Consider the following 131,852-nt stretch of genomic DNA (forward strand, 5'->3'; position numbering starts at 1 on the left):
ATGGTATGAATTGAAGAAAATCGTTAGAGCCGTTTTCGAGAAAAAAACGTGAAAAACATGGTTTTTTAGTAATTATCCGCCATTTTCTCAAGAATATTACGGAGCTCCTGAAACTTTCCCAGAAATGAGACTCATGTCAGTTGATAGGGCTTATAATAGCTATCCATGGTATAAATTTGAAGAAAATCATTAGAGCCGTTTTCGAGAAAAAAACGTGAAAAACATGGTTTTTTAGTAATTATCCGCCATTTTTTCCGCCATCTTGAATTGAATTTTATTGAATTTCTTATTGTCGTATCCTCATGGAATAAGGACCTTAAGTTTAAAATTTCAAGTCAATCGGTAGATTAGGAATGGAGTTATCGTGTTCACAGACATACACACACACACACACACACAGACCAACACCCAAAAATCATGTTTTTGGACTCAGGGGACCTTGAAAAGTATTGTAAAATCTGACAAAGCATTTATTGGAACGGTTCCACTTGTTTTTCGTTCCGCTACTACGTAGACATCATGTCGTCATCATGTCTGTCTGTCTGCGCTGACCAGTGACGTCTCAGTCGCGGTTCTTTGCCACTGCTCTAGTCAGCTGGTTTTCTATACTTCTATTCGTATTTTTTCGTCGGATTGTTTGCCGTTGCAATTTTAATATTTGTGCTATTCAATTTTTTGGAATTTAATCTTGTCTTTAGGCATCTTACCTTTTAGATATTTGCCACTTTTTCACCAAACGTTTGTGGACGTTTCACATACGTGGCTGACATTTCCGCCTTCCCTTTTTGTTACTAGCGTCTTTTGCCTTTTGCTGTTTATCTATTCATGGAGGTCGGCGAGTGTGCTTCCTGCGCTCGGTCTAAACCTTTCATCTGAATTCATCGGACTTACAAAACGTTTTTAAAGTGTGAATTATTCTTCAAATTAATTCGTTTGTTCTATTCTTCAGTGTGATTCAATTATTCATCGAGTTCTTCACTCAGTTACTCTGTTAAAATTGGATAAACTTTGTCTAAAATTGCAACCTCGTGTGAGCGTTTCATCGCTATTCATTTGATCTACAGAACCTTTTTAAAGTGTGAATTATTCTTCAAATTAATTCGTTTGTTCTATTCTTCAGTGTGATTCAATTATTCATTGAGTTCTTCACTCAGTTACTCTGTTAAAATTGGATAAACTTTGTCTAAAAGTACAACCTCGTGTAAGCTTCAGTTGCCATTTTTCTACAATTGGCTTCACCTCGTGAACCTCAAACTTTCAAGTGCATCATCTCTACTGTTTGGAAATCAATCCAAAAATTCCACAATTTGAAGATCGGATTATTCGTTTGGAACTCTACTTGCTCCAGCCTACTTTTCCATTGGGGGATTCGCCTGCTGTAGTGGACGTTTCCATGCTTGTCATCGCATGGCCTGATCACTTCATCGCTTGCTGATGTCCTGTTCCTGTTGGTATTGCGGAGTCGTTGCCTGTCTGCCTGGCCGCATCTCTTCTTCAAAATTTTATTCAGGTTATGTAAATCGTTCTTTTCAATTTTCATTTACGTATGCATCATTATTGTTTTATTAATGTCTATCTTGACATTCAATTCACTAAGGCTACCGACGCCTATTAATTCATTGGATTTGACAGCTACCCTTGGCTTTACAAGTGACTCATTGAGGCCACTGACGCCTACTATTATTTATTAATGTCTATCTTGACATTCAACTCATTGAGGCCACTGACGCCTACTTATTATTTTATTAATGTCTATCTTGACATTCAACTCATTGAGGCCACTGACGCCTACTTATTATTTTATTAATGTCTATCTTGACATTCAACTCATTGAGGCCACTGACGCCTACTTATTATTTTATTAATGTCTATCTTGACATTCAACTCATTGAGGCCACTGACGCCTACTTACTATTTGATTAATGTCTATCTTGACATGCAATTCACTAAGGCCACCGACGCCTATTAATTCATTGTATTAACAGTTACCCTTGACTTCACAAGTGATTTTCTGAGGCCACTGACGCCTATATATTGTATTCAATTGTAGCAATCATTCTTTGTATTTAACAGCTACCCTTGGCTTCACAAGTGATTTTCTGAGGCCACTGACGCCTATATAATTGTATTCAATAGTAGCAACTATTAATTCTCTGGATTTGACAGCTACCCTTGGCTTTACAAGTGATTCATTGAAGGCCACTGTCGCCTATTACTCGTTCTAATTGATGTCTGTCTTGACATTCAATTCATTGAAGGCCCATGTCGCCTATATTCAACCCGGACTGTCCTCATTGTATTTATTAGCTACCCTTAGCTCTTAGTGATATTTTAAGGCCAGAAACGCCTATTAATTGTTAGGTCGAAGTCTATTTTGACATTCAAATCACTGAAGGCCTATGCCACATATATTTTTTATGTATGTTATTTGCTGAGCATTTTTTACAGCTTATTGTCATTTTTTAATCATTATTATTGTACCTTAGTAATAACTTTCATTATTGCCCTCAATTTATATTCATTTCAGGTATCATTATTACTACCTTTGCATTTATTGTCATACTTCAATGGTCATTAATGTCATTGACCTAATTTCTTTTAAATGTTGTAGTTCTCTACATTATTTCACATGTTGTAATTTTCCCAAGATTTGACTCATTGTTTTTGTATGTGGCCATCTGCCTATTATTATTTAAGGATTCAAAGACTTAACCTACTTACAATTGCCTTTGTATGTGGCCATCTGCCTATTATTATTTTATTGATCTCAAATATTTGATTCAATGTTTGTATGTGGCCACCTGCCTATCATTATTTTATTGATCCCAAGATACTTGACACAATTGTTTTTGTATGTGGCCATCTGCCTACTATTATCATCTTATTATTATTAAATCTTATATTGTTGATTCATTTAGTCTTTTATTGGCGTACTTACCACACTTCAAGCTATCAGTATTTTTATGTACAGAATTCAAAGATTTATTTGTAGGTATTTATACCAACTATCATCCACAGTCCACTGCCCTGCCCTTGGATTCTGTCATAAAAATTGGTTCATCCGGGCCAGATTTCCTGATCCAGTGTTTATCTAGGATAATTGTTAATTGGACCAATTATAAAAATTGGTCCTCCAGCCCGTTCATTTTTGACCCAGTGTTTTCCTAGGATAATTGTTAATTGGACCAATTGTAAAAATTGGTCCTCCTGCCCGTCATCTTTGACCCAGTTTGCCTAGGATAATTGTTAATTTTTATTACCCATTTCTTGGTCCATTGAACCTTAGGGTTTCAGTGACCGTGTGCCTAATAGTCTAGCTTGATGCCAATGATCAGGTCCCACTCTAGAGTATATTTTATTTCATTGTACCTTTGTATGTTTATATTGTTTAATATTAAGCATTCACACACTTGTTTCAAATTTTCAGTACTGGCTGCAACTCAAACGCTGCGACGTGTATGCACCAGCTATCAACTACTTGTACCCTGAGAGACTGAACCGCACTGAACTGGTCACAGACGGCTATTGTGCATTGAGAAAGCAACACACGGCAAACTACACCACCTTGCGAGCTCGCTACTTGACTTGCCGCACAGCAAGCTTGATACAACTTGCCTCAAACCCACAGGCGTGCCTCTCTGCGTACTGGACCAGCGCCCAAAGTTGCTTATTGGCGCAGCAATCGCATTGCTACAGTGCACTATCGTGTCATTCACTCAGGTTTTTCTGTTAATTTTTAAGCATGTCCGATCATGAGGAAGATTCACTTCCTGAGCCTTCTGCTCTTTTCAATACAAGAGACAATTTACACCAGGAAATAGATTGGTTCATAACCAGCTATAACGATTATGTTGTGGACACTGAAGCCACTTATTATCAACTATTGACTGTAAAAAACGAACTAGGTTCACTTAGAATTAAGTATGATAAGATACATCAACAATTATGGAATTCAGAGTTGCAAGCACAGGACACTTCAACTCATTTTGAGATACTCAATAAGTTAATCTCCATTACCTCTAAGGCAAACGCTGCATTAACTGCCTTTGAAAGCAGACAACACAACAATGAGGCCACTGCTGGTGCTTCCCAGCGGCCAACATCTCAAAACGCACCTTTGGCAAATTTTCAGTTGCCTCAGATACCGCTTCCACGCTTCAATGGGGAGCTTTCAAAATGGCAAGCATTCTCAAGTGCTTTTACTAATATTATTGGTAATCAAGATAACATTAATGATTCATTGAAATTTTTCTATCTTCATCAATCACTCAGTGGTGAAGCTCTTGCTAGAGTGGAACACATTGAAGCTGACGAAAATGGTTTTCAGCTTGCATGGAACCTCTTAAGGGAGAGGTATGACAACAAGAGATTAATTGCTGCCAGGCACGTCACGGCAATTGAATCTCCGCCTACCATAAAGCGTAACTGTCCGCAATCATTACGGGCATTCATTGACTTTTGCAAGTCCCACATTACCACGCTCGAAGCGCTTCAACTTGGAGTCCAAATCAAGGACTTGTTGTATATGCACAAAATGTTGTTGCAGTTGGATACTGCTACTGTTCGAGAATGGGAAAAGAGTGTTGGTATACATGACACTCCCACCATTGATAAATTCTGGAATTTTTTGGAATCACAATGCAAAATCATGGAAGCTGTTGCTTCAAGCTCAGCTAACCATCATCAAGGAAATGTACAGCAAAGTACATCCAACTCGGTTGGTGCTCATAGCAAGCCGAAGTTCAATCAAATGTTCAAGCTAGGATGCAGGTTACTACCTCTTCTATGTCACCTTGTAGTTTTTGTAATTCTGTTGATCATTTTCCAAATCGTTGTAATGAATTATTGAAGTTACAGGTTACTGATCGTTGGAATGCTGTCCGTGACAAAAGGTTATGTTATAATTGCCTCAAGCCTTTTGCACCCAATCATGTTTGTTCGGACAAATCATGTACACTTTGTGGCAAGAGTCACCACACTGTTCTTCACAGGTCGTATCCTCAATCACGGGACACTCAGCCTACTTCTAAGGATAAGGTAACTTCAAATGTTATTCATTCTCAATCTTTTGCTCCCTCCAATGGTAAGAATGCTGTTTTGAATTCCGTCATGGTTCAGAATGTGGAAACAACTAAGCAAGCTGTTTCTCATGCAGAACAGCCTCAGAAGAACTCTCATGTCACAATGAGCTCCACTTCGTCACTGTGTTTGCAACAGCAATCAACTGTCGCCTTGTTACCTACTGCTGAAGTTTTGGTTCAAACTTCTAGTGGGGAATTTATTAAAGCAACCGCGCTTTTAGACTCTTGCTCTGATTGTAATTTGATGTCAACTAGGTTGGCTGAAAAATTGTCACTTGTTACCTTGTATTCTGACACTTTGATTCATAGTGTAGGTGAGAATAAGACCAAATCATCTATTTCTCATTCAGTTGCTTGTCTTCATCTGATCGTTTGTGGTCGGTTGAAGAAAATTGTATTGTAGTTTATAGCATATCATCTAATGTTCCTAGGGTGAACATCGATCTCTCCAAAATTTCAATTCCCGTTGAACTCAAATTAGCGGATCCATTGTTTGATCAGTCTAAACCTGTAGATTTGTTACTTGGTGCTGGTATATTTGCATCTATTCTTCAGCCTGGCAAATTGTATCTAGCTCAAAACGCTCCCATCCTTCAGAAAACCAGTCTAGGTTGGGTCATATTTGGTTCTTGTAAAACCATTCGTCCTATTGCAGCACCTCGTTCGTGCCTCCCTGCTTCGCCTGTGGCCGCTCCCCGTAGGGTCACGTCGAATTTTCTAACTTCAAATGATGTCTCTCATCAGTTTCAGAAATCAGTTCAGGTTTCAGTTCAGGAAATCAGTTCTCAATCAGTTCAGGTATTAGCTACTACTTCTTCTCATAATGATGTTATTTCAGGTATAATCAATAGTTGCTCCACCTATCACAAAATCGTTCGTACAACAGCATATGTTCTACGGTTCATTCATAATTGTAAAAAACAAAATTCAGTCACTCCGCGTTTTGGTCAATTAACTATCTCTGAAATTTCAGAAGCTGAAAATTGTATCTTCAAATCTATTCAAGAAGAAGCTTTCTCTGCCGAACTTAAAGCATTGCGTCAAAATCAGGAGCTATTGCCTAATAGTTCTATTAAAGCCTTGTCACCATTTGTTCATTCAGATTCTCTGCTCAGAGTTGGTGGACGTTTGCAAAATGCAAATGCTTCCTTTGATTACAAACATCAAATATTGTTGCCTAGCAATCATAAATTCACTCGTGCATTGATTGTTGCTCACCATCGTCGTATAAGTCATGCTGGGGTGCAGGCCACCATGGCCAGTGTAAGACAACGATTTTGGTTTCCCTCCACCCGTCGCACCATCAAAAGTGTATTGCGGCATTGCATATTGTGTTTTCGCTTTTCGGCTCTTCTCTCTGAGCAAATCATGGGTAGTTTACCAGCGGCCCGCGTTCAGGCTAACTTTCCCTTTTATAATTGTGGTTTGGATTACGCTGGTCCTATTTCCATCCGTGTAGGCGGCCCCAAATCTCGTACTTTTTCTAAGGCATACTTGTCGCTGTTTGTGTGTATGGTAACTCGTGCCGTTCATATTGAAACTGTCTCGGAACTTACTTCCAAGGCATTTATTGCCGCTCTGATTCGTTTTTCTGCTCGTTGTGGCATCCCGCATTCCATTTTTTTGGACAACGCCACAACTTTCGTTGGTGCCAACAATGAGCTACGTGAGCTCCACGAATTTTTGTCCTCTGATCGTCTCAAATCAGATATCCATGACACTATGTCTGTACTCAACATCCAATGGCACTTCATTCCCCCTCGGGCTCCACACTTCGGTGGACTCTGGGAGAATGCAGTAAAAAATTTCAAACGCATATTCCGTGTAGTCACACGCTTGCTGCTCAGGTCGAGGCCATCTTGAATTCGCGCCCTCTTGTTCCCTTGTCGGAAGATCCACATGATCTTGCCTACTTATCTCCAGGTCATTTTTTGATTGGACGTCCACTTATGTCATTACCCTTCTTGCCGCCTAACACCAAACACATTGACCATCGTTCACGTTGGTATCAACTTGCCGTTTCTATCCAGGAGCTCTGGGATAGGTGGTCTCGTGAATATTTAACCACTCTTCAGAAAAAAGGCAAATGGTTAAGCAATTATGAAAATTTGAAGGTCGGTACAGTTGTCATCTTGAAGGATCCTGGTTCTGCGCAGTCCACTTGGAAGCTGGCGCACATTACTGAAGTTCATCCCGGTAAGGACGACAAGGTTCGTGTTGTTACTGTTCTCACTCCCTCTGGCACTTTTAAGAGAGCTATTTCGAGTTTAGCACCTCTTCCCATTGATGAGGATTCTAGTTAATCCCCTTGCCCTTATGGTTCATGTTGTATTTTCAGGTTTCATTGTTTTTTCCCCTGGTTCTCACATGGGGCCCAGTTTTCAACTTCCAATTGCCTTGCCAGATTTTACATATTTCTTACTTTTTCTTATTGTGCCATACCCCCGTATGACACAAGGGGCCCAGTTTATGTAAAATCTGACAAAGCATTTATTGGAACGGTTCCACTTGTTTTTCGTTCCGCTACTACGTAGACATCATGTCATCATCATGTCTGTCTGTCTGCGCGCTGTGTCTTTTGTGCGTCTGCGCTGACCAGTGACGTCTCAGTCGCGGTTCTTTGCCACTGCTCTAGTCAGCTGGTTTTCTATACTTCTATTCGTATTTTTTTGTCAGATTGTTTGCCGTTGCAATTTTAATATTTGTGCTATTCAATTTTTTGGAATTTAATCTTGTCTTTAGGCATCTTACCTTTAAGATATTTGCCACTTTTTCACCAAACGTTTGTGGACGTTTCACATAAGTGGCTGACATTTCCGCCTTCCCTTTTTGTTACTAGCGTCTTTTGCCTTTTGCTGTTTATCTATTCATGGAGGTCGGCGAGTGTGCTTCCTGCGCTCGGTCTAAACCTTTCATCTGAATTCATCGGACTTACAAAACGTTTTTAAAGTGTGAATTATTCTTCAAATTAATTCGTTTGTTCTATTCTTCAGTGTGATTCAATTATTCATCGAGTTCTTCACTCAGTTACTCTGTTAAAATTGGATAAACTTTGTCTAAAATTGCAACCTCGTGTGAGCGTTTCATCGCTATTCATTTGATCTACAGAACCTTTTTAAAGTGTGAATTATTCTTCAAATTAATTCGTTTGTTCTATTCTTCAGTGTGATTCAATTATTCATCGAGTTCTTCACTCAGTTACTCTGTTAAAATTGGATAAACTTTGTCTAAAAGTACAACCTCGTGTAAGCTTCAGTTGCCATTTTTCTACAATTGGCTTCACCTCGTGAACCTCAAACTTTCAAGTGCATCATCTCTACTGTTTGGAAATCAATCCAAAAATTCCACAATTTGAAGATCGGATTATTCGTTTGGAACTCTATTCACTCCAGCCTACTTTTCCATTGGGGGATTCGCCTGCTGTAGTGGACGTTTCCATGCTTGTCATCGCATGGCCTGATCACTTCATCGCTTGCTGATGTCCTGTTCCTGTTGGTATTGCGGAGTCGTTGCCTGTCTGCCTGGCCGCATCTCCTCTTCAAAATTTTATTCAGGTTATGTAAATCGTTCTTTTCAATTTTCATTTACGTATGCATCATTATTGTTTTATTAATGTCTATCTTGACATTCAATTCACTAAGGCTACCGATGCCTATTTTCAAATCAAAATCAAAATCAAATTTATTTCCTCAAAAAATACATTCACAGAAACAGAAATATTACATTAGTCTATGAAGAAATATCTCCCTGCAAAGGTAAAAACCTGAGCGCAGGAAGGAGTCTATATAAATTCTGATTAATTTGTTTAATTTGATTAATTGATTCTCTATTAATTCATTGGATTTGACAGCTACCCTTGGCTTTACAAGTGACTCATTGAGGCCACTGACGCCTACTTATTATTTTATTAATGTCTATCTTGACATTCAACTCATTGAGGCCACTGACGCCTACTTATTATTTTATTAATGTCTATCTTGACATTCAACTCATTGAGGCCACTGATGCCTACTTATTATTTTATTAATGTCTATCTTGACATTCAACTCATTGAGGCCACTGACGCCTACTTATTATTTTATTAATGTCTATCTTGACATTCAACTCATTGAGGCCACTGACGCCTACTTACTATTTGATTAATGTCTATCTTGACATGCAATTCACTAAGGCCACCAACGCCTATTAATTCATTGTATTTAACAGTTACCCTTGACTTCACAAGTGATTTTCTGAGGCCACTGATGCCTATATAATTGTATTCAATTGTAGCAATTATTCTTTGTATTTAACAGCTACCCTTGGCTTCACAAGTGATTTTCTGAGGCCACTGACGCCTATATAATTGTATTCAATAGTAGCAACTATTAATTCTCTGGATTTGACAGCTACCCTTGGCTTTACAAGTGATTCATTGAAGGCCACTGTCGCCTATTACTCGTTCTAATTGATGTCTGTCTTGACATTCAATTCATTGAAGGCCCATGTCGCCTATATTCAACCCGGACTGTCCTCATTTGTATTTATTAGCTACCCTTAGCTCTTAGTGATATTTTAAGGCCAGAAACGCCTATTAATTGTTAGGTCGAAGTCTATTTTGACATTCAAATCACTGAAGGCCTATGCCACATATATTTTTATGTATGTTATTTGCTGAGCATTTTTTACAGCTTATTGTCATTTTTTAATCATTATTATTGTACCTTAGTAATAACTTTCATTATTGCCCTCAATTTATATTCATTTCAGGTATCATTATTACTACCTTTGCATTTATTGTCATACTTCAATGGTCATTAATGTCATTGACCTAATTTCTTTTAAATGTTGTAGTTCTCTACATTATTTCACATGTTGTAATTTTCCCAAGATTTGACTCATTGTTTTTGTATGTGGCCATCTGCCTATTATTATTTAAGGATTCAAAGACTTAACCTACTTACAATTGCCTTGTATGTGGCCATCTGCCTATTATTATTTTATTGATCTCAAAATATTTGATTCAATGTTTGTATGTGGCCACCTGCCTATCATTATTTTATTGATCCCAAGATACTTGACACAATTGTTTTTGTATGTGGCCATCTGCCTACTATTATCATCTTATTATTATTAAATCTTATATTGTTGATTCATTTAGTCTTTTATTGGCGTACTTACCACACTTCAAGCTATCAGTATTTTTATGTACAGAATTCAAAGATTTATTTGTAGGTATTTATACCAACTATCATCCACAGTCCACTGCCCTGCCCTTGGATTCTGTCAGTATAGAAAACATGAAATTAGGGTACCTTAATTTTTTTTGGAAAGCAATACTTTCCTTACCTATGGTAATAGGGCAAGGAAAGTAAAATAGGGGCTATATTACTGTGGCTATCTACTGGGCTACATTACTGTGCCCTTAATCAGTTTTCTACTGTGTGTGACGTCTATAAAGAGTCCAATGGGTAGACTATGCAGACTATCAATGCTCATTATAAATAATTATTATTAATAAAGCAAACAGAAAAAAACGATATTGTGAATGTTGATCTCATTAGTTGAGTTGTACAAGAAAAATGTGACTCAACTACTAATATCAAGTGTTGAATATTTATTTGTCCATAACGAACTTCGATATATTATCAATATTTTAACACTATAACCGACTGCAGAACATTGTTTTTAAGTGAAATATATGAATATTTAACTCACCGACTGTAGTAGCATGCTTTCAGATGTCATGCTCTCATTATCAACATGACTAAAATTTCACCTAAAAACTATTAAATTATTAAGGATGATGATGAGAGTTTACTACATTTTAGGTAGTCGGGACCGACGGTTTATCGTCTCCTCCGAAAGACGGATCTTTTCTATTTTGCTGTGGTCAAAAACTTTTGCCCCGGTCAAGATTCCAACTCAGGTTCTCTTGATTATTCTATTTATTTATATTTTTTTACAAAGAAGCACTGATTGGGAGAGAAAAACTAATGATAATCCTTGTACTATATCTCTCGCAAATTTAGATAGGTAGCATTTTAAAAGTCCAAAATAGGGTTATGTTTTCACTTAACAAAAATTTAATCCATTTTCACTCAAAAACAACGAAAACTAAGATTTTTAAATTTTGACGGTTGAAAACAGAATAAAAAGCAAAAATATCACACTCAAATCACCATTAATTGGAAAATTTTTGAATTAAATTTATTGGATCGGCTTGTTATCACTTACTCCAATTAGCCACCCAATTTTGTTCCCCAATTATGATAATTACTATAGGCTGCTTATGAACGGTATTGTAATCATATACTTCTTGAAATATATACCTGGTTAAAAGAATAATATGGCCCTTGGAAGAGGTTTTTGGAAAGCTCAACATAGAAGTCTAGAATGTTCTATTTAATTCAATGACAATCATTGTAATTATCATAATGAATGGTAATTGAACAAGAAGAATATTGAGACAATAGTGAATCTGTAACCTATTGCTGATGTTGTGAGGTAAATGGGGTGAGACGTATTGCATAATACGAATAGCTGAGTAGAGTAATGAAAACAAAAATATAAATATAGGACTACATACTGGTATTATATAAAATAAGATTATGACTGTCTTGTTTGTACATTTATTATAATTTAATTTCTGTGAAGAACAATCATCCTAACTCTGATGAAAATTCCAATGTACATTCTTATAATACCAGACATAAAGATAATACAACGAAGTCTACTGTTAGTTGTCTAAATCCTTGAAACAATTGAAGGAAGGACTGCATTTATTATAATTTAATTTCTTTATTACAACACACACCTACACACTGACCATGCTTTATTTTAACCTCACTTTATTACACTCCTGCAGTGACGACTGACCACATCGATATGTGACGAATCGATATAGACCGATCGATATATATATATCGATAAGTTCGACTTATCGACTATCATACAGTTCCAACGCCCTCCCCACCACTATCGGGAAAGGCTCTCGTGCACGAAGATTATCGAAAGCACTAGACATCAGTCTGTCGGAAGCGAACAAGCGTTCCCGACAACCGTTCTCCTCGAGCGCTTCCGACAACTGTTCTCCCCGACATCCGATCCCCTACTGAAACCTGCTCGAAAAGGAGAACGGTTGACGGCGTTGACCGGCGACAACCGATACCCTAAAAACTGGTTTGAAAAGGTGATCGGCTGTTGGGGAGAATGGTTGGTGCGTTCCCTATCTATCTAGTCACAACCTGACTTCAATTATTCGAAAGACTGTTACTTGAATACCACAAGTCCAAAATTGCTGTGATTCCAGTTAGTAACTGTTGAAATATTGGAACAATAGCTCCAGATAAAATTGTAGTCACTTTAGAAGCTCTTTTTGTGCTCTACAATCTGAGATCAGGTATAGCGATCTATCTCATATTCCAGGTACACCTGACAACAATGCTCCTTGTATTGTGAAAAACACCTAATTTTCAGCTTCAACCATCATCACCAACTACATTGTCCTCACATTGATATTTCGCACAACGACATAAGTTCTTGAGATTATGTTCTATGAGAATCACCCGTAAGATACACTTCATTTCAGTATTTCCTATTGGAGAGGCGCGCTTAAGGACACCTCAAGGATCAAAATTTCAAACACATAACTTTTGACACAATGCTCAGATTTCATCGTACTACACTTCATCCTTCTCGGTTCGTCACAGTGGTTCAAAATCATGCATAATAATTCAAATTCGGTCGAAAAATGGAAAATTGATTGTTGTGTGTACTTAAGCCCATATTCCAATACACAGAAAATGACCAATTTCTATATTCAAAGTTGCATGTCTTGTGAAATACTTCTGATAAAATTTCCAAATCTAGTGAGAATGTGAAAATTGTCCCCCTCTACCCACTCCAATAAATAATACTTTCAATTCCAAAACAATTTGGAAGTTAAGATTTTAAAAATGGCGATTTCAGTTTTTACATTTTTTTCGTAATTTTACTGTTGATCAAGAGTTTCTAAATAATAATAATAATAATAATAATATTTCATTCTCAACAAAAGTATAACAAAAACAATGTAATACAGTTGAAAAACGTCACAGATAAATAACATAAAATATCAATCTTAAAATAAAACTCTAATAAGATTTAACAATTCATTAAATTTGCAAAATTTAGATAATAATTTTTTTCACTCTAACAAGAATTCGTCAACCTCATAGAAAGCCTTCTCACTGAGAAAAGAATATAGTTTTGTTTTGAATTGTTTTTCTTCAACAATACTTCTCAAATCAGCCGGAAGTTTCGCAAAAAACTTTTGTCCCCTATAAGTAGATGTTTTCTCAAATACACTCAGCCTATGTCTCTCAACTGAAATGTTATTCCTTCCTCTAGTGTTATAGCCATGAATATCTGAGTTAACTTGGAATGAATTCAACCTATCCTTCACATGTAATATTGATTTGAAAATGTACAATGATGGAACAGTTAAAATACTTAGGCTACTGAAAGACTCCCGACATGTCTGTGGAAATTTGAGCCCCTCCAGGTATCTTATTGCGGACTTTTGCAAAACAAAAATTCTTTGAATGTTTTGCTTCGAGGTACTTCCCATAATTCAATGCCATAAGCAATGTGGGATTCAATCAGTGCATAGTAGAGACTTTTTGCTGTTGTTTTAGGCACCCGTTTAACAAAAACGAGTCTGATACATCATAGAAACTTACGATTGATTACAAATTGTAGATAAATTCATCCTCTATGAGCTCAGTTGCCTAAAATCCATCTTGAATCACTTTTTGCTATCATAGAACTGCCAAAGCCGTTAATATGAGAAAAATATCTACAATTTCTGAATTTTTTTCAACAATAAAATCTCACTTTATGAACATATTTTTTCATGAATTGTTTACAGCAGATGAAATAGAAAATTCTATTGTACATTTCAAGATCATGTAATAATTTTTATAATAAGGGGTTACCGAGATACATAGCTTTGAATATAGAAATTGGCCATTTCTTATGTATTGAATATGAAGAAGTACCTACACTCAACAATAAATTTTCTATTTTTGACCGAATTTGACTGTTGATGCATGATTTTGAACCGCCTTGGCGAGCCGAGAAGAATGAAGTGTAGTACGATGAAATCTGAGCATTGTGTCAAAAGTAAATTATACGTGTTTGAAATGTTGATCCTTGAGGTGTCCTTAAGCGTGCCTCTACTAGGAAATACTGAAATTGAGTGCATATAACGGGTGATTCTTACCCATGAACTTATGTCATTGTGCGAAATATCAATGTGATGATAAAGTAGATGGTGATGATGGTTGAAGCTGAAAATTAGGTGTTTTCCACAATACAAGGGGCATTGTTGTCAGGTGTACCTGGAAATCTATATGACAGAGCGCTCTACCTGATCTCAGATTGTATAGCACAAAAATACACCTAGAGGGATTTTGAAATATACATCTAAATTGTAACAATTGGAAGATATTGTTGATTAAAAACTAAAATTCATCAAAATTGATTTTTTCTTCAAATTTTACTCATTTTTGAAAAATTATAACAAAGTACTCATTGGAAATAGAGAGTTCCGAGTGATCTCATTTTTTTCAGAATTATATAATCTGGGAGAGATTTGGCAGAAATAGCTGAAAACTGGAAAATGAGCCAAAAATACTAGGTTTTTGGGCTATCTTGTATCTAGCTCAAGGAAATCTTGCATGAAGAAATTGGTTCTGGACTTCTATTATGTAGCCAAATAATATATTAAAAAATCAAAACTACAATATAAATTGCAAGCACACCCCCTTTTTTATGTCTATATTGACTGGACTAATAGTATCATCCATAAAAACGTAGGGCGATAAACGATGTTTAAAAACATCGATGTTCAAAAACATCGATGTTTACTGTTCGATGTTTTTCACTTATCGATGTTAGGATGAAGAAAAACACCGATGTTTTGTCTTTTGATACCCATCCCTAATGCAAACGAAGAGGCCAATGCAGAGGCTAACGCCGACGCAGAGGCCGACGCAGAGGCTACTGCCGACGCAGAGGCAACCGCTGACGCAGAGGCTACCGCCGACGCAGAGGCTACCGCCGACGGAGAGGCCGATGCAGAGGCAACCGCCGACGCAGAGGCCAATGCAGAGGCCAATGCCGATGCAGAGGCTACCGCCGACGCAGAGGCCAATGCAGGAGCTGCTGCCGAAGCCAATGCAGACGCGGAAGCAGAAGCAGAAGCCGATGACAACGCCATGGCTGCCACTGGGTTTCGAGCCAGGTCGCCGGTGTACAGCCCACCACAGGGTAGGGGTGGTCGGAGAGGATGACCTACTGATCGCGTCATTGAAGTGGAGCGAAGACGATTGGTGCGTCGGATTGAACTTCACCCCTATCCTGTGGTTGACCCCCTGTTCATGGGTGTTAGGGAGATTATAGAGAGACTGTTCAATAGGGCTCAATCTATAATGGTGGCTAGGTTGACAGCAATAGAGACAGCTCTCTTCAGCTATCTCCCCACCAGACTGCATTATAGGGATTCGCATAGAGCAATGATTGGAATTGTGGGGCATCTACGTGTGGCTATCCTGAAACAGCTTGTAGTTTCGTACGTTTCCCCTATGGATGACCGTCGGCGTAGACGTTAAACTCTAGTAGACAATATTGAATTCTTTCAAGTAAGTTTGGCGCTATGTCTCCACATTATGCAGGCAGAGAGACACAATAAAGGTAGTGCCATTCAGGAAATGGTGGGAGGATGGGGAAATCCAGCATTCCCGTTCCTTCATTCATAAATGGCGAGTTCAACAATTGAGATGTGTGACAAAAGCAAGGATGGGAAAGTCCAGTCGTTTACCTGCCTGGTCTACGAATGACAAGTTCTTGGAATTCTACATTTCCAGTAACTTGCATTCAATTTCCGACATGTGTTTCAACCTTTATTGTCTGTCAACCACTCTGTTAGTATGAATGTGAGGAGTTAAAGCGCAGAGGGAGAGAAGGTGTGTTGCAGGCTTCCATAACTAATTTATTGTTGTAGACTGGTCTGAAAATGTTCGTAGCCCTGGTGAAACGTCTTGAAGAGGCTAGCCACTTACTGTGAAAAGATTCACTTTCAACTGTCAGCATTTCTTATTAATAACATCGATGCTTCCCATTCAGTCAATGCTGACTGACTCAGGTACTCTAAAGGGTAGTTCACTTTCAACAGTCAGTATTGCTAGTGAATAGCACCAATGCTTCACCTTCAACTAATGCTGACAGTGTCTCACTTTAAAGCAGGTTGGTTGTGTGTCAGTCACACACCAACCTTGTGATACCTTGTGAGTACCTCTTCAAAACAGTTGTTAGGCCTATGGTTAAATTTGGCAACTAAATTGATAATTTTGTTAGGTTGGCATTGAGTTGAGGATGGTTTCTGAACAAGATTTGAGTTGTGTCACTTCATTAGATTAGCACCAAATTGAAGAGCTAATTAAAATGCATTAATTTATCAAGAAGAATTGATTTAGATGATAAATATTTCACAAAAATAATAATTTCAGGAAAATGACAGTTGATAATATTAGACTATCATAAAATACGAGTTTTGGAGGGAAATATTGTGCCAACCTAATGTACCATAGAACAAGTGTTGTTGCGGATTCGTATTTCGCGATTAATCACTTATGTTTTTTCACAAATTCTAAATTTCTTATGAGTAGAGATAGAAAGATTCTTATTTAGGATTTGGATCCAGCACTCCCAAATACGGTATGCGAAAGTCGGATTTCTGAAAATAATATAGTTTCGGTTACTTTCATAGATTCGTATAGTTCTGAAGGCCACTACAGATTTTATATAATTAGCGTCCTTGATGTCATTGTACCCACTTCTTTGAAGTTAGCGCTGGAATGGAAACAATGAGTGAACAGTTCAAATCTCTAGCCGAAAACCTGCACACACCATTCAAACTTACAACAGTTGACACATTAGTGGATGACTGAATTCTATTCATGCCATGTCAGTTATTGAATGTATTGAAAGCATGTTTACTTTAAAGTAACCTCTTCCTTTCAACAGGGACGCTTGCGAGACAAAGCTTTATCTAAAAACTATACAAAGACAGCCAGAAATGTAGAGTTCGGCTATTGTTGTCGAAGGGAAGACTTTTCATTTTTGTAGCACCATGCAAAATATCCGAGCCTTCTTCAAAGGAACACTTATTCGACCTTTTCCTTAGAAATGCATGTCCAAAGTTGTCGCTTCTATTATTTTGACATAGTGATAAATTTCTCAAACAACTCCTCTCTATTTCAAGGAATTTGAGAAAATGAAATTCACTCGTTCCCACACTCAGTCCCAGAAGGGGTCACTAAGCTCCAAAAAAATCAATGAAGAATTTAGTGTAGGCGTAATATTGATTTCTAAAACTCAAAATCGTCATTGAATTTGATAGTTTAGAAAGATCTAATAGGCTGACCACATGCTGTAACAAAGTCACTCAGTTATTGAAGCGATAAAGGGGAAGAGGGGGTTGAAACCACAAAATCAAATTGTGTTCTATTAAATGTTATTGATATTTAATTAAAGACACTGTGATTTTCATTAACATCTATAAATTAACTAATAGCCATTGTGAATCCAACTTCATTTTTTTAAAATTGGAAGGTGGTCATATGATACATGATTTCGATACAAGATTTCAAGAGGAAATAATATGTTGAAAGTATGGTGACAACCGCACATTGATATCTCAAACCTTTTAAAAGCTATTCTAATTCAAAGATACTGATATATAATAATATTCATCTATCTATCATCTTCTATACTATCATGAAGGTAAAGGATAGTAAAATTATGTTTGACGCATCATCACGTCTGAATTACTGGACTGATTTACTTGAAATGTTGCGAACAAATTCTTAATTAACCGAGTATTCTTATATGCCTATTTTCAAATTTCTAGATTTCATCAAGTCAAGTTTTCAGTTTGTCAAGTTTTAAAATAGGCCCTTGCGAAGCACGGGTTACCTGATAGTATAGCTTGAAACGTGAGGTTCCACATTCACTTGTAATTTATAATAATTGAATGAGCGTTGGCGAAGTTCTCACTTTTGACTTGCTGGAGGCGTTTTCTGTCTGTTTGTATGTTCAACAAGAACTTTAGATAGAATTGATCAATCAGCTTCAAATTTTGAACATGGAATATTTTTATTCATTTACTGTTTAATTTATTCCCGAATAAACTATACTTGTAAAAAAATCAATCGTTTTAGCGATCCTTTAGTGGTCGTTTATTGTTATCGAATTTCGACATTTTGTGGTATATTGATAAGGTATCCTCACCGAGGAATATTTTGGTGGACCAGTCTGGTTAGAAATCAGGCAATTTCTAACGTGCATTTGTTTGCCGTCCTTGTAAATTCTACAAGATTAAATGGAACTCGACAAACACATGATACACATCACATGTTTGCCAAGTTTTGTTCAATCTAATGAAATAAAAGGACGCCAAAAATCGTACATTCAATAAGTATCGAATTGTATGTAACTCAAGTTAGTCTGTATACAGCTTGTGAGCAAGTTCAGTTTCATCAAATGAACCATTGGCAACAATACAATTGAAAGTATTAGATCACTGACTTAGATTCAATAATTGTATAAAATACAACAGATATGTAAGGTGCAAAGTAATAGATAAGTTGGTGCCACCAGCTACCAGCTAGAATTGTCTTCCATAAACCACAGGCCACCAATGAGGGTAGTGAGGTGGAATCAGACAATAAAGTATGCTAGTCGAGAGTTAGAGGATGAACCCTTTTTTAGAGCAATAGCCCTGAGTACAGGTAGTGCGGCCCCGTTTCGTTTCTTTTACACCCTTTAATAATCAAATAAATGACAACGCTCCTCACTTTTATTAATCTCCAAGAACAATTATTGTGGAGCACGTTGCCTACTTAGCGCCTTGCGAATTTGGTATTACAAATGAATCACCATTTCTATGCCTCAATATAAATTTTTAAATCAAACGCTTGAGAATTGTCAATTTTTCAGGAAATTTAGTTGTTGAAAGGCAAAAATATTGTTGTATGAATTTTTGAAATCCTTTTTATAATATTATGACATGCTACATTTTATCGACCCGTTATTCTCTATGAATGTGTGATGCACATTGCCTACTTAACGCCTTTGCACGGCATTTATTCCCATGCTATTGAATGATGCATGTCCGTCTTATGCGACATTGCAGTCTCATCCGAATAGGGCTCAATCCCCAAAAATTACTACAAAATTACTATGAATTTTGATTATTCGCTTGAAGAGTGAAACAGCAATATATTAAGAGTGTTTTTAGCTTTTTTAGCAGTAATGATTACTAGTAGTAGTACCCACACGTGAAAGGGTATAGAACTACCCCACCATTCTAGGGTAGAGTATGTATTTTTTGAGATTTTATTACATTATTAAAATTTAGTTGATTCAAATGAAAACATGATTGGTGATATGGATTTATGTGAAACAAAACCTTGATTGTTGAATTCTTGGAAGTTTACATAATTGAATCCATGGACCTTATTATCGTAAAGTTGCTAACAAAGTTTGCGAAACCCGTTGACTGGTCAAAGCCTTCACTTTGCTTTTATTAGAAACGCTTCTTTCATAGGAGACAAAGAGCAAGAGAAGACCTATACGTGAATGCTTTGAATAGGTTATTGTTGCAGTAATGACAGTTTGTATTTGTATGGTAACACATGGCACAGTGATGAAAGAAAATACCTTCCCTTTAGAAATGCTCATGCAAAGGAAATGCCGATCTCATTGAAAGCAATCCTTTTCCTCTAAATTTTAGTAGCCTCAGTAGGGTAAGAAAAGTTAAATTTATGTTGTGATAAGCATTTTTCTTTCTCAACCGTGCAGATATTTCTCCCTTGCTTTAAAAATCTGGTAACGTTGGGAAGAAAAATAGTGCAATTGAGTAGATAGAAACTGATACTTTGGACGGATTTTTTGCTCCAAAACCCCCTCACCCCTCTCCCCCCTCGTCCATCCCGCCTCCCCTTCCCCCCGCCTGTAGGGTGGGGGGTGTTCTAAAAATAGATTTCCCCTTCCCCCTGCCCAGTGGTGGTAAGGGGATGAAAAGAGAGAGATATATCTCTCTCTCTCTCTCTTTCTAAAAATAGATTTCCCCTTCCCCTTGCCCAGTGGTGGTGAGGGAAAAAAAAATTTCCCTTTTAGGAGGAAAAATTCCCTCTCTATACTGACAGATTAAAGTGAATCCATATTTCTACATCTAATGCTATACTGTCAAATTAAAGTGAATGCTAGATGAGGGAAAAAAATCTCTTTGAGAGGGAAAAATTCCCTTGGTGACAGATTAAAGTGAATCCATATTTCTACATCTAATGCTATACTGTCAAATAAAGTGAATGCTAGATGAGGGAAAAAAATCTCTTTGAGAGGGAAAAATTCCCTTGGTGACAGATTAAAGTGAATCCATATTTCTACATCTAATGCTATACTGTCAAATTAAAGTGAATGCTAGATGAGGGAAAAAAATCTCTTTGAGAGGGAAAAATTCCCTTGGTGACAGATTAAAGTGAATCCATATTTCTACATCTAATGCTATACTGACAAATTGAGGTGAATGCTAGATGAGGGAAAAAAATCTCTTTGAGAGGGAAAAATTCCCTTGGTGACAGATTAAAGTGAATCCATATTTCTACATCTAATGCTATACTGACAGATTGAAGTGAATTGAGAAATTCTCTCTCTCTCTCCCAGTATAGATGAGGGGGATATAGAGGGAAAATTTCCCTTTGAGGGAAAAATTCTCTACTGACAAATTAAAGTGAATCCTTCACTCTATACTAGTGAATCCCTATCACTCTATTGCTTAATAATGGTTTGCTTTCCACCTGACTAGCTGCAATTGAGAATTCATTGAAACTTGTACAATCAAAATTCTCACTCATTTTTGATCTTATTAGCTTGAGCGATTAGAGGCAAGTGTGTGTGAAGAACGCGTGCTACGAGGGCTCATGATGTTTAATGGCAGACTCAAGAGAGAGAGAGGAGGATACGCCCCCCTCGCTTCTCACAACCAGCAGACGGCTCTAGCCAGATGCTGCATCTGCTTTCTCCTTCTTTTACTCGCTCCATCTCTTACCCTCACCCTTCTAAATTCCTTCTCTATTACGAAAGGCGAGTAAAGGAGACAAGCGTTAACTAACTTCCATTTTGATGGAGCGTTCCTATACTGCCAGATTAAAGTGAAACGCTTCTCTCTGGCCCATCATTACGAAAGGCGAGTGAAGGAGACAAGGAGTAACTAAGTTCCATTTTGATCGAGTGTTCCTATGCTGTACTAGTGAAACCACATGCTTCTCTTTGCGATCTTTGCGTTATGAAAGGGGAGTGAAGCAGACAAGGAGTAAGTTCCATTTTGATTGAGCATTCCTATACTAGCGAATCCTTCTCTCTAATGATATACTAGTGAATCTAGTATGAGTTCTATATTGTCTCATATTATGCTTGCTTTCCAACTGACAGTCAAAAGTTCAATCCCAACCATAGGCATAAAACCCCAATTGGCTTGTTGAAACTTGTGCAGTCAAATTTATTGTCAGTGGCGTGTGCGCTCGTCATGCGCTCTGCAAGGTTCCCCTCTCCTGCACCGAAAACCGTTACATGAAAAAATGTCTAGACTGAAATTTGAAGCAACATGTGTTTAAAGCTCATTATACTTCAAATTTCACTCTTCCATAATATGTCATTCTTTCGCATAATTTCAGAGACCAAAAGCCTTTATACTCGCCGTCTTCATCTTGAAGCAGCATGTGTTTAACCGTTAAAGTTACTTCACTCTCTCTCATAATATGTCATCCTTTTACAAGATTTATGGAAAAACCGATATAGTCAAAAATGTCTAGACTGAAATTTGAAGCAGCACATGTTTAAATACTTCACTCTCTCTCATAATATGTCATGCTTTTACAAGATTTATGCATGTATCAGATTGCTATGTGCTTATAACATTGCTTGAATGATAAGAATATTATTTCAAATCTGAAAAGGTGAATGCAATTTGAAAAGGGGGAGGTGCGCCCACCCACATCTGCAGGAACACGTGCCAAAACAGATGTAGGAGGGAGTGAGCGAGAAGCCAGTGCCACTTGGGTGTACGGCTGTGTGTGTGTGTGGTGTGTGTGTGTGTGGTGTGTGTGTGTGTGTTGTGTGTGTGTGTGTGTGTGTGTGTGTGTGTGTGTGTGTGTGTGTGTAGTGGTAAAGACTACTGAGCATGCTCGCAACAAACTATAAAAGACCCAGTCACCTTATTTAAATATCGTTCACAACAGAGCAGCTGAACCAGCATTTCTTCTTCTGTGTGTTTCTACTATTCATTACGAACTTATCAACAACAACAACAGGTAAGAATTGAAAACAATTTTTATAGAAACAATATTACAATTTATTGAACACTACTTTCACACATACATACATTGTGAAGTTGTGGATTGTAAATCCTTCACAGATAATACAATGTTTCTGATATTTATAAGAGCAGTCTCTAAATTCCCTCTTTTGCAAATAAATTCACAAAAAATTAAGGCCGTCCGGCTCGCGAAATTACTGGGTTCAAACCTCAGCTCTAGCTCAGTGGTAGATACACGAATATTCCAAATATAAGTAATTACCATAAGGTTCAATGACCAGTGATTGATAATTCTTACCACTGCTTCTGTGAAGTTCTTGAAGAATACCAGTGAGGAAATTAAAAGAATATTTGATGACTGATTATCAGTAACCATGTACCACTAGAGAATAATCAGGACCAACTACAATTGTTTCTAGTTTATTCTTAAAACGCTCGTCGTGAATACAAGTATTCACCAATATACCCTTTCAAAATTCCTTAGAACTTACAACGCCAGTTCTTGAAGCTCTCTGGATCCTTATATGATATAACTGGAACCTTATTAATATAATTTTTCAATATACTTGTTCTGGCAGTTAAAATGAATATCATCAAAGGATGATAAACATTGAGTGCTCTGAATAAAGTTAATATTACTCGATTCGATAATTTTGAGTGCTGCTAAATATTTGTTGATATTAAAACAGCTCAAACTATATAACACAAGATGAATTAGGATATAATAAAAAATTCTATAAGTTTGTATGCTGACATAAAACATAACATATATTCCCATAAAAAAGATGTGCATAAAATATTTGATATATCTATAATTCACTTAAATAATCTATTTCTAAAATCTGAATAATTATCACAGGCTTTGCTAATACTCACAATAATGAGTTTCAAATTCATAAATATACTATATTTAATACTGGTACTTATACTTCCAATCAATACAAAATTCTGCAAATAAAAACCTGTTCGGTCTATAGGTTTGATATACTATACTTGGTTCAATTAACAAATTTATAATTAATAAATTAATATTCAAACATGAGATCTCAGGGATTTGTATGAATTCGGGTCGCGCGTGGAAGTAAGCTTCCTACATATATTAAATAAATTTATAAATGTTCTTATGGACTATGTGATATTATTCAACACGTGGTGACCTTTTATTTTAATTCAAATTAATTGGAATAGCACTTTTTTTATTAATTACCCCACTGAACGTAGAAAAACGAGCTCGTTTGAAATATCACTCACTGAATTGAAGTTCTAGATGGTCTCGTGGATTGAATTAATTATTTCCAATAATTAATTAGGTAGGCTCCTTTTCGTCACTGCTGGGCTAATGCGTGATCCAGATTTTTACAAGTTTCTTTCGAATAAAAGCTATTTTTATGGGAATCTTTACAAATTACGAACTCCTTGACAGCACTGAGTTCACAGATAATTGACATTTAATACAAATACTTTACATTTAAAAAAGGGTTTGGCTTAATAGTTTTAAAATTTTTTAAAAGGAAGAAGAAAGAACCCTAAACTCCATGTGCATCCTCTCAGGTCGGGATCTTAAGCCAGAAGAAGGAGGTTTTTAGAAAAATTTGTCTCTTCCACGAATAATTCTGTAAGCTACTCTCTGATTGGCCTTCAATTTAATAGACTCAATACAATTGGTTGCCTTGGGAATCAGGGCTTCCTCGGCTTTATAATAGAAAAAATTAAATAAAAAAGAATTTTTATACAAATGTATGGAGTGTTTATCTTAAATTGATTTCATAAATAAATCCTAACATGCGATGTTAATACATTCAGTCTTTATATGAGTTTTGTATACTCTTGATTTATCATGCTTTCCTAGATTATAATAAATATTTATACAAAAATAATGGGTGTTCATATTTCTACACATCGACTTCCTTTAGTATGCATAATATATCCTTTATGAGTAAATTTTATATAATTCAACCTGTCATATGGGTTGATCGAATAATCAGCTGGTTTGCTCAGTATTGATTTTAATAATTATCGATTTATCCAAGATCGACTAATTCTTTTCAAAATGTAAACCTTTAAACAATAATTTCTAATCAGTTCAAATAATATTCGTAACATTTATGCATGATCGAGTACTTTAAACAATAATTTCTAATCATTTCAAATAATATTCGTATCAAATAATCAAAGACTTGTATGTGCACAGATTTTTTTAACAATCAATCACAGAAAAAATCTGTGCACATACAAGTTAATAATATTTGTTGAAACTAACCTTTGTTTGAGAGTAGATTGACTCCTCCTCCTCTTCCCCGCTAACCTCAGGCTCGTCCCCAAACACCAACTTCCTCTTCACCTGCTTCTTCCTCTCATCATTTTCCTCTCCCTGCATTTTCCTCTCATCACTTCTGTTTATATAGCATACGTTTCTCTCTCTGTTCCAGGCTCGTGCGAGCGAGAGCAAAGTGTGCTACAAGGCGAAAAAAATTCAAATTTCTCTCCAAGAACACGTGCTCCCACATCGTTATCGGTTTGTAAGTATTCTCTCTCCTATAAGACACTCGATCATTTTTCAAATAGCATCCATGTGTTAGAAGACGAAAAAAAAAAATCTCGTCTAGAACTCTGCATGGGACAGTGAAAACACCTGCTAGAAGCTGAAATCCCCCATGACAACTCACTTAAACATATTAGCATTCTCAAATGATTTCTAATATTATTAAATATTTCACAACATCTCAAGATAGAGGCTCACTCAATCATTTTTTGAATAGCATTCTCGAATGATTTCTAATATTATTAAATATTTCACAACATTTCAAGATAGAGGCTTACTTTTTTGAATAGCATTATCGATTGATTCCTAATATTATTTAATATTTCACGGCATTTCAACATAGAGGAATAGCATTCTCGAATGATTTCTAATATTATTAAATATTTCACAACATTTCAAGATAGAGCCTCACTTTTTTGAATAGCATTCTCGAATGATTTCTAATATTTCACAGCATTTCAACATAGAGGAATAGCATTCTCGATTGATTTCAGTTCAGTTATTAAATATTTCATTGTTTTCACAGCATTTCAAGATAGAGGCTCACTTTTTTGAATAGCATTCTCGAATGATTTCAGTTCAGTTATTAAATATTTCATTGTTTTCACAGCATTTTCTCACCTCTCAACTCGAGTTCCAAACCTCATAACCAGTTGAGCTCTCGTCGAGACAACACAGCTGAGAGGAATCAATCTGAAAGGAGTCAAAGGCGGTATCTACACCTGAGAGGAATCAATCTGAAAGGAGCCATAGACCGCTATCTACACCTGTACCATAGCCCGCTATCTACACCTGTACCATAGGCCGCTATCTACACCTGTACACTCGAGGAGATTCACGCAGCATCAACCAGTACATGTAAGTACATTTTTACTTTGATTTTATCCTCTGAGGAGGAGAGGAAAATTGTCCTCCGAGGACAGTTTTTGTCCTCAGAGGAGAGTTTTTGTCCTCGGAGCACAGTTTTTGTCCTCTGAGGATAAAAAACCTTCTACAATATACTGCATGCATGCGATTTTACTTCATCTTCATGATACGGTATATCTGGAACATCCAAGCCCCGCTCTTCTTTCTCACACTCTTCATATAAACAAAACGGTAAATGTATTACTTTTTCAAATGGATTTTCGATAATATATTTGCAATAGACACATTGCAGATAGAATGGATTTTTATGTAAGAAATAACCATTTCTCGCAAAATACTCTGCTTTATTGCATAATGATTTACAAAAGTCACAATGTAGATGATGATGCTTTTCAAAATACTCTCCTTGAACGGATGAATCTTCTACACAATTAAAAGTTAAATATCTTTCTTCATATTCTCGTAGAATATTATTATCGAAATTCTCCTCTTCAATTGTTATATTATCTTTCCTTCTACAGTTCGGGCTGTACCTTGCATGTTCTATTGCTGGTATGTCACTTTCTTCCCATTTTCCCAAACAAATTGAACAAAATACACATCGCACAATGTCTGGTGCAGATGAGAATATAAATCCCTCTTTCGCCATGTTTTCCGCGGACAAATGCGGAGAACATTTCAACCATCTTTTATCAAAAGATAATAATCTTAATCTTTCATACAACATTATGTGATCTTGAGATATCATTTTCACACACCCTTCTTCTAGCAATGACAATTCACAACTAAACATGCTGTTGTACTCTATCTCATCCTGATCGTTATTCTTTTGTTTTTCAGAATCATGCCGAGGGAACGCAGACTACGTGGGGTGAATTCCGCAGCAGTCCGCCATCGCATCACCCTCGATGACGAGGCTGAGGATATCGACATCAGCAACATGCTTGAGAGGTCGAAACGTCGAGTTTTCGATATAATTAGGGAACATGTGGCACGCCATGATGGGAATGTTAAGTGGTTTATAGTATTAAATGTTTTGCTGTATAAATTAGTGGTGATGGATGACAAGCAGGTTGGTGAGACTGTCTCATCTCTAATAAATCTACATAGTTACTCCAACATAGCGCTAAACGTGCTTGAGAACTATGAAGATTTTAATGAGCATTTTTTCTTGGCTGTGAAAAAAATCCTCTCATCTTTCGAAAATTTCGTAAGACATGGGAGTGGATGGGTGCTAAAGAAAATTAAATCACTGGATGTGAACGTGATTAAATTTAATCCTATATACACATCCAGTTTCATTCAAACACCCCAGTTTTTGAAAAACAAAAATTGTATTATAAATGTCAAAAATCTCTCTGACGAAAAATGCTTTTTATGGTCAGTGCTTGCGTATTTCCATCAGAAGCCAAGGAACTCGGACTTGACTGTAAAGTATTTGAGCAAGTTTGCTCACACACTTAATACGCGAGGTGTAAATTTCCCGGTGACGACACGCGATATTAAGAAATTTGAAATACTCAATCCGGATATTGCAATTCACGTCATCGCGTATGACAACAAAATGTTTTTCCCCTTCCGTACAAGCATTTTCCGCACGCATAAACACCAAATTAATCTTTTAATGCTAAAAGACGATGCAGGAAAAACTCATTTCTGTTTAGTAAATACCATGAACGGGAAAAACGGGCTATCGCGTCTTCCCTTCCACCTTTCAAAACACAAGGGTCAAGTACACATTTGCAATTTTTGTTTTCACCGGTTCACATCGGACAAATCTAAAAATTATGATGGTAAAGCAAATTTAATGAAACATGTGGAACTTTGTTCCAAGTTCGAATCTCAGCGAGTTTCATATCCTAAACGCGGAGAGACAATTAAATTCAAGAAACTAGGCGCAACGTTGAAGAAAAAGTACACCATTTACGCGGATTTAGAAACTTATGTTGTTAATATCGATAATAATGAATCCGATTCTGATGAAATTACTCGTAGTTACACAAAGAAAACGGCGCGGCATATTCCCTGCGGGTATTGTTTTGTTGTTATAGATGTTAACGGGGAAATCGCCTACGGACCTGTACTCCATAGATCGAGTAGTTTAGACGAAAAAATCATGGAGAAATTTCTTCAGGAAATTACAGATCTCGGCGACATTTTATATGAGGATATGAAACGAGAAATTCCGATGCAAGCTTTATCCGAAAGTCAAGAGCGCGAATTTCAAAATTCAGTAAACTGCGGGCTTTGTGCTGAACCGTTTTTAGACAGCGATATTAAATGACCGGTAATTACTTGTGTGCGGCACATGTTTCTTGTAATTTAACAGCTTGTACTCCGGAGTACATATCATGTTATTTTCATAATTTCTCCGGTTTTGATTCGCATTTTATTCTGAAATCGCTCAGTAAATGTAAAAAGAAATTTCCTGCATCGCGAATACGTCAGAGAGATTTTTGACACTTTCAGTAGGCAAAATTAAATTTTTAGATTCCTACAAGTTTATGTCTGAATCCTTGGAAGTATTGGTGCGTAATTTGGTAGAAAGTACAGACATGGAAAAGAAGTTCAAACGATTATTTTTGGTGTTTCATGATCCACCTCGCGAACACAGACAGCTCTTGTTGAAAAAAGGAGTATATCCTTACTCGTACATGAGCTGCCCCGAAAAATTCTCGGAAACATCGCTTCCTCCCATCGAATATTTTCATAATGATTTAACTGATACACCTCTGTCTCGCGAAGAATATGAGCATGCGCAAAGAGTGTTCTCAACATTCAAGCTGAAAAATCTGGGTGAATATCACGATTTTTATTTATGTTTGGATGTAATGCTATTAGTGGTAGTTTTTGAATCCATGAGGTCTACGCTTTTTAGCTCATACGGCCTTGATGTGACCCATTTTCTTTCTCTCGCGCACTTCACCTGGAATTGCATGCTGAAACACACTAAAGTCAAACTAGAATTGATTACTCATCCTGACATGCATCTTATGTTTGAGGCAGTGATGAGGGGTGGGGTGTCATTCATCGGTAAACGTTATTGTGAAGCAAATAACAAACATCTACCCGAAACATACGATCCTTCAAAACCGTCTAATTATCTCCTTTATATCGATGCAAACAGTTTATACTCGGAAGCTATGAGCCGAAGCTTACCTGTTGGAAATTTCAAATTCCTCTCAGAGGAAGAAATTTCCAACCTTGATTTCGCGAATTTGGACAGCAATTCAGAAACCGGATATATAATAGAATGTGATCTCAAGTACCCTCAAGAGTTACATGATAAGCACGCCAGCTTCCCACTTGCTCCTCTCCACCAAACACCGCCGCGCGAATTGCTGTCGAACTACCAAACAAATGAGAACGGTCAAACTGGAACCAAAAAGCTCATGAACACACTTTTCGACCGTGAAAAGTACATTGTTCACTATGTCAATTTAAAGCTCTACCTTCAGCTCGGCTTGCAATTATTGAAAGTGCATCGCGTCATTAGCTTTTCCCAATCTCCCTGGCTGAAAAGCTACATCGACTTCAATATCCGGAATAGACAGAACGCAAAAAATAAATTTGAAATATCCTTCTTTAAGGCCTGTTGTAATCTGATATTTGGCAAGACGATTCAATCTAGTCGTAAGCAAATGAATGTTAAAATTATCACGGATGAAAAACGGTTAGATAAGTACATTTCAAATCCACTATGTAAACGCTGGCAAATAATTAGTCTGAACGTGATCGCGGTTTTCTCTCGCAAGTTGGAACTTAAAATGAACAAGCCTGTCTATTCCGGCTTTTCCGTACTGGAGTTGAGTAAATTCCATATGTATGATTTTTTCTATTGCAAATTACAAAAAATTATACCGTGGGATCGTATAGAACTCTGTATGACTGATACCGACAGTTTTCTTCTAAACCTAAAAGTCGAAGATGTGTATCAGTTGATTAGAGAAAATTTGAGCCTTTTCGATACTTCTAACTATCCACCTTCCCACCCTTGCTTTTCCATGGAGAGAAATAAAGTTGTAGGAAAGGATGATACTGCCTCAAAACCTGTCCATAAATTTCTTGGACTTCGATCCAAACTTTACTCCTTTTTAGTATGTAACGAGAATGAAGAACCTGTAAATAAATGTATAGCAAAGGGTGTACAGAGCGGTGTGAAATGTAGAAAACTTAATTTTAATTTATATAAGAAATCATTGTTTGAACGTAGTGAACACATTGAAAAATTTAATATGTTAAGATCCTATAATCACACCATGTATCAGGTTGAATGTGCAAAAATCTGTTTGAGTCCTTATGATGATAAGAGGTACATTGCTGAGAATGGTGTTGATACTCTCCCTTTTGGACATTATAGAGTGCCCACAACACTCTAACTGATTGCTCAGTATGTTCCGTGACAATCATCCAACACCACTGATTTGACTGTTGTAAATATCATGAATATTATTAGATCTAAGCTAGCTTTAGAGCTTCATAGCGTGCCACGTGTGAACTATCCCACTCGCAAATATGAGTTGAAAAGTGAAAAAGACTTGCTTCAAGCCGATCTCATTGAGATGACGAGTTTATCGCGTTTTAATAAGGGTTATAATATATCTTAGCTGTTATAATTGTTTTTCAAAATTTGCATATTGTGTACCATTAAAAGACAAGGCAAGCCAATCTGTATTTAACGCTCTCGAGCCAATTATTTCTAAAAATAAGGGAGTTAAGCTGTTCCAAACAGATCAGGGAACAGAATTCTTTAATTCAAAAGTTAAAGCGTTATTAGATAGATATAGTATTAAACATTACCATGTTTTTACCGATAAGAAAGCCTCCATAGTTGAAAGGTTTAATAGAACACTTAAAGCAAAAATTTATAGATATTTAACTGAACATGGAACCAAAAACTGGATATCGCAACTAGACAGTTTAGTTTGTGATTATAATGCAACAATGCATTCATCCATTAGAATGAAACCTAAAGATGTGGGGAAAAAAGATCGTAATCATGTTTTAATGTCTTTGAATTCTGCATTCAATAGACGATATAAATTGAAAAATTCAAAACCGAAATTTAAGCTAGGAGATGTTGTACGAATCTCAAAGAAAAGGGTTCTTTTCGATAAATCTTATAACATAAACTGGAGCGCAGAGTATTTTGTAATTCATTCTATATTTCCTTCTAAACCTATAACCTACTCACTGAGAGATCTAAACGGAGAAGTAATTAGTGGTAGGTTTTATGCAGAAGAAATTAAAAAAACACAATTAAACGAATCGGAGCGACAAGTGTATTTGATTGAAAAAATATTAAAACGTGATAAAAAAGGATTGCTAGTGAAATGGAATGGGTTTTCAACACCTAGTTATATTAGTAAAGATCAACTATTAGATGAAAAATAATCTTTTGTAATCTATTGTAAATATCATGTACATTTATTGTAAATAATCTATTGTAAATACATTCCATTCAGTGTAAATATCATGATGTACATTCGTTGAAAATATAATAGAAGTATTATTATCAAAAATTGCTTTTCATTTCAATCTGAAGTTTCGTAATTTGCTAAGGCTCAAGCAACAGATGCATTCTCGTGAAGAGGGTGCGGGAAAGAGAGGGCCAGTTGAAGTGAGAAACTTCTATCAGTGGGAGGGAGCGAGCGAGCGTCTAGCCATGTGCTGGTTCACCCTCCCCCCTGATAACTTATCAGTTCCTTATCAGATCACGCTCTGTATGTTTGTAATCATGAGTCAAATACCAATTGTTAACTTTGATAAATTAATTACAGATAAAGAAAAGCCTGCATTTTGTAAAAATGGAGACTTACTTCCTCATAATGCAAGAATGTTAATTATTTCTCCCAGTGCTGGAGGAAAAACAAATCTCTTATTTAATTTAGTATTTGCTGAAAATGGCTTAAGATTTAAGCACATTTACTTATTTAGCAAGAGCTTATATCAACCAAAATATGTTTTTCTCAGGAAGGTACTTGGAGGTTTGAAAAATATCGGATTTCACATGAAAGAGGATGTGAGCCAAATTCCCCATCCGAACCGTATCCCCGAATATAGCTTAGTAATTTTTGATGACTTGCAACTGAGTAATGTCCCACAGATAAGAGAATATTTTACTATGGGACGACATCGAAATATTGACACTGCATATTTAATTCAGAGTAATGGAGCTACACAGAAACATTTCACTAGGGACAATGCAAATATGATTATAATCTTCAAGATAGATTTATTGAGTCTGAAATTAATTCACAGAGATCATGCTGGAGGAGATATTTCTTATAAAGATTTCGTAAACTTTGTCATACAGTTTGGAATCGTAAACCTCATAATTTTGTAACTATTATGAGCGAGTGCGGAATTAATAGCGGAAGTACCGAGATTCGCTCGATACGTTTCTTACCGTTCAGTAGAGATTAATTCTTTGTGCAGTCATGTTGTCATACAGCAGCAGAAAACTGAATAGAAAGAACGTTGGTTTAATCGAAAAGATTAAGAAATTGAGAAAAGTAATTAGAGACAAGCATAAAAGCTTAGTCAATTTTGAAAGGCGATCGGAGGAATACAATAGGAAAACTCTATCACCATTGATAGAACCTATAATTGAATTGGGAAAAAACAAATCTCACACTCTAGTGTAAAACCAAAAAGGAAGAAGTAAAAGAGGAACAGAGTATGGAAATTGATGATAATGAGGAGGGGGATGAGCAGAGTTATGAGAGTTCAACAGACAATTTTTTAAGCTCGACTAAATTTGAAAACAGTTTACTTGGTTCTAGCAGAAACGATGATGTGCTGTCACAATATCTAAAAACGTTTCATGCGGAAAAATTGAATAATTCAATCAGTTATGGAATTTCATACAATTCTAAAGATGACGTGTATTATATTGGAAATCAGCAAGTAATATTCGATAACGGTTATATAGATATTAATAATGAAAGATTTCGTTTAACACATGGTCTACTTGAGTTATTATTCAGTGCGAGACCAAACTCGAATCTTTATAATCAGAGAGATCTGGATAAGTATAAAAAAATCTTAACACTTACAGGCATACATTTAGATCGAAGAGGCTATGTTAAACGAAATCAGGGAATTAAATCGCAAATGATTCAAAAGTTATTTTCCAGTAAAAAAATTAGTAAAAAGAAGGGGTGGGGTTTATTGAAATTTGCAAAAAATAATTCTCATGATAGAATTCATCAATACTTTGATAATTTTGACGAATTAGTGGAAAGATTAAATTCACTCTATTCCTCAAAAGCTGCTGGCAACACTGGACATGATATTGAGATTGCATCTATAATTGAAGAGCTAAAAGAAGCAAAACTAATTGTTTAGTGTTACGATGACTCTACATCGATTCGGTCGAATTGATACGGGTAGTGCTGGGCCTGCTGTTGCTAATCTTACGTGTGATATTGACTCGATAACACAGAAGATAATCGAATCGATAAATCAACAAGGAATCAGTGAAGCTGTGAAATTTTATTTAGATTCGCAAATAACCAAACTCGTTTCGGAAAATACAAAGAATATTGGAGTGAGCATAATTGAAAGAGAACATATTCTAAGTACATTACAAAATTTCAGTGCTAATATCGATAAAGCTATTGCAGAGAGAACTCTAACTTTAGAATCTGCTCTAGGAGAAGTGAAAACTTTAACAGACAGCTTTTCATCTCAGTTGCTCAGTATTAACAACGATAAAGTTGATAAAGCTTATTTAGATGAGAAATTAAAAGCCATATCGATAAAATTAAGAATTTGGAGGTGTTGGACAGAAACTATCTCAATACTAAATTAAAACAGCTTAGTACAGAAATTTTTACTAAAGTAAATGAAACACATCCATTGTCAATTGATAAGCAATATTTAGAATCTGCTTTGCAGAAATTGACTAGTTCTTCATTAACAAAGGAAGAGTTTGAAAAACGATTATCTGAAATGGCGAGTGCAATAAAAGCTAATATTATGGAGGGTATTGAACAATTCATTACAAAAGATGCTATTGCTATTCTAATTAAGCAAATTGCAGAAAAGTACGCAACTAAAAATGATATAGGAGATTTTATTAAGAAAAACGAGATGGGAGTCGCTGTGAAAAGCGTTCGTGATGAAATAGCTGAGGCAATTAAAAATTCGGAAGAGGGTACTGTCATGAGACTGCAATGTTCGGCTCCATTCATTGACTATCTAAATTTATTCATCCACAGAGTGGCCCTGGACATTGTATCCAACTACGCCCGGGTTAGTTTTCACATGAACTGGATTGAAGCCAAACAGCATAACCTTACAGAAAATCAGATAGTGCAAATTATTACAGAAAAAATGGATCTAGCCCAATATAAAGACTTTATATTGGGGCCGAAAACATAAAATCTTGTAAACAGTTGCGTGAGAGAGAGTGAACTTTAACACATGTTGCTTCAAATTTCAGTCTAGACATTTTTGACTGTGATTGATTGTGGTGTGAATTCATTTCCAACTCGATTGAAAATTAAACCAATTCAATTCAATTCAAGTTGGTGTATTGATTAATTAACCTCAGTTAATGTTCAACCATTGAGTTGAAAGGTAATGAAAAATGGTATGTAGGAGAAAAAAGCAGAGTTCGAGGAAACGGGGTAAAGGAATCTTGAGTTCAGCGGCAAGAGTTTTTAAAGGTGTGTCAGGTTTGGCAGGTAATGTGACATCAACTATTTTAAATAAGGTAATTGATAACCTGGGAGAGGAATATCATATTCCGGGATACGAGTATTGTGGCCCAGGAACAAAGGTTAATGAAAGGTTAAAGAGAGGTGATCAAGGTATAAATTCATTAGATAGAGCTTGCAAGATACATGATATAGCGTATACTCAAAATAGTGATAATAAAACTCGAGCGGTAGCTGACAGAGCTCTAGCAAACGCTGCATGGGACATTTTCAAAAATCCTCAAACACCCCTTGCCGAGAAAGCACTTAGCTATCTTGTTACAAACGTCATGAAAGCTAAAGCTGCGTTTGGTGGGTCTTTGAGAAAGAAGAAGAAGAAGAAGAAGAAGAAGAAGAATGAGAGGAGAAGTTATAGTAACAATATTAGACGCAAAGCTATAGCTCAGTTGAAAAAGCATATTGCAGGAAAAGGGTATTTTTTTAAAGCCTTTTCCTAGTATTAGTGGAGGGAGAGTTCCACCCCTACCCCCATCATCATATGGAGTGAGTTTATTCCCTCAAGTTAAGAAACATAGAACAACAAAGAAGAGTAGGAAGAAGACAAAGAAAAAGGCATGAATATTTGAAGGAGAATTGAGTAATTATGATTTGATTGATTGGTCGAAATTATTACAGATTCAGCTAAGAGGAATATATATGAAAAAAAATTCTAAAAAACGAGAATGCCATTGTGAATTTAGCAAGGGAAAGCGAGGATGGCACACATTGGGTAGCATATAAGAAAGTTGGGTCTAATGTTTGGTATTTTGATCTAATTGGAAATTTACAACCTCCATACGAATTGGACAAATATTGGAAAAAAGAAAATGGAGTAAATATATTTTATAATGTAGAGCACATGCAACCATTAAATAGCGATTTTTGTGGTCATCTTACATTATTGTTTCTTGCAAATCAGTTGTAATTAAGTGTTTGTGCTGAACACACAAGATGGTTGTTATTACATTACGATCTAACACGAGTAACCTCTATGAACATTTACAAGAAATTATAGAATTGGATAAAAATCGCGAATGGGAAATTGTATTGATTAATTTTTCTAGTTACAATAGTATTGCAAACATTAACAAAGGAACAAATTCCAGCTTCAAATATGGCGATAGATTAATCGAGTTGGATACTGGTGCATATGAAGTTAAGGATATTATAAAATCTTTAAAGAATAAATTGAATATTGATGGGAAGAAGAATAAACTTATTATACGTGCAAACGCAAATACTATGAAGATTGAAATTCATTCTGATAAGCCTATTGATTTAACACGTTCTGATTCGATTGCTAAGATACTTGGTTTTGATAATGTTGTTTTGCAGCCAAATAAATGGCATTATTCCAAACATTTGGTTAACATAACAAGCGTTGACAGTATTGTAGTTGAGTGTAATTTAGCATGTGGCAGTTACTCTGACGGAAAACAAAAACATATAATCTACGAATTTTTACCAAAGGTTCCTAGCGGTTATTTAATAAACGAAGTACCATCACCAATTATTTATGTACCTTTGAATACACATCGAATTCAAACTATTAATGTGAAGGTAACGGACCAGAACGGATTGTTTATTGATTTCCGTGGAGATACAATTACAATTAGGTTGCACATACGTGAAAAGTGATGGGTTATCTTATTTTCAACCCACGTTCGAATACGTGCATGCACAATCAAGTCATTAGAGAAAGGAACGCGATAGCGTCAACACCTAAAAACAAACGTGCTTTGTCGGCTAAAAGCGCGAGAATATTAGAAAAGTTGGGTTTTATAGTTGATTGGCGAAATGTCAGGAGGTCCCGCAGCAATTAGTGAAATTCTGGATGTGGAGACAGACCTTCAGTTTTATAATGATATTACTAAATTCCAATTTCACACTCATACAGTTTATTCGGGACAGGAAATAAAAAACTCTGATGAGGCACATATTGGCATAAATTCTTTAGATGTCTATTCTTTACCTTGTAAATCATTCATATTGATTGAGGGAACAGTTAACTGTACAAAACCGGGAACAGAGCCGAGCGATGCACCAGTTGCAGCAGACTATAAATTAAGCAGTAACGTAATCGGCAACCTTTTTGACGAAATACGATATGAATTAGCAGGTCAGCAAATTTCTAAATCAAGTTTGATTGGATTAACATCCACAATTAAAGCTATTCTAGTGAAGAATACTCTCGATAAAAACACATATCACTTGGCTGGTTTTGACAGAGCAGGATATGAGCTAACGAATAATAAATTCACTTTCTGTGTACCACTGAAATTAATCCTCCCGTTTTTTGAAGATTTTCAAAGAATAATTTTAAATTTGAAACAGGAACTCGTCTTATTGAGGTCACCGACAGACCTAAATTGTGTTGAGTCTACAAGTGGAACAAGCGTTAGTGTGAAAATTACAAAACTACAATGGAGAATGCCCTACATAACTTTAGAAGATCATGTAAGACTGAAATTTTTGAGACTGCTCGATGCTGACACTCCACTGAAATTAGGTTTCCGGTATTGGGAAATTTATGAATTACCAAATTTGCAAAATTCACTTAACCATTCTTGGGCAGTTCGTACCACATCGAGTTTTGATAGTCCAAAATATGTTATAATTGCATTTCAAACTGATCGTAAGAATAAAATTAAAAAATCAATATCTAATTTCGATAGCTGTGGTATTTACAATGTTAAAGTATATTTGAACAGCAAGTATTATCATATGAAAATCTGCTAGGTAAGAAGGAGGTATTATACCGCATGTTCCTGGATTTTGCGCCCTCGTATTATAATCATTCAATCAATAGCGAACTCGGAACAGAAATTGACTTTAAAACGTTTTGTGAATCAACACCGCTGATTGTTGTAGATTGTTCACACCAACCAAGTCATTTGAAATCATCGACAGATGTTCGTATTGAAATGGAATTTAATAGTGCAGTACCTGCAAATACTTCCGCGTATTGCGTTTTAATTAGCGATCGTGTGATGGAGTACACACCTCTCACGAGCATGGTGAAAGAAGTTCAGTAATTTTATTGATAGAGCGCACCGCCTATATAAGGTGTGCATTCTGCTCAATTTAGTTCATTATCAATTTTACCTTTGAACAGACAACATGTCCTATTCTTTGTGTTCTGATATTTTGGACAAGCCACAAACTCGCTCTATTGGTATTCAGTGCAATCTTGATAGTTTCTATTATGAACCAAGCTGCGGTACACTGATCCAGAAGCCGCTGCAGGTGGAGGAGGAGGAGAGGGAGAAAGACAAAGGATTCGAGGAGCCCGCCGCCGCCGAAGATAAAGAAGTGGACAAGCAGGCGCCTATGAAAATTGCTACGGTTGATCTTCACTGGTTTAAACAAGATTGTAATCAAATTATTGTGAAAGAACTTGCCATAATTGATCAGTTTAATAATTATATTGTGTTCCATTTCAAATCACCATTTGCAAAGACAGAATTGAGTGCAAAATTGTATAATGATGTAACATGGTTAGAACGTCACTATCATAAAATAAAATGGGAAGATGGAGATTTAGAATACAGTGACTCATTAATACGTGATTACCTTGCAGGTTATGAGAAAATTTTCACAAAAGGTACTGAGAAAGCAAAGTTTTTAAGAAGATTGCATAGCAACGTTCAATGTATACCAGAGGATTTTCCAAAACCTGATTTCAGCTTTTTCACTAGTTCATGGTGGTATGCTGCATGTAACATTCATAAAAATAGACCACATTCTCGCTGTGCTTTATTCTCTGCCCAACATTATAATTCTTTGTTGTTTAAAAATATGTATCAAACAAATAATTTCTTGTGCGAAAACAATCGAATGCAAAGTATGAAAATGGCTCCGATGTACACGAATTCACAGAAAAGAAACTTTGCTCGTTATGGATTCTTCTACAATGGAAAGGATTTACAATGTGTTTATTGCCTGCATGCATTGAGACTGCATAAAGCACGTACATGTTGTCTGTCGTCAATTAATGAAGAAAGACCACTTAATTACTCTATAATAGTTCCTGCCTACACTTAGTTTACTACTCAACAACATGGATCCGAGAAAGTGGTTGCCTGCTGACAACGAATTGGAAGTGAGGTTAAAAAACTGTATTGATTGGTACGATGAGTGTGAAAGTGCAATTAGGAAATCAACTCCTGAAAATTATAGTTTGGCGAAACAATTGAAAGACATTTTTCTAAGCACGGTTAATTTAAATGACATAAGAGACTATCTATGTTATTATCGTCCTTATAATTTGTGTATAGATAAGCTAATCAAAATTGAAGATGAAATTATGAATAGTTGTGCTGAAATGTGTAAATAAACGTTTTCTGCCTTCAAATGATTTTTCATTCCAATATCCCATTCACGATTTTTAGTTTAGTTGCTGCTTAGAGCTAGACCTGACAACACATGTGGGGTGATCTTTTTTATACAGACACGAGCCCCTATAACACGTGCATCTCATCAATTTAGAAAGAGAGATATATCTTTCTCTATTCCCCTCATTCGAGACATGTCAAACATCTGCGAGATGCAGTGTTATGGTTTTTCAAAATTCAAAAAATTAACTCGTCTCTTGATGTCAATTTCATTTAACGAATTTGATTCAATTGCGAAGAATATTACATTTTCAACAGGATGTCAAGATGTTGATTTACCGTTAACAAAAACAGAAAATGTACACTTTTCGATTTTATCTGAGATTTTCGAACTGCTCAATATTCTAGACAGCAGTCATCTACATTATGATTGTACAAATGATTCAGCATTATCTGTTGTTAAAAATTCCGATGAACTTTGGAAATGCTTGTACGATATTGCAGATAAAAAATGTAAAAGAACTTAGATCATTGTAGAGATTCACTAGTATAGCATTAGATGTGAGAGAGAGAGAATTTCTCAATTCAATTAGATGTAGAGAGAGTCATTGACCTCACTCTGGATTCACTAGTATAGCATTAGAAATATGGATTCACTTTAATCTGTCACCAAGGGAATTTTTCCCTCTCAAAGAGATTTTTTCCCTCATCTAGCATTCACTTTAATTTGTCAGTATAGCATTAGAAATATGGATTCACTTTAATCTGTCACCAAGGGAATTTTTCCCTCTCAAAGAGATTTTTTCCCTCAGTTATGCTCAGGCAACTCTATTTTGCTCTGGTGGATTCCAAATTAAGTTATGGCATTAGTTGCTGGGGATCCACCTACAAAACCCATCTAGCACCTATATTTGTGCTTCAAAAAGCCATAGTACGGTGTATGAAGGGTGTGAGCAGGATCGAACACTCTTTTCCTATCTTTCAGTTTTTCGATTGTTTGCCATTGCGCTATAAATATGTTTTCAAAGTCTTATCATCGTTTTACATGTTATCAGGCAATCGAAGTCGGCAAATAGAACTAGAAGAGTAGTTGAAAATTTAGCTAGACACCCCAGAGTGTGTAACACTTTTTTTCAGAAATCCTTTGTCTTTTTGGGGCCAAAATTTTCCAACTATCTACCTGATTATATAAGAAATATTGAGAACAAAATACTTTTGAAAAAACAAATATTAAAATGGCTTACTGGATGTCTGCCTGAAACTATTGAGAGCTATTTTTCTGTAATTATCTGATTCCCATTCTATTATAATACTTATTTTACCTTTTTTGCACATACCAACTTGAAAGAGAAGGATGTGTGAGTGTGTGTGTGAATGTAGCATTAAAAACTTTTTTCACTGACCTCCTACTTGCATACAAATTGTAAATAATTTAGCAAGTAGTATTTTTGTTTTGACAGGAACTAACTTTATAGAAGATTATATGTGTATAGAAGTTTATATCTCTATTTCACTGAGTTGTGTTTTTTTTGTCCAAATAGAAAAAGATTTGATTTTGATTTTTTTTGACATGATTTGTTCAATCTAATAGAATTTATAAGTGCGGCAAAAAATCGTACGTTCAAAAATCGATGTGTGTGAGGTTGGCTACAAATATCAATGTTTATTCCAGAATCTAAGTAGTGATAATCGTGGAAAAAATGTGCCATTACATCATAATATTACTCTGTAAAATCCTTCATAATTTCCTCTAGGAGAATGCTTCAAAGTATGAGTAGGAATAAACAACAAATATTTCCGGTCTTTCAGCCCTGACAACGCTTCATCTGGCTTGGCCCTTTGTTTCTTTTTTTAAAATTCTTCTATTTCTTAAAAATCTAATTTTTAGTTTAAAAAAAATACACTTTCGCTACTTAACAAGCTTTTGAACAGATAATTTCAACTGATAGAGTATAATCTAAATCTTACAATTCTAGAATTATAATAATTATTATCAGCCACACAGAAAAGTTACGGTAAATGAAGTAGATTGAACTTATCTATTCCATTTGAAAGGTGAAAAACCGGACAGAAAATGTTGAGCAGTTGACTGAAGAATAAAACGTGACCTATCATTTCATACGGTTGACAATGAATGTTAAACATCTCGTCATCTTCTTCACTTACAGAGGTATAATTAATTGATGAAAAGTGAATTACAGAGGATGGTGAATTACAGGTAGCAGAGGATGGTGAAATGTTACAACTGTTGGTCCTAGCATTACATTATTCAACATCAAGTTCGATCATTTATTGGAGAAGGACAGTAGGAATAAATTTTCAATAACATTGCAATCTTTAATACAATTAAAATTGAAATTTTAATAACAAAGTAGATAATACAATGTAGAGAAATTGTTACTATTTATATATATATATATATATATAATATATATATATATATGAATTGTTGATTTTTTCATCCTCCGAACAGAAACGTGCACTTCAAGTTTGGCCTCCCGCGGTGTTCATTAGAGGACCTGGAAATGATAAAATATTAATGAAATGACAGTATAATAATAATAATAATAATATCGTGTGACCTGGCTGGCTCAGGTCTGGTGTCAGAGTTTTCAGCTCGCAACTGATCAATTTCAGGGCCTCTGACATGACCTAACGACTGCTTTTTAGGCTTAACGTGTCCATCCGATACACGGGAGTGGCCCGAGATAAATATCTTGCCCGGGCCGGGATTTGAACCCGGGTCTCTGAATCATAAAGCCAGCATCTGATCCACTCGACTACGGCCACTCCCGTACAATAATAACATTGTAGAATCAATTCATTTCAATGATAGGTAGTCACTTCAAATTATAAATTACATCTTACAGTAAAAACAGAGATTGGAAAATGTTACCAGGAAGAGCACTTTTAAATATTTTGCTTGAATTGATTTATTTGTGATTCAATAAATAGCGAGTCGTGAGAAACTGACGTGAGATAAAGATAGATCTGTTCGCTGCATATATATACTGTATTAGAAATTTTACGCTGACATATTTCTTAAATTTGTATGACAAGTTTTCTTGTCAGCTGATATTAACACACACTTATAACGTTTATATCAACTCGCTTCTGTCTATTTAATGATAATTTGAATTTTTTATTTATTTACAATTCCGGTTGTGACTGATTAACCCATACTTGGTGTACTATTAAGTTCTATGCTTTTACATACAATTATCACAAGTTGCATATTTAAAAATCAGTACAATAAATCATGAACTAGTTTCTTTTCGCGATGGACTAACTAGTATAAATATTTAATGATTAGTTGTCAGAAATAATTTTTCAGGAATCAAATGCAAGGATTTTCTATACGAGCCAAGCAGGCAATATAATGGGACCGATACCTATATTACATTATACATGTATCTATCGTGCATATGTCATTATATCTATAGCATCTCTTGAGACAAAGACATATATAGTGACGTTTCAGGAGGGTGTTTTGTTCTTTGGAAGTCTTTTACTGAAAAATTTTGGGTTGTTTGTATGGAAGTGGGCTGTCTCTATTTTCAAGGGTGGGGATAGGTGTCCAGAGATGAGTAGAACATCACCTTCTTATGTCTTATTCATCAACAGCATTTGGTGACTAGCAGTTCACTATAATTTGTAGGAGTTCGAGGATTGCGAAAACATCTTAGCCAACAGTATTTTACCTGAGTAAAACCCCAAAGGTGAGTCTGCTGTCTTGTTTTATTTTTATAAATTTTTAAGCCTGTGCAAAATGTTAAAAAACCTTTTAATAATTAGATTTTCCAATTTATCTTTTATCAAGCTATCAAAATGAAGTGTCCGTGGGAAAATGTTTTTCTTTTTATCATTAGTTTCTAAGATATGAGCGACTGAAGTTTACATTTTTGGGTCATATATCAAATTCGGCAAGAAATACGGTATTTAAATTATTTTTTTCTTGACAGTTCAATTTCTGCAAAAAAATTTACTTACAGCAGTAAATTTGCCGGTTTAGTGTTAGTGTCATGCAATTTGAATTTGTCATTCCTGAAATTATTTAAACATTCCCATAATAAAAATTACTTTCACTTTAACACATTTATATTTACGGTTCCAGGTGGACCATGAATATTGAGGTGAATCATTTTTGGTTCTTTTTCGGATTTACTTGCAGGCTTAACAATGTGGAGTAATCTTGATTAAATTACAGGTGTTATTCTTTTTTGTAAATTTATGCTATCCCTGCATTAAATCAGTGACGGCTCTGTTTTGTTTTTGAAATTGCGAAATGAATTTTTCGAAAAACATATTTCTTATTAATTACTTATAATAAAGTCAAATATGAAAAAAAATTCTTCCAACACTTCAACCCTAAATCTTCTTTAGTACTCATAGTCCAGTCAATATATACATAAAAAAGGAGATGTGCATGCAATTTATATTGTAGATTTGACTCTTTAATATATTTTTTGGATACATGAGAAAAGTCCAGAACCAATAAATTTCTTCATGACAAATTTCCTTTTGCTAGATACTGAGTGCCTCAAAAACCTTGTATTCTCGGTTCATTTTCCAGTTCTCAACTATTTCTGCTAAATCCAGTAATCGGACAGAAAAATCAGCTCTCGTCTTTTTTTTTTAGATTATAGAATTCTGAATGAAATTAGATCATTTAGAACTTTCTATTTTCAATGCGTCATAAGTTATGATTTTTCAAAAAAGAATTTTATTTCATTGTCCTCACATTGATATTTGGCACAATTATATAGGTTCATGTGCTCATGTTATATGCACTCGTTAGATGCATGTTATAATCACCCCTTAGATGCACTTCATTTCAGTATTTCCTAGTGAAGAGGCGCGCATAGGGACACCTCAAGGATCAAACTTTCAAACACTTATAACTTTTGACCTAATGCTCAAATCTGAGCATTGTGTCATAAGTTATAAGTGTTATGAATTTTGATCCTTGAGGTATCATTATGTGCGCCTCTCCAATAGGAAATGATAGAATGAAATGCATCCAACGGGTGATCCTCATAGAACATGATCTAATGAACTTATATAATTGTGCCAAATATCAATGTGAGGACAATGTAATTGATGATGATGGTTAAAGCTGAAAATGAGGTGTCCTCCAAAATAAAAGGAGTATTGTTGTCCGTGTACAAGAAAATCTATATGAGGTAGAGCACTCTATCTGGTCTTAGATTGTAGAGAACAAAATTTCTCCCAGAGGAATATTGAATTATACATTTAAATGGTAACAATCGAAAGATGTTGTTGATAAAAAAACTATAATTCATCAAAATTTGTTTCTTTTTCAAATTTTATTCTTTTTTGAAAAATCATAACTTATTAGGTACGCATTGAAAATAGAAAGTTCTAAATGATCTAATTACAAGCGAGATCGAAATTTTCTGTCTAATTACTGGATTTGATGGAAATAGCTGAAAACTGGAAAATGCACGGAAAATTCGAGGTATCTGGGCCACTCTATCTAGCATAAGGAAATTTAGCATGAAGAATTGGTTGTAGACTTCTCTTATGTATCCAAATAATATATTGAAAAATCAGAGCTACATTAGAAATCGCAAGCACCAATGTATATAGAGACTGGACTATCATGGTATATCCTGGATGAAATTTACATAAAATTCTGTGTTTAATACAATGCATACAACTTTTATAAAATCACAATTATTTGTAATTTGGCAACGCTGTTATCTCTATGGATGGAGGGTCAAGTCCCAAATTATTTCATTAAAACTATTTCTTTCAAGAGTTGATCTTCCAAACCTTGTAACTGTAGTCTATGGAAGGAAATCTTTTCACATTGAAACTCAATATTTAATTACGTCTTTCAAAGGATTGGACATGGACATGAACGAAGTTCCTGACGTTGCTGAAGAGGCTGACCAGCAAGCTGGCCCAGCCCATCAGCACCAGCCGAGAAACTCAATCACCATTCAAGGGAGACGAGGAACTTTACACGGCGATGGTGCCGGCTATTTCTACTATGCAGATAGAATTCGGAATAACAGAAGGTAATTTGTTGTTATACACTATTAATTTTCAACATTTCTGTTTTGCATGGTATCAATTTATAATGTGAATATTTTCGAAACGGTTTGAGATATCGATGTGCGGCTTTCGGCTTTCATTCTGTCTTGAAATTACGTGTTGAAATCATGTATCGCATTATCACCTTCCTATTTAAAAAAATAAATTTGCATCCAAGATGGCGGATAAGATTTTTCAAGCCATAGTAAAGTAGCATTTTTAATAATTTTAGTAGGATCCAGCCTAATCCTTTGTCTAACAGGCGCGGATCTAGGGGGGGGGGATCGGCCCCACCTACTTTCCAAGTGGTGTTTGGAGTATTAGTCCAGTCATTATAAACATTGATGCTTGCAATTTATATTGTAGTTCTTATTTTTAAACACATTGTTTGGGTACAAAAGAGAAGTCCTTCTTTATATTATCTTTGAGATACTTTATCGTTTGTAGCGTTTCTCCGTCACTGTCCCTCATGATTAATGACACCCAAGTTCTCCCATTCATAGCGTCTGCCTATCCTTATTGTTATTCTGAATAATGGATCGCTCAGTGGACTGCTAGCTCCCAAAATCGCTCATCGGAAATCGCTCATCGGAAATCGCTCATCGGAAATCGCTCATCGGAAATCGCTCATCGGAAATCGCTCATCGGAAATCGCTCATCGGAAATCGCTCATCGGAAATCGCTCATCGGAAATCGCTCATCGGATGTAACCAAATCATATAGCCCAAGAGAGAAAGCGTCATTACAAAATGACGCCATTTTATTGACGTTCGAATATATTTTCTCAACTAACCTGTGTTGCGAGCGCCTATTGCCCGTCGTGTTGGTGTTGCTGCCTCTTCCTTATCACTAGCAGGTCAAGAAGCATATCGGCGATTCCTGACAAAAAATAAAAATCATTAATTTAATGAAGCAAAATTAGCAAGAAATCCCATAATATTTAGCAATATTTCAGGCACAAAATTCAATAAGACCCAGATTTCATTTTATATCTGTAAATTTTTGTGGATTACCAAAACCTTTATTCTGAACTCAGACGTGTTGCAACTTTAATGTTTTTCCCTGATGTTGCGTCAGCTAATAGATTCTTAGAAATCTGTTAAATTGTTACAACATAATAACAAACGATGGAGTGAACAATTAAAAATGTTACTGGTTTGTACAACAAATAAAATATTGCAAAATCACACGCTCACCTGCAAATTCTGTGAGCATGTGAATGCCTGTGACAGGGCTTTATCTGCAGGTGCAAGCAACAGCCTTCCACATGTGCGGCGAGCAGCGAGATATGTAGCGGACCACCATCATCTCACCATCGTCTGTGAGACGATTCATCGTCTAAATTACCTACTGCACATTCCATTTTTCCTTCAGTTGACCGATTTCTTATAATTAATTATTAGAAAAGTTGTGATATATGTTAATATTGTAAATATGGAAACGATATAAAGGTACCTCCTTGATAAGTCCGGTGTCTCTGGAAACAGTGACTCTAGCACTTTCAATGGAGAAAATGATAGATGACGTGGCTAAATCTTCACAATATACTGTATTTACTGTACTGGCCCTTCTCATTATATTGAAAGTTGTATTCATGAGCGAGGTCTACTGTTATCAGGACTACTAGTAAAATATAAGTACCATAGGTTATTTGCTTTTACATTATAACAATAAAGAAGGCGCCAGTAGATCTTTTGCCCAGGGCGCCAGTCACCTAAGAGTGTGGCCTGCCCAATATACTAATGAGTAGAGAACAAGAAAGCCTACTCTGTAGAAGTTCAAATATCACGATCAATAACGATTGAAGGATTATATAAAAATCAATTTAAAGGTCATCCTCATTCAAACCATGATTCCATTGAAATTTAAAACAATTTTTGCATCATCTGTGGCTGTGGAACAGCCTGACCACCTAGACTCCTTACTGAATCCCCCTTTTGAAAAGGAAATTAAAAAAAAATGTCATATCTTATAGTCTTAATTGAATTTTAAATGGGAGAAAATCGCGGGGTTTGATATGGTACCATGTCTCCATTTGGCCTTAATCCGAAAACAGAAACTACAATTATTAGCCAAATGATTATTATTACAGTTTTACGCTAAATTTCATATCCTTATCTAGAAAACAATAAAATTCTGCAAGGTGCGCATGACAACACGCAACTTGACTGTTCCGCTGACCCATATCATTATGTGTACTGAGAAATCTTTGATGATATTGTTTGCCAATTTATGGGTTGACTTCGCCGTCAGGTTCCTTATTGATTCATTTACTGATTTATTGATGATGGATTAATAATATTGACTTGAATTATAAAAAATACTGAACGTTTTATAACCTAAAAATATATGATACTTGTTAGGGCATTTATAACGCAGCGCTCACATAAAATGCATTCTTTATTTACTGAAATAATACAATAGGATTACATACTATCTTCACTATTTCAAGATTTTAAGAGCACGGTAAAAATTGAATCATAGACATTAAACAAATCTACCTTAACTATTAAAGCTTCCTCAATTTTTCAATAATTAGAATTACGGTACAGTATATAATATCAATCAACTCGTTTTTTTAAAAGCAGTTATATAAAATCTAAATAATTTTTTTTCTCAAAACACGACATAAACTTTCTATGCTTGGAGCAAATAGGAAAAACTAGTTACATGTATATTGTCTGAATGTTGATCAAAATAATATGGAAGAAAAGCACAAGGCACAGATTTTTGAGTTTCGCTCTAGTGCAGTTTAAAGTATTGAATGTAGTAGCATCTCTTATGAATGGCATAGATACACACACCTACATAATAATCGACATTCAGTTCTCAAGAAGAAACGACCAATCAGCCTATAGTCAATATTAAATTGAACTAATTAAAGTTCTCACAACAAACAACTAAATAGGCCCACTGTCTTAGCTGATGTAGATCATAATAAGTAGTACGGCAAAGGGCATAGTTATGGCATTATTACAAATTCACAAATAAAAAAATACGTTACAGAAAACCCAAAAATGTCTTGTCTCAAGTCACATTTATACCAAAGTTATCAATAAAATGTTGGTCACAAATATTTTTCTTCGAAAAAATTGTCAAGTTCTTTCTATAGAAAACAAGTAACTTAAAATTTAGCTGTGCTTTTTAACAAATTGGCAACAAATTGCCGAAATTTGTTGACAACTCTGGTGTAAACGCGGCTCAATATGCACGGATTCAAAAAATATATAATTATATCTAGACTATATTTTAAAATACCAATTAAATATGATTCTCAATCATATTCAGAATGGTTCAAATATAAGTCAAGTTGAATTTTGTTTTCTCTTTCTCATTACAAAGAATCTTTCATTCAACTAGGTTTTAAAGTATACAATTATTTCAATTAATATCATTTTCAGTGCAATTCAATGTAACATTTTGGATTATGAACTCGCATTCATAAGTCGATAAGATGAATGTGATCATAGCCTGAATATTTCCCTTCTGAAGCTTTATTCTTATTGGATTTTTTGATTAAAATATACATAGGCTACTATTCACACTATAAACAGACTTCCTATAAAAATTTATGAGATATGACACATAATTTCAGTGGTTTGGAATTTTCTTCATTATTCATAACGTCGCATTCTTATGGCGTTGATATAACGATAATAAATGAAGGACTTTAAATCATCAAAACCAGTGGACTGGGAGAAATACATCAAGTATGAGAATTTCAATTAATATTACCGTACTTAATTATTTAGAAACTTTCAAGCAATAAATAGTCAGAGCATTGAAAGTCAGAGTGCCACAAATTATGGAAAATGATATTTAATTATAAAAAATAAATATTTTATTATATGATACATAGGCTATAATACTTGGAGTACCGGTATTTGAGAAAAATTTAGGAAATAGAGAACGTTTTAGGTAACTGCCTGTTCTTTCTTCTCTGAATATTGTATTTGTTTGCTCTATCCAATAAATAAATGAAAATTAATTGCGGAATCGCCCAGGATAATAATTTGTGACAGAAATCAATAAAATCTTAAAACAGGTAGTGTAAAATTGGCTAAAGATATGTATCAATATAATAAAAATTCAGTAAATAACTAATCACATTCAAATTTGTAAGGCTTTATGCCTGTAAGTACCTTGTATCAATCACATAAATAGTGCTAAAGGTATACAACTATAAATAAAAGAAGCCCCATCAATCGTTTGCTATAGCACTACGGTAAGGTTAATATAAGTGATTACTACTATCCTTAGAAATAACCTAAAGTTAGAGAATATGTAAGAAGCCGTGTATTTATAAATGAACTCCCCAACTGATAGAACCAATAAGAGATCATATATTTCTAGTAACTGAAAATTAAACTTTGTACTTTGCCAATAGCTTTTGGTCCATCATGATAGTGATGAATTTGAGCACTATAACTTATATCGAATCAATAATAATATAGAATTAGAATTTGCAAATGTTCAACAAGCGATAAATTTAGTAATCAATCTCTGTCTAATACTGATCACAGCTAGCATTATCACATAATATCAAGCTAATTAAAATAAAGTAACCAATAGAAGGTAGCTACCAAACAATATAATTTTACAATATTATTTTCTAACAAGGTATAAATTTTTAATGAGATTGCAAGCACAGTATATAAATTTAATTCAAGGTTCAATTTGAAAAAATAACAATTCAGTATGGTGTTTACAATTTTATAACCACTCACAAGATATTGTGAGCCATATTTCGTTTTTAGATGTGTTAAGAATTTGGTTGTAGATGTGTGCAAGCACGATATCAATTATTATTTTATGTACAACGTTTATTTTGAAAAACGAACGATTTTGTATAGTGTTTGCATTTTTGTATTCTTTACAAAGACATGTATCAATAATTTTTGAGTGGAATATCAAATATAATTTCCGATACAACCAACCAATATGAAAAATTCAGGGCCATATTCAAGAACGGTGCTTAGTCGACTTATAGGATGTCCATCGCCAGTGCAAATATTTTAAAACAATAATCGTCAACCCTCCACAAAAAAAAAAAACAAATGAATAGACACCAGTTATGATGCAACCAGTTTCAATTTGAAACGAATTGTATACAACCGAGGATCCACCGTTGCAGATGCGTCGCACCAAGTTAGTTGCAAGTGTTTTATACATAGAATTATTTATTGTACTTGTGTGTACAATTCAATGGTTTTATACCAGATGGGCTATACAATTGATTTCACTTTGAAACTAGTAGATTTCAATTTAGTTTTACTGCAAACGGCAGTCAATTATTGTTTTAAATAGCACTGTTGACTTATGACCTTAGTTGCCTTAGTAATTAGTTACCAAGAAACATAGTTGCACTTTTGACTAAGCAACGTTCATAAATACAGTCCTCAAGTTTTATTGCCGTCCTTATAAATTCTATTAGATAAAAAAGATGATGTCAAACAGATGATGTTTGTCAAGTTCCGTTCAATCTGCTAGAATTCATAAGGACGGCAAAATATCGTTCGAACAAAATCGATGTGTGTGTAAGTGGCTTTACTATGGCTACACATAATACGTCGATTATATGTAGATTACTGAACTGTTATGTAGTATGTGTGTACACTCAAACTAATGATACTTGGGTATTGGAACAGCCGAAGAAAGTGCTCAGTAACTGTGACAAGGTGCGTACAGACGTAGGCGTCACGAACACAGCATTTCACTTTTCATCAGCTAATGCCATGCTTATTATACCTGTATCTGTATTTTTGTAAAATACAAATATAATAAGCATAGTATAATAATTGATGAAAAGTGAAATGCGCGTGCTCAAATCTATACGCACCTCTAGATTCAACAAAAGTTTGTTGTCTAGTGTAATGATGAATTGAGTTAAAAACTATACTTTTTCAGCAATTCGAATAAACAAGTTTCATTAATTCTAGTATGGTTGTTATGGAAAGATTCACTTCTCTGTCAGCATTCAAGATAAAAACACCCACACTTCTCATTCACAAAACTGGTGACAGTATAAAGTGAATCTCACAATAGCAACTTATTTGGATTTGGGTTTTTTGCGGCGCTGGTCGGGCGCCAAATGTCGCCTGACTGAGTCGGCGCCATTCTTCTTCTCCAAGGGGCGGCGGCCGGTGGCACTGCGCCACGAGAGCATAACATCGTCAGCCGGGGGCGGCGGAGGCGGAGGCAGCACGCGGTTCCAGTCTTTCGGCTTCTGTTCGTCGGGGGCGGCTGATATCTTGATACGTTTCGTGCCTTTCTTGACGGCGATGTCGTCTCGGGATAACTTGACCTTGCGGAAGGTGGCGGGGCGCGCTGAGGTGCCTGCCAAGGCGTTGACAGCTGAGCATTTGGATCGCATCTGTAGTACAGGGGCGCCGGAGCTGGAAGGGCGCTGCTGGTTGCTACTGCTGCCGGCGCTGTTGGACTTAGCCTCCAGTGCCAGGGGCGCCAGCCGGTTGGACTTGGCCTCCTGTGCCAGGGGCGCCAGCCGGTGCACTCGCATCGCCGTCGGCTCTTTCGCCGCTCCTCCACCCACCTGCGTTGTCTTCACCTTGAATAAACACACTCGTTTTGTGAATAAATCTCATGAATGTGTTCATTTCAGACAAAAAGTATTCATGTGTAGATTTTCCACAAGCAATAAGTTCAAGTTAAGGAGCAAAAGGATTATCCAAGAAGCTTGTGCGGTAGATTAAAATATTTGGTAGAACCAAAATACGTATGGAGGGTAGAATCTGAATTCTAGAAAATGTGGCAGGGAGATGCTCTATCAGCAAGTACTAGAAACTATGACCAACACAGGTTGTTCACTTATATGTATGTTGGTGCTTATGCGGATGATGACTACGTTGGGCTGAGAGAATGGCAGATCATCGAATGACAATAGCAATTAAAGGCCAGGACGGCGAGTAAAAGACAGCACAGGAGGCCACCACGCAACCGATGGGGAAGATGTGGAGGATGATCATCGGAAGATGATAGTTATGGCTTGGAGGAGAAAGGCTTGTGGAGGGCTCTTGTCAAAGGGCCCAAGTCACTTAAATTTCGATTATGGTTAAATTTAATGGATGCATGTGCAACCAGTAGCTTTCAACCTTTCTTTTTGTATATTTTTATAAGAGAAATGTTTGGGAAATTGTTTGACATTCTAACGTTGAATGGACATTTTATATAAATTCAGGAAATAATTTATTTTAAATCGGAATAAATAGTTGACATGTTAGGCATGATTATTATCAAATTGCAAATGAAATCCAACAACATAATCTCATTGATTGGGAATCTAACACAGCGATATTATAATGTTGTATTTGTTTCATGGATTGTTCAACAGCAGAGGTTGTTGGTGTATAACTGCTAATATGTAATATCGTGTTCATATAGATAGGTAAATAATGTATCATTTTTCCAAAACAGATTTTGAAATAGTATTCATACTCACGACTGGAGACCATAACCGGTCACAGCTCTCTAGCCGTGGAAATTGTTAAAAGTCCATTAGCTTTAATATATATTTGATAATATATATTTCAAACAAAATATATTAGCTTTATATTTTCAAACAAAATTCAACACTCATATAATCATTCATTAGTGGTATATTGTGTAACACCAATAGTAGTAACTAACTATTTTAATAGTGGTAATTAACTATTAGTGGTAATTACTTGCTACTTGGCAACACAAATATATTTTACTAAAGTGCGAGATAAATTTCTTTTAACACGGCTCTTTCTCAAAGACGGAGAGGTCCGATGCTCTATCCTCCACTAATCTCTCCCACTACCTAGCAGCATTCTCCTTCTTTTGTGTCTGTGTGAGAGAGCTTTGTAACGCTTCGCTCCCCTCCACTGGCAATGTTCCAAAGTGATATGTTTGTGTATGTTACGGAGATGTGTTCATCACAAGAACCTGAAGCGAAATGACACGGCGCATCCAATTGTGCGCAGGATGTCCGTCTGTGACTATGCTACAAACTGTGGAGGGAGAATTGGGTTTCTCCTCTTCATGTTAAAAGTAATTCATCTCGCACATTAGCATCTGAATAGAATGATAATCAGTTTTATTTGTTGAGAGACCTAACACAAGTTTACTCTCTTATCCACGCCTTCACTACGAATGATCAATTCTGATTTTCTGACTGAATAGAATAATTTTCTTTTTCATTCTCAACTTGATGCTCAACATGCTTCTCAAACATTCATAGCGTGTAGATCAAGCTTAAAAAACTTAATGTAAAATAATCAAAAAATAATTCAACGTGATACGAATTACTGCATCGACTAAAGATTATTAGTATAACAACAAAATGATATAACAAATGTAAACTTAATGTATGAATCAAATTGGTCATTTACATCAGTATTCAAATTTATTTGCAAACTATGATAGTTTTCCGACAATACATCAATCAAGGTTATTGTTATTTAGCCTACTATTAGAAAATAGTTACAATGTTTTGATAAGATGCAATTGGGTTTATATGATCAGTCCAAATATCGCATGGCCTACTCCGAATTCATTGAAAATATTAGAAATCAAGTATTCCAGCAAATTCCTTTTGTCAATTTGAAAATTATATAAATTAAAATATTACTGAATAAAATGTTGAAATATTGTTGGCAGAGATTTGCTTACTGAATATAAACATAGAGAAAAGAGAAAAGTTAGCAAAGTGCTATGCTCATGCTATAACATCAATTTGAACAAACTACTAAAAATCCTTCTACCTCATTAAATGTTAGAGATTTAGGACATACAACATATTACAACAATTTTCACAGAGAGTAACAAAGAAACGTATTCACATTAAAAATATAAATATTGAGTTGAAATGGCAGACGTTTTCAAAGTTATTCTCTTTCGAGATACTAGCAATAGTTTACTCATACAATATTTTTTGTAAAATCAAATGGACATTTCACGAGAAATTTGAAAATTTAAACGTAGACCCGGAGAGACGTGGTGAACTAAATAATACTGGTAGTGTTCCAGCCAAAAATAATTGAATGTAATATGAATTACTTCATCGACTACAGATTATTATTATATCATCAAAATATAACAAACCATTTGCAAACACTTCATAATTTCAAATTTTTAGTATAACTACATGGGAGGGCAAACAACTCGCAAGGCCATTCACTAAACTGATCAAAATTATTATGAATGCCAACTGTACGCCAAGTTATTGAACGAATCATAAATTGGTAACAGTGAAGGAGTATTCAAGCAAGAAATATTTTCAAATTCAATAATTCTGTATTTGATATAATCTCTTGCTAATTTTTAATATAATTTAGTGCTCCAATTTGGTCACAAATGAAAATAACTACTTAATTTTGGTTTCTTCTCAAATTTTGGTGAAACGAAATCCGATGTCTTCATCTTGTCTGTGTGCAAAGATAAATAAAATACGATTAATCTGTTTGTAAAGGTTATTTTTTGAGTTTACAATCCAAATACCACTGTGGATACTAGTAGTTAAGGATGAAATTGTATAATTGACCACTGGTGTGATTTTAGATTAATTCAAGATACGGTAATAAATTTATAAATAATGTTCGTCGATCACGTTTGATGCAAGAAATAAACTTACTCCACATTGTTCTGTTTTGTAAGACATATGAAACTTGCAACCCTTTTTATTACAGAAGTGAAATTACAATACAGTACTATCCAAACCATTACATTTTTGAATATACGTCATTATACATTATGTATAAAGTATTAAAGACTTCGAAAATGGCCATATATATCGTATTATTCAATAATTGAGTTTCTATTCATAAAACTACGAGTTATGAAATGGAAAATGCACTGTTGGTGACATTCACTTCAAAGAACTAACTCTTAGAAAGGTCTACATCTTAATGTGACAAACTAAATAAAATGCTTTTCAAAAATATAAGACTCACCCGTCTTTTAGAACCAGTGTGAAAACATATTCCACAAGAAAGAAATTAAAACAAGAAACACGCAGAAGCTTTCAGAAAGTAGTACTTCAACTATGTTTCTCATTATTATCTGTGAATTTAGAACATATACAAAAATATGTGAATAACAGAAGACAAAATTAAATTGAAAATATAGGGTTGGAGCTGAGATTTTCATCAATTTAAAACTGCATAATTATAATACCTAATTTTCAAGCTAACAAAAAATGGATTTTATCCAAACAAGAAAAGTGTCTTTTAGACACTTATAGGGTTGGAGCTGAGATTTCCATAAATTTAAAACTGCATATACCTCATTTTCAAGAGAAAAATGGATTTTGTCCAAACAAAAAAAGTGTTTTTTTTAGACACAACAAGAATGCAGAACAACTGATCCTGGTCAAATTTTCTATTCATGTTGTCAAAACTCATTCTATGCTTACAATACAAGAGCTCCTTCATTCTTCACAATAATTTTACAAATCACCAACGTTTCTGGAAATGAAACCTGATGTTATTAAATTATATTTCTGAACTAATAAATTTCTTCAGTTGGCTTCATCGATGGGCATACACGTTGAGTATACTGTACCAGAACCTTCTATATAAAGTAGGTATATTAAAGGCACTGACTGTACAGGTGTCCTAGAGCCGTGTTTATAAACGATTTTTTAAAACGACTCAAGATAAGTACGGTTGTGTGTCTAGTCTAATAACTAATATTAGCCTAATAAATCATATTGAGCTATCAATAGTACTTGGGATAAGTTCTTTCATAAAAATCGTTTATAAATACGTCCTCTGGACAAGCGTAGTGTCTGTAATACCTCATTCTACATTCTCCAAAATATCTTACAAGAAATGTCAATTTCCTCCAAGTTTCCCGTGGTGTATCATTTTTTTTTTTTTTTTTTAATAATAAAATCACGAAAATATCTTTTTTCACCATTCAGTTGGGATTCGTGGTCACAAATAGTAATACCGAGGTGAATATGTACCGCGAACTAGCTTTTCCCTGGATTTCGATACAAAATTAAAGAAACGGGGAAACCAAGGGCAAAATCGGTAATGGGTTTCTCAAGATTTTTGTTCTATATTATAGAATAATGAGACAGAGACCACGATTCTTGGGGGCACTCTGTACATTCAATAAAGAAATGAGATAAAGATAAAAACCGATTCCATGGAAATTATCCTTTCACACATCATTCCTTCATATAAGAAATTTTAAGTAAATCTAACTGCATATGAAACTGAATTCAATTAAACCACATTACTTCCACAGAAACAAAAATTTTTGAACACAATATAGGTGAGTAAAAATATCTAGGATTAAAAAATAACAATAAATTTTATATAATAGAAAATAATAACAATTTATTGATATTTTTGCTACAAAAATAAATTTTGACAATTTTTAGATGATGAAATAGTATATAGACAACAGGTTTGATACAATAAATGACCAATTTGATTAAAATTACAATTTTTTTATCCTCCTGGTTGTATTCTTATAGAGGAAAATAAGTGTGATATAAGTTGAACCATGAACGGGCCAAAAAATAGAATTCATAATTTTCGATCCATGACATAAATGAATATTTCCATGAAATTTGGAGATTTTCGTTCTACTGAAAAGCATACATTCGACATTTGATAACATCTTGAACAATCCTATTCATTCTCTATATCAGGAACTATTATAAAACTCAAAAATCAGATTCGAGTAAGAGATGTACAACGATTCTTATTCAACTGTTTCATCAAAACGAACATTCACGTTAACATAACTGAATTGAATAGATAGCGATTTAAAGGACTAAGGAAGCATATGAACACCAATAAAGGATCTTTTTCTATTTTTTACTGGACAATAGGACATACATTTAATATTCGTGAAAATAAAGAGTTGTTTATCAAATACGAAAATTCCATACAATAAATCTCTGTGCTAAATTACAGCAACAAAACGTGTATAGGAAAGCTCTCCCATTATTCGTACACGAAAACCATGCAATAACATTTATATTACGCCGAAGTGTGATATGCTATAATAAACTCAAGTTCCAAGCAGAGTGTTTCATGAATTATTTTTCCATTTTTGATGCATCAATCATGCAAAAATGTAAATGCTTTGATTACGCTGACAGTTAACAATCTGGTCAAGCACTAATATACATTTCAAGAAAATATCTACAAAGTATACAAATTATTCCAACACAGAGCTGCTTCTTTATACACAATTGATTTAAATACATTAATTTTTGAAAAGATTGAGAACATATATTTTTCGAAATAATATTTTTTCAAATAATTTTGAAATATAAAATATATTGCACTTTTTCATAAGTAAAGAAAACATAAACTCTAATCAATGAGTTCTAATATGCAACACCTATGATAACAATAAACAATATATAATTTCAAAATATTCGTATAAATTTTATTAACAAATTTTGACTTCTAATACTATAATTTTGCAATAATTTTAAACAACTGCTGAAAATAACTTGTTTTTTCAGAACCCTGTTTTCAAAGTAATTTAAACATTTTCATAGAATAATTTGTAACAAATGTTTAGACTCCCAATAATTTATAAAAGCATCTGATAACAGATAATAAAGACACTAACACTCTGACAAATTACTAATAAAGATACTCATCAAGATACAAAAATTGTGTAAAGAGTTTTGCTATCTGAAAACTAATTCATGCTCAGATTTTCATTATAGAACATGGAAATTAATAAAATAGTGAAAATTTAGCATTAATAATTACAATAAATCAAGTAGATGGAAGTGTAAATACAAAATCGGAATAAATAATACTGAAAAATTGATTAAAACACTAGATAAATAAATAACTGTGTGGTTTTAAATTTCAATCACAGACGATAAAAGTTGGGTTAAAAATGTATTATCAGATTCAGAAAAACTATCTGAATGATGCAGTTATATCACAGACAGAGAGGTGCTAGTTAAAACAGTGACCATTAGCTAACTCCACAGATTCTGATGTCGGCATCGTTAGACACCATTTTGAGGTCTGAGTCTACCGTTGGAAAAGAACATACCTGCGCCTGGGTATTCTTCAGTTTGATTGCGGCTCGCTGCATTGGTCCCTGATCGGCAGACAATTGGTGCGTTTTGAGCGCCTCCCTCACCCCGCTCAGGTTGCGGAAGTCGGAGTTGGCTAGGCGCGAGTGAGGGTTTGATCCTGTCAGGTCCAATATTGAACTGCATAGAGCTCGGCCAACCTGGTGCAAAATTCAAATCAACTTCAAAGCTTATTGATTGATTGATTGAGTACTTTATTTATGTAGATTACAATATATACTGGCTTATACACTTATATACAATAGCTTACAATACAGCAAAATTATAGATGAATTTACATAATATAGACTAGGAAAATAACTATTGAACTGTATATGATATGAAAAAGCAATTTGTAATATAATAACTATAGATAATAATCATATTGTTATGCATCTACATAAATTGGCGGAGCTTTGGACATATCAATGTCCATTCTTTGGGAAGAATATTAAAAATATCCTCCCCACTAACTCTCTACCAAAACGTTAATTTCGTTATTTAAACTAAGGATTTATTTATTAATGGAAATATTGTAAAAGTTTTAATCAATATGAATATTGAAGAGAAAAAAAAACAGAAAATTGATAGAGTAAAATAATTATATAGGTAGATAAGATCAAATAATTGATTAATAAAATGAAGTAGGCTGAAAGTAGATCAGGGTTATCAAATTTCAGTAATATACAGCATTATGCAGTGGATAATTGAAATAACATGAGTTTATATAATATATATATATATATATTATATATATATATATATTATATATATATATATATATACAAACTTATGCTATATAAAGCTTATGCGAGATGATTAATGGTTTACGAATAGGGAGTATTGAGTATTGTTCATAGGGAATTGAGCTCAAAACAATCAAGATAATAGTTGAGAAAACTACCTGTGAATTACATGATTATGGTCATATTATTAAAATTTTTCATTTATTCAAATTTCAATATTATTTATTAGAATATTTATTCAATTATTTTATAAATAACAAGTACCCTTTTTGAACTTTTTCACATACACACTACCAGTTTCAGCATTCATGCCAAAAAGTTTAAAAAGGAACTAGTTATTTCTATAATAATTAAACAATTCAAGTAGCCCTATTGAAATACTTTATTATAAAATATTTATATTACGTGAGCTGCGAGTTATTAGTCAAGATGATAGCAAATTATGAGAGGCTTTGTAAACTCAATTGTCAAATTTCCGTTATAGTTGAATTAGAAGCTTTTCAATGATATGATACTATAAGTGATATTAACTTAGAAATTACACCATAGTTATTTCTAGTGCGCAAAGAAAGAAACGTTTGCTGCACCGAAAGAAACGTTTACGCACGAGCCGTAGGCGAGTTTCTCAAGTGCAGCAAAGGAACTTTTCGCACGTATAACACATTAAATTTTTCCTACAGTGTAATATTACAAAATAGTGCCTAAAAATCGAATCTTCGGTTCGATACTCAGGATCGATAAAGGCCGATAGTCAAAATCAGAACATGTAATCGATATTTATGGTTAACGCATGATATCAATTGACAGCTGATTGTTTGGGTATGGTTTCAATTAATAAATTTTCTTTCTAAATAAATAAACATTATAAACAGGAACAAGGTTAAATAAAATAAAAATCTGGTGTGGCGCACTCACACAACTTTCCTTGCCGTTATGAAAATTGATCACCTGACGCTAGTACTCCCGCGCATCTCAAGTCTACTATTCAAAGATTTGAGCCAGCTGGTGACAGGGTAATAACGCTGTAGACACACGAGGTCTGCTATCTCTTCATAGTGAATCATTTAATAGAATCAACAGTTTGCAATTGGATAAACAAATTTTCTCGATTTTCGAGCTTATTTTCAATTTTAGGTGGAAATGTTGCTGAACATTACTTGTAGAGATTCTCATGCTGAATCTTTTCCACTCAAAATTTTTTGTTCCATCTTGAATTGCATTTGATCGAAATTGTTCGTGTCGGATCCTTATATTGTAAGGACCTTAAATTCCAAATTTCAAGTCATTCCGTTAATTGGGAGAAGAGATATCGTGTACACAGACGCACATACACTCATACACACACACACACACCACACACACACACACACCACACACACACACACACACACACACACATACAGACCAATACCCAAAAACCACTTTTTTGGACTCAGGGGACCTTGAAACGTATAGAAATTTAGAAATTGGGGTACCTTAATTTTTTTTCGGAAAGCAATACTTTCCTTACCTATGGTAATAGGGCAAAGGAAAGTAAAAATAAAGTTTATTGAAAATATTAAATGATATAAAATGTAACTTGATGTTCTAAAATTTCAATTTTATGTTGGCAATACAAGTGACGTAGTCTTTTTAGGGCGTTTTCCTTTCTTCTTCTTCCCCTTTACGAAAATGGCGAATGATTGGGTTTTGTTATGAATTTTGCTTTCTTGAATTTTACAGTAAATTTCAAGTTAAAATGCTCTAATGTCTTGTTAAGCTTTCTTACAAAATTTCGTGATGTTATAAATCATCTGTGAAGTGTAATTTTTTTATTCTTTTCTAGTTCAGAGAGCTAAATTAGTATAAATACAAAATCCAAAAGCCACACAATGGGCGGTGTGAATAAAAACGAGTAGGACAAGTAAATACTTGAATGACAAGTAAATGCTAAAATTGAAGTGAATAAAACAAGTATTTACTCTTACTCGCGAGTAAATACTAGAGAGGCTAGTAAACCCCCGAAAAATGAAAATTTTTGTGTGAATAAACGCAAGTATATACTTCTGTGGCAAGTAAATACTCGTCCATTCGCAAGTCAACCCGACCCCAGACTTGCAGTCGTACTTGTACACGAGAGTTGGCTGCATTTATGAGCCTGCATGGTGTGAAACGTTATAGAGACCGGCGTGATATAAGTATTAAGTACCGATCTATCTAAGGGACTATTACGGTTTGAGAGCGAAAACGTAGATTTTCTCACTTCGCATTTTTTTGATGAAAACACTGATGCAAGGGGTGGAGGATTAACTGCAAGGAAAAAGATGGAAATTTTTCTGTGATACCTTAGTGATCCAGGATTCTAAAATGGTTTTGCCAACGACATAGGGGTTGAAAAAAGTACCGTCAGCAGAACATTTTCAAGTGTATTGGATAAAATAGTGTCGAAGTCTGAAGATTGGATTAAATTTCCACGCACTATTGAAGATATGGATCAGGCCAAGGCAGATTGGGCTTCAAGATTTCGCATTTCGACTGTCATTGGTGCTATAGATTGCACTCACGTGCAATCGGCGTTTAGCGGCGAAAACAGAACAAGTTACAACAGGAAATGATGCGTAGTAGTCTGTGTGGCGCTACAAGTATTTACTTGCCTTTCTTGTGAATTCAGTTGTCTCGCGAGTAAATACTTCCTAGTAAACCCTCGGGTTGGCGAGTACATGGTCACAAGTAAACTCGACGCTTTATTCACATCGGTTTACTTGGAGTTTAAATACTCGTTACACTTTACTTGTAAGTAAATACTCGACGTACTCGTTTTTATTCACACCACCCATTGGCGTATCACGGGAATAAGATGAGTATTATTTTTAGTTTGTAAGACTTGTATCTATTATTTCATTTGAAACACATCAATTCTAGTATTAAGATGATTTTGAGCTGATTAATGATTATATCCGAAGTAGTTATGTTTACTATTTTTCGGTCTGTATTTTGCTCTGCTTGTCTCTTTTTATGTAATCTGCATTTTAAAATGACCAAGAATCATGAAATTATAATTTGACTTGCTCTAGACTGGAGTTTTTATTCAGAAAAAGTGACCCTATTCATAATTTACATCAAGATATTAATGTTAAGGAACCGAGACTTTACTTTAGGAACAGGTGAAAAACTATCAAACCTGAAGGACAAATTTGATAGTACGCCAACAGTTACCATTGAATGTGAAATTTAATAAATTAGGGGTAAAAATGTTCTATAATTCATGAAATGTCTGTGTAATTTTGTAATATTTTTCATGGTAAAGATTGCAATCATTCCACATAAAAATGCTCAGAAGTTGGTGTTAATAACCATAGTTGTGATATTTCAAACTTATCTCAAACTTAATTATTTTGATGTCTCATCTACAAGAAAATTCACCATTTTCAATGTTAAAAATGATTAACACCAAAAAGGCATCCAATATTTTAAGCAGAGGCTTTTTATAAGCTTATTTATATAAGAAAAGATTATTAATTTCGACACTTTAATTCAAAATATTCAATATAATATTTTGTTTCACTTTTTTAACCTAAATTCAATTAAGAATATAATTATTTTGAAATCAATCAATTGAATTCAAATGATAAATAAGTAATTAATATAATATAATGCAATGAGATATTTGCATTAATTATCATATATTTATATTATAATTATATATTTATAATAAGCTTTATTGACCGAGCGAAGTGAGGTCTAAGATTCAAGTCGACGGTTTGGCATTTCTCTTAATGTTTAAATGTTTATATGTTGCGCATTTACGGCGAAACGCGGTAATAGATTTTCATGAAATTTGACAGGTATGTTCCTTTTTTAATTGCGCGTCGACGTATATATAAGGTTTTTGGAAATTTTGCATTTCAAGGATAATATAAAAGGAAAAAGGAGCCTTCTTCATACGCCAATATTAGAGTAAAAATCAGACTATAGAATATTATTCATCATAAATCAGCTGACAAGTGATTACACAGATGTGTGGAGAAGCCAGTCCTTGTATATACGTCGACGCGCAATTTAAAAAGGAACATACTTGTCAAATTTCATGAAAATCTATTTCCGCGTTTCACCGTAAATGTTAAACATTTAAACATTCAAACATTTAAACATTAAGAAAAATGCCAAACCGTCGACTTGAATCTTAGACCTCACTTCGCTCGGTCAGTAATTCAACTACCCCAGATAATTTTTTATTTTCATCATGAGCTATTTATAAATCAATTTTTAATATTTATTATGTGAATATTACATGGATAATCTTCATTGAAGTTGAAGATTCTCATAAAAAAGGACTGGTCAGGGGATTTGAACTCCAACTGTCCGCGTGATCGACCAAGCTATTTGGCTCTGCGTCATAGAGACTGGACAATGAGAGCACACAGAATACATACAGAATGGAAAGTATCAATCCAAAAAATGCATTTTACATGACGCCAAGACTTGAGTGACTGCGTCGTCTTGTTAGAAATTAAAATTACCCGTAAGCGGGTAATTGAACAAGTCGCTTCAGTGAAAGAGACCGATTGACCGTATCAGTAAAGTGATCCGAACTTTCCATCTCTACTGCTACTACAATGCTGAACTTTCTTTAAAAATGGCGGATTTTTGCGTCAGGATACTAGCCGACTTTCCATTCTGTATTGTATTCTGTGATGAGAGTTGTATTCAACTCCGTCTATAAACTGTCTAACCACATTCAGGTTTGCCAACTTATTTTTCACTTTGCCACACTCTACCGCCATAAAACGTGCCAACTATTTTGTGTTCTACATTCCCGCACTGAGTGTGTGGGAATAAGGTATTTTGCGTACTATAATTGATGCGGGAATGAGCACTTTTTCGGGTAACTGTAAGAAAAAAATATTTTCTCTCATCATCATCATTATCTGTTTAATTGCAACCGCATGAAAAGTGATAGATAAAGTGATGAAGCCACCTACCTCTTCGAATATGACAGGCGTATATTTGGGCGGAACAAGTAAGAGATTATTTCTTCGCTTCAAGTTTTCGACACGAGCAGGCGGCGGCAGGATGTTGACGAGCCGACCGGTGTTGTAATTACACTCGAGAGTGTAGCTGCGGATGAGGCCGGTCGCCTTCAGCACTGCCACCCTGCCCGAGCCTTCGCGAGTCAGTCCTCCCTGCTTATCTCTGCACACAAACAACACATCATAATGTATCAATCAAGGCAAGTGGATAGTGAGGAGAACGAAATTAAATAGGCCTACTTGAGACTGAAATGTTCAATAACAAGTATTGAAGTATTGACGAATTTTAGTACATAATTTTCAAATTCAAAGAGACCATTCATATTATAGAAATTAAATAGCATCAATGACATCAATCATTTTTTGGAACGTTGAAATTAGTGATCAGCCAACTCAATCTTTCACTTGGCCCTCATGACGCATCCACATGTTGGCCCAATGAAGGCCAATGACAACCAACGCCAGTGTGTGGATGAGTGGTTTGCCAACGCTGGCTACCGCTGGCCTTCATTGGGGACTGGTCATGTTGCATGCTAGGCCAGCAACTGTGCAAACATGTTGACTAAGAATTAAATATTTAGTGCGTACAGACTTATGCGCCACGAACACGCGCATTTCACGTTTCATCAGCTGATGCTATTATTATACCTGTTTTTGACAAAAAACAGTAAGATATAGATATAATCAGCTGATGAAAAGTGAAATGCGCGTGTTCGTGGTGCACGTCTGTACGTGCTGAAACTATGAAACTGTGGAAATGAGAAATTATAGTTGTTATACTTTGAAACTAGAGAAAACAGTGGAGATGTGAGAGGAAATTTATGGCTTATAAGATTTGTTAGAATGAATATCAAGTAGAATGAGTTATTATGATAGTCATAATCATTTTGTCAGAGGAATTAGTATTCAGAGGATGTGGAATGGAAAGGATTCTTGGCTTTAACAGAAAATATCCCTATTAATAAGTTACTGCTTGGCAGTTTTCAATTGTATTAAAAACTGGTCACGTACAATTAGATAGTGAATAGATAGTAAAACCTTGGTGACAGGAGCAAGAATTAGCCAGCGCCTAAACGAAGGCTACCTTACTACAATAATGATTAATGCCAATATGGGTATGTATAATGATTAATGCTACATCAGATAACAGTTTCAATGGTTATATTTCTCATTTAGACAATTGTTTAGGCTATATTAGTCTTTCAGAAGCGCGTGCATAAGATTCAGACTCGACAAACTGAGAAATGTCCATTTAAAAGAGATATAAACACGCACAAGCCTGGACCTTCAATTTATTTTTATTTTTTCTCTGTCATGTAATCCATGTCAGAGGTATTTATTAAACATGAAAAAACATTTAAAATATGGAAAAAAGTCTGTTACATACTTGGATTAATTTTCATAAACTAACGTGTGCATATCCCACTGTAGAGTCGGGCTGTATGTGTCGGGATGCATTTAGTCTAACATTCTAAATATAATATTTTTAATCTAAATACATTTTTTATACAATACATTCCATAATCTGGGCTATTTCTACCAATTGCATAAATAGCGCCGAAAAAATATTAACTAAGGGCCGGTTTCCGAGCTCGGCATTTAGCTAAGTTCTAGACTGTAAACAGCTGGAGTCAGAAAATTGGCTTTCCGAAACGGGGCTTCTTAGTCGTAGTCATAGTAATAGTAAAAGTGAAATGATAAAAAATGGTACTAGAAACAAACGTATCTTACTTCACGATTATATTTTTACAAAAATCATTTACCTCTCATGAAAGAGCAGGTTCTGTTCTTCAAAAGACCAAGTATCATTTTTTATCATTTCGGGTGACCGAGATACCCAGTTTTGAATATGGAAATTCCTCCTTGAGTGTATTTTAGCCCATATTTACATACACAAAAAAATGGCCAATTTCCATATTCAAAACTGTGTATCTCGGTAACCCGAAACGATAAAAAATGATACTTGGTCATAATTTGAAGAACAGAACCTGCTCTTTCATGTGAGGTAGATGATTTTTGTAAAAATATAATCGTGAAGTAGGATGCATTTACTTTTAGTACCATTTTTTATCGTTTCGGGTTACCAAGATACACAGTTTTGAATATGGAAATTGGCCATTTTTTGTGTATGTAAATATGGACTAAAATACACTCAAGGATTTTTTTTAATTTTTTCATCAAATTTCAGTTATGATACATCATTTTGAACTGCCTTGACGAGCTGAGAAGAATGAGCTGTAGTACAAGGAGATCTAATCATTATGCCAAAAGTTATAAGTGTTTAAAGTTTTGATCCTTGATGTATCCTTATGTGTAACCCCCCCCCCATAAGGAAATACTGAAATTAAATGTATCTAAAAGGTGATTCTCATAGAACATAACCCTCCTAAGATGATTTCAGTAGAAATATTTATTTTTTGTTAGGAAAGCCTTGAAAAGGTATTATAATGGAAATTTTGTATTTTTGCTGTAGTTAGAACAAATTCGAAAATTCCCGAACAGGAATCCTGTTCAAAATTAATTGTTCTTTCAAGATATGTGTGGTTTTCTATCATTACTAGAAAAATATCCAAGTTGTATGAGGTGGAAATGGTAGGTTTGCATAATTTTGAAACCCCCTTGAAAAATACCCATTCGTAGCTCCGGAACCAAAAATGGTTTGCATAATTTCGCATAATGGTTCGCAGAGTCATGCGCGACCACTCAAATTATTGGATAATTTATTATTTTTAATTTTATAAAGAACGATTTTTTTCCAAAAATTTGGAGTTTTTGAGATTGGATGGAAAAATTAAAAAAAGTGTGTATTTTGGGTGTTTTGGGGGTGAAGCCGCCCTCTGGCGTGTCAGCAAATTTCAGATTCTAATTCAGCGCCCCAAAATACATATAGAACCGTCGAGAAAAATTCTTTTGGGGCTGTTTCCTGAAAAACGACCATTTGACTGGATTATTAGTTTATATACAATAAATGCTCGCTACTTTCATTTCACATGCTTATTAACATAATAAAATTATGTTTGATACTTTTTTAAATTTTGAAATGTTTATTCCAATTACTTCAACTGATAATGAATTAAAAATGCTACAGCCTATTTTATATAGTACAGATTTCTGACCGACGTTTGTATTTCTTCTAGCAATATACAACTCCCTATCTCTATATCTAGTGTTGTGCGAATGTTCTAAATTGCGTGTTAAATGAGGGGTTCTTTTGATGAAGATGAGAACCGCTTAAAACTTTATAATCTCTAAACAGCAGTTCGGTTAGGTAGAGTCTAATGATTGATTAAATACATATTTGTATGTTGGAATAACCAGCTTGGATGCTTAACCAGCAAAAAACTCAAAGAGAGATAATTTACAATTCTTAGTAAAAACAAAATGAATTAAAAGTTAGTCATTACAAACAACAATAATTTGTTAAAGATGAAACTACTTACCTTATATACATGTTTCGTTCAGTGAAGTTGCAAGAGTCAAAATGGAAATTCTGATTGTTGATAGACATAAGTTTCGGAAGTAACATACAATCAACATTGTCGTGAGTATTCCCAAAGTGATTTCCATACATGAATATTCCTGCAAATTATCAAAATGTGTTTTAAATAGAACTATATTAATCTAAATATTGAACAAAATCACAGTTCATTTCAACCTGACATCGCAAATTCCTTGAATTATATAATAATCTACAGTACTTAGCTTTATTTCCTCCTCAGTGAATAACTGTTTGGCTCATAAATGCATAGTTTTTATCCCATATAGGGGAAAAATAATATTCCATGACAAAAGATTATTGAGTATTAGAAAGTCTTTAATATCAAAATTACTACTTGATTAGAAAAGTTTTTTACAATATATTTGTTTTTGAAGTTACAGGAATTATTTACATGTCTATCTTCAATAAAGTAAACTTGATTCATGCCTAATTCTATAGGTAAAGAGGATAGTACTCTATCAAGGTTGAGTTTTGAGTATGACTCTCATCAAGATATAGGCCCGCCGCAAAGTAGACCCACGCTAATCCACGCCACTCCAACCCACGCCGTGGGATCAAAAAAAAAAAAATGTTAACCATCCCACGACGTGGGTTGGAGTGGCGTGGATTAGCGTAGGTCTACTTTGCGGCGGGCCTTAATGAACTCTTGATGAGCTCACTCTTTCGAATGAAAACCATGATCTTCTATAAATAATTTTTCACATACATTTTTGTTATCCTGAACAGCAAAAATTTTTCCCATTTCATTCATTTTATTAGTATTACTTTCCTTGCCCTATTACCATAGGTAAGGAAAGTATTGCTTTCCAAAAAAAATTAAGGTACCCCAATTTCTAAATTTCTATACATTTCAAGGTCCCCTGAGTCCAAAAAAATGGTTTTTGGGTATTGGTCTGTATGTATGTGTGTGTGTGTGTGTGTGTGTGTGTGTGTGTGTGTGTGTGTGTGTGAGAGAGAGAGAGAGTGTGTGTATGAGTGTATGTGCGTCTGTGTACACGATATCTCATCTTCCAATTAACGGAATGACTTGAAATTTGGAACTTAAGGTCCTTACAAAAAAGGATCCTACACGAACAATTTCGATCAAATGCAATTCAAGATGGCGGCTAAAATGGCGAAAATGTTGTCAAAAACATTTTCACCTAAAATTGAAAATGAGCTCGAAATTCGAGAAAATGTGATTATCCAATTGCAAACTGTTGGCAACTGTTGATTCTATGATTCGGGTCGATGTCAAACGAGGCAAACGACAGAAGAGTCCTGCGACAGTCGAGACCAGCGACGGTAGAGACTGGCGACATTCGACGCCAGCGACGGTAGAGGACTCCTGAAAAAGTGGCCTCAAATGTCGCCTGCGTTAGGAGACAGTTGAGGCCACTCTAATTTTTGTACAGCCCCGACAGTCGAGACCTACGACGGCAGAGGACTCCTGAAAAAGTGGCCTCAAATGTCGCCTACGTTAGGCGACAGTTGAGTCCACTCTAATTTTCGTACACTCCCGACAGTCTAGGCCTCGAATGTCGTCGGTCTCGACTGTCACGCCCCCTCAAAAACACAGTAAAAAATATTTTTAAGGAAGAATGTTTATGTAAAGTTGCTGATTTTTCTAATCAACTTCCTAGATTATATAAAAAGGTAAATTTGTTCATTACTCTAAGCATCATACTACTGTATATAACCTTTTTCTATTCTCTGAAGCTTATTAATTTTGTAACTTTTAAATTCTTTATAACTTTAAATTCGTGTAACTTTGAAAGTTCAGCATGTAAAATAAAGATACCAGCATCTTTCCATCCTCCAATTGAGTTTCGTTAACAAAGGTGGTCAAATCATATACATTCCAGTACTTGGATGATGGTCCCTAAACATATTTTCAAGTAATGGGAATCCATTACTACTGCATTATGCCTCCTTCATTGACAAATCTAAATATTTATCTATCTTCTATCCATCTATAAGACGAGATGGTGTCTGTCTTTCTGTCTGTTTGTATGTGAGCTCATCACGCTTGAAATACTTGACTGATTAAGCTGTAATTCTTCACAAAGATGATCGTTCTGAAAATCCTTCAAGGATAAGCACTATCTACCGTCAAAGTTCATATGCTTTTTTTATGAAGGAAGTTTCCATTATTTAGTTTTCAACAAATCAGAAGTTATAATCATTATGAAATGTATTTTGTCTGGAATCGCAGTAGGATGTGTCCTCAACTGTCGCCTGCTGCAAGCGAGTCACTAATTTTTGTACAGGCCCGACAGTCGAGACCAGCGACATTCGAGGCCAGCGACGGTAGAGGACTCCTGATAAAGTGACCTCAAATGTCGCCTGCGTTAGGCGACAGTTGAGACCACTCTAATTTTTGTACAGCCCCGACAGTCGAGACCTACGACGGGAGAGGACTCCTGAAAAAGTGGCCTCAAATGTCGCCTGCGTTAGGCGACAGTTGAGGCCACTCTAATTTTCGTACACTCCCGACAGTCGAGGCCTACGACCGTAGAGGACTGTAAAACAGTCCTCTACGGTCGTAGGCCTCGAATGTCGTCGGTCTCGACTGTCGCGCCCCCCTATGATTCACTATGAAGAGATAGTAGACCTCTTGTGTCTCCAGCGTTATTGCCCTGTCACCAGCTGGCTCAAATCTTTGAATAGTAGACTTGAGATGCGCGGGAGCACTAGCGTCAGGTGATCAATTTTCATAACGGCAAGGAAAGTTGTGTGAGTGCGCCACTCCAGATTTTTTTCTTATGCACTCTGTCCATTGAGCTCATACTCTGCACACGAACTAATCGTTCAAGCAAGGAGTATGTTTATTAATAAATGGCATAGGCACATATTCATACGATTATTGTACATTTTTACTAAGAAATAATTGAAAATTATTTCTAACCTTTTTTAGATGCATGCCCATGAAAGTCTACGTATAAAAATAATCCAGAATCAGCAGGTTTGGTGTAGAAGGCTTGTGTGTTGAGTATGCGACACTCACTTGGCAGAACAGGGTCATTTTCTTTTTCAAAGCCATCATCCAAAATCAGCCTATGCCGCTCCACTTCTGGACTAGAGAAGAAACTTGATCTGTACAAAAGATAATGAACTAAGTCAATCTGTAAATACAATATTATCCATTACATTAATGAAAATGTTGTTTCTATATCCATGTCCCCATAGGTTATTTTTCAAAGGTTAAAAGGTTTGTTTCTATATCCATGTCCCCATAGGTTATTTTACTCTCGATCATTCAATAAACATTTGGTCCCGGCTGAAGTATGACAGTCGTTATGCCCATTGACGGCTAAAATAATATATTATATTTAGGCGAGGTGAAACTTCCGTCAGGAACTCCCCACCAATAAAAGCCATACGAATATTATTATTATTAAGCATTTGGCCTGATTTATGAGAAATTCTAGTTTCTGCAGAACAGAAACCAACTTCAAGTTGCCCAATAACTAATTTAGTCATGACGAACTATGTAATTAATGGTAAGCCACCGTCTACCTAATATTAGAAAGTTCGTTGAAAAATATATTTTCTATGAAACCGGAGACCCTAAACTGCTGGTCAACATCGATCGCTCGTGACTAACCTTAGTTGAATGACCGCTTAGACAAACACCCGAAAATTCTATTACGTTTTTTCAAGTTTTTCTAAAAATTGAAAATATTCTATTTCAACTAGTTGAGCCCACAATAAAAAATGCTATTTGCTTTATTTGCCGCCGCTTTATTATTACTATTACAGTATTATTTTATACTCTGTGTAGCAATCATTTCCAAGCAGTTCTATCAGAAAACCGTAAGATAACGTACAATTCATTTGAGTTTTTATATAAAGCCTATTCAACTTATTTAACGTGTTTCTTGAAATAAAAATAGAACATTGAAGTGTGCAACTTTTGTTTTGGTACAAACGCCATGCGATTTAGTCTAGTTAAACATCTACTATGACTCATTAGTTTTGCAACAATATTTCAATGCATGCATGAGCATTGTCTTTTGATACATAATACTTACTAGCTTACTCCTCAGCTCTACAGGTCGCTACAACCCTTGGCCTCCCTCGCAAAGCCTCTCCATCTCTCCCGATCCTCTGCCTGCCTTTTCCAGTTGAAACTCGAAGCATTCTCAAATCCTACTCTACATCATCTGTCCATCTATTCCTTGGCCTTCCATTTCTTCTTCTATTGAATTTTATTTCTCTCCATATGCATTTGCCAATCCTTTCATCATCCATTCTCAGCAAGTGCCCCATCCACCTAATCCTGCCAGCTTTAATAAATCTGACGATGTCCTCACTCCCCAGGAAGCGCTCGATTTCGCTATTTTTTCTCCTTCTACAAATTCCATTTTCGTAAACAGGGCCCACTATCCTCCTAATAACCTTTCTTTCAAAGATTCGAAGCCTTTCTATGTCCCCAGCAGTGAGTACCCAAGTCTCAGAGCCATAACATACTACAGGCCTAAGACCTAATACAATTTCATTTTTGTAGCTCTGGCCAATAGTCGAGACTTGAATAATTTTAAACTAGCATAGAACGACCTGTTACCGCCATGCGATTTAGTCTAGTTAAACATCTAATATGACTCATTTTGCAAAAATATTTCAATGCATGTCTTTTGATACATAATATAAATATGAAACTATTACCTCTGTCCAGAGGAGCTGTCTTCCAACTCGTTGATATTGCTGGATATCTCGAGGAAGTCGCTGTTGTTGGAGAGGTCATCGGACAATGGCGGCGAGGTGGGCGAAGGGGGAAGGAGGCAGTCGGCGGAGGGGGCTGCATCCCCTCTCTTTCTAAACTCAGACCAGAAACGCGATCGGAGATTTGTACCATTTTTCCTTCACCAAATCGCTGATCGAATTCGGCCTCATCAGGTGTCACTGCTCTATGGTGGTAGAATCTGATCAAAGATCTGTAATTTCCAAAAATAATCAACGTAATATTAATTATAGATAATAATTATTCTACAAATAAATCAAGTGGTATTATAAGAAGTTCCAACTTATTAGAAAAATATAACTAATAATTTAAATTAAAATCATCATCGAACACTTCATGAATAGTAGGAAAGTTTCAATTCCTTTTCAAGTTTAGCCTATTGTATCTTTTTTATAATGATACAATCATTATCATAATGAGTTAGAATAAGCAATGAGAATTGTCGATTAGGAAAGGAAGAAACTTTTGATATTTAGCTATGCAAAGAGTAGTTTTTTCAGAATTCACTCATCAGTGTAGTTACAAATTAACAAGACTATCTGAAGTTCTCAAGGAATAATACAGTTTTCCATTGTAATTGGATTTTTACTTTTAAATTTGAATAGGAGCCGATTTTGTCAAAACTCTGCTTTACATTTCCTTCAGTAATAGCTGACCATGGATGTTAGAAAAGTAGAATGCGATCGAATAACCACAAATTACTTACTTGTAAAATCCCAGATAGCTTCGATGAGTATTTGCACTCTTTACACATATTCGCGAAAGTGCATTATATATAGTTCTATAGTATACACAAATATATAGTTGACTAGTACAATAATTTAGATCCATCATTCAATAGGAGCCATTTCAGTTTATTCATCAATTGATTACTTCCATTCCATCTCTCCTTAAACTGTACTTATCAATAATGTGATTGTACACGATTGCATGAATAAACAACCGAGAAATCTTCAATCAACTGTACAATGATCTGTTCAGAACAAATATGTTTTCATATTAGAATAGGCTAGTTATACAGAGTGCGGCATCATAATTTTTTTTAAATGCTTACTATTCAGTTATTTGATGACAGCGGAGTGCAAGTAGTCACATTCGAGAGGCGTGGTTTTAATACAGTTAATATTTTAATACTTGTACAGTTCAGTCACCATTATGCGATAGAACAGCGAAGAGCTTGCGATCGCCGTTGAAGCCTACTTTTTGAGTGACTGTTCAGTGGTTGCAGCACAGGGCGCCTTTTGGAATCTGTTTAATTTAGCCCCTTTGGTCCGTGTTCCAGACCGGAAATCAATTGTTTCGTGAGTAGCTACGTTTAGTAAAATAACGATGTAGGAAGAAGATTCCATACATCGAATGGCCTTCATTTGAACTCTTTAGGCAAAAAGTTTGTCTCTCAAAAGATTTTAGAATTGGTGCATCAGCTAGCCAACACAACGGAACTAGTTCTTGACCCAATCCCCTTGAAACACAATAACGTCAATCATTTTTTAGGGCAAAATCTGATGAAATAAGATCAAGTAGAAGTGATAGTGATTGTATGAATCCAAACAACAAGGGTTATCCTAGCTTAGAAACAAACAAAAGCAAAACAACAAATTTGAAGAAAATAAAAATGTTTTTAATAAATATTTGTTCTCTAAGATCCAAACTAAATCAACTAGAGCTAATCTTATCAGATAATTCTACTGATGTTGTGTGTATCAATGAGCATTGGCTTAGTAATGATGAAATTAAACTTTATGTTCCAAGTGGTTTCACCCTAGCTGCCTCGTACTGCAGGTCTCCCCCACTCACACATGGTGGCTCATCCATATTAGTCAAAAACTCAATCAAATATAGTTCTATGAATGTTAGTAACTTTTGCGTAGAGAAGGTTTTCGAAATATCAGCCATAAAACTCGTCCACAATAAAGGTATAATAATAAGTGTATACAGAACACCGGACTCCAATATTCAGGACTTTCTCAGCAAGCTAGAAGAAGTTTTAAATTATATCACTGAGAAATCCTACTCTTTCATTGCAATTGCTGGAGACTTTAATCTTAACATTCTTGAATTACATAGACCTGAAATCCAACAATTTTTAAATGTCATGAGATCCTTTAATCTGTATAACGTGCACTCCCTACCAACAAGAGGAAAAGCAAGCTTGGACAATATATATACATGTGTTAAGTCCGAACGTATTGAGTGTAAACTGTATGATCAGGATCTGATATCAGACCATGCAGGTATATTTGCTGATCTCTCCGTAGATATTGTCAGAAATTTTAAAAATAATAACAATGAGACAGAAATCCATAAAAGACGTCTCATTACAACTAATAGGCTTAATAACTACAAAAAATGTCTCTCTAGTTATAACTGGTCATACATATGCAATGTCTGTGATACAAATTCTGTGATGTCTATGTTTATTATGTTTTAAAGTCCTATTTTGATATACACTGTCCTGTAATTAATTATAAGCCAAAGTCTAAATCTAGTCAGAAAAACTGGTACACGCCTGAATTAAAGCTCATGAGGGAGCACCTAATGATGCTGTATAATGTTTGGAAGATAACTAATACTGAAAATGCCAAAGTTATATTTAATAATTACAAAAAACAATATTGTATAGCTATTGATAGAGCGAAAATTATGGCAAATGATGATGTTATCTGTAAATCCTCTAATAGGAGTAGAGCAGCATGGAAAATTGTAAAGAAGGAATTAGGAAATGACTCAGCTCCTCAAAAAATTAATATTTCACCAGACATACTCAATGACTTCTTTGTTAATGTGCCAAATACTGCATCCAAAGATCTAAACCAATCTTCGGTGACCTATGCTGAACTATTGCATAATTTTAAGTTTGCTGAGGGTATTAATAGCAGCACTCTTGAATTCTCATTTAAAGTGGTCAAACCTGAAACTGTGATATCCATTGTGAATAATTTAAGCTCCTCAAAAAGTGAAGACTGTTTTGGTCTATCGAAGTTTATTTTAAAAAATATAATTGAATCAATTTTGACACCATTAACTCTGATGATAAATATAGTCTTACTCACTGGTCAATTCCCCGATTGTTTGAAACTATCATTGCTCAGCCCAATCTTCAAGAAAGGTGATCGAGAATTACCAGAAAATTACAGGCCAATAGCAATTGTACCTATCATAAGCAAAATAATTGAGGCCTGTATTTTCTATCAAATGTACGAATACTTCTCAATCAACAAATTGCTGAATGTAAACCAATTTGGTTTCAGACCTGACTGTTCAACTGCAATGGCCGTTGAAAAACTAGTCAACTTCATCCTGGATGAGTTTGAAAAGAGAATGGTTGTAGGGGGGAAAAATGCTAGACTTGAGTAAGGCTTTCGACATTATACCACATAATATTCTCTGTAGGAAGCTTGAATACTATGGGGTCAGAAACAAAGAGCTTAAATTGATCGAAGACTACCTTAGCAATAGATATCAAATTGTTAAACTTAATGATGAAGGATCTGAAGCAAAGAAAGTATTGGCTGGAGTGCCGCAAGGTTCAGTCCTTGGACCTTTTCTGTTTTTGGTCTTTGTTAATGATTTTAATGATAATGTACCTTGTTTTTCTGTGCTATATGCTGATGACACCACCATTCTTAGTGCCAACAAGAGTGTAGACAATGTGGTGGACAGTTTAGATGCATCAATTGCAAGTTGTAAAGAGTGGTATAGTGCGAATTGCATGGTTCTCAATGAGGGAAAGACAGAAAATATAATTTTCACACTTAGAAATAACTTAAGCGATATCCACCAAACATGTATGAAACCTGTCAAACTATTAGGCATTGTATTGGATAGTAAATTAAGCTGGTGTAGTCACATTGAGCACTTATGCAAAAAGCTATCAAGAGTCATTTTTCTCTTAAGAAAACTAAAATCCTGCGTTAGTTGTGATACTTTGATTCTTACTTATTATGGTTTGTTCCACTCGCAACTAAACTATGGTCTTAAGTTATACCCATTGTTATTGTATAGTAGCTGATACAGCACTTAGAATAGTATATAAGCTCTAGTAATTAAGATTCTTTGTCTCATTTCTGTATTTTGGGCAGTTACTATGCCGGTTTGTTTCTTGAATAAATCTTTTTAAAAAGGATGTCACGTGTTCCGTTTACTTAACTGGCGCCCGAACAAACGGGACCGCAGACGTTTCGGTAAAGTTCAATTAACTTTTTTTTTCGCGACCAACTGTCTCGAATCCAAAACGCGAGTGTAACTCCTCATCTGCGGCCTACCCTCATCACTCTGGAACCAAGTGCACAGCCTTCCATCCTGGCAGAGAGAAACAACACCTGGCGGCCCCTAACCAACAGAGAACCAAGCGACACGGATTCATCCACGGACGAGGACCAGGACGATCCAAGTACGCTCTCCAAACCAGTTGTGAGTACCAAACAAAAGAACTTCATCAAACCCTCAAAACTGCATCCAGTCTTATCTTCAACTTCAGAGATTTCAAAAATGGCAACAATCACTAAACCTATTCCACATGAACTCTTGAGATACATACCTCATTACGATGGTACTTCTCACAAGTTACATCAATTCATATCTACTTGCGAAGACCTTTCTATCGGCTACTGTGCTGATAACATTCAAGAAAAAGAAGCTAATCACTGGATTCTTTTCAAAGCTGCTATGTGCAAACTTGAAGGACCAGCCGAAGCAGTAGCATTCAACAACAGTTGTTCTTCAATAAAAGACTTGATAAAATCACTAAAACAAAATTTTGCTGATAACAGATCTGTACCTGAACTCATTGCTGAGTTGACTGTGATGAAATCCTATCAAAGGGAACATCCTATTGAATTTTTGAACAGACTTAATGAAAAACGTACAAATGTAATTACTAAGTATAAGCTAGATGGTGTTACAGGTTTACTATTAGAAAATTTGATTTGTCAACTGAATGCTACACTTGTAAATACTTTTGTTCATGGAGTTCACCCAACATTAGGGTCACATTTGCAAGTACTACAAGTACAAGACCTAGATGATGCTAGGAATAAGTTAATAAACGATTGTAGTATTGTATTACAACAACTACGCTACAAAACCACTATTGAAACAATGAACAGGGTAGATAGTAGGAAACATTCCAACAACACAACAACATTTAGAAATCCTAATTACGAACAAAACTTTCAAAAACAATGGTCACACGACAATTCTTTCGAACAAACACACAGACCCTTCCAAAGTAGACAACAATTTTCACCACACAATGTTCAACAAACTAACTTCCCCCAAAACTTTCAACAAAATTTTTCAAATCAAAGCTTCCAAAAACAAAACTATCGTCCAAACTTTCAACAACAACGTTTTCCACAACAAAGCTTTCAGCAGCAAAACAGTAATTTCAAACCTAACACTCAAGTAAGTTCGTCAAACACAGTGTCTATGCGCACTCAAAGAACAGACCCTGTACAAAAATTGAAAACTTACAGATCACCATATGAAGTAAACTACTTAGAGGAAGAACCAGAAGATAACTACAATCAGAGCCCGATTGAGGCTATGCAATGTCAAATAAACACTTTGACTGAATCACTCAACAAACTCACGAACCATTTTTTAGAGTCAGGCCCCCAGTTTTCGGAGGACCCCCCAAGCGACTCGACTTGAACATCTTAAACAAATCTCTTCCTTACTTTCTCGATCAAAAGAAAAGAAAATGGCTAGTAGACACAGGATCTGCTAAAAACTATATGCATCCATCATTGGTCTCTCCTGAGATCACTCGATACAAGGAAGACTTTATTGTAAAAACTCCTAATGGAGAAAGTAAAGGAAACGAATATATTTTTTTCAACACTGAAAATGTATTTTCCCAACCCCATAGAATAAAGATGTATATATTTGATTTCTCCACTAAGTATGACATACTTCTTGGAAATGAAACATTACGTGCGTTTAAGATGAATGTAAACTTTGCTAATGATAAACTTGAATATAAGGATGGAATGAAAGAATTGTTGTTTTTGCTAGATAATAAGAGTGTTACATTACAACCAGGCTACAACGTGATCTCAATCCCGGTTAAGTCAGCCCCAAATGTAACAACAGGATTAATTAAAGAAGTGAATACAGATGTATATACTGTTGAAGAAGGTATTGTAGAAATCACTGATAATAAATGTAAATGTGTTGTTTTTTCAAATGAGCTTCTGACTATCTATCCGGAGCCCATGGATGTAGAAGATGTAGAAGAAATTATAGAGCCAAAACAATTCACGACCAATTGTCCTGAAAACTTGGCAGATATAATTCAAGATATACCATCTCTATTACGAACAAGTCACATGAACGAGGAAGAAAAACTTAAAATAATTAGCCTAGTTCAGCAGTTCCCTGAAATAATAAAACGAGAAAATGATCCCTTGAGTAGTACAAATTTGCTAAAACATACAATCAATACGAAAGACGATCTTCCCGTCTACACAAAAAACTACAGATACCCACAGATTTATAGGGAAGATATTGAATTTGAAATCGACAAACTACTAAAAAACAAAATTATCCAACACTCCAATTCGCCATACAACAGCCCTATTTGGGTGGTTCCCAAAAAACCTGATGCATCAGGCAAGCGGAAAATCCGTATGGTTCTAGATTACCGTAAATTGAATGATAAAACTATTGATGATAAATTCCCCCTACCCAACATTGAAGATCTGTTTGGCAAAATAGGCAGGGCTACATACTTTTCAGCCATTGATCTGGCCTCCGGTTTTCATCAAATCCAAATGGACCCGCAATCCGTACCTAAGACAGCTTTCTCAACAGAGCACGGACATTACGAGTTTTTACGTATGCCGTTTGGGTTAAAGAATGCACCCCCTACGTTTCAGAGGGCCATGAACATAATTTTTTCAAGAATGACCAATGTACTAGTCTACATGGATGATATAATAATTTTCTCTGATAGCCTTGAGGAACATTTAAAGCATTTGAAATCGGCATTTACGAAACTAAAAGAACACAATTTGAAAATTCAACTTGATAAAACTGAGTTTTTCAAGCGTGAGTTGTTGTATTTAGGGCACATCATTTCGGAAAAAGGTGTGATGCCTAACCCCTCTAAAGTTGAAGCCATAAAAAACTTTCCAATCCCTAAGACCGCCAAAGAAATCAAACAATTTCTTGGACTGACCGGTTACTATCGCAAAATGATTAGAAACTATGCTAAAATAGCTAAACCACTCACTGCTGCTTTGAGAAAAGATGTAAAGATCAATCCCAATAGCAAGGACTACAGGGAGGCTTTTGAAAATTTGAAACTAATGTTACAAAACAGCCCCATCCTACAATTACCTGACTTCTCGAAACAGTTTCTTGTCACCACAGACGCGAGCAACTTTGCCATCGGAGGTGTATTGTCCCAAAAGTTTGATGGTAATGACCTCCCAATAGCCTATGCATCACGAACACTTAATAAGAGTGAGGTTAACTTATCGACTATAGAAAAAGAGCTACTTGCTATTGTATGGGTATGCAAACATTTCAGACCATATCTATACGGACGAAAATTTTTGATTCAAACAGACCACAAACCTTTACAATGGCTTAGAAACATAAAAGAACCTAATTCAAAACTACTCAGATGGAAGTTACTTTTAGATGAATTTGACTTTGAGATTAATTACGTGCAGGGAAAAACCAATCACGTGGCAGATGCACTGTCCCGCATACCCTCGCAGCCCATCAATTTAATGGACAACGATGATAATGACTTTTTAGGCTTCGGCAACGAAGACCTACCCTTTCATGGCTTTGACGACATAAACGTAGACGATTTGATTCAGTTGAATAGTAACGATGACCCACCACCGATAGATGATCCTAATGGTTATCTTGATGACATCGCGAATGCTTTAACTCGATTCAATAACCAAGATGATGCTAATGCTAATACTTCTGAGCCCCATGATATGGAAAATAATGATTGTGGTACTGGTAGCTCTGTTTTCGATATGAATGACTATATTCTTCTTCGTGAAGACAATGCCGATCATACCGATACTCATCAACCAACTAAAGAAATTGACGACAATGCTTTACCAATTCATAATGACACTGACAGCCTTGTGACAATTCATTCAGCAGACAGTTCAAATGAACAAATTCAGATAGTAGACGACGATAAAATATTGAACGTTGAACATAATCAGATACTTATTGAACGCGGAAACAAAACACCTACCCTTCAGAAAATTTTTGATAAGAACAGACTCCTTCTCTGTTTTCAAGACCCCTTAGATTTCGAACACATAAACAAATTTTGTTTAGAATACCTGAAACCGAATACCACGTATGGTGTATATTGTTCAAAAGATGGTTTATTGAGTAATCAGTACGAATCAATGTTTAACAACTTTGCTAAAGTCATTAAGGAAAGTTTCAACTCAGTTAAGATTAAGCGGTATAAAAAAGTTAATCTTGACATTACTGATCCCGACGAACAAAAAGAAGTAGTTTCCAATTATCATACTGGAAAAACCTATCATAGAGGAATTTCAGAGAGTTACTCACACATTCGACGACGGTACTATTGGCCTTCAATGATGCGTGATATTACTAACTTCATAAACAAATGCCCAATATGTTTAAAGACTAAATACGAACGTCGTCCCATTCGTGCAGAATACAAAGTATCCCCTACTCCTACAAAGCCCTTTGAAAAACTGCAACTTGATGCCTTTCAGTATGACAAACGTAAATTTTTATCAATCATCGACTGTTTCTCCAAACGACTCGTAGTCTACCCCCTCACGAGTCTTAATCAAATCGAGGTAAAAGACCATCTCTTCGACTATTTTTCTCTCTATCCAACCCCCAAGATCATACAGATGGACAACGGCAGAGAATTTGACAACGCTGGTTTACGTGATTTTCTAAAACTTTACGAAGTCGAACCTTATTATGTTACCCCTGGTCATCCAGACTCGCAAGGGTTAATTGAAAGAACTCACTCCACTCTAATTGAACTTTTAAATTCTATCCAACTTCAAAATAGAAATAATACCACTGAAGCCAACATGAAAACGGCCGTGATTGCGTTCAATAACACACTCAATTCCACCTTAAAAATGACACCAATGGAAATAACATTCGGCATCTCTGAGAATTCTTTTCTGAATGACACTACAGAACAACTTATCACTGAAGAGCGTACAAAAGAGTATCATGATAGGTTACAGCTTATACATAGATTGGTAAAAGATAAGGTAGAGATGGAAAAACAAACTAGGACAGAATTATTGAATAAGAATAGGGAAACAGACGTCGAAATCCCCGAAGCCCCGTTTATTAAAACAACCTTCAATAAAAAGAACAAGCCAAAATTCTTCCAAGTACAATATGATAAACAACAAAATGTTGCTACAAATTCCAGAGCAATTCAAAAACGACCATTCAAAATCCATCCTAATAGGATGAAACGACCACGGAAAATAGTTAAAAAGAAAAATAATAAATTTGTTTCAGAACAAGATGATCCTCATTCTCCTGCTGCTGGTCCCAGCAATGTCGTATAAAGTAACGGACTTGACCAAATCATCTGGCATTACACCAGTTCGAGTACAGAACTCCTTCATTATAAATGGCACATACACATACATGCACAACATAAACATTACACGACTACATGTTGAACTAACACATATTGAAGACTCTGTAAACCTTTTAAGAGCTAAGGATAGTGATAAGAATCGTTGTAATATTTTACGTTTGTATTTAGATGATATTAAGTTAAAATTTGATCATATTCATATAAATAATCTTAGAATTAAGAGAGGTCTCATAAACGGACTTGGTTCCGCAATAAGCTGGATTACAGGAAATATGGACTCTGACGACAAAGCGAAATATGACAAAATTTTAGAGAAAGTGCAAGCAAATGAATATCATTTAGAGCATAATGTCGAAAATCAATTGTCAATCAATAGAAACTTGATACACAAATTTAACAATGGGATTGATGTCATTCATGCCAACAATGTCAAGCTGAAAAATTATTTTAATTCAATCACCACTCAATTCACTTCAATAGAGCTAACTCAACAACATTCTTTCTTATTCAACACATTGACTCTCATAAAAAATAAAATAGACGATATTATGGTGAGCTTAGAATTTTGTCGACTAAACATAATCCATTCAAGTATTCTGTCTAGAAACGAATTGTCTTTATTAATTCATTCGGCTAAATTGTCTCTCATTTCTGATGAACCCGAAATTTTGTGGCAGCTAGGGTCTGCACATTGTCATGTGAAAGATGATTTCATTACTTATTTTATACAATTGCCTTTGTATTCTCATGCCTATGAGACATTTTTTCTCCTATCTTACCCAGTCGTAAAAGGAAATGAGTTGCGAACAATTGTTGAACATCCGTCCTTCATAATTCGAAAAGATAACTCATTGTTTACAGGAGATTGTTTACTAATAAGAAATAATTATTATTGTAAGAATATGTCTAGAATAGTTAATAAGTGTATAAGTCAACTTTTAGACGATAAGGACCTTCATGATTGTAAATCTTTGGTTATAAGTGAGGCTCAACCTTTTATAAGATACATTCAAGTCATAAATAAATATTTAATGTTCAATATTACTACTTGCACTATAAGTAAACAAAATCAAAACATTACAATTTATCCAAGGAAGACTCAATTACTGAACCTTGAAGAATCAGAAAAGCTGTTTAATTTTTTAGAACCATACGTTTATTGGGAAAGCATTGTATCCTTACCCTCAGAACAACCTGCGAGAACACTATATACAAATCTATCTTTCGACTTGATCCATAAAGCTAATCTAAATATAGAACCACTAGAAATTATAGAGGATTTTACAGCTGAAAGCAATTACCTACTTCATTATATTCTTATCCCAATTGGAATTTTTGTGCTGTTGATAATAATTGCAGTTATTTATTACAAATGTAAAATCTCATTGAAATTTTGTAATCGAAATATTCCTGATAAGAAACAAATAGCTTGTAACTTATGTTTCAACATGCATACATGTTAATTATGTTTCTTGCATACTTAATGTTTATGACTATTTGACAGCTTATTGAATAATATGCTCATTTTAATTAATTCTTTTTGACTCGACTGTAATATAAGTCTTAATTAGATTAGTGACTACGACCTATTGTACGCTAGTATAAGATAAACTTGTACTGTACTTAATGGCGAATAAAAATCTTGAATCTTGAATCTTGATGAAATGAAGTATAACGGCCCATTAGATCATGTGGAAACATCAAGACAGTGAGAGCTTCAATTTTGCAATCTCCAAGTCGTTCATCAGACTTTCTGATCGTTCTGTGAGGAGTATTCTTCAAGAAGGCCTTCAATTTCCATCCGTATAAGATGGATATATTTTACAAACTGGCTGTTTCGAAGGAAGGCTGTTTAGAGGCGATTTGCAATCGTCGGTTCGATCTCCTGATTTGCCCCCGTGCAATTTTTTCTGTGTTTTTTTGGAATCCCATGTCTATATGAACCGTTCCCGAAGACCCTTTAATATAAAGGTGGAAATTGCCAGAATTACGCCTGCAATGCTTGAAAGTGTGATATCAAATACTATAAATAGGTACTCTAAGTGTATCCAGAGTGGGGAACGTCACTTCCATTATATCCATTATAAACTCTTCAAACTACATGAGACAAAACTTTAAATAGATACTTACATTTTGAAAATAGAATAAAACTTTTCTGACTCTTAAAATGCGTTTTATAAAAAGGAAGTTTTGATAACGCACTCTATTCTGTATTTAGATATGAATGTGATATTAGTTACCTGGCTGCATAGACAGCGGGATGGAGCGTGGGTGAGGGATTGTTGTAGACGCGGTTGAGGTTGACGCCCCTGGTGTCGGTGCGGTAGTGACCCCGGGCCACGCCGTCCGGGTTTAGCATCGGAATCAGTTTGAAGACGTAGGTGCGACGCAACGCAATGCCGATCGCACAGTCCTTGTTCAGCAGCGTGTGCAGGACGCCGTTCACAACAAAGCTGCTCGGCGTCTCTCCCGGATGGACACGGGCGCTCAGGAAAACCACCTGCATTATCAGTGGACAAGCAACCATTTCACCTATAACTGATCTCAATTTGTTCGGATATTCTCAATTCAGATGAATCTTTTTCTAAAGTTTATGCATTTACATAAGTAACTGAGTTGTAAGACACAATTCATTATGAATAAAATTTATTTTTTCTCCAGCTACTATCTAGAGTGCTTACTTTACTCCCTGGAACATGATACTAAAGTGTCACTTTTTCGCTCTCGGGACGAAAAAAGAGAAAAACTCCCTAGAGCGTAAAAGGAACTCCATTTAAATAACATGGGAAGCATCTCTATTTTAATAACTTACATTTGAAATATGTTAGAAGGTCTAAGCTCAGATGAGGAAGGATAGTAGAGGTGTCTGTCATTGAGACAACTGAATTCAATACCACAACCAAAAATTTGATCAACTCATGAAATATATGTTTGTATGATATTACATACTTAATATTAGTAGACTAATTAAAAAAATTATACATATTTTTAAATATTTTATTGTATTCAAAATACCAGCCAACAAATATTTTTCATATGTAATTCAAATCTGAAACGCGTGATCTGGAGTCAGCCATTTTTGATAGCCGGACAGCTGATAATTGTTACAACTTTTGATAGCGCAATCGGCAGTGCCAATCAGACGACCGGTTTTTTGGTTTTAGATTTCAGGTTATGTGGTTAGAAAACATTGTCACCAATAACGTGAGTAATTGAAATGATTTGATTTGCAGTTTCTATAAAAAAATGTAGATGGAGAAAAATGTTGTGTACATCACGAGTAAAAAATACTTTTTCTCCCTCAGGAAAATTGTTCCTCTCGGCTTCGCCTCAGGCTTCAAACTTTTTCCCACATGGAGAAAAAAATTTACTTTTCACTCTAGATATACAAATAACTAATAAGATTAGGAATGAAGAGATATTTTTCTGATTGATCACAGTAGAGATCTTTGTTCTAACAATATCATTAATAGGAAGTCGGCAAATATCTTTATTAATGAAATATGAGTAATTTGAATTCTATATAATTGTACATTGGGAATTCATTTCAAATAATATTTAATTGTCTTAATGAATGAATTTCGAGAAAATAGATTATTATTGGAGTGGATAGTTAAAAAGTACTGAGCGACGAAAAAATTAACATTAATTCATATAATATACGGTAACACAACAAGGTAGTCTTGATTCAGTTAATTTCAAATTGTCAATGAAATAAACTCTGCTCCGATACTTCAGAATATAAACTTCTAAAAATTAATAACCTTTTTGTCAGGAAACTGGAACGGCCGAAGTGCATTCGCATCAGGAAATAAGTTAGGAAGTTTTGGTTCCCTAGTGTCCGATATACCATGATACGAAGATATTGTCAACAGATCGATTTTTCGGCCTTCCAAAGAGTGGCATACTGTTTCACGATGATAGTAGATATCATCTGGTTTTGGTTCTGCTTCTAAAACGTTCAAATTGGGAACAAAGTCAGACAATGACAAACTTCAAATGGAAGACTATTTTATAATCATTTCCAGTTGATATAAAATATCAAGAGATTATAAAGTAATTTTAAAAGAAATATATCAAATACAATTGCTTTGATTGAGAGAGAATAACAGGCTCAACTTAAAACTGCTCTTATCCCGAATTTTGACTACGGTAATTGTAATTTGTTCCAATAGTGTGTGTATCTATCTCTATCCAAGTCCAATTGAGGAGTAAAGAACTACGATATCTTTATGAATGGTAAATTCAAAATTAAGGGGAATATAATAACTACTTCAACAATAATTGATACATTCGTACCCTTAAAGATCAAACTACAATATTAAATACAGAGTTTGAAATGTCAGTCACATTTAAGAAGAAGCTATGAGAAATGTTTAAATTGGTGTTTAACAATAATGATTTGAATTGATTATTTAACAGATTTAAATTGGTAGAATTTGTATAGAAATTCACAATGAACATAGCTCAAGTAAGAATTAAATTATAAAAACAGATATTATCTTATAATGGTTAGCTAGAAATCACTACAATTATGATGTTAATATGTTAATGCTAAATATAATTTCAAGTTATAAGTAATTGCAAAACAATGTAGGTGAGACAAATTGATCAAATCCAATTATGATGTCAATAAACAACAAAAATAATCATGACTCAATAAACTGCAGGCCTTGAAATATAATTTATCAAGCTGAACCTGCGAGATATCTGATTTATGACGTTTCAAGGGTGTTTAATGTGTATTTGAGGTTTGCTTCGCTGACAATATCATCAGATTCGATCATCAGCTTTAAAATCACTTGCCAGTGGTTTGGAACCAACTAAAATTGAAGGTACATTCATCTCTAACAATGATCCCTTCCCACTAGACCCAAAAAAGTTGAGCTCAAGCGAGCTTCATTTTCAGCAACCAAAAATCATGATAGGATATTGAAATATTGATCGAACAGTAATACTCACTTGATGATGTTTCGGAGAGCTTCGATATTTTTAGGTCAATAGCATCCAGATTGTTTTGTAGCTCAAGATACGAATAAGGGTAAGTAAATGCAAAATAGGTAACAGCTCGAGCATTTTCCAATGTTCGAAACTTGAAACTCAGTGTGAACACATTATCATCAGTCTGAAAAAAGCAAAAAGTAAGTGAATATTATTCCAAAAATATAGTACAGAACTATCGATCTTTCCATTTGAATTGATAATAAAAACAAATTCAAAAAGTGTTCTGGGACACGTTATAAAAGCGTACAGTATTTATAATTTGATAGAATAAGAAATAATTAAATTATTAACGCAAAAGTTATTCCCATGAGCTGTAGGATGACACAAAGAAAAATGTCAATATGTCCATCAAACAATAAATCACAATATTACGTCCATACATGATACATGTTCATCAATCGTAATAATGAAGGGAAGGGTGTAACGACAATATGTATATATATTACAATAATTCTGAATGAAACTAGAACATTAGAATCATCTATCAACGTATATCTTTTGAAAAAGCATTCAGTCGGGTTTGATTGAAGTGGAGAAAATTAACTAAAAATCAAACATTTCAATCTTATAAAATTTAGCCACCTCGTTATCCGTCAGACCAGCTCTACAATGAGTTTGGTGTGATGGACGCAAGACAGCTCTACTCCCTAGAAATTATTTGCAGACTTCACAAAAACCCAGAAAGCTTTCAAAACAGAAACCACAACACAAGAAATAGAAGTCTTCTTATAACAAACTAGAAAGACAACATACCAACGACACTTCAACCACCTAGCACCAAAACTCCACAATTTACAACTTCCTGTACACATCAAGATAATAGAAAACTCAAGAAAATTTAAATGCGCCGATAAAAATTGGATCAAAACAACTGGAAGACATAATATAGAAAACATAATTTTGAATATGTGAGCTCACTTACCTAATGTATCTGAACCCCCACTCTAAATTTAATGTATTACTACTAAACCTGCTCTAGTACATGGGTTTCCCATAGTTGAGTAGGTTAATTTCCGAAAAATGCAATTTATTCATATTTGTAGTAAATTTCATATATTGTATTTTTGAATATTATGTACATTTTATCGATTATATTGTTTGTTTGTATATTAATGAAAATAAAATTTATTATTTCCATGAAGTGGCACACCCATTCCCAGATGCTGGCAAAAAAACTGAGGTACATAGTGGACTGAGTGGACATAGGTGTTACCAAATGAGAGAATTACTGCCTCTGAAAGCAAAACGAACAGTCTACTTCAGCTTGGTTGAATCTCAAATACGATATGGTATAACTGTCTATAGACATGCACCCAATTATATATTGAACCTAGTATTGTTTATTGTTTTTGAAGGGACGGATTCAAGGATCCAAAGGTTCAAAGAACCCCACACGTCAACCGAAGCTTATTGTGTTCCCAAGTAATATGTTAGTTAGGCAAACCAATACCTATGCCCTTTACAAGAACCAGGTGTTTTTCCTTTTACTAAAATTCCATTCATCACCTGGTTGCAATCCTTGTCGCAATCCAGTGTGATATGCTTGGCAGTCTCTTCAGACTGATTAGTCCTCGAGACCTAAGTGAGTTCTACTCCTGGCCATTTTGTAGGTCCTTCCGCTGAGAGAGGGGACGCCAAACTGCCTCTAGGGCGCCCGGCGCCCGGCCACCTTCGGCTCAGCCTCTTGACCCACATTTGTGCTTGGAGTTTCACACATCTCTGGTCTCTTGGGTTTTTCTTTTTGCCCCTCCAAAACTCTGCAGGGTCAAAGCCTCACCTCTCCCAAGAAGTTTTGCCTGAATGGCCGCACTTCTTTGAGCAGTGGTGAGTTTTGGCCTCTCCACCCACAAACCTACGTGAATTCCACTCCTGGCTTTTTTATAGGTCCTTTCGCTGAGAGAGGGGACGCCAAACTGCCTCTAGGGCGCCGGCGCCCGGCCAACCTCAACTCAGCCTCTTGACCCACATTTATGTCTGGAGCTTAACCCATCTCTGGTCTCTTGGGTTTATCTTTTTGCCCCTCCGAAACTACCCTGATGGGGCAAATCCCGTAGGTGTGAAGGCAAGGCAACTTCTGGTGTTGCCTTGAGGTCCATTTTAGTCGCCTCCTACGACAAGCATGGATGCTGTGGGTGAATTCTGGTTTTCAACACATTCTTGAGTACGATGATCGACTTAGCTCCCCCAACCCACAGGGGGCTTGAACCTAGTAAGTCAGCTGATCAATAGAATCAAAAGGATATTTTTCCAAGGAGTGGATACAAACACTTTAAAACTACTCTCATTCAGAAACCTGTACAATTATATAATATTTGCTGAAATACTATTTTGAAAATGCTTATCGACGTACCAATGAAAACAGATACAACACCAGAATAGTTCACTGAAATAGGAAAAGCTGTACCAGAATATTTTGTACCATGCATTCTCAATAGTCTACCGAACCATCTACAACATCTAGACAATTACAGACAAGTAATAATAGAAATAAAAAATTACTACTCCACAATTCAATAGATAAAAATATCATTCTTACATTATTACCACGAAATAAACGCATCTACAAATTTATATTTCCTAAAACATTTCCCTCTATAAATTCAAATCTTGCAAAAATATCTCTGAGTATGTACAATGCCCCAATATAAGCTAAAATTAGCTTCATGGGGCAGCCACAAAATTATAATAGGAAAATCTTAATAGATTCTTACTTCATGTAAGATAGATATAAGATGATATATGTATAATGATTACTTCAATCTGTAAAACCTATCATATAATGTAATGTGAGAAAAATTGGAAAAAAATTAGTAACAAAGATGGAAGCCTGTTGAGATTGATGCCTCCCTCAATCATATAGATTATTCATACAAAAATAAAATTATTTTGGAATGACTAATGTAATTGTTATGGCCGAAGTGACTGTATTTCTGTGGTTGGTTGAATAGTTAAAATAAACACACTACCAAAGTTCATCAATTTGTTTAGCGATGTTACATACAGAGTGTTACCAACTCCCTACCAATACTCTAAGGCATTGTTCATGGGTAGAACACATATCTAAATATCATATTTAAACTGTCCGTAAGTCTTCAGTTACTCACACAGCGGCCATTTTGCTTTTTTTTTACTTATTATTTTTTTCTAAATGATGGTTGAACATACGACATTGAGACTTTGCACAATCATTCATAACAACTAGACAAATCTACAAAAAAATTATGATAATTTTTCAAATTCATAAAACAAAATGACGGCCATTTAAAATGTTATTTCTTGAATAACTCAAAGGTGACCACTGAAAGTTTGTTGCAGTGCAAACCAAGGCATGCTGATAGTCACCTCAATAATTCAACAATCTCTATGTGCATTGCATGTTTAGTAAGCGATTTTAGGTCATCTCAAACATTAAAATAACGTTACATAGTCCTCTAAAGGTGGGTCACCAACCACTAAAGCTGACATATTTAAATTCACTAAAAAACGTTATTCTTGTAATAATTGTTTTGTAAAACCAACGGTTTCTGAGTTATTCAAGAAAACATTTTAAATGGCCGTCATTTTGTTTTATGAATTTGAAAAAGTTCAATGGATGAACAGGTAGAAGTTCTAGTGACCCTTCACTGGTCGCCTATTGTTATTGAGTTTCGACATTTTCGTGGTCTATTGTTAAGGATTCCACTCCGAGGAATAAATTGGTGGCCCAGTCTGATTACTTAAAGGCATTTTCAGCTGTAAACCAGTGGTAGCCTACATTGATTGGATAAACACACACATTACTCTTGATTATAAGTACAAATTCAGACTAGGAACGCATTATTTTTATTATTTTTTTTATAACGATTTTTTAAGAAGACTTGTGCCACGAACACACGCCGTATGCTTTCCATAAGCTGATGCTATAATATTTATTTATTTATTTATTAGATAGAGCGAACAATACAATAGTCGGAAAAGAAAAAACAGGCTATTGTCCAAAACTATACATTATATTGAATTATTTGATATTATATTCTTCCAAATAAATATCATCAGCTGATGAATAGCGAACGAGGTGTGTAACCACGAATTGTATGTAACTCAAGTTAGTCTGTATACAGCTTGTGAGCAAGTTGAGTTTCATCAAAATGAACCATTAGAAATAATTGAATAACAAGTACTTGAACACTGATCTAGATTCAATAATAAAGTGAGAATACAATTAACAGGTAGGGTGGAAAGTAATAGATGAGTCCCTACCAGCAAAAACTGCCTTCAAGAAAGCAGACCACTGAAGGGGCCACTCCGGCCACTAATAAGGGTAGTGAAGCGGATTCAGAGGACAATAGAGTGTGATAGTCGAGAGTTGCAGGATGAACCTTTTTGGAACAATAGCCCAGTGTACAGGTAGCGCGGCCCCGTCTCCTTTCTTTAACCATGAGTAACTAAAGACTTCCGGACAATTTAAATATGATATTTAGGTATGTTTTTTTACCGAGAAACAATGTCCTAGAGCTAGAGTATTGGTAGGCAGTTGGTAACACCCTGTAGATGCATTAGTGGCTTTAGTTCTTTTGAGAGAATAGAAAAAATGTCGATTTGAAATGAATGATTATTGAGAAGCACTTACGCTGAAAGTAGGTTTATCCCTAACCCTTTCCCATTGGTTGCGAGGATTGAGCGAAGTTCGAAAAACAGGCGCCATGCCTTGACTGTACATTTTACTCTGGCGATTCAAGTTCACAATATTCAGTTTAACCAAAGCGAATGGAGGTCCACCTACAATAAATCATTTCTTATCTAATTTACAGATGAAAATTTACAGCATTTGTTTAGGATTTTCTTCTGATGATTATTATTCTTAACTAGTTTACATATGTAAATTTACAGCATTTCACTTAAATTTTCATTTAATAATAATGATTGTTTTTGACTAATTGAATTGTTCATTTGTGTTTTTTGTTGTTTATATTTATAAACAATTTATTGCTTCTATTGTTGTTAGTTTTTATATAATATGACCTACTGTCAAACATTGTAAAAAATATACACTCAAAGAATAATTGATTGATTGGTGAATTATTTCCATACATAAAAATTAATTCAAATATTATAGTAAACAAACATTGAATTCAACGTTAGAAAAGGATCTTATCATAATACAGGGTTGGGCAATGAAGTATGGATTATTTGAAATAGTTACACACTAATTTTTGAACGAAACTCAAAATTTTTGTTCTAGATTGTACCTCAAATGTAGCCATTTCTTATAATAGAAAATGAAAAATGGTTATAAAACTGATCATGTACGAAAAATAGCATCTGTAAAAGCTTTGACTAATCATTTCTGAAAACATATTGTAATTTATTCAAACATTCCAAAATCTTCGACTGACTCTGCTTCCCAGGAGGTTTTTTGATTTTCGATTGTTGTCATACCGGTACTTGGAAATTTCAGGGTTGAAAATGTGAATGTTAGCAATATTTTAATGGCTATGAATAGAAAATTTATCAATGATCTTGTATTGTATTTTGTACAAAATATTGTGAATTTGATATTTTTAGATAGAGTTGGGAATACTAACATTGCAAAAAAAAGTGACAGCATTTCAACCTTAAACTGTAACTGTAAATACCTATTTAATAATTAATTCACATCTATCGAATTGACAATTTCATAAAAATTCCATAGAGGGACGGGGTTCTTTCTATTAGGAATGAGAATAGTGTTGTGATAAGCTATGCTGATGCTATAAAGAGTATGTTTTTTGGGGTTAAAGAAACGAGACGGGGCACTACCTCCGTGAACAAAGCCATAGTGCATGACAGGTGGTTGATGGTAACTTCAGCACAGGTAGGGCTCCTACACCAATAAAAACACTAGCTGATATAGATCAGCTTAAATCAACAAATTTTTATTGGTGCCCTACTTGTGCTGACGTCACCAGAATGTATTATCACTATCCCTATGGCATTGTTTACGGAGGTAGTGGACGGGCCGCCGAAAACAATGGATAGACAGGTAGAAGTTTTTGTGGCCCTTCAGTGGTCGCCTATTGTTATTATATTTCGACATTTTCGTGGTCTATTGTTAAGGTTTATATTGGTTGTTTATTATATGAGGAATATATAGTGGACCAGTCTGGTTACGCAGGCACTTCCAGCTGTAAACCAGTGGAAGCCTACATTGATTTGATAACACACATTACTATCGATGATGAGTACAAATTTGTTCAAACTAAGACCATATTATATTTAGTGTACGTCCTTATAGATTCTACGAGATTGAATAGAACTTAACAAGCACATGATAGACATAATATGTTTGCCAAGTTATAATATGTTTGCCAAGTTGTGTTCAATCTAATAGGATTTGAAAGGATCCCAAGAATCGTAAATGCAATAATTATCGAATTGTGTGTAACACTCAGGTTAGTCTGTATACAGCTTGTAAGCAAGTTGAGTTTCATGAAATGGCCATTGATAATAATACAATAAGTACTTGATCACTGATTTAGATTCAATAATTTTAGAAAATACAAATAACAAATGTAAGGTACATAGTAATAGATAAGTTGTTGCTACCAGCTAAAAGAGTCCTCAAGAAACCACACGTGGCCACTAATGAGGGTAATGAAGCGGAATCAGAGGACAATAGAGTATGATGGTCGAGAGTTAGAGGATGAACCTTTTTGGAACAATGGCCCAGTGCAGAGGTAGCGCGGGCCCCGTCTCGTTTCTTATCCCGTTTTTATTTTTTTTATTGTGTAAGCGGATAGTTTAAGTTCATTATTGCGGCTTACCGCAAACCTACCCATAATACCTATCATCATAATGTATTTAGTATTCCAAAAATTGATGACAACAGAAAATAAATGAATTATTTCGTTTGATGTCAAAGAACTAGACATTATTTCGATTGGTCATTTCAACTATCAAGACTGAAACGCTCATGAATCTTATTAATTCACTGGAGGCTGATTTCCACGTTTTGAAGAAATCGAATAATAAAATTATTACAGGCACTTTTCCTACCTCTTATTCCAAAGTGAAACCATGTTCTATTCCCGTTCTCAAATTCCGTTCCGGCACAATCTGGGTAAGTCCAAATATTGAACTCAAAATCAGGTGTATCTGGACTTGATGTTGCGGCTGGAAAAACGTATTATTCAGTTTTAAATATGAAAATAAAATAATATTATCATTATATTAAATTGATAAAAAATATCAATCAAGAGTTGACTCGATCATTTAGAAATGTTTATTTTCGTAGATGCGTTGTGACGCTCAAGTTATCATTAAATTCATGCAAAGGTGCCTAATAACACAACTTCAAGTTAGATTCTATTTAAACTGTCAGCATTGGTTGAATGTTATAAATTATGAAAGTTTGAAGTAAATCAGTGTTACTTATATCACAACATTCATATAATATCAAGTGTTCATATTGAAGAGCAAATCAAGATTGATAATTTCATAGCATTCCAAATATCCAAGGCATACCAGAAGCATCCTCATGAGATGTAATGATACAGTAATAAAATTTTTCTGTAATTGAGAAATACAAGGAATCATATTAACTCACTTTATTTCGATTTTCGCATACAATTTTTAAACTTAATTTTTTATAGAATTTTTGCTAGTTTTACACCGCGCTTGGTCTATGAGACTCTACAATTTGTTCTATCAATTAGAAGATCAATTAATTATTATTTTTACTACATAGTTCAGCCAATAAAAGTTATAGAAAGAAAAGTTTGGAAGACAATATTTGAACTCACAGTCTTGTTTAGTGTAGTAAGGAGGTAAATATGTAAAAAAATCCCCACCCCTATCAGCTGTGATAATGGGGTGGTGGTAGTTAAAGGGAGCATTTTTTGTTTGTCTAATATATCTCGGAGACTATGCGTCTTACGGACAAGACTATTCAGTACAAAGAGAAAGCTTATAAAAATCCCTACAGCATCTATTCCACAACTTCTTTCATTATATCTTAGTTTTCGAAAAATCCGAGCCTTCAGGTGGTACATTTTTGAGAAAAAATACGTTTGCCGTCAATTTCTTTGCTCTTTCCAGCTTTATACTTTATCAACTATCAATTAAAAATAACCTATAGCCTACTGATTATGAGCTCATAGAGAAATTAATTCTTTTCAATTTGATGTAAAATTTAAGTTTGATATCTTTACCTCCTTGCTAACCTAAACAGAGCTGCGGGGTCAAAAATTGTTTTTCAAACTTTTCTCTTATAGCCTACCCACTTTTGAGTATTCATGGCCTGGACTAACATAAGCGCCTCAATAAAACATTCCCTTCACGTTGAATATCCTTGAAATTACTCTCACAAAAACCCATAAAAGCAACACAGTTATTTACAAATCCCAATACATAAGAGTTTTCCTTAATCACTCAAGGAATAATGTGGATCCGAATTTCAGAAATATAGACAATGCACAGAGGCATTCGGGTTAAGATGCATCTCAACTTACTCTTCTCTTTTAGAGTAACTTGCTCCACTCTAGCCAAATTTCCCGAATCAAAATCGGACACGAAGTAAAATCCACCACATTCGATATCCATATTCCAACAAGTCTGTGCCAGAGTATTTTTTTAAAATGTTGTGATTCTGAAAAACAAAGATTCATATAATTTGAAAATAATTCCACAAGTGAGCAGCTCTTAATAATTAGAGCCTATTCAGAGTGACTGTTGAACTCATTAACTTTACATATGTTAGTCGAGCTGTAGTTTTATTTTCTATTTTGATGCTCTACAATAAATCAATTACCACAGTGCTATTTAATTTTTGAAAAATTAAATTAATCTCCGGCACAATCAAAATCAGTCAATTCTTCTCTCCAATAATTAAGGTATGTATTTCATCCCATCGTTACACGCGATGAGATCAGGAACAGTTTGTCGGAAAGAAACTACTTGATTTGTTCGCTCGAATCCTGGAGCTTTCCATGGTCCTTTTTAAATATCATGGTGTAAAAAACAATGTACACACAATTTTAAGGTTTTCTTGTGGAGCTAATAGAGCGACTCCATTCCCGTTTGTTCCATTATGCAGTCCTCCTAGTGGTGTGAGGTAGGCTAATCTTTTTCCCCTATTTGTCCTAGCCCGAGGCAAATTTTGAGAATTCGCAGCTCGAGATTTTCTGAAGAATTTCTTAGGTCCTTGCTCTGTTCCTGAAGCTCAATGCCAGTGACATCTGTTCTCTTCTGCCACAGCTGAATTCTTTCCTGGGCGGCAGAAGAGTCTAGCACTTTTGTTTCACTCGAAAAACTGTCATAGGAAATTGGTCGGTAGGTATATAAGTTAGTGAAATTCACGTTAGTCAGTTGAAGTGACAGAAAACATGGTTGCCAGCATATCAATCTATATCCTACTTGGTTGCCATGTTTCTTCTACCACCGTCTTCAATATTGGATAAAAGTATTTTCGCCACACTTGGATGTAATGAGCTGGTTTACGTGCGTCATATGGAGGCCGAAAGTGATTGTTTTCCGACCAGGCCGGTAAAACTTTACAGCCCTAGGGCTGTAAAAATTCAAACAATTATTCGAAATATTAATAGTATAAAAATATTGTCACTATTGTAAATCATTAATTAGTAATATTGAAATTAATTGACAGTGAAAGTTGTCATAACCAAGATTCAAACTATCAAAATAGGCTGTTTGAATTTTATTTATTTTTTAATTTCTTATATATTGGGAAGTTTTTTTTTTTGGTGTGGCGAAAAATAGCGTTCGCACCATGGGCAAAAATGTATTTCCGGCTCTCAATCTTTTCTAGTCCTCGGCCTACGGCCTCGGACTTAAAAACCGATTTCGAGCCGGAAATATCTCATTTTCGGCCCTAGGTGCGAAATATACTATTAAATTATCCCGGTAAATATGAAATAGAAAGCATTTTTCTTGTTAATAATGATGGATTTTCTCTAACTGAGGAATAAAATAGTTGTGTCCAAGAAATTAATTATGGGGCACTCTCGTATATGGGGCGCGGAATCTAGCATTGAGACCTACATAGATCGATAGAGGAGGTAAAGACGATATCAACCATGTATGACATTGTTGTCAATTTCCAAGGATTAGCTGAAAAAACATGGCGGAAAGTTCAAAATTTTTATTTTTAATAATTTTTTTTATGGCTACAATATGTTTTAAACTAGTACAGTCTTATGTAAAATTTGACGAGGAATCCAAAGAAACTAATTTCAGGATCGTAACTTCAGTAGTTTTTGAGGTATTGCAAAAAATGTGCAAAAAAGAGAAAATTTTTGGTTTAAAAGAGGTGAACCTGTTTTCATGGTGATTGATAGGTATTTTAAACTATTGGATTTAGTAGAACCATAACTCTCAAAGGAAAAATGTTCAGTCACTTGATTGCCTAAACTCAAAATTGTTCGAGATATTTGGGAAAATAAAAAAATTGCACACTCAATACTTTTCAATTCTCATATTTAATTTTTTTTACTACTTTTAGTAACTACTAAATTGGCTAAATCACATTGGGATTTTTGCAGGGAATTCATTAAAATAGATTTGAGGTAAGAAAATGTTTATAGATTATTAAGATATTTAGAAAAAATTCAAGAAAATGTAGTATTTTAGCTTTAGGAGAGTTCGATATGTTTGCATAGGCATAGTGCAGACCGATATTGAGGATCACATTTTATTCAGCTTCCAATGAAATTCAGAAGCTTTAAAAGATTGTGAAAATAATTGAATCAAATCAAGCTTTTCCTAACCTAAACTTTATCTAATCTAAGCTTTTCCTAACCTAAGCTTTTTTCAAACATTGCTTCCCCTAACCTATGTTTTTCCTAACTTAAGCTTTTCCCAATCTTATCTTTTTTCTAATCTAAGCTTTTCCTAACCTTAGATGTTTCCTAATCTAAGCTTTTTATAACCTAAGCTTTTTCTAATCTAAACTTTTTCTAAGTTTTACTAGCCCAAGCTCCCCCAACCTAATCTTTTCTCAGACCCAGCTTCCCCGAACCTAAGCTTTTACTAATCTAGGTTTTTCCTAACCTAAGTTTATCCCAGACCCAGCCTCCTCTAACCTAATCTTTTCCCAACTAAAACTTTTTCTAATCTAAGCTTTTCCTTACCCGTGCTTTCCCCAACCTAGGCTTTTCCCAAACCCAGCTTCCCCTAACCTAAGCTTTACCTAACCCAAGCTTTTCCCAACCTCAACTTTTTCCTAACCTAAGTTTTTCCTTATCTACATTTTCTACATGAGATCAGGGATTGTGTTGACTGTGAAGTGCCTCAGGGCTCTGTCCTGGGGCCTCTGTTGTTTCTTATTTCAGTTAACGATATAGCTCAGGTGGATGGCAGGTGTGTTGTCTGTTATGCGGACGACACCACCTTCTTCAATGCTGGTCGTGAGATGGGAGGACTGAGGGCAGCTATGGTGGAGACTGGAGCATTTGCATCGGACTGGTTCTCTGCCAATCGCTTCCTCCTCAATGAAGACAAAACTCAGTCTATTGTGTTCAGTCTCAGAAATGGGAATGAATACAATTTTGCGCCTGTCAAACTGTTAGGGTTTACCCTTGACAGGAAGCTCTCATGGGGCGAGCACATTGAGACAGTTTGCGCCAGGTTGAGCAGAGTGGTTTTCCTGCTGAGGGGTCTCAAACACAGTGTGCCACCTCATTATCTTAAAATGTGCTATTTTGGCTTTTTTCAGAGCGTGATTTTATATGGCCTCCCCCTCTGGGGTGGAGCCACAGATGTCGCCCGAGTCCTTCGTCTCCAGAAGAGGGCCCTGAGGATTATTTGTGGGGCTGGTAGATTAGCCCACTGTCGCCCACTCTTTATCAAAGAGAGGATCCTCACCGTCTTCTCCCTCTATGTTCTCCATACCCTTTGCAGAACACATGCGAACGTGGGGTTGCTCGTGACCCGACAGAGCTTCCACCCATATGAGACTAGGGGTAGACTCAGGCTGGATTTACCCTACCAGAGGCTGAGCAGAACTCGGACTGGTCTGGCTCATATGTCTATCAGCCTCTATAATAGGCTGCCTCTGTTGGCCAGGGATCTGCCTGCGGTGCGGTTTCGAGGGGCTCTCAGGAGCCTGCTGACGGATCACCCTCTGTACTCACTCCGTGAGTTCTGTATGTTGGAGAGCAGTGTGGTGAGTGCCTATTTTCGTATTTGATTTCTGCCTCTGGGCAGTTGTTTTTTTTTACACTTTTGACGTGTCCCAGTGGGCTTCACTTTAGTGATCCCTTTTATGGACTTATTTAAATAAATACAAAATAAATACTAAAAAAATACTTCCTAACCCAAGCTTTCCTCAACCTAAGCTTTTCTTAGACCCAGCTTCCCCTAACCTAAGCTTATCCTAACTTAACCCTGCAACTGGCACCCATCTGATTTCAGACGCGGTTACGCCTCGTTCAACTGGCACCCATCTAAAATCACATGCGCTCAAAAAACTCTAATATCTCAGCTGCCATCTGTCGGATTGTTTTGAAAATGATACAATTGGATTCAGGAGGCTTTGAACTACACGTTTATGATACTCTATTATCTGCTAGCAGTCTATGATAGCCTTGTTTTAAACACCAACAGCAACTACATTTTTTGTTAGTTTCGTGGGCATGCGTTTCGTTTCGTGCGTGTTTTGCTTTGAATCAATGCGAAAAATTAGTGAATTGTCGAATAGCAGTGATATTCGAGGGTGCTTATTAGATTTAGATCATGATGATGATAGTGATTTTATAATAGAAGAAGAAAATGAGTATTCCAGTGACAGTTCAGACAGTATTTCAGTGGACAGTGTTGAATTGGATGCTCCAGCTCCAGACAATCATGAACAAAACGAACCACAAGTAGGAGATAATAATGAACCAGAGATGAATGTAAATGATAATAATAATGCACAAGAGATAGGCCTAGTTGATAATGATAATGATGACATAGTTCATGTTCCAGAAGCCCCTAATTGGGTCAGAGTATACCCACCCGAAAATGAGCTCAATGTTGAAGGCGAGTTCAATGTGAGATATGTAGGACCTAGAAACTTCCCTCCAAGAAATAGTACTCCACTCTTGTATTTCTACTTATTTTTTACTGAGACAGTATGGAACTTGTTAGTTGAAAATACAAACAAATATGCTGAGTCCATGATAAACCAAAAAAAAAAACAGTCAGGGAATTTCAGTCCATTTTCTAGGCTGCAAAATTGGATTGAAGTGACAGTACCAAAAATGAAGAAATATATTGCAATGATTAGCCTATAAATATGGGTCTAATTTCTAGGAATAATATCGAAAAATACTGGAGCACTAAAAGATCCCAGTCTACCCGGTTTTTTCCAAGTGTAATGTCTCTTAGAAGGTTCCAATTGATTTCATCTGTTTTTCATACAAGTTCGCAACCATACATACCACCTGGTCAGCAAGGCCATGACCCTTGGTACAAAATAAGAATTTTCCTTGACCACATGAATACATCATTCAAAAAGTATTTTATTCCCAATCAAAATATTTCTATTGATGAGTCCATGATAGGAATGAAAAATCGATTTGCCCACATAGTTTACATGCCAAATAAAAGGCATGCTAGATTTGGAATAAAAAAGTTTGAAGTTGTTGAGAGCAAGCATAGTTACATACTCCATACAGAACTTTATAGTGGTAAACGTTTTTTAGCAGACAGTCAGGACCCATTCACACAAACTGTAATAATGTTTCTCCTACGAGCATGTAATCTACTGAACAAATCATATCACATCTTTACCGATAACTTTTATACAAAAATACCACTAGCAAACAAACTTCTCACTCATAAAACATTTATTACAGGCAGTCAATAAAAGATCAAGAGACCTTTCAAAAACAATTCTGACAACCCAAATTCCTCCACAGACTTCTCTATATTTTCGAAAAAATGAAATATTGATGGTAGGGTACAAGGAAAAGAAGACAAGAAAACCAGTCTATTTGATAACAACGGGATGTCATGCTGAGGATTCTAGAATTACCAGTAGAAGTGGAAAAGTGAATATGAAGCCAGTCCTGATAAATAATTATAATTTGAATATGGGTGGTGTTGATAATAAGGACAAAAGTATTTATCATGTGACATGCAGCAGAGCCACCAAAAGATATTTTACAATCTTTTAGACATGGCAATGTTCAATGCCTATATTTTGTATTGACTGAACACTGACAAACCTATTGGTCGTGAGGAATTCATGGAAACTCTTATTGAACAGCTTGTAAACGACTCTCACCCACAAAATAATCCTCCACCCATGGCAGGGCCAGCTGGTAACCTGAAGCACGAGCTTGAGCACCTTCCTGGTAACAGACAACGGTTGTGTGTTCTACAGCTCAAAAAAAATCCCGCAGTTTTTATTGGTGTCCTGCATGTAATTGTGGTGTTCATACAGCTTGTTTTCATAAATTAGAAAACTTTTGGAGGCCTGTAGGGTATGTACAGAAAAGGAAAGCCCCAGAAGATGTAGTGCCTATCAATGACCCAGAATAGGTGAATGTGTACATATGTCACATTTTTTGTAAATAACTTTATTATTACGCGTTTTTATAGACTATAAGAGTATATATTATGAATGTAGATGATCTAAGGAGTATTTTGGCTATTCTAGAATCCGTGTAGAGTACAGTGGAAAAAACTTATAAGCGATTGAAAATGAAAAAAAATCTCAAATGGATTTTTTTTTCAAATCTTGGATCAAATGACATACAAGGATTTTTTTGGTGAGTTTTATTTTTACATATTATTATTCCTTGGGATTTTCTGAAAAAAATGTGCTTTGGATGAATTTTTACAAATATTTAGAAAAACCGCTGCATACATGCCAAATTCGGCTTGCCAGTTTAGACAAAAACGCCCGCCAGTTGTAGGCTTTTTCTAATCCAAACTTTTCCTAATCTAAGCTTTTTTCTAAACTAAGCTTTTACTCAGTTGAGCTCTTTCTAATGCAAGTTTCCCTAGCCCAAGCTTTCCCTGATCTAAGCTTTTCTCAGACCCAGCTCCCCCTAACTTAAGCTTTTCCCAACCTTAGCTTTTTCCGAACCTGAGCTTTTCCTAATTTAAGCTTTTCCCAACCTAAGCTTTTTTCCTAATATAAGCTTTTCCTAACCTAAGCTTTTCCTGACCCTAGCTTCTCCTAACCTAAGCTTTCCCTAATCTAAGCTTTTCCTAACCTAATATTTTCCTGATCCAGACTCCTCCTAACCTAAGCTCCAAAAAGTGGAGTTGCTATATTTTTATTAGATTCCTCGTCAAATTTTAGCCTACATAAGTTTGCACTAGTTTAAAACATATTGTAGCCATAAAAAAATTATTAAATATAAAAATTTTGAACTTTCCGCCATGTTTTTTCAGCTAATCCTTGGAAATCGACAACAATGTTATACATGGTTGATCTCGTCTTGATCTCCTCTATCGATCTATGTAGGTCTCAATGCTAGATTTCACGGCCCATATACTAAAGTGCAGCCAATAATATTAGCCTACCCTAGTAGATTTAAAAATAAATAAATAAACCAATGTAAAATAACTCTTATATTTGCTAGGATGAACGTAAGGAATTATAAATATTATATCAACAATTAATAGTCTTCTATCAATAGAATTGGGTTGAATTAAGCTGTAAATGCGGTCTTGCTAAACATGCCTTACGTTTGTTTGTTTTTGTGTATTATAATTATGTTTTTGACGCCATAGATCCCATATTATGGGTAAAGGATGCCGATTTATGTATAAAGGTACAAAATAGGTAATTATTTTTCTATATTCAAATCTGGTAGGCTATTCATCAACTTGCCGTACATAAATCGGGCAACTATCAAATTTTTAGTTAAAATAAAAAATACTACTGAATTAGGCCTACGTGAATCTTTTTTATTTGACTATTAATAAGAAAACATCAATTATCCTAAATATACAAAACAAAGAAACAACAATCGAAGTAACTTAACCTACATGCAAATTCAAACATATTACACCAACATTTAAGTTACTTACTTTTTCAAATATATAAGTTAATGATGAGTGTATTTATGAAATAATTGTACAAAAACATTTCAAACTAAATCGGAAATAAAATATGAATCAGTGTTCAAATAAACATTAAAATCGCCATTTTGAGTTTTTGACTCGACCTCTCTTCTCTCTTGACCAAAGACCTTAAAGATGCATAGACTCACATGCAGCGCTAGTGTCTTACTTGGAATTGAACATGTGGAAATCGGCCATTGAGGGTCAACCTGGAAGATTATTACAAGCCCATAAGTGGTGATTTGTTTGTGAATGGTGAATTAATCAATGATAAATATTGAATTATTTGAAATTTCCATAAATTCTGGTTACATAGAAACGATGGAAACATAGCTGGTTAGATTACCAGCATTGACAAAGTTTTGTTCAGCTATAAATCGTAGAGATCAAATAGAACTGTCAAGTGTCAACATTTTGTATCACATGTAACTACAAAACAAATACATTTAGCAATACGTTTAATAATACTTGAGACTAATTTTAATTGCTCACTTGTTATTCATTTATGATAGTTTGAAACTTTGCAACCACTCATATTTAATTTTTGCAGGTTTTGTTTAAATAAATTGATTGAAATAAGGCCCAGGTTAGTTCTTACTGGTAGCCTAGGTAAGTTTACTAACACAAGTTGATAAAAAATTTTTTTATACATTTAATACCTGATTATTAGAGATTTTTATTCTAGTTCTATCCTTTGTATACCAGTAGCAGTACTGTTAATAAAAGAATATGCTAAATTACTAAAATGGCCTAAATATTTTGGTAGCATACACTTGTTTTGTAAACAAGTCTTGTTTTGTTTACAAAAAAGTCTGGGTGAGGAAGTAATATTTCTACTAGGCTAACTGATTTCAACTATTCAAAGAATCGGAAATGTGATTTATTAGGAATATAATAAATATACCTTGGAATATAATAAAATAGACCTTGATGCCTGTTTTGTGCTTGAAATATATCTTGAAAACTTTTACATGATTTGAAGTCTGCCTAATCATCATTCATGCTTAGCTCCACTACTAGAGCTCATATTACATATCTGAATTTACCATTTTGTAAATCTTGATATTAGGAATACGAATAAAGTAATCTCATTTCGAAAAAAATAAGATATCAGGTTTATTCATGCTAGCCTACTGCATTTGTATTTCTTAAATAATGTTACTTTATACTCTCATCCTGTATATTTATTGAGTATAATAATGTCAAGCTATCCATTGATCAATGAGTTAATCTAGTTGAACAAGGATTGTATCATTAAAATAATGATAAAGCAATAATTTTAAAATTACATTTTTTTTAAATTGTTCAAATTATCACTTTGATTACTCTACCACATACCGGTATACATAGTTTATTGAATGTTGTAGACTACTCTAATGTATAAAGTAAAATACCTATTAATTTATTTTGGCTGTAAATTTAATTATAGCACTAGCGTTTCAGCTCGTGATTTGGTATTTGTATAGAAATGTAGAGCTTTAATGCCATGAGCTTATGGAATAATAGTTTAGAGTTTGCCAGAAACTTATGAATTCTACTACTATAAAAATTGATTTATTTATGATTACAGAAATAATGTACTAATTGATTCATTTATTTATTGGAATTATAATTTTATTCAAATTCATAAAGTTAAAGAAGTAGAGATGAAAAATACAATACTAAAATATGGCACAGAACACTATTTATCAATGATTGAAAAAATAGCATTTTTATAAAAATTCAAAGCACAAAACTCTTAAAGCCTATGTTATTAGATGAATAAGGTTATTTATAATAACCTCGTTTTAAAACACTGCTTGTTTGTCATGAAAACCAGAAAAATTAAATAGATAGCAGTTAACTTACATTTGAGTAAAGACAAAATGTTAATTAACTTACCATACACTTATGTCAGTGAATTATTGAAACTATAAACTATATTACATCTACGGGACTATCATTGTATGAGGACTTGAAGAATCGATTATTGGTAACTTCAAAATTGCTTCAAATCATATAAATAATATTCCCTCAGTTAAACAGCCTAATATTAAACTGTATTGCAGCGCCAAAACAGCATTCTCTCCCCTATGAATTTTGAATTTCTCGCGCTAAAACACCTCAATGGCAGCCTTCAATAATTTCAAGTAATTGCTGGCATTGGGAAGGCATAGGCATTGTGGGTCTATACCTCTTTAACGTCTTTTTAACGTCTTGTAATATTACATTTTTTCTCGATTAAAATCTTCAATTCGAGATCTATAAAACTTGACAGTAAATATCAGAGTAATCAATATGCGAACAACTTTTTAACTGAGAATTTATCGTAAATAATTGTGTTGCATTCCATGGTATCACCGAAACAGAGAAACAGAATTAATAGATTATTATAAATATAGAGGATATATAAATTTAAAATAACAGTTTCGAAATAAAGTTTTATTGAGAACAAATGTAAAATGTAAATTCTAAACTTGTAATTTATAATTTTTTGGAATTTAATATCAGTGACGTGTTCATGAAGTCATCACTGATTTTGAGGTGTGGTTTTTGCTCTGACTTGTTTGGTCTTCTCTAAAAATGATGGCTGGCTATGTGTTCTAATTTTGTGCTCTCTGAATATTTTTCTGTTTAAATGAAATTTTAATGTTTTAAATTGAGTTTTGAACAGTTGTATGGTGTTCCAAGTTTGTGTATTTTGATTTGTGTGTCTACAAGCCTATAGCCATTGTTTTCAACTGTATAAACTGGATAAGTATTTTAGCTTGTAATGATGCTAGGATGTTTAAGTGTGTAAGGTATTGTTTTGTGGATTTGTGTTGTATATTGCCAAAATTCTTCTGAAGATTATAAGTTGGTTTGCTCTGAAAACTGGATTTCTCATTCATAGGCGATAGATCCATTCATAGTTTATCAAGAATTTACCACTTTGGAGCTGATAACTTCCTGTAGGTTAATAGGTGTGAAATGCTATCCAACCTATTTAGGAGAAATTGGTAGCATGGCAAATGGTACGCCCTGGTGTGGGACCCAAACTACAAAATATATCCCTGGTTATAAAAAATTATTGGTAGGATAGATATCTTGATGAATTATGAATGGGAGATGCTGCTGAGTGGGAAATCGGTTCAAGAAAGTTCAGGTTCTAATGAGTAAATATTTTTTACACAGTAGCAAGATGGAGAATAATAAAAATAATGAAGTTTTATCCAGTGAAAACATTCAAAACTTAGATGAAGAATCTCAAGATTTAGACCTAACCTTAAACAATGACTCAAACGATAGTGTAGCTGTAAGTGAAAACGTTTCAAATGTAACAATTCATGAGGAAGTAGTAGAAATGTCAAATGAAACAAGTATGGTAGGAGCTAAAAATGATATAAATCTTATAGCATTCCTAACACAAAGGTTTGATGAGCAAAATGCTAAGTTTGATGAGCAAAATGCTAAGATTGATGAGCAAAATGCTAAGATTGATAATTTGAAACAAGATCAAAATGCTAGGTTTGATGATATGAAGCAAGAATTTGCTAGCATAAGACTAGATCAGGTTAGTACAAAGTGGGAAATAAAAGAGATAAATGATACATTTATGTATCTATTTATGTATGTTTTACATTGATGTAAAAATCACAAAGAAATAGGTCATCTACAGCAGAAAACTAATGATCTTGAAATATCAATGTTAGATGTAGAAAAATCAATGCAAAACAAAATCATTCAAGTTTCTGATAGGGTTAATGAGGTTAATGAAAGAGTAAATAAAAATAAGATCATAGTTGAGCAACAAAATATGACACAAAATGCTATCAATGTAGAAAATAATGAAAGTATTAAGCATGTTGAAAAAGAGGTTGTAGAATTAAACGAAAAAGTAGACAAGGAAATCAAGGTATTATCCTCTTTGAAAATAGATTGTCAAGAAAATACAGCTGCTATAACTGAGGTTAGGAAAAACAAATAAAATTAACATGTCAACAAAACCGATGTGTAATCATACTGGTAACAATAGTAATTTTGATAGGTTTGAATTCCAAATGCAAATTGACAAAAAGAATCCAATGCATTTCTTAGTAAACTTGACCGAGTATCTTGAGAGAAATGAAATCAAATTAAAGGTATTTTGGAAAACAATTTTAATTCCAATTTTGCTCAACGTTATTGGTGGATTTTCATCCGTTTTGATGTAAATAACTTTGAAGAATTTAAAGGGAAATTCATTGCTAGAATGTGGTCAGATGACATTCAGTCATCTGCTAGAAATGATCTGAGATTTGGAAAATATAAGCCAAACTTATCTAAGAATCTTACCGAGTATTATATTTCTCGTTTCAACATTGCTAAGAATCTAATTCCAGCCTTAGATAAAGATACTATTTTCAAGTTTTTGAAAGGTCATTTTGATGAAACCATATCTACAGCTGCTATTATTCGTAACATTAAGACTAGTGATGAGTTCATTTGTTTGTTGAATGAGTTTGACAATACTGACACTTACAAAGTAAACAGACAAACGCCCCGTGATCATAACAATGCTCAAGCTGGAGGTCAAAATAAAACAATAAGTTTTCATCAGAGTGAACATAGGGATGTTAGAAATAGGTCTCAGAATTCAAATGGTGTAATGTTTCATGATAATAATAAGCAGTATCAAGGAGGTAGGAATTATTTCCAAAATCGAAGGAACCAAAATGGATCAAACAATAATGGTCATAGAGATCAAAATTTTCAGAATAATTTCAGAGATAATAGAAATCATCAACTTGTGAATTCAAATCAATCAAATTCAAATCGACCAGCTAACAACTACCAGTTAGATTCCAGCTTCCCACCGCCAGGTTATATGCCTGCTCAAACTTCAAATCAGATGAATGCAAATCATCCAAGACAGAATGTTCCTTTAAACTAATAATGGGACGACGAAACGAGATCATTTTACTAGGTATGCAGAAGGGATTCCAATAACTGATCAAACAGCAAATACCATTGCAAGGGTTTTTGTTCAGTCAATCATCACCAGGCATGGGGTCCCAGAACGCTTGCTGACCGACCAAGGCCGAAATTTGGTCTCAGAACTTATGAGCCACACGTGCAGGCTCCTAGGCATCAGTAAGCTTTGTACCACAGCATACCACCCCCAAAGCAATGGAAGGTTGGAGAGAGTTCATCGCACCTTGACTGATAGTATCTCCCAGTTTGTCCAAAGGGATGGGTCTGACTGGGACCAGTGGATACCCTATGCCCTGATGGCATATCGGTCGGTGGTGCACTCAGCAACAGGGTACTCTCCATTTTATCTTGTTCATGGTCGGGATATGGTTCTACCTGGAGACTTTTGCATCCTGAAGGATCTGCAAGGGAACGACCTGGAAGGTCATCTGCGACAACTACAGCAAAGGCTCTAGAAAGCATATGAGGTTGCCCTGCAAAATTCCATCAACTCAGCAGAGAAGCGGATCCAGATTGCCAACCAGAATTGCACACCGCAAAGCTTCAAGGAAGGGCAGCATGTATATCTTCACAATCCAGCGGTACCCCTCGGGAATGCCAAGAAATTTCACCATCCTTGGACAGGACCATTTGAGGTGAAGAAGAGGTTATCAGATGTGAACCACATGTTGCTCTTACCTGATGGACGGCAGGTAATCGTCCATATCAACCAGTTGAAACCCTGTGTAGTTGTCAAAAATAAAGAGGAAGAGGAACCAGAGGAGCAGGAGGAGGTAACTACGACCCTGTCACTACAGCAACCAACAGATGAAGATGACAAAATTGATGCCTATTGGCCCTATACAGACTGGGATGAAGAGAGCAGTGAGGAAGAGGGAGAAGAGAGAAAAGATGGAGGAAGAGAAGGTGGAAGATGATGAAAGATTACAAGAAGATGTGGAGGAAGTAGCAGGTCCAGAAGAGGAAGACGAGGTCTTTGACTTGCCCAGCCCTGACATACAGGTGAATGACCCTCTAGATGAAACCTACCAGCCAAGAATGAGAGAGGCTGAATAGCCACACCGCTCGCCCTATCCCTTAAGGAATAGGGCCCAGACCCTCACCTAACTGTTCATAGATTCTGTAAGCTACTTCTGAACTGAGTAGGGGGTGCTGGCAGATGAAGTAAACAGGACCGTGAGAGTCAAAGAAAAGGAAGAAATGAAGAAATTAGTAACAAGGGAGGTGATAGGTTGGATAAATGCAGGCAATGAAAAGAAATGGAGAAGTGGAAGTAAGGTAGGAGAAGTTAGATCAACAAGAGAGAACAGCTGGAGGAGGTAAGAAAGAGGTAGAAAGGTTAGCCTGGGTGGCAATGTTATGGAGGAATAAAATGAATAGTGGTGGAATCTGGGAATGGAGGAATATTACGGAGAATGTAAAAGATTAACAATGCGGCACTCCATTGCAGGTTTGGTGCACATCATGGGAGCTGAGTCTAAGGAGGTAGGCATCCATTTTGTGCAGCAGGGGGAGATCCTGCTGATGGGAGATCGTTGGAGGATCATTGTATCGCTCAACATCAAGGAGATTTGTCAGGGAATCACAAATCTACGCCTGCAGACTTGGTGGAAGGCAACCGAACGTATTCCCGATCTCGGGGTGCATGAAGGGTTCCTGAGGAGGCTGCTTCAATCTGGGCAGCAGCTGGAGAAGGCCGGGCAGGCCTTGATGGAGCTTCTACCAACCAGCTGAGAAAGGAGGGGACTCCTCAACATTGGAGGGAAATTATTACGTGTAATATTTGGGACAGCAGATGGATGAGGATGACATTAACCACCTTCGATTGAGCCTGGAACACACCAACCAGGGGACAATGGAGATGATTCACCTGCAGAAGGAAATGCTGACAGTGACAAGGAAGTTGACAAGGCAAGCAGAGATGAACTCTGCCAACATCAAACAAATGACAGAGAAACTGGAAGAGAGTACAGAAATCTTTGCAAAATGGATTGATAATATAGATCATAAGGTTAGTGATAGTGAAGTAATACTTAAGACTTTTGTGAATGTAACAGCCAAACTACAGGACTTAGAGTAAGCCATTATGTTAAGTTTAAGTGACTTGAAAAATTTGTTAGCCGCTCTTGAAAAGATGTCATAGGGTAAGTTAAGTGTTGGCTTGATATCTCCTTCAGAGATGAGAGCTTTGCTTGTAAGGGTTCGCTCAAGTTTACCACAGGAACTGGGGCTGATCGCGGGTGCAGAGGAGGCTTACCCATACTACCAGGCTGTACAGACTCGAGCCATGTCCATCTTAGGTTCAATCAAAGTGTTTGTAGATCTTCCTTTAACAGCAACAGGTAGATGCTTCACCTTGTTTTGCGCGCATGCACTACCCGTTCATGATCCTGTGATCAATTTAGCGACCCAGTTCCATCTGGATGGATAGTTGTTACTGCTGAGTGAGGACCAGCAGCGGTATGCCGAACCAGACACCAAATACCTGGCCAGGTGTTCTTCAGGTGAACCGACCATCTGCCCAGCTGAACTGACCATCTTCAAGAGACATCATCTATCCTGTTTGAGTGCCCTGTACCTAGGAGAGGCTGATGACATCTTGCAACTCTGCCCCCAGAACTGCTATCCTGGGCACTCCACCTGATACCTGGGTGTGGGACATCCCACGACAGACCTGGGTCTACAGCATCCAAGGAGAGAGACGTCTCAACTCACATTGTCGCCATGGTGGCAAATCAGAAGTCACACACACCATAATCCATGGGCTTGGGGAGGCGAAGGCACATGCTGGGTGCATGATGTCCACCGATCATTACGAACTGCTGCCAGCAACCCGGCAGGTGGGCGAGGTGCACCTGGACAAGCGGATAAACACCTTGACTGCACCTACTGCTTTGATCCTAACCAAGGCCAGCCAAGCACCAAGGAGGTGCAACACCTGCTGCAACAAGTGATGCGGAGAGGTTCATACTGGCAAGGGCCAGCTGGACTGCCTGAGGTGCCATTTGAGGAATTCCAACAACAACTGGAGAGGTGGGACCAGGAACAGAACAACAGTTCCAGAACAGCATGGGGGCTGATTCTTGGAGGAGGCGCACTGGTGGCAACCTTCCTGGCCGCCATCCTTATGAGACGACATCTACACAGAGGCCTTGGAGTTCAAAGCCAGGCTGGGGTTGAGGGATCTGCCGAGGATGACATCGCTGCGGCCACACCGCCTGGTGGTGCACCTAACACCTCAGTGGAGGCAATTGTGAGGCAGCTGAGGGAATCCCAGCTGCAGGATGACCACGTCTGAGTGACCACATCAGGTACCGGTACCAACTTACCAGAGCTGGAGGACCAGCTCTTCTCTGGAGGAGGGAGCTATGTGAGAGTGTGGAAGACAATTTAGTTTTAAGTTAGTCATAAGATTAGAGGTATTAATTATTGTAAAAAAGAATGTGCCGGCTGTACTTTGAATGGCATCGGTCGATGTAAGCAGCAGAACTGCTGCCTCAGCGGTCAATGCCGTCTTCCTGGTTGCAGTCCACGACAATTCCACTGTGTAATTGTCACTCGGAAAGGAAATTAATGTCCTTATTCATTCTCTTTTCGACTGATAATTCCCTGATGAATCGTTTGAGGGCGCCAGCTTACAGACCAGGTTGCCGAGTGTTTTCCACAACCTGTGGAAAATTACAGTGAGCTCTTGGTCAGTCAGTGGGCAGCTCTCGAGATTGAAGGATGGGTTCCTTAGTGGAGATGGATGTCGCGATTGTGTTGGTGTGGGGTGAGTGACTGAAATTCAAAACTGTTTTTCACTTCTGTTTTTCGGAAGAACATTATTCAAAATTTGAGCAACCTATTTTTATTTTAAATTTCAAACTTAAACTTTGTAACCTGTGACACTCAGAGTTACAGCCGGCACGTTTGTCTCCAGTGTAAATTTGTTAGGTTATTTGAGCAAAAGAATGTATTTAATTGTATTTGAGAACTAAATTTGAGGTTAAATTATAGTTAAATAAGGAATTAAGTTAGGGAGAAATAAGACAACATTTGCTAATATGATTTGTAGAACAAACGATTGATTTGATTCAGCGACCTCACTAATTTTGCTCTAGTAGTAGGAGACAAGATATCTATTTCACATAATTAAGTTTTTGTTTTCTAGAAATTTTCTTAAAGTTTGGCTGTTAAATTTTGATTGAAATGCTAATATAATTATGTTATCCCGTTCTAGATCGATAGCATCAGTTATAATTGCCGTGCTATTCCCTGATTAGATGCATTTCAACTGTTATAGTATTGTAATTATTTTAACTATTTTATTAAAGTTTGATTGAAATGCTACTATAATTATGTTATCCCATTCTAGATCGATAGTATCAGTTATAATTGCCGTGCTATTTCCTGATTAGATGCATTTCAACTGTTATAGTATTGTAATTATTTTAACTACTTTGCTAAGGTTTCATTAAAATGCTAATTTATGTTATACCATTTTAGATCAAATGTATCAGTTTTAATTACTGTGTTATTTCATGATTAGATGTATTTCAACTGTTTTAGTATTGTAACTATTTTAACTAGTTTGTTAAAGTCGAGAAGTTAAATTTGAACTCCCGAAGTGGATTTATTGTGGGAGCAGTTGATTAGTTCCACAGTGTAAAAGAGGAACAATTCAGCGATTCCTTCTTGGAAAATATATTAAATTCAATTATATCCAGCAAAAGTCTTGGGAAATTTATCAAAGATCACAGTAGAATAATAGTGTCAGTTCTGGTCCTTATTGGTTTCCATCCTACTTTGTATTTATCGTCCTATACCAACTTAAATCTGAAATAATCTAAATTATTTTTTTATTATTTTGTTTTGTTGTTGTTGAAACTTTGTTAATACTCAATAGTAGTTTAATTTTGCTGGTCCTGGGACGGACCCAACCGGTAGTGTAACTCTGCCCATTCTGTCCTCTTCCAAAGGGGAAGAGGTCTCCTTGTACCTTGGCAGTCCTTTGACCTTATATTGAACTAACATAAAAACATTTTTTTTCTGTTGAAAAACTTTAAATTTTTTTTATTCTTCAATTGATTCGTTTACTTGATCTAATTTTAAGTGGTTCATTACTTTGTGGTTTAGTCAGTAAGTTTTAGATTTAAGGAAGTATTGCCCCACAGGAAGGGCGTATATTATAATAGATTTGACTCAATTTTCGGTGTTTCTCTGCTTTCCACCCCACCAGTATTCGGTTACAGAATAAAAGAAGACATGCCATGCACTTGACTTTTGTGATTGATTATTCAAGAATTGCAAACAGGATACCTATAACTGGTATCAAACTTTGGAATTTTTTTTTGTGAAAACTGTGCTTCTAAAAAATTCATTCATGATCAGGAATTATTCTATATATGTTTAACATTGCATTAAGTCCAGAATAACAGAAGAAATGCCATGTACTTGACTTTCGTGGATTGTGGTTGATTGTTCAAGAATTCTCCATAGTATCACTATTACAAATATTGAACTTTGCAATTTTTTTCGTGGAAATCATGCTTGTACAAAATTAATTCGTGATCAGGAATGATTCTGTATATGTTTACTATCGCATTCAGTCCAGAATAACAGAAGAAATGCCATGCACTTGACTTTTGTGGTTGATTTTTCAAGAATTCCCCATAGTATCACTATTACAAATATTGAACATTGATATATTTTTTTTTGTGAAAACTGTGCTTGCACAAAATTCATTTGTGATCAAGTATGATTTTATATATGGTAAACATTGTATTCAGTCCAGAATAACAAAAGAAATGACATGCACTTGACTTTTGTGGTTGATTATTCAAGAATTCCCAAGAGGATACCTATAACTGGTATTAAACTTTGGATTTTTTTTCATGAAAACTGTGCTTGTACAAAAATCCATTCAAGATCAGAAATGATTCTATATATGTTTAACATTGCATTAAGTCCAGAATAAAAGAATAAATGCCATACACTTGACTTTTGTGGTTTATTATTCAAGAATTCCCTTTGTATCACTATTACAAATATTGAACTTTGAAATTTTTTTCGTGAAAAAACTGTACTTGTACATAATTATTCATGTGTGGTTGAAGATGATTCAATAGATCATGTTTTGACTTGGATACAGTATTTTATTCATTCAAAGTAATACCGTACAAACTGTATTATCACGCCTGCATTTACTGCCTGCATGAGCGATAGTGTAGCTGGCAGATAGCCAGCATAGGGAAATAATCAATTATATGTATGACCTTGACTCCATCTTCAAAAGCGTTTAAAAAAAAAACGGTGCTTGTACAAAATTCGATTTTTGCATAATCAGACGACACAAAATTTGTAGTTTATTGTCAATTTTTTTCGGATTTTTTCTGACATGTGCACTACAAGTTCACACTTCCAGCATAGGGAAATTAGCATTGGAAAATTACCTTGACCACGACTTCAAATGTGTGCAAAAAAACTATGTTTGTAAAAAATTTAATTTTTGGATATTCTGACGACACAAAATTTGTAGTCTATTGTCAATTTTTTTCAAATTTTTCTGGGCATGTGCACTACAAGTTCACGGAGCTGCATGCGCTTTGTATTTAGTTGTAGTACCATGAAAAGCCACTGACAGTGACACTGCTTGCCCAAACTTTTACCACTAATCACTAATATTTGACAATGTGATGAATTTGACAATACAATTTATTTAATCAATTTGAGGTTAAGATGGATTGTTAATTATTCACAAGGTGACATATGATAATACTAACACTGTTATATTTAAAACTTTTAAATAATTTAAGCATCAAAACTAGTTGTATTTAATTCAATTAACAATAAAAAATCTCCAAAAAGGTAGGGTACTATAATAGTGTTTAGATTCTTAACATCATTCATTATCAAAAAATCTGTATTTTTTTCAAATTTCAAGTGTAATCCATCAGTTATTAAAACATGAACTATAAGTATCTGATTCGGATAGTCTTATATTGATGAACTATAAGTATCCAATCTGTCTTTTATTATCTGACGTTATTTTTTAATGAACAACAATTTGCCTTGGCTTGGCTGCAATTGGTAAAGCATGAGTGTAAAAATATATAAGTCTGGTCATGGTTTTTTAGAATACAATTTCGATAAAATCCTTATAGGCTCGCTCAGGAGCTCCTGCAGTTTATTGCTTTTGAACAATTTATAGAAATCTTTGGAATGTATTATTTCCAGAGAATTTAATTTACAATGTGTGGCGTGCGTGGCGAGCATGACAGTGCTCTCCAGTAGAGCTGCCACCACCAGGTTTTTTGGGTCCTGGGCCCTGCTACTTTTATAGGATAATATTATTAAATAAATACGCAAATTCACCAAAACAATCTCACTCTATTGAAAAAATCCCATAACAAACATCTATACTCTCTCTCTCTAAACATATCCACTCCTCAATCACATTACTAAAAACTACATCTCACTATCTCAAGCACAGCCTTCCTCTAGCGCGTCTCGGAACGTTCTCTCTCTAGTTTCGCCTCTACGCGGTCATCACTCTCTCAGCTCACCAGTTCAAAAGTCCAATTTGGTGGCCTGAGTGATGACTCCGCTATTCTAATAATTAATATCCTATGAGAGCGGGGTGTTTGAATTGTTACATCACCCCTCCGCATGAAAAAGATGTGGCATATACAATTACTGGCACATCTTTAAACTAAGTTGAAATCAAATAAAATTTAAATCTTGACAATATCGTTAAATATAGTTGATACATTTCCATATTCATTACATTTTAAAAATTTATATAATAAAATTCAAGGAGAGAGAGTATCATACTTATACATTTGAATGATGAATCTAGTCTAATTTTACAAACAATAAATTATTGGCACAGAGCAAAGCAGAGTCCATCTTAACACATTAGGCTACCATAAAGTTCTCCCACATAAAGTTTTAAATTTCTAATCATTATAGTCCCCACCACACATTGGTCACTTTTGAACACCCAGCGATTTTGAAACTGTTGAGTTGACTCTTAGGCAGTGTCGTTGCCGAATGTTGTCTCCTGCATTATCTTCTCGGTAACCGCCTCCTTCAACTCGGATGGTGGTGTGCCTGTGGCTCTGTTGCTCTGGCCTCTCTGTCCGTTCGCAAAAGGCACTCCTGCGAGACATCACAAAAACTTCGACCAGTATCAAGCTTATACTTAATATTGTACATATCGCTAAACACAGCAATAAATTGTCAATTTTCTATTACACTAAACATAAATTATTCTCATGTTTCGATATATTAGATTTTCCTAAGTCAATGCTGATGACTTTATTGAATACAGTAGGTTTCTTCATACTTATAATATTTCACTTTCAAAACTATTTTCAACTCCTAAATTAATTTTAATATATAATAATAGCATAAGGTATAAATATACTACAAGTTTTCATAGTTCCTTTGGTGTGAATTAAAGCAAGACATGAAAATTCTTCAATAATAGAATATTATGCATTTCGTTTTTTATTCACAAAATTAGTTAATCAAAGTTTCATTGGTTTCCCATGGACATGTTTAGTTTTTTATTATTAGTTTCAATCACACAAATCATTCGTCCACAATCATCAACATTCACTGGCCATCACTTTCACACTCCATACTTATTCAACATACTAATCATTCACACCTTGTTTTAGTTCTTTATTTTTGTTCCTGTCTCAAGTAAACTTGCTTTAATTCTTTCTCACCAACATTTAAAGTTATCATCTTGAAGTAATACAAAATAAATATCCATAATAAAAATGAACTTCGACATATATAAACTTCCTACTGAATATTATAATTGAATAAATAAATGAATAATCTATCGTATGGGGTCATTCTTTTACATTTAATATACAATATATATTTATATCTCAATAATCATGGACATAATCAATACACTACATAATCGTTATATCTTCTTGGTTTTTTCCTTTTTCTTTTGTGTTTCGAGTTTGCATCGTTATCTGATTCATTTTCATCATATGCTTCCTCTTCTCTTACTTCGTCATTGTTATCGTCGTCGTCTTCATCTTGCTCTTCTTCGTTTTCCTCATTGACTTCTATTTGTTCTTCATCTTCCTCTTCTTCTTCTGGATCGTTTCCTTCTTGAATTTCATTTGCAGCTTGCTCATAGTACAACGCTGGTTTTATTCTGTTTACATGTACAACTACGTTCTTTCCTCTTACTCTCAATACTACATTCAGTTTCGATTTAATTTCTACAATTCGATACGGTCCTCTCCATAGCTTTGACAATTTCTTCACTCTCTTTCTTTTAATTTGTGGTACATAAAGATAAACTTTTTGTCCTAGACGATATTCACTTGTTTTAGACTTTTTGTCGTACTGCTTCTTCTGCGTTTTCCTTGCCTTCTCTTGGCACTCAACTGACATTTCTTTTATAGTTTGTAGTCTACTTCTAAGATCTTCTATATAATTCGAATAAATCTCTGTATCTTCAGTTAATGTGAGATCAGCTTCAAGCGGTGTTCTCATTTTCTTTCCGAATACCATCTCATAAGGTGTGTATCCAATTGATTCGTGCTCTTGCGAATTGTATGCCATATTCACCATGGGAAGCAACTCATCCCAGTCATCTTGATTTTTGTTGACATAATGACTCAACATTTTTGGTATAGTTCTGTGAACTCTTTCCGTTCTACCATTACTCATTGGGTGATAAGCTGTTGTTTGTAATTTTCTTATTCCTAGAAGTTTGCACATCGATTTCATCAGATCAGACGTGAAATTAGTTCCTTGATCAGTAATTAATTCCATTGGTACGCCGATTCTTATTATCACTCTCTGTATTAGTGCTTGTGCAATAGTCTCAGCAGTTTGATCCGGTAGGGCGATAAAATCCCCATATCTAGTAAAATGATCAATTACTGTTAGGATGTATCTGTTTCTTGACTTTGATAACGGAAGTGGACCTAGAATATCACATGACAGTCTGTATCCAAACTCGGTCACTTCTTTAAATTCTCCTAAGGGTGCTTTCGATTTTCCGTAATCTGTTCTTTTACTACATTCTTCACACGCTCTTATAAAATTAGTTACATCATTCTTCATTTTAGGCCAATAAAACTTTTCTTGAATTCTTACAATTGTTTTCTTAATGCCCCCATGACCGGCATAAGGAAGATCATGGTGGAGACTAATAACTTTCTCTCGAAGGCTTCTTGGTATAACAATCAACTTCTTATCATGTTTCTTGAAGTGAATGATCCCTTCTGGACTCAATTTGAAACTAGGATACTCTCGAAGGCGCTGACACTCTTCGTCTACTCTCTGCTTCTCTCTTATGATTTCCAAGTCTAACAATGGAAGATTCTCAACTGTATTCTTGTATATAACTCTGCTTAAGCAGTCTGCATTTGAGTGTTTAACACCAGGCTTGTGAATTACTTTATAATCGTACTCAGCTAACTTCAAAGCCCATCTGGTTAGTCTACTTGATGGATCTTTCAGTGATAAAAGCCACTTGATAGCACTATGATCAGTATATAAAGTGAATGATCGACCATAGAGGTAACATCTAAAATATTTGACAGCCCACACAACTGCTAATAGCTCTCGCTCTGTTACACTGTAATTTTGTTCAGCTGAATTGAGTTGTCTCGATGCATATGCAATAACATGTTCAACTCCATTGATTTCCTGAGCTAAAATTGATCCAATTGCAAAATTACTGGCATCTGTGCTAAGAATAAATGCTTTTGAGAAATCTGGATAAATAAGTAGCGGTTCTGTGATTAGTTTTTCTTTCAACTTTTGAAAAGCAGTTTCACATTCTTCATTCCAGTCAAAATGTTGATTCTTTTTAGTTAATTTTGTAAGCGGTTTGGCGATTTCGGCGAATTTTGGAACATGTCTTCTGTAATAACTGCATAAACCTACAAAACCACGGATTTCTTTTTCATTTTTAGGTCGAGGAAACTCTTTGATTGCTTCAATTTTCTTAGGACATGGCTTGATTCCATCCCTGTTGACTATGTGACCTAGAAAACTTATTTCTGGCTTAGCAATTTGACATTTTTTCAATTGAACACTCAAATTGACTTCTCTAAATCTATCCAATACTTCGGCAATATCTTCAGTGTGCTGATCTATTGTAGGGCTAAATATTAAAATATCATCCATGTACGGTAAGCATGCTTTTCCTTTCAATCCTAACAAGGTAGAATCTACAAGTCTTTGAAACACTGCTGGTGAATTGATAAGCCCCATTGGCATTCTTGTATATTCATAATGTCCATCAGGAGTACTGAAAGCAGTTTTTTCTTGACTCTCAGGGTGCATTTTGATTTGGAAGAATCCAGAATTCATATCAAGTGCTGTGAAATATTTGCTACCTCCTAATGAATCTAATGTCTCGTGGATATCAGGTAAAGGCCATACTTCTGGAACTGTAATTTTGTTAATTTCTCTAAAATCAATACACATTCTGTATGTAATAACACCATCAGGACCTGGTTTTTTCGGAACAATAACAACTGGTGCTGACCAAGGTGATGAACTGGTCACAATGATTCCTTTGTCTAGCTGTTCCTGAATAAGTTTCTTCAAAACATCTCTCTGTGAATGTGGTACCCTGTACGGTCTTTTATTAATAGGGGGGTGATCACCAGTATTAATTTTGTGTTCTACTGTTGATGTGCAGCCTAAATTCTCAATTCCTTCAAGACTAAAAATGTCAATATATTTGCAAAGTATATTTCTCATCTTAATTCTCTCTTCATTATCCAAATGACTCAACTTTCTTTCTAATTTGGCTGCAAACTCCTCTGTTCTGTTTCTAGTTAGCTTCACTTCTTTATAGTTAGCATCGTGTTCATCATTGCTTGATTGAGACTCTTCAACATTACAAATTAATGTGTTCTTATATAATGTTAAATCTTCATTGGTTACATTTGTTACTTTAGTCCAACACATACCATTCATTACTTTAGAAAGACTTCGGGCTATTAAAATTCCATGAACTTTGACTGTTACAGGCTCTGTTATTATTACTTTGTTTTCTAATTCATTTTTCAATTCTTTATTGTTTTTTCCCAATTTTATTTGTACTATTCTCTCCGACCTAGCAGGTATTGTGAGATTGGTTCTACAATACGCATTAACATGAACTGTTGATTGTAAGGGTAATTTTGAAGTTATCGGTTTTGATTGAATAAAATTGTCTTCTATCTTTGAATTTGTAAAATCTGTTTGAGTACTTCCTTCACTTTTCATACTTAAAGTTTTTGATTGAGTATTTTCTTCTTCAACCTTCATATAGCCACTCTTTTTGTAATCTTCATTGGAACTGTTTCTTTCATAAAGTCGCGCAACTTGCCTTCCTTCCATAAATAATATACGATCAAGGTCTATGACTGACTTTTTAATTTTGAGAACATCATATCCCAGTATTGCAATACAGGTGTCTGGTAAGTCAACTACTATTAAGTCGCATTTTACCTCCATCCCATTCAGTTTTATAACTTGCCTCACTGTCCCATGCACTCGCATAAGGGCTCCAGCGATGCCTCTAATTAGGATGTTGCTTGGAGTGATTGTGGTGATTGTGCCAGTTACGATTTGTCTTGTGATAAGGGATACTTGTGCTCCCGTATCAACTACAATCTTTCCTTCCACTCCTCCAATACTACCATCCACAACTAGTTCTTCGGCACTATTTTGGCATAATGTAGTTACAATTTTGGGCTTACTTCGTCTCGCCTGTCCAGACCTATTACAAAACTGATCTGAATTTACTAATGTTTGGGGTTCCCAATGGCGGTCTTGAGCTCTCCGTTGTCGTTTAACAACTTCTCTTGATCTTTTCGGTTGTCATTTATCTTTTTTCCACTTCCCCAACAATTGTGTACAAGATGTCCTCGCTTGTTGCAATTGTTACAAATTTTATCTGCGGAATATTGTTTCATTCTACATTCAATTTCTAGATGACCCTTTTTCTTACAAAAGTTACAAACTCTAATGCCCACTTGTTGGGTGTCAGTGCCACAGTTATAACAATTATTTTGAGTTATTGTGCTAAATACTTTTCTAGATGGCTCCTGTTCATTTTGGAAGGGTTTTCTATCTAGGTTGGAAATCGCTATGGCTGTTGCTACTGCTTCTTTAAAGGATGTTGGGAATTTGATTCGAGTTTGTTTCCCTATTTCTCCAAGTAATCCTCTTAGGAATGACTCCATGGCTCTCCTATCAGCTTCTTCCCTTAGTATTTTATTAGCTTCATCACTTGCTGTTACTCTAATCGTCTTCCTACTAATGTTCATGACTCGGTCTGCATATTTTTCAATTGACTCTCCTTTATTTTGTTGGATTGATGCCAATTGCTCATAGTAATAGCGACTCGGTAGGCTATCACCAAAACGCTCAACCAAAGCTGCTCTAATTTCAGCTGCAGATTTTGCATTCCTACACCTATCATCTGACTTGAAAAACAATAATGCACTTCCGGTAAGTTTTAATCTGATAATTTGTGTCTTTTGAAATTCTGACCAGCCACACAAGTGAGAGATTCCATCAACAGTGTCAAGAAAAGAATGGATTTGATCTGACTGCTCTCCATCGAATGTTGGAATACTGCTAACTAGATCGAAATTTGGTTTGACATTTTGCTCAGGGGGTGTAACAAGTTCTACATCTACTAAATTTGTATCGGTTCTATTTAGGTCTCTGTTAACAGTTTCGTTTAGTGTGATACTAAGTTGATTTAATCTAGCTGATAGCGCTTCAAAAGCAGCTTGAACTTCCACTTCCTGCCCTTCAAAATTAACTCTCTCAGCCATTTTAAATTTTTATAATTAACCTTTCATTTGCATAAATAAATAACTCTCATAAAACAATAAATTTAATCTATCAGCTTTGTGTGACCTAGATAATTTCCTGAAATCTTTTCATCTTAAATTATTTTATAATAAACAATATTGATATCTGACCTGATCGATTCAGCATAAATGAACATTAATAATTTGATATGAGCTCTAAATAAACGAATGTAGACCTATCATAAAATGAATTCATCGGGAAGTCTATCTCCAACATAAACGCCACATAATATTCGATAAATATATAAATAATAACAATAATATTTTCATTATAGAAAGAGCTGTATAAATTGCTCACCAAATTTAATTGATGTCTTCATCTCCATTGTAGAATGCCGCAAACGTTGCCCCAGTAGTAGATCCATGTTATTACAGTTGTCATCCGCCGAACAGCTGGTAGAATGACAGCGACAGTCTCTATGGAGTCGTGTAGCCTGAAGAGCGATGAACCTGGTGACGTATTCGCCAACACCCAAAAGTTGGAGGAAGCCCACGTCACACCTCTGCCAATCCCCACCTCAACGTTTCGCTGGTTCGCTGCCCGCGTTCTGCTGACTCAGGACACTTCCGCTTTCCAGAGTTCAACAATCGCGCTCGGTTTCATATTTCATCCGAATAATTTTCGAACTCACTGTTCAACAGTCTTTAAAATTGAATTTTATAATTTTTTTAGCTGCATCATTTTTGAGACGTCAACGTTATTTAGAAAATATTACTCCACGGATTTGATATATTGAACTATGAATTGAAGAAATTTCACCTTTTGTCCGAATTCATGTAGAAATAAATTTATACTGATCATTATTTGGTAGTTAATAAAGTTCTCTTCATCTTCACAAACTAACGAAATACATAATACACATAATCAAGAGTTCAACACAATCACGTACACACATTCAAAAACGAATTAAAATTTAGTAACACTTAACAATGAACTTTGAAACTATCACGGCACCAATTATATTATCTTTCGGAGACAAGTTTTACTGTTCTTTCACGGTTGAAATACTTTTAAAAAGTTTTCAGAGTTCGGATCCCACCGCCAAGTCACCACTTGTGGCGTGCGTGGCGAGCATGACAGTGCTCTCCAGTAGAGCTGCCACCACCAGGTTTTTTGGGTCCTGGGCCCTGCTACTTTTATAGGATAATATTATTAAATAAATACGCAAATTCACCAAAACAATCTCACTCTATTGAAAAAATCCCATAACAAACATCTATACTCTCTCTCTCTAAACATATCCACTCCTCAATCACATTACTAAAAACTACATCTCACTATCTCAAGCACAACCTTCCTCTAGCGCGTCTCGGAACGTTCTCTCTCTAGTTTCGCCTCTACGCGGTCATCACTCTCTCAGCTCACCAGTTCAAAAGTCCAATTTGGTGGCCTGAGTGATGACTCCGCTATTCTAATAATTAATATCCTATGAGAGCGGGGTGTTTGAATTGTTACAAATGCAATATATTGTTGTGTAAACCAGCTTATTCTATTACTGATAAAATTGGATGGTAACTCTCCTAATGATTTAATGCTGATAAGTAATAAATAGATATGAGATTTGTCCTGAGTGGTATTGGGGGATAAAATAAATGGTACACCATAAAAAATTTGATACATATATTGTACGAATAATATTAAAAGTCAGATAAATGTGGAAAATATATAGAGCAACAAAACATACATAACAAAAACAAGAATAAATATATCAAAAGAAAATATCACAGACTGGTACACTATTCTTTAGCTCTTTAGCACGAAACATTACCATGTGCTTTTTTAATTCATTGATAATATTCATTCATTTGTATGCAGCTTAGGTATCAACTTGCTGTTGCTTGTCAATTTAGGCAATCTCACTTTATATCTTATTCCAAAAATCATGGAATAATAAATTGATAAATCAAAGATTATGAATATATTAATTTCTGTAATTTTCAGTATATTTCTCAATAATATATATATCTCTTAGGGCATGAGGTTCGGCCTCTGATAGGAATAGATAAATTAATTTATCCAGTGAACAAGAGCCACATTATATCATTACAAATTATTAAATAGAATCAATGATTGAGTGAGTGTTTGTATTACAAGATTAAAATTTAATATTCCTTTAATTTGTGTACCTTTGGATATGTAAATTGACTTATTCTTATTTAATAAAATATTTCTTATACCTTTTTAAGACTTGTGCAAGTTTTGTATTAATTTTTAATATTTATGACCTTTCTGACGAGCTAGCTTTTATATTTGTTTCACTTGAAGCACTAAGGGCGCCCTAACTTTATATATTTTGACTATTTATCACTCACGTGCTGAATTTTTTCAAGCTGTTGGCGGGGATCCGAATTTCCTGGTAGTCCTGGATTTTTGGTGGCTGGAGTTGTCTTCTCCAAGGGATTAAATAAATATTTAATGACTTTCGCTTTAATGCAGCATCACTAAGTCTTATGGAAAATTAATAAATGAATTTAAACTTTAAGTCTTTAAAAAGTACAATGTAATAAAGGGTCTTGTGCTCTACAAATTCTAGTGTCATTCCATAGTGGTGTCTGGCAGGCAAGTGAGCAGGTTCTACTTTTATTTCTACAATTTTCATTTCTGACTTGCAAATTTACATGAATTTAAATAACTCACTACTACACCATTTAAAGGTTCAAATAGTCCATGCCAATCTACTGAACCATTACCTATATCACATGTATGATATTTTATATTTCCTCAGGCCATATCCAATACATAAACTGAATAGTAAATTTTTATAAAAATCTTATCATTTATAGAAATATTTATAAATACATTTGAATCGGCTCTCTATTGCCGCCCATCAATTACTACAATTTGATTGGTTCATGCAAATTCACTACTGTATACATGCACCTAGGAACATCCCACTTCCTCAATATTCTAATTTATTTTTATTTGGTGGTTTAAGTATATTTATTACATATAATATATTTTTATAAGGTTTATAAGTTGTTTCTCCCTCTACAACAATTAGCCATGTGCTTTTTTAATGTCCTCCAGTTGCATACCATTTGTTTACAATAAATTTTTGCAAAGGTGTCTTGCTAGATTTTACGTTATGCGACTTGATCGATCATTAGGTCGCCGATCAGTAGGTATTTTAAGCCTTACCTCAAATTTTCCAATACTTTATATAATATAATATAAATAGCAAATAACTTTCTTTTTCTATTCGGCTGTTCTAATTTTAGCCGTGATACCTGTTATTATCTAATCTTTTAATAATCATTATCGCATTTGGCGATACTAGACTAGCTATTCCACTTCAGACCAAAAAATTCTCCCAAATAGGGATTTTGTTTACTCATCAGATTTTAATATGTTACAATTATTTCCTAGTTATTTTTTAATCCATGAGTTATGCAACTCATAATTATTGAAAAATGAAGTTCTATAATGTTATAGCTTCTGTTTATTAATTTACAATAATTGTGAGTTGTATAACTCACAGTTTTCTTATGGATTACAAAATAACTAAGAAATTATGGAAGTGTAAAGAATCATATTAACTTGTGGACGTGCAAAGAATACCGTACTTCACTAATAATATGCTATAAATACTTCACTAACACTACAAATTGATGTTCAATAATATACAAAACGTAAAATACAAAAACGAAATTGAAGTTTGCAAGATGACATAAAATTCAGATTCAAATTCTGTTGCTTTCAAAGTGTTAGTGCAAATTTTGAATTTTAATTGTAAAAGAATAATTTAGCTTAATTTTCAGGAATTCTGTATAATTCAAATTGGCAATCACAGTGATAAATAAGTATCAGTTATCACAACACAAAGAACGTTACTTTTATTAGGTGCACTATTTCTTGTATAAGTGCAGTATATGGTGCTAGTCCAATCAATATTTTATAGACATGAAAAAGGGGGTGTGCATGCAATTTATATTGTAGTTCTGATTTTTTAATATATTATTTGGGTACATAAGAGAAGTCTAGAACCAATTTCTTCATGCGAAATTTCCTTGTGCTAGATACCGGTTGGCCCAAAAACCTCGTAATTTCGGCACATTTTCCAGTTTTCAGCTATTTCTGCCAAATCTCGTAATCGGACAGAAAAAATTGCTCTTGCCTTTTTTTTAGATTATAAAATGAGATCATTCGGAACTTTTCATCTCCAATTGTTATTGTTATTTCATCGTATAAAACCGCTTATGATAAGCACAGCTCAAACGGTGTACGACATGTCAAATATATCAAGTATATGGTTTCCCTCCATTGAGGGAAAGTTTTTCATTTTACAAAATCGTCTGGAAAACTTTTGATTTCTAGGATTTAAATAAGAAAATCTCAACATTCTCTTAATGAATACGGACAGCATTCAGTCAGTATATCTTTGAGAGCTGTATAAAATTTACCATGACTGTCAACACTCTTAAGTTCGTCCGTCAAACAGTTGAAAATTCTGAGCCCAGCATAATGTGGTCCCCCCTCCAAGAGCGAAAGTCTATGAGTGGGGTACTGGAGGGTAAACATTTTATGTCTTCTGGGGTATCTGTGTGAAATGTTATCCTACATGAATTTCTGCTTATTAATGTAAACAAAAGATGCAATATCCAAAAAATAATGGCTGGAATTGTTAATAATTTGAGTTTTTTTTTAAATTGGCCTACATGAAACCCTAGATTCGGCTCCCTCAATAACACTGATTGTTTTCTTTTGCTTACGGAACATATTCTGAAGGTTTGTCTGGTTGCTGCCCCAGAATAAGATACTGTATCTGATGTGAGACATGAAATAGCCATGATAGACAGTTAGTGCTGTTTTTCTATTTGCCACTCTGACTATTGTTTTCAAGGCAAAAATAGCACGGGACAATTTCACATCCAATGCTTTTACGTGGCTATCCCACTTAACATTTCCCTGCAGGTCAACACCAAGAAATCTAATCATGTCAGCAGCGCAACATTCCTCTCCTGTTGTTGAGTAAAGAGTATGTGCAAGACTTCCAGAGCCCCCAGTAGAAAATTTGAAATGATGGGTTTTCTTCAAATTTAATTTTAGAAGATTACAGCTGAACCAATGGCTAAGCTGGTTAAGAGCCTGTACTGATTTCCGCTGGACATCATCATCATCTTCACCCTTCACAATCACAGTGGTATCATCTGCATAGAGAATGAGGTCACAGCTAATACTATGAGGGAGGTCATTAATAAAAATATTGAAAAGTACAGGACCCAAGATCGACCCCTGGGAACCCCACATAGATTTCTTTTCCACTCAGATATTTCTACCCCGCCACATCCGTTTGTAAGACTGTCTGCCTGAAATCTCCCCGAGAGATATGAATTGAAAAACCTGGCTGCTTTTCCCGTAAATCCATAAAATTCTAACTTTTTCAGCAACAATTCATGGTCGCCATGTCGAAGGCCTGGGAGAGGTCACAGAAGAGGCCAATGGCACCCTGAGACCCATCCAGAGCCCTCAACACGCTCGTTACCACATCAAAAATTGCGGACTTTGTTGAGAAACCCTTTCTGAAACCATATTGTTTCTCATGAAGTATGGAGTCACTTTCTAAAAATCTGGTAATTTGGTTAAAAACAGCCCTTTCAAAAATCTTAGAGAAAACAGTCAGCAGGGCAACAGGGCGATAATTTTATAACATCTTTCCTATCCTCTTTCTTATACAGTGGTTTGATAATTGCAAATTTGAGTTTTTCGGGGAATTCACCATTCATAAGACACAAGTTGATAGCATGCCTCAGAGGTTCAGCAATTATTGGGCATGCAGCTTTTATTACTGAGCTTGGTATACCATCCCACCCGGTCGGTTTGGTATTCTTTAATCCCAGAATAATTTTCTCAACCTCACCTCTGCTTAATCTCCTGAAACAAAACTGTCTACCTTGTCCTTGAACATTTCTCAGAAGATTTATACTTTCTCTCAACAACATTGGTCGAGAAACTTCATTATCAGACCGCAGAAAATGATTGTTGAAAAGTGTAGCTACATCCTTAGAATCAGAAATGACCTTGCCTCCCTCATTCAATTCAATATTCATGTTAGTGTTTTTTTGTAATCCTAGCTCATTTTTGACAACTGCCCATGTACCAGCATTCAAATTGGAAGATTTGGTGATGAATTCTTCGTTATTCCGTTGTTTAGCTACAGAGATAACCTTTCTAAGAATTTTCTTGTAAGCCTGAAAATACTCTAAAAAAGACGGACTCCTATTAGTTTTGGCCTCAATAAACAGCTTTCTCTTCATATCACATGACGTTCTTAAACCCTGAGTTAACCACTGCTTTTTCAAATGAGATTTGTTCTTTTTGAAATGGTTAACAGGGAAAGCAGATAAGAAGGATGAATGAAATTCCGAAAAGAAAATATTGAATGCAGTTTCAGCAGTTGAAGCATTAAAACAAGAATGCCATTTCTTGTTTCTCAATAATTTCAAAACATTTTCAATTGATGCTTTATTTATGACTCGTTTGGACAGATAAATGTTTTTTTGAGTGGGTTCAAATTTTTGCTTGAGCTGGATTATCTGGGCCGAGTGATCGGACATTCCCAAGCCATTACATTTACTACCATTGACACCATCTAACTTGATCTTAGTTATAACATTATCAATACAAGTGGATGTTTGTGATGTTATTCGAGAGGGCTCCTTCAAAATAAAGTCAAGATTATAGGAATTCGTCAAATTAGTGAACTCTAAGCTACTTGAAGTTTCCTTCAGCATGTCAATGTTGAAATCTCTACAGATGAAAAGATTTCTGTTTTTTAAACCGACAGTTATGTGGTCGAGCAGCCGTTCATAAGTGTCAAAGAAAAGTTTAATGTCACTGTTTGGAGGCCTGTAAACGACTACAATAAGAGCTACTTGTTCAATACCTTTACCTTTCAGTTTAAATTCTATTGCAGCACATTCAAAAACACTCTCTATTGTAAATAAATTAATATCATCCCGTAATCTGAATTCAAGGTCTTTATTCAAAAGTATACAGACTCCTCCTCTACTTTTAGATTTTCTGCAATAATGAGAAGCTATTTGATACTTGGATAGTGTATTCAAAAGAGAAATATTATCAGAAGTAACCAATGTTCTGTCAAAGTAACAGCTAAAGGACTAATTTGACAAGTGAACAAGTGCTTACTCCCTGTATATTCCAATTCATAAGCAATGGATATTCAAAGTTTGTTTCTTTTATACCCTGTTTATCTGAAAGGATGTGTCCAGTCCTAAAAAACCCGATGGCAGTCGCCTCCCCGGAGTTCCCCTGTCCTCTACAGTTGATCCCGACAAATCATAAACAGAGCCCGACTCCAACTGCAAAGATGGCGAGCACTAAAACACATCATCAGCAACAGGTTCACAAATTGATTGACGCTCACCTCTCGAATACAAATTCACTATATCCAATATTTTCCTGGAAAATAATTTTTTCCCCAACTATTCATATGCAGCCCATGAAAAGTATGGAACCTTCTCGGAATGTTATCCAGTCTTATCAGTAAAAGGTTTTTATCAGAGCAGATTTTCTCAATCGCACTATTAACTTTATCAATGAAAAAGTGAATAGGTGAATCTTTCAAGAGGTCGTGTCTGCGTGGAATTGTACACAGAACCAAGTTTGTATGTCTTGATTCATTCACGGCCTCATTTATTTTATCAATTAGTTGGTCTATTTGCGGTTATTACAGTTCAAATCGATGCTATTTGTTCCCGCCAAGAGAACAACAAAATCCCTTTTTGAATAGAGAGCAACCTCCCAGCTTGATACCAAGCGATCCAATATGTACTCCACAGGTGCACTCGGATATACATTGCCCATCACGCTTGAAATAGAGCTATTAGCATCTCTGCCTACAAACGAAGAGACGTGTCGGCCATGACTACTTGAAAAAATGCTAATTTTAGAGGAAAAACTCTCTCTCATCCTTTCTTTTTTCCCAACTCGTGAAAACTGATTGTTATTGCAGCCATCAATATGATTATTCACCAGCTGCTTTTCACCTGTACCCCTTTGCATCCCTCCGACCTCAATACTGTTTGCTCGTTTCTTTTAGCCTTTATCATTCCTTCTCGTACATTTTGTGGCACTCCCAGTGGATTGAGATAAAGCAACCATTCCATCATACAGATCTCGAAATTTATTATATTCTACTTTCAGGTCTGTATTTTCCATACGTAATGCAGTATTATCTGCTTCCAAAACGCTAATTGAATTTGTCATTGATTGCATCTGGGAACGTAGATCAGATATTTTCTTCATAAGTCGTGATAGTGAGCCATCATACTCTGAGCTTTGCATTTCATTTTTTGTTTAAGTTGATCTATCTGTTCATTTAAGGTTTTTGAAAATTCAATCAGATCATCACTCTCTTGCAACAGTTCCACTGAATGAATATTTAATGAAGAGCTCTCCTGGACTTTAACTGTTCTTAATGACGGAGTATTAACAGCCATATCTCGTGTGTGCCCACCTAGGATCATGCTACTATCCCCATCATCATCACACTCCGAAATCTTCGATGTGAAGGATGAAGATTTGGAGAAGACATCGCTGTCAACTATTGAGCTTTTATCCATCTGATGGGGCGTGGATGACATGCTTTGCGATGCTGGACTACTACAGCTCATAGTCGAATGATTGTGTGTATTGCTCATCATTACTATTTCAGTTATCAAAGAGTTTGTCTTCAATGTGGCCGGACACCCAAGCTTACTGCAGCGCCAAGAAACATTACCATTAATCATTGAGCGATCCTTTCTGAAGCTATAACCATCAACACTCAATCCAATGTTACCTCTTTTGTTCTTGAACAATGTCAAATTATTTGCCATTATGGAACTACAGTTTTTATTTATTTTTTTTTTAAGAGAAGAAAAAAGACTTATAATGACAGTGAAAAATATAAAATGAAAAAGTTAATATGGTGAACTACTATGTAATGTTAGTTATTGCCCATGCAACACTAATCCAGTTACAAATCAACACCAACTTTAACACTTGAATTAATCCGATAATGATTATAAACGGCCAGAGTGGATTGTTTTAATAATTAAATGATAATTATTATATTGAAAGATTGTTATACTTTGTATCAATATTTTATCAGCAATTATTGATATTTAGATGTTAATTATTATGATACTGTTTATTTATTTATTTTTTTTTATTACCGGCTGAGAAAATTCTGTACTGGCCGATAATAATTACAATAGGTACTGTATCCTGTAGATTGGAAAGCAGAGAAATTTAAAGTTATTGCTGTTGAATGAAAAGGAGATAGCGGTTATCAGACTCGAACAAAAACCAGTCTTATCTTCACGATAATTTCACTTGCGCATCAAACCCTGACAACGGCTTTCAGAATCTCTCCGTCCCCAACTCCGCTCCACCAATAACCAGAAAAAAAAATTATTTCAATTATAACAATCAGGCAAAAATAATGCGAAATGGATTAATGTTGGTCGTGCCCTGTCATGGCCCAGGCCACGAGCAACTGCCGCAAGATGCGATGTTTACATATATTCCACAAAGCAGCTCGCCAATTCAACATCCATTTCGGCCTGTACAATATCTGTTCAACGTGAAAAATAGCGATGAGAAGACAAATTACGAAGTTTATTACAGAACATAGTTGAAACGGAATTTGGTTCTGGAAAGGAGTGATCTGAATCTATCACAATGGTCTAACACGATCAAATTGTTGAGAACGTTTAAAAAAGTTAAGATTATTCAAATTTATTGTTGAAATAAAGTAATTCTATTTTTATTAATTGTACTAGTTATTTGATAAAAATAGAAGTTTCAATAGATATTTGAACTTCACTGAGTAAATTTTGATTGATTCAATAAACGTGGATTTACAATGAATAAATTTACTTTGCCAACTTCTGTCGTGAATGAAAAGGAAATGGTTGATCAATTCTTGATTAAATATGGAATTAATTTATTATATACTATATTCTTATTATTATTACTATATCTATTGATAAAACAAAAAATAAAAAATACTATTAGTAAGAAACTACTGAACTTACCTTTAAAAACTTAGGCCCAATTTGAACAACTGATTTAGAATTTGATGCAGTGAGAGGTTGAGGTATTAGTATAAAAAAATTACCGTATTAATTAATGATAATATTATTAAAGAGGTTACTTACTGAATGATGTTATTAACGTTATTTTCTAAATGTAATGGCGTGCAAAAATTGAGATATTATGTTACTGTAATAGTTATGAAACGAAAATCTACGTTAATTTCTGAAAAGCAAGAAATGAATGGAAACAGGTTATCTTATCTGAGCTGCTCCTAAACACAACCGTCCGCTACCACTGCTACAACTCGACTCCCATTGAGTACTGAGTTATGATTTTTCTAAAATGAATGAAAATTGAAAAAACAATCAATTTGATG

At 35.1% G+C, this 131,852-nt stretch overlaps 1 protein-coding gene and 1 long non-coding RNA gene across 2 annotated transcripts; both read right to left on the reverse strand.

Annotated features, from left to right (window-relative positions):
- Window positions 1-41,390: 41,390 nt before the first annotated feature.
- On the reverse strand, window positions 41,391-45,938 carry LOC120352683. The gene is made up of 2 exons (XR_005572021.1): window positions 45,784-45,938; window positions 41,391-41,449 (listed from the first exon to the last, which is right to left on the reverse strand). It is a non-coding gene; the product is annotated as an uncharacterized LOC120352683 (long non-coding RNA).
- Window positions 45,939-47,372: 1,434 nt separating this feature from the next.
- On the reverse strand, window positions 47,373-102,784 carry LOC111046461 (cytosolic carboxypeptidase-like protein 5). Its single transcript, XM_039427824.1, has 14 exons — window positions 102,620-102,784; window positions 95,086-95,222; window positions 93,632-93,748; window positions 91,227-91,375; window positions 86,576-86,738; window positions 85,378-85,565; window positions 83,854-84,113; window positions 71,937-72,205; window positions 70,876-70,891; window positions 70,177-70,364; window positions 67,231-67,369; window positions 63,743-63,953; window positions 58,014-58,196; window positions 47,373-51,555 (listed from the first exon to the last, which is right to left on the reverse strand). The coding sequence occupies exons 2-14, from the start codon at window positions 95,174-95,176 to the stop codon at window positions 51,040-51,042; spliced, it is 2,490 nt and encodes an 829-aa protein (XP_039283758.1). The 5' UTR covers window positions 95,177-95,222; window positions 102,620-102,784; the 3' UTR covers window positions 47,373-51,039.
- Between the last annotated feature and the right edge of the window lie 29,068 nt (window positions 102,785-131,852).

The sequence above is a fragment of the Nilaparvata lugens genome, chromosome 1 (genome assembly GCF_014356525.2).
Source record: "Nilaparvata lugens isolate BPH chromosome 1, ASM1435652v1, whole genome shotgun sequence".
NCBI classification, from domain to species: Eukaryota; Metazoa; Arthropoda; class Insecta; order Hemiptera; family Delphacidae; genus Nilaparvata; species Nilaparvata lugens.

Excerpts from the sequence above, each read along its gene's own strand:
- LOC111046461 (XM_039427824.1), bottom strand. The coding sequence starts at position 95,176 with ATGGATATCGAATGTGGTGGATTTTACTTCGTGTCCGATTTTGATTCG. Across the intron at positions 86,739-91,226 it reads GGGATAAACCTACTTTCAGC|ACTGATGATAATGTGTTCAC; the intron begins GTAAGTGCTTCT and ends TGCTTTTTTCAG. Across the intron at positions 63,954-67,230 it reads GAACGAAACATGTATATAAG|AGATAAGCAGGGAGGACTGA; the intron begins GTAAGTAGTTTC and ends GTTTGTGTGCAG.